Source organism: Leucoraja erinacea, chromosome 5, assembly GCF_028641065.1.
Source record: "Leucoraja erinacea ecotype New England chromosome 5, Leri_hhj_1, whole genome shotgun sequence".
Taxonomy (NCBI): domain Eukaryota; kingdom Metazoa; phylum Chordata; class Chondrichthyes; order Rajiformes; family Rajidae; genus Leucoraja; species Leucoraja erinaceus.
In genome coordinates this window covers 30508891-30653069 of record NC_073381.1, presented here as the reverse complement: position 1 = coordinate 30653069, position 144179 = coordinate 30508891, and the positions used below count along the sequence as shown (strand labels likewise).

At 42.6% G+C, this 144179-nt stretch overlaps 1 protein-coding gene across 5 annotated transcripts; it reads right to left on the bottom strand.

The window, feature by feature from the left end:
- Positions 1–49082: 49082 nt before the first annotated feature.
- On the bottom strand, positions 49083–143703 carry lpin1a (lipin 1a). 5 transcript variants are annotated; one of them, XM_055635322.1, is made up of 20 exons: positions 143326–143703; positions 138471–138671; positions 137750–137845; positions 112326–112660; positions 103727–103837; positions 98096–98219; positions 97446–97761; positions 94017–94110; positions 93707–93894; positions 88677–88770; positions 85558–85627; positions 82804–82896; positions 77759–77826; positions 73222–73363; positions 72257–72405; positions 72081–72167; positions 67946–68098; positions 64902–65016; positions 60344–60447; positions 49083–52118 (listed from the first exon to the last, which is right to left on the bottom strand). In XM_055635322.1, exons 1-20 carry the CDS (start codon positions 143452–143454, stop codon positions 51953–51955), a joined length of 2835 nt encoding a protein of 944 aa, XP_055491297.1. In that variant the 5' UTR covers positions 143455–143703; the 3' UTR covers positions 49083–51952. The 5 variants fall into 5 exon arrangements, 4 of the variants coding, with proteins under 4 accessions (XP_055491297.1, XP_055491301.1, XP_055491298.1 ...); XM_055635326.1 differs by having other exon boundaries at positions 143309–143450; XM_055635323.1 differs by lacking the exon at positions 143326–143703 and adding an exon at positions 142707–142856.
- Between the last annotated feature and the right edge of the window lie 476 nt (positions 143704–144179).

Below are 144179 nucleotides of genomic sequence, written 5' to 3'. Positions count from 1 at the left end.
TGGCATTAGACAGTCTGGAAAAAAATGCATCACATGTTTGTGTTTGACCTTAATTCCAACCAATTAGACTGTTCTGATGAAGCTGCCATTTCAGACAGTGAGCTGATGGCTTAGCTCCAGCTGCCATTAACAGCAATATTCAATTTAACAGAAACTTGCTGCTTGCATTAGGATTTTCATAACTAGCAGTTAGGGAAAACCCCTGTTTGAGGCATCTGCTCAGACATAAATCAGCCAGTGAACCAGGTTAATATTGACTTGGGTTGTAATATTGACTTTGCGAGATAATCCCCATTGGATGAAAACAAGTCAGCTGTTTGTTCTACATCTCTTCCAGTTTAGTTTAGTTTACAGATACTGCATGGAAACAGGCCCTTCGGCCCACCGGGTCCGCACACCAACACGATCCTACACACACTATGGACAATTTACAATTATACCAAGCCAATTAACCTACAAACCTGTACGTCGCTGGAGTATGGGAGAAAACGGAAGATCTCGGAGAAAACCCACTCAATCACAGGGAGGCCATACTAACTCCATAGAGGCAGCACCCATAGTCAGGATTGAACCTGGGTCTCTAGTGCTGTAAGGCAGCAACTCTACTGCTGCGCCTTTGTGCTGGCCCTTGCTCCAGTTTTTAATTTCCATTCATTGTTGGAGGAGTGAAGAACGGGTTGACATTTCACTCCCGAGTACTGGTTGACAACTCAGTGTCAATATATAAACTATATTCTTGAAATCAGTCTTCATCACTTAGTGAGGTGAAATTGTCTCACAGGGGAATTGTCCCGACGTCTCCACTCGAGCAAGGTATTGCATGGTCACTCTATGCAACAAGTGGTGTATTACCTGCCCCAGGGGCCCGTGCTAGTTTAAAGCAGGCACACATTTTTTTACAGCAGGCAATGATCATTGTACTATATAACCAATGTATCTTCAACTAATCGTTCAAGCCACCATGGCCTCGGTTTTTAAAATGAAGGCCAGGTGAGCCGGAAAGGGGTGTCATCTTTTGAATAGATGTCTGAAGGAGGCTTGTACTCGCTAGAATTTAGAAGATTTAGGGGTGATCTTATAGAAACTTACAAGATTCTTAAGGGGTTGGACAGGCTAGATGCAGGAAGATTATTCCCGATGTTGGGGAAGTCCAGAACAAGGGGTCACAGTTTAAGGATAAGAGGGAAATCTTTTAGGACCGAGATGAGAAAATCATTTTTTACACAGAGAGTGGTGAATCTGTGGAATTCCCTGCCACAGAAGGTAGTTGAGGCCAGTTCATTGGCTATATTTAAGAGGGAGTTAGATGTGGTCCTTGTGGCTAAAGGGATCAGGGGGTATGGAGAGAAGGCAGGTACGGGATACTGAGTTGGATGATCAGCCATGATCATATCGAATGGCGGTGCAGGCTCGAAGGGCCGAATGGCCTACTCCTGCACATATTTTCTATGTTTCTATGAGACTCGGATTGCACACGAGTATTGATAAATACACATATGTGTTTGTCGGCACTGGGCCTATACTCGCTGGAGTTGAGAACAATGAGGGGGGACCTCATTGTAACGTACAGATTAGTGAAAGGCTTGGATAGAGTGGATGTGGAGAGGATGATTCCACCAGTGGGAGAGTCTAGGACTAGAGGCCATATCCTCAGAATTAAGGGACAATCAAGTTGTCCACCGTGCACAGATAAAGGGCACAACTTACAGTGCAAGATGTAACATTGACGTCTGACTAAAGATTGGTCAAAGCTTTCCAATGAGGTAGATGGAAGGTCAGAACCGCACTCTAGCAGATGAGAGGGCCATTCGGTTGCCCAATAACAGCTGGGAAGAATCTGTTCCAGAATATGAAGGTGTGCGTACTGATGGGAGAGGGGAGAAGAGCGAGAAAAAGTTAAATGAATCAGTTAAAATCTGTTTGTTTCATGTACAACGTGCAGAGGTTTAAACACTGTAGCCAATATATCTTCTCTTATGATATTAGAACATTACCATTAATGGTGGGATTTACCACTACTGATTGACTTTCAGAAAATGTAGCCCCAGAGCTGTGGACTGTGGGCTTTAGATTTTAGTAATGATTCCATTTACAGGTTTTCATAACTGAAGCTTTCATAACTGTTTACATAACTGATGTTAAATGTAACATCTCAAAGTTTGCGGATAACACAAAGCTGGGTGGGAGTGTGAGCTGCGAGGAGGATGCTATGAGGCTGCAGGGTGACCTGGATAGGTTGGGTGAGTGGGCAGATGCATGGCAGATGTAGTATAATGTGGATAAATGTGAGGTTATCCACTTTGGTGGCAAGAACAAGAAGGCAGATTAGGAAAAGGGGAGGCGCGACGAGACCTGGGCATCATTTTACATCATTCACTGAAAGTAAGCATGCAAGTACAGCAAGCAGTGAAGAAAGTAAATGACATGTTGGCCTTCATAGCGAGAGGATTTGAGTATAGGAGCAAGGAGGTTCTACTGCAGTTGTACAGGGCCCTGGTGGGACCACACCTGGAGTTTTGTGTGCAGTTTTGGTCTCCTAATTTTAGGAAGGATATTTTTGCTATTGAGGAAGCACAACGTAGGTTCACCAGATTAATTCCCGGGATGACGGGACTGACATATGATGAAAGAATGGTTCAACTGGGCTATATTCACTGGTATTTAGAAGGATGAGAGGGTATCACATAGAAACATATAAAATTATTTGATTGGACAGGCTTGGTGCAGGAAAAATGTTCCTCATGGTGGAGGAGACCAGAACCAGGGATCACAATTTAAGAATAAGAATAGGGGGTAGGCCATCTGTGGGACTGAGGATGAGGAAAAATATAGCTCATGCAGAGAGGAACGGGGGGTACTGGTTTAGGATGATCAGCTGGCTCTAAGGGCCGAATGGCCAGCTCCTGCACCTATTTTCTATGTTTCTGAGCACCATGAAGTTGAAATTTATAAATCCGTTATCTGCTTTCCATTAGTAATCTGTCATGTCAGTAATGAGAGAGCAATCTGGTTAACATTTTTAAGTAACTCCCCCCAATGAGTAAGTGGGAAATTACATCACCCTGAGTACAAGCAAAAGCATACTATACGAGTGATAGCCATTGCAGCTTAAAATCACAAGCCTGCAATCTGGTAGCTGATTTCAGTGATCTCAAGTCACTGAAATAAAAGAATGCCTGTGGTCAGGAGATAAAGACACAAAATTTGGGAGGGATTATTCATTGACTCTTCCTTTTGTTGGTCTAGAAATTGTAATGGGCTGTTATTGGCATGCAATGTGTGACGCACCATTGAATGTTTCAGCGATGGGTCTGATGCTGCTGAACCAACATAACAGTCTCTAAAGACTGCAAGCAGAACTGCACCCATTTACATTATTCCCTTTATCATGCATCTGAACACTGTGGATGGCTCGGGATCTGGCACCATCAGAGAGTTGGAAGATCAGACGGTTGAGTAATCGGGATAACCAGCAAGGATTTGAAGATCCGCTGCACATCAGATAATTAATGGTTGTGATGGAACTCAGAATATAATGTCTGTTTCGGGAGTCTGGGGTTGGGCATGTGAAAGACATGATCTGCCAATGAGAGCCATCTGAGTGTGGTTGGGCAATCACTGCTGGCGATGTTGGCCTGGCAGATGATCCTGATGTTCTGATTCTATTCTCTGCTAGTGGGTTCGGACGCGTTTGTCATTGGTAGCATCTCTCCTGTGTTTTCATAAGTTCATAGGTTCATAAGTTACAGGAACAAAATTAGGCCACTCGGCCCATCAAGTCTACTCTGCAATTCAATCATGGCTGATCTATCTTTCCCCCTCAACTCCATTCTTCTGCCTTTGCCCCATAACCTCTCACACCCCGACTAATCAAGAATCTATCAATCTCTGCCTTAAAATATCCATTGGCCTTCACAGCCTTCTGTAGCAATTAATTCCACAGATTCACCACCTTCTGACTGAAGAAATTCCTCCTCATCTCCTTTCTAAAGGAATATTCTTTTATTCCGAGGCTATGGCCTCCGCTCATAGACTCATCCATTAGTGGAAGCATCCCCTCCACATCAACGTTTTGAGGTGCATACTTTAGATTGTTCATGTATCAGAACCATATGGAAAGGCTGGGATAACTTGGGAGATCATGAGCCTTGTGCCGTATCTGATTGTGGTCTGGATTTTCAAACACTTCTTTGTCTGTCAGCTTTCTACTGGATTTTAACGTCCATGTTTCCCTTTACAGAGAGATATCTGCCAAAATATGCAAAGCAGTCCACAGTTTTCAAAGTCTAGGTGCGTTTTTAATGCCAAGGGCAGTGTAGTAGAGTAAAGTATATCAGTAGAGTACCTTTGGTTTGCGAATTTTAGGCACAGAGGCACATGAATGGCCGGCTTGGCAGATTTGCCGCCTTACAGTGCTTGCAGATTCGATCCCGACTACGGGTGCTGTCTTTTCCCCATCACCGTGTGGGTTTTCTCCAAGATCTTCGGTTTCCTTCCACACTGCAAAGACGTACAGGTTTGTAGGTTAATTGGCTTGGTATAAGTGTAAAATTGTCCCTAGAGTGTGGAGGATGGTGTTCTTCATCTTCTTCTTCTTCTTCTTCTTCTTGCGTATGACGTGCACAGCCTAAAGTTGTAGGACAACAACGTTCTATTTGATCTTATTTGATTGTGCACGCCGGGTTGATTGCATTCGTCGAAACAGGGTGGACCACGTGAAGGTTGCAATCTTCCACCACAAGGATGGTGTTAATGTGTGGGGATCGCTAGTTGGCGTGGACTCGGTGGGCCGAAGGGCCTGTTTCCACACTGTATCTCTAAACTAAACTAAACAATGATGAGGAGCTCAATCTATATTCTTTATCAGCAAATTCCCTTGTAATTGCACAACATATCAGCAAATTCCCTTGTAATTGCACAACAATACAAGAGATGGAAGGAGAACTAAGCCATTTGGCTCTTCGCACCTGATCCACTATTGAGTGAGATCATGATTGCTCTTTTACCACCAGTTTTGCACACCTTTGTCCATTCTCATATCTGACAATATATTAATATCTGCATTGAATACACTCAATCACTGAATCTTCACAGGCTTATTGGGTGGTCAGTTTCAAAAATTCCCTATTCTCTGTGCAGAAAGTTATTTTCATCTTTATAGGCTGTGGGCCGAGCATCAAAAATGTGTCTAGAAATCTGTTTTCGTGACCCATTCACAGAACTAAATGAAATTTTCCACAGATTTAGATGAAATATAATTGAGAAGGATGTCGTAACTCGTCAGTGGAAAAAGTTGCACATTAATTAATTAAACTAATTAGAAAATGAGATCGGGAAAGTAAGCGCCATCTAGTGGCCAATGCCCACATTACACCATGGGCAGCCTATTTCCGTGTTGCAGTCCATTTAAACTATATATTATTATACCTATATATATATATATATATATATGACTTGTAAATATGACTGTAATCATATATAATTAAGTATAATTATATTATATAAAAATAATATGATGAATATAATTGTGAGTGTGTTTTTTGAATGACACTGTTGCAGACATCCTGCTCCTGAACCAGCCTAATTAATGGGTGAGGGCAGTTCTTGTGGGTTCCTCCCTTTACTGAACCCCACTGACTGCCAGTGTGCAGAGTGGGGGTCACAGCCATAGTGGGATTGGGACAGTTCCAGGCTGGGGGACAGTCCTGCAAGGCATCTTCCAGTCGCTTTAGTAGGAAATGTAATGAGACTGCAGCAGAGGTCCCAGGTTTTAAGGGCTCATGAGCCTGCTTAATTAAAGGGTCAGGGTTCCCCCTTTTACTGAACCCCAGTGACTGCCATAGTGGGTAGAGTGGGGGTAATGGCCATAGTGGGACTGGGGCAGTGCCAGGCTGGGTGGCAGACCTGTAAGAGACCTGTCTTATTTCTGATGTAAATGTCACATCCTGACCAAGAATCGAATGCTCTGATGTTTACTCGATGAGTATTCATTTTAAGCTACAATGAGCCTATATATATGTTAGAAACCCCCCGATGGTGCCTTTGCAAATGAGGGCTATTACCTTTAACCTAAAATAACCCTAAAGGTGTCGCATTGTTTGAGTATCTGTAGTTTGTGTGTGTGGCTGTGTATACCTGTCAAACGTGTATCTGTGGATGTGTGGATGTAAGTGTGGATATGTATGTGTGGATGTATGTGTGTGGATGTATGTGTGTGGATGTGTGCATGTGTACATGTATGTCTGCATGCGGATGGATGTGTGTGTGTGTGCGGATGTATGTGTGCATTCTTAAGGGTATGTGATTGTGTGGGGGAAGTGCATGCAGCTTAAGGAAGTGTGCTTTACGAGATGAGGAGAACTTTTTTCACACAGAGAGTGTGAATCTCTGGAACTCTCTGGTGTTGAGGCCAGTTCATTGCTATTTAAGAGGGTATGTATGTGTGTGGCCAAGGGGATGCACCAGCACAGCCCATATTATCGTAAGGCTCGAAGGGCCGAATCACTCCTGCACCAAATTTCTTGTTTCTATGTTTTAAATGTATGTAATTTGACCCACGCCAATAAAACATTCACTCATTGAAACGATCTACACTAAAATAAAACTTTATATAATCATTCATTTCCCCAATTTATTTGTTTACATTACATCTGATCTTCATCTGCATATTCTTCATCAGATTCTAAATCTTTTGATAAGTCCATTGATAAGTCCATTGATAAGTTAGTTCACGTTCAGGTGGAGGGTCAGGCAGAGGCTACAAAAAAAACATCTCATAGTCATTAAGTCTGCATGGACTTCAATTCATAAAATTTCAACTTCTTAATGTTAATGAGAATAACACTGTTACTACCATAGATAAATTAGTTCAAGTTCACATACACCAATTCATTTCTACATAAACATCAGCCATTTCTGACCATTTCTCACTCCAATGGCAGCCTATAAAATGCAATTAATATTCGTCTGGTTTTTCTCCCATGGTCGGGGCCTGGAAGCAGCTGCCAAACACGGCACTATGTACAGCCTTCCCCCGTGGAGATGATCCAAACACACTCCGCGGCTCCGCGTTCGCGAATCGGCCGCTTCTTAATTGAGACCGCGGCTTCACTATGTTAAGTACATAGGCCCCGCGATCGGAGCACTTGTACTCAGTAAGTGATCGCAGGCAGCTCCGAGATTGGATGTTAAAGACTTATTAGACTTCAACAAGCTGGAATTAGTGAAAATGTTTAATTTACCTTGTGTTATGGATACCATTTATCCATGTGTTATGGATACACATAGTTTAGGCCCTCAACTTCATGGATGAATGAGTGAATGAGTAAATGAAGGAGTGGTGAATGAGTGAGTGGATGAGTGAATAAATGAGTGAATGGATGCATGAATGAATGAATGAATGATGAATGAATGAATGAATGAGTGAATGTACAGCCTCCAAATCTAATTATTTCACATTATAAAGGGTTCAATTAAATTAATTAAAGTCCATACAGATTAATTTTCATTAATTCAGACTTTAGATCTTGCCTTTCAGTTCGTTGATTCACAAAGTTTGACTGGTTTCACAACTTTGTGTTGCAGCACCTCAGCAGCGAATTTGCTTTCAAGACTCTCTTCCACTTCTATCCACTTAGCTGCACATTCTTCAGACTTCTTAATGCTTTTCTCACTAAATTCAATTACCCTGCTGCAAGTTTCCACGACATGTATTCCGCAGAACTCGAAAGAACCTTCATCGGAATCTCCAGTAAAACAGGCATCAGTAGAAGCACTCTCAGCCATGCTGTGTGGTCCCTGCCTAATTAGCCTGAAATAAAGCACGTGACTGGCACAAAACTCAATGTTAAACATGCTTTGATTGGATTAAAAATACCCGAAGATTTTCCGTTTTTTCTCTAATTTAATAAAAATGTGCAAGTTTTGTTCTTGACGAGTTTCAGGGGTGATTTATATAATATTTTTACACAATATGTGAAAATTTCATGTAGTTCTGTGAGTTGGGTCACGAAACAGTAGAATAAAGCTCCTCGGCCCACAGCCTAATATTCTGAATACCCAAGTCTTTATTTTGAGACTGTGACCACTGCTTCAAGAAACATCAAACTTGTTTAGCCCCTCTAATTTTCTTCCCAAAGTTTGAATGGGATCATCCCTCATTCTTCCAATTTCGTAGGCCCAGTCTGCTTAATCTCTGGTTGCTGAGGCATCGTCTCAGGAGCTGGGCAAAGGGTGAAGAATCAGATAACCTTATCAAATGTGAAACCGCCCCATGCTAAGGTTGCCAACATCAAATTCCAACAATGAGGGTCAAGTTTTGGGCAGGGAATAATATGGGTGGAGCCCGTGGAGAAGGATGAGGTAGTGACCTCTACTGAACAGGTCTGATACTGGGTGGGCCCTGGGACTGGGCCCCACAACACGGGAAGTTGAGTTCTCGCCTTGGATCTTTATCCACAGTATGGATCCATGATGCCTCAATAAACCATTTCAAATCGGGCTTCTGCATTGATAGGAATCTGCATAAGTACATCACTACATCACCGGGTGCTTCTCTGCCATATTGGGGCTGGGGATTCCCAGACACATCCCCGCCGCCTCTGTTGGCTGACCCGTACGATTGTCATCCTGTGTGGAAGTCATACTGAACAGTCAATGTTCAATCTATCCCTCCCTCAATCCCCCTAGAGTCAATATGAAGAAGGGCCCCAACCTGAAAAGTCACCTATCCATTTTGTCCAGAGATGCTGCTTGACCTGCCGAAGTGCTCCAGCACTTGTGTTTGATGCAAAATCCAGCATCTGCAGTTTCTTTAGTCTACTGTAGTTGATTTTGCCTTACAGATACAAGCCCTGTGTCCAGCAGGGCAGCTGTTACCCTAGACAATAAAGCCAACTACTCTCCCTCCAAGAATTTTAAGTTAGTGTTAAAGCTCTTCTCTTTATCTCTCTCCAAATATTTACATTAACAGGAAAAGTCAATTTTATTTTCATTAGGTTTAGGTCAAAGAGATTAGACTTCTAACATGATAGGCGTTATGGCCACGTGGACACTACAGTTAAAATATTTATGTAAAGCAATTGCTTTAGGACCGAGGGGAAGTCCGGGTTTGGAGACTCATGATTTTGACTTAAACCAAAATAGATGTATTGAGAATTCAGGTTCCTTATGGGTTTATTTAGAGAATGTGGGCCTTTTGTTTGGATAGACATGTTTAAAGTGCTCACAAATGTGATGAATTAGCAATGTTCACTAACTGATTAATTGATGCCCCTGGTTTTAAAATGTATTAATATTTTAGATTTCAACGTTGAATTCATGTTTAAATACCATTTATTATGAATTCAGCACTATATTGATGGACATGATCTTTATCTGAATAAATAAATGTTGACGGCATTAACGATGTCGGGCAGTAATTGAAGAGGGAGAAATTAGTTAAGGTTTCAAGCTGATTTTCAGCTGAATTAAAAGTTAGATGTGTATATGGTTTCCACAACCTCCAATGAGGTTTGTCAGAGTGTATAGACTAATGCATGTGAGACAACAGTGTGTGCATTTTACTCTGCAAAGACTGCCATTGAACCTTTCCATATACAGTACAAGGTTACAGCCCAGAGAGCTGTTAGCCTCCTGTTATGACCTTTGAAGGAGGACAGGCTTGAAGTGATAATTATCATGCAGAGCCAATATTATGCATACTCCACACCATCTTAAACAGGTTCACAGGTGGGAGAGGAGGAAAGAAGTTAAGTAGAGGTCATTGACAGGTTGCAATGTAGGAGAGATTAAAAGACAAAAAGGCAATTTACTTGCTTGCTGATTGAGGGCTTGCTTCTTTTACGTAGCACATCAGCCATTCTTTACCAAGAAGGATGCATCGGTTTGTTTGATTTTCTAGGTTAAAAATAATGCTAATGGATCACACAGCAGTCCTGAAAGTTTTCAAAACATCCTGAGATCCTAACCAAACAAAAGGATACTGTGGACTTCAGAGAAATTGAGCAGCTCTTCTGGGAAACGTAGCTGAACAACCTCCAGCATCCTTGGGGCAGCCAGGCCTGATGATGATCCTCACATGGCATTCAGAAGGGTCAAAGCCCTGCCACAATGGGGGAGGGCTCAGCGATCATGGATTTGTATAAACAAAGCCAAGAGGCTGCCGAGTGATGCAATACATGGTGGAAGGAAAAAATTGCTTCTATATAGAACCATGCAACATTTATCATGACCTTCCTGGAATGTGCTGACAGACACAAAGAGCTTTGCATGACATTCTCCTCGTGTGCCAGGACTATTTTTTTCCACTTGACCGTCACCCATCAAAATAGCTCAACCTGCAGCATTTCAAATTAAATGCAAAGAAGTTACTTGCTGAGAATAGATTGCTGTTGAATTTAATTTGAATCCAATGGAGTTGAATCATTATAAAAGTCAGGCCATTGTTGTAATCTTTTAGTAAGTACCAAAAGACGATCATAACTTAACAACTGTGGAAAGCTAAAAGTAAGTGTGGATAGAAAATAGTGTAATTATGTATTTTCAATCTCACTGGGAGGAAATGGCTTGCTAATTACATTGTCAATGATTAGATTACCAGCTTTAAAGCATTATGGGCCTGTCCCACTTAAGCGAGTTTTTCGGCAACTGCTAGCGCCCATCATAGGTCGTTGCAGGTCGACAAAAATTTTCAACATGTTGAAAATCCAGTGGTGACCAGAATAAGATATGACTCTTTGGGCGACTACTCACGACCATACAGGCTTCACCCAAAGAGTCATAGCATCTTTCTGATCGTCGCTGGATTTTCAACATGTTGAAAATTTTCTGCGACCTGCGACGACCTATTACAGCCTTTAAAGCAGCAGTGTTCCCAAATTTCTAAATTGTGTCATCTAATCTCACAGTGATTGCATTCGGATCCCGTTGTGAAATAAATGTTTGATTATATTGAGGATATTTTTATTTTGGTTCACTGCACTAAATTACAGATGTATTATATTTTAAGAATAAATCTTCAACATTCAATGTCGATATGTTTTGAAGATGCAAGCATGCCATTTCCCACTTGCAAAATTATTCACTGAAGATCAATTCATTTAACACAGAACAGTACGACACAGGAACAAGGCCTTCGGCCCACACAAACACAGATGAACATAATGCCTGGTTATTCTGATCTCCACCGTTGGCACGTGATCCATATCGTTCCATTCCTTGCCCATCTAAATGCCTCTATCGGGTCTGCCTCTATCACCACCACTTGGCAGCATGTTCCAGGCTGCTACCACTCTGCCCCCGCGTATCATTTAAGCTTTGCCTCTCTCAACAGAGCTATACCCTCTTATTTTTGACATTTCCACTCTGGGAAGATCTATTGATGGCTTGGTTACTTTTTCTTGTGCACAAATGGCAATTTAGTACAAATTGGCTTTAAAATTGCACTAGCTTGAAAAATGGTGCAAGGGGGAGGGATTCAAATTTTTAGGGCATTGGAACCAGTTCTGGGGGAGGTGGGACCAGTACAAACAGGACGGTCTGCACCTGGGCTGGAATGGAACCAATGTCCTTGGGGGAGTGTTTGCTAGTGCGATCGGGGAGGATTTAAACTAATGTGGCAGGGGGATGGGTACAAGAGCAGAGAGGCAGGGAGGTGTAAAATGAGGGTAGAAGCAATAGGTAGCAAGGTGAAAAGTAAAAATGGCAGGTAGACAAAACCAGGGCAAAAATCAAAAAGGGCCACTTTTCAACATAATTGTATAAGGGGTAAGAGCGTTGTAAAAACAAGCCTGAAGGCTTTGTGTCTCAATGCAAGGAGTATTTGTAACAAGGTGGATGAGTTGAACATGCAGATAGCCATTAATGATTATGATATAGTTGGGATCACGGAGACATGGCTCCAGGGTGACCAAGGCTGGGAGCTGAACATCCAGGGATATTCAATATTCAGGAGGGATAGAGAGAAAGGAAAAGGAGGTGGGGTAGCGTTGCTGGTTAGAGAGGAGATTAACGCAATGGAAAGGAAGGACATTAGTTTGGAGGATGTGGAATCGGTATGGGTAGAGCTGCGAAACACTAAGGGGCAGAAAACGCTGGTGGGTGTTGTGTACAGGCCACCTAACAGTAGTAGTGAAGTTGGAGATGGTATCAAACAGGAAATTAGAAATGCGTGCGACAAAGGCAAAACAGTTATAATGGGTGACTTCAATCTACATATAGATTGGGTGAATCAAATTGGCAGGGGTGCTGAGGAAGAGGATTTCTTGGAATGTATGCGGGATAGTTATCTAAATCAACATGTAGAGGAACCAACGAGAGAGCAGGCTATTTTAGACTGGGTATTGAGTAATGAGGAAGGGTTAGTTAGCAGTCTTGTTGTACTTGCCCCCTTGGACAAGAGTGACCATAATATGGTTGAGTTCTTTATTAGGATGGAGAGTGACATTGTTAATTCAGAAACAAAGGTAACTTTGAGGGTATGAGACGTGAATTGGCCAAGATTGACTGGCAATTAATTCTAAAAGGGTTGACGGTGGATATGCAATGGAAGACAATTAAAGACGGCATGGATGAACTACAAAAATTGTTCATCTCAGTTTGGGAAAAGAATAAATCAGGGAAGGTAGTGCATCCGTGGATAACAAGGGAAATCAGGGATAGTATCAAAGCGAAGGATGATGCGTACAAATTAGGCAGAAAAAGCAGCATACCGGAGGACTGGGAGAAATTCAGAGACCAGCAGAGGAGAACAAAGGGCTTAATTAGGAAAGGAAAAATAGATTATGAAAGAAAACTGGCAGGGAACATAAAAACTGACTGCAAACGTTTTTATAGATATGTGAAAAGAAAGAGATTAGTTAAAACAAATGTAGGTCCCTTGCAGTCAGAAACAGGTGAGTTGATCATGGGGAACAAGGATATGGCGGACCAAATGAATAACTACTTTGGTTCCGTCTTCACTAAGGAAGACATAAATAATCTGCCGGAAATAGCAGGGGACCGCGGGTCAAAGGAGTTGGAGGAATTGAGTGAAATCCAGGTTAGTCGGGAAGTGGTGTTGGGTAAATTGAATGGATTAAAGGCCGATAAATCCCCAGGGCCAGATAGGCTGCATCCCAGAGTACTTAAGGAAATAGCTCCAGAAATAGTGGATGCATTAGTAATAATCTTTCAAAACTCTTTAGATTCTGGAGTAGTTCCTGAGGATTGGCAGGTAGCAACCCCACTTTTCAAGAAGGGAGGGTGAGAGAAAACGGGGAATTACAGACCAGTTAGTCTAACATCGGTAGTGGGGAAACTGCTAGAGTCAGTTATTAAAGATGGGATAGCAGCACATTTGGAAAGTGGTGAAATCATTGGACAAAGTCAGCATAGATTTACAAAAGGTAAATCATGTCTGACGAATCTTATAGAATTTTTCGAGGATGTAACTAGTAGCGTGGATAGGGGAGAACCAGTGGATGTTGTGTATCTGGACTTCCAGAAGGCTTTTGACAAGGTCCCACATAAGAGATTAGTATACAAACTTAAAGCACACGGCATTGAGGGTTCAGTATTGATGTGGATAGAGAACTGGCTGGCAAACAAGAAGCAAAGAGTAGGAGTAAACGGGTCCTTTTCACAATGGCGGGCAGTGACTAGTGGGGTACCGCAAAGTTCAGTGCTGGGACCCCAGCTATTTACAATATATATTAATGATCTGGATGAGGGAATTGGAGGCAATATCTCCAAGTTTGCGGATGACACTAAGCTGGGGGGCAGTGTTAGCTGTAAGGAGGATGCTAGGAGACTGCAAGGTGACTTGGATAGGCTGGGTGAGTGGGCAAATGTTTGGCAGATGCAGTATAATGTGGATAAATGTGAGGTTATCCATTTTGGTGACAAAAACAGGAAAGCAGACTATTATCTAAATGGTGGCCGATTAGGAAAAGGGGAGATGCAGCGAGACCTGGGTGCCATGGTACACCAGTCATTGAAAGTAGGCATGCAGGTGCAGCAGGCAGTGAAGAAAGCAAATGGTATGTTAGCTTTCATAGCAAAAGGATTTGAGTATAGGAGCAGGGAGGTTCTACTGCAGTTATACAGGGTCTTGGTGAGACCACACCTGGAGTATTGCATACAGTTTTGGTCTCCAAATCTGAGGAAGGACATTATTGCCATAGAGGGAGTGCAGAGAAGGTTCACCAGACTGATTCCTGGGATGTCAGGACTGTCTTATGAAGAAAGACTGGATAGACTTGGTTTACACTCTCTAGAATTTAGGAGATTGAGAGGGGATCTTATAGAAACTTACAAAATTCTATAGGGGTTGGACAGGCTAGATGCAGGAAGATTGTTCCCGATGTTGGGGAAGTCCAGGACAAGGGGTCACAGCTTAAGGATAAGGGGGAAATCCTTTAAAACCGAGATGAGAAAAACTTTTTTCACACAGAGAGTGGTGAATCTCTGGAACTCTCTGCCACAGAGGGTAGTTGAGGCCAGTTCATTGGCTATATTTAAGAGGGAGTTAGATGTGGCCCTTATGGCTAAGGGGATCAGAGGGTATGGAGAGAAGGTACGGGATACTGAGTTGGATGATCAGCCATGATCATATTGAATGGCGGTGCAGGCTCGAAGGGCCGAATGGCCTACTCCTGCACCTAATTTCTATGTTTCTATGTTTCTAGCTGAAGATCTTTACTTCCCCCACCCCTGGAATATCCCATTAGAAAGTTCATACCGTTTAAAATGTCTTTCCAACTTTTGTACTCAAAGCCCCATCAATAAAGTCAAGAATGCCATATGCCTTCTTTGCCAATCTATGTACTGTCATTTTCAGGGAACTTTGGACCAGGGAACATGATGCTTAAAATCCAGTACTTTGTGGTGTTCTTATTTTCATAAATTTGTTATATCAATTAATCGTGCTACAGCTTGACCGACATTTGAGTGAGGTGGAATAATCCACCTCAACAAGGAAGTCTCTCACTGCCCATTCACACAGATATTTTATGCTTTTATATTTATTGTTCATCCTGCAATCTTGCAATTGATGTAAAATCCAAATGACTTCAGGTCAACGGCAATTTGCACTACGGAAAACGGAGTTTAGTCAAAGATTTGTTTTCGTGAAACCACTCTAAATTAATTAAAAAAATTAAAGTGCAAATTTATTTCAGCACAGTGAGTTTCCGTGATCTTTTGCGTTATTTTTTAAATGTTGCAATCGGAGCTAAACCTGCCAACAAATCTAGCCACAACCTCAGACAATCACCACCGGGGCTTTCTGTCATTTAGAGCAGCTGTGCAACTTCAGAGAGGCTCTAAAAATAAATCTGGTTTCTTTGAAAAAGACAATTGATAGGTTTTAAAAGATTTGGAATAACAATTATTTTAATTTCAATTAGTTATACGGATTTTGAAAATCACATTCACTTATGGGCGGCACAGTGGCACAGTGGCACAGTGGCACAGTGGCACAGCAGTAGAGTTGCTGCCTGACAGCATCAGAGACCCGTGTTCGATCCTGACTATGGGTCTTGCCTGTGCAGAATTTGTACATTTTCCCTGTGACCGCGTGGGTTTCCGAGATCTTTGGTTTCCTCCCACACTCCAAGGACGTACAGGGTTGTAAGTTAATTGGCTTGGTATAAATGTAAATTGTCCCTAGTGTGTGTAGGATAGTTTTAGTGTGCAGGGAATCGGACTCGGAAGGCTGAAGGGCCTGTTTCTACGTTGTACGTTAATTCTGACATGACTTCAGAATTAAGGGACAGAAGTTTAGGGGTAATATGAGGGGGAACTTCTTTACTCAGAGAGTGGTAGCGGTGTGGAATGAGCTTCCAGTGGAAGTGGTGGAGGCAGGTTCATTGGTATCATTTAAAAATAAATTGGATAGGCATATGGATGAGAAGGGAATGGAGGGTTATGTATGAATGCAGGCAGGTGGGACTAAGGGGGAAAAATATTTGTTCGGCACGGACTTGTAGGGCCGAGATGGCCTGTTTCCGTGCTGTAATTGTTATATGGTTATATGGTTGTATTTCATAAACTAAACTAAACTATTTAAAATAAGGTTACACATCAAGTGGTGTTCTTGTGCCGTGATGCCATGCTTATGTTCTCACCTTATGTGATTTTCAGCACAATGAATCAATTGACACCAAGTTACCACTCTTGAATACGTCAGCTAAAATATTAAAAAAGTAAAACAGTTGTTTTCCGTAGTACATTCTGAAGCAGTGTTGAGTTTCCCTAATTCCCATTGTTGGTATTACAATGAAATTGATCAGATTTGTTTCTCGTCATGTACAGAAGGGTGGAATGAAATTATTTTGTTCCTTCTGCATGAAGCTCGTCGAGTAAATGATACACACACAGTAATGATTAATACAAGAATAAATACAATGATGAGTGAAAAACAGCAGAATAGTGATCCAGCAGGCCCTAGAGGACCGGGTTGGAGTTACCTAAAATTGGAGAATTCAATGTTCACACCGTTGTGTTGTAAACTACACAAGCGGAATACGAGGTGCTCAAATTTAAGTTTGCGTGTGTCCTCACTATGAAAATGGAGGTCCAGGACAGAATGGTGAGTATGGGAATGGGAAAGGGAGTGGGAGAATGGGAATGGTTAGCAACCGGGAGATCCAGTTGACCTTGGCGGACCGAGTGCAAGTGTTCCACGAAATGGTCGCCAAATCTACACTTGATCTTGTCGATGTTCAGGAGGCCACATTGGGAATTCCACATCCAATAGGTGAGGTTAGAGGAGCTACACATGAACCGACTGTGATGGTTAATGTGATGTTGTATCATGATAATTGTAACAATCTTTACAGCTTGCCTGTTGATGAGAATGGGGAGTCAGGGCCCTTCTTCAGATTCATTATAGTGGGGCGGAATAAAAACCTGAAAGAGCTGAGGGGCAGGACAAGGCCTGGCAGGTCAGCATTCCAGTTACTCCAGCACTTTGTGAGGCATTTTGTAAAACGGCATCTGCAGTTCCTTGTATCCACATGAAACGACAGAAGGTGTGAGGCAAAAGGATTGAAGAGTTGTGAACTGTGTAACTAATGGAAAGAATGTAGGTGGAAGAGGAGTGAGAGGGGAGAAATAGGTGCGAGTTCAGATAGAGTACAAAAGAGAAGGAAACGGCTGTGGGGTAAGAAGTGGTGGGAGGCTCAAATGACCTAAAATCAGTGAATTCAATGTTCATACCATTGGGGTGTAAGCTCCCAAGCGGAATATGAGATGTTGTTTCTCTGTTTTACATGTGGCCCCACTCTGGCAATGGAAGAGGCCCAGGACAGAAAGGTCAGTGGGGGAATGGGAGAAGGAGTTTGTCAAAAGGAATGCTTTTGTGGTGCACCCTCCGGCTTTTCAACTCCAGCCTTTGTCCAACCAGCTGCCTATCAAACAAAACTCTCACCTGTATCGATCCATAACTACCAGGCGTTGTCATGCCCTCCTCTCTCCCAGCACTCCACCCCCACCACACCCCTTACAATCAGTCTGAAGAAGGGTCCCATCTACCTTTTCACCTATTCATATTCTCCAGAGGTGCTGCCTGGGGCACTAAGTTACTCCAGCACATTGTCTCTTTTTTTTTTGTTACTCTGAAAGTCAGTTACTCATTGTTTACCTTCAACACATACAGGAGTCTACCATTGATCAGGAATTCATTCGAAAAAATTAAATAAATAATATTTTTAATGGAAATTTTGATATAGTTGTTAAGAAAATCGCTACAGTTGATGCTAAGTTTTTTAAGCTGTAACCGTGGATATTGAGTCTGAAAAAGATTCTCAACCCGAAACTTCACCTATTCCTTTTCTCCAGAGATGCTACCTAACCCGCTGAGTTACTCCCGCTTTTTGTGTCTACCCTGGATATTGAGTTTGATATCTTTGCCCCTGCAGATTCCAGTATTTTCCCATTAGCTGACATTGACAACTGTGATTTGCTTAAATCATTAATTATTTTGTGTTATAAACCAGTCTTTCACTCGATGCAGTAATGGTGGGTGGGTTTAGGTTACTCTAGTAATAATGCAGAGGCCTGGGATAACAACCCCAGAGACCTGAATTCAAGTCCCACTTGACCAGCTGCAGAGTTTAAATTCAGTTAATAATCTTGAAATGAAAAATAAAAGTAACTACAAAGCTACCCGAATGCTATAAAAGCTGTTTAAGAAGGAACTGCAGATGCTGGAAAATCGAAGGTACACAAAAATGCCGGAGAAACTCAGCGGGTGCAGCAGCATCTATGGAGCCTATTCAGTCTGGGACTATGGGACTATTCAGTCTGAAGAAGGGTTTCGGCCGAAACGTTGCCTATTTCTTTCGCTCCATAGATGCTGCTGCACCCGCTGAGTTTCTCCAGCATTTTTGTGTACCTGCTATATAAGCTGAACTGTTTGACTAGAGACCTCAGAAAAGAAATATACCATCTTAACCAAGTTTGCCCAACATGTGCCTGCAGAATCATCAATGTGGTTGACTCTCCACTATCTTTTGACATGGGAATGCAAGCCATTTGGTTTGAGGGAGATTAGGAATGAACAATAAAGGCTGGCATTGTCACTGAAGCCCAGATCCTGAAGCGTGAGTCTAAAAAAAGATAAACAAGAAGCAAACACCATCTCTCTTCCATTGCGTTAAGCTCTGGATCAGCCGGACAATAAGAACACCACTCATGTCAGGAAGCCTTTGATTGACTACAGCTCCGCCTTCACCACCCTGGCAGCAAATATTCTTATCCCTAAACCTCTTGGTCTTGATCTTGGCGTTTCCATCTGCAACTGCCGTTTGGTCTTCTTGACCAGCAGACCTCAGTTGGATGGAATTGAATGAAAAATGTCCTCCACCCTGACCATCAGGAATCTGTGCTCTATCCCTTGTTCTACAGCCACAACTGTGCAGCTAAATGCAATGCCATCTTGGTCTTTGTCTTCGCCAATGGATCTGCAACAATGATGAGATGAAGTTCGAGAAAGAGATTATGAACGTGGTGCTATTGGTGTCAGGAGAATAACCTAGTCCTTAACATCAACAAGGCAAAAGATTAGTTATTGAGGAAACCTGACCTGGTTCTTTCACAGCTGATCAAGAAAGCACATCATTGTATTCACTTTCCAGGTGTCTAGGAAGATTCATCAAGTTTATGAGGATTTCCTCAAACATCTACAGCTGCGTTATAGAAAGTATTCTGATGGGTGCAGCTCAGCCTGGTCTAGCAACTGCTCTGCTCCAGACTGCTTGACCCTGCAGAGAGTGAACATAGCCCAGTCCATCACTCCCTTCCATCCAGCTCATCTTCATGGCACATTGCATCAGGAAGGATCTACCACCCTGACCATTCCCCTTTTATTTCTCTCTCCCACTCTCTTTTTCCTCAAGGACTTTATTCAGTAAAATGCATAATACAGCACATCAAACGTACACAAGCAGCCAGCGAGCCCGTGAATCGACTCAAACGTTCATTACACGCCACTGCTCTGTGCAGCACTCTCCACCCCAGGTCCCCAATGTAAAGGGGGATGTCTCCCTTGTAGAGAAACCTCCACTGGGGTCTCTGCCTTCAGGTGGTAACACAGACCGCCAAGGCGTGTCTGGACAGAAGGCGAAGGCAAGGAGGTGCAGAATGTGCAAGAGCATTCTGTACAGTATGCGTCTCTTCACATCACGAAACAGCACGCTGGGCATCTCGGAAAGGCGACTCAAGTCTCTACCTCTCCTTCTCCCCCTCCCTCTCCCTCTCCATCTCTCTCCCACTCCCCCTATCCCTCCCTCTCCCTATCCCTCTCTCTCCCTATCCCTCTCTCTCCCCCCCTCCCTCCCCCCTCCCTCTCTCTCTCTCCATCCATCTCTCTCCATATCCCTCTATGCCCCCCTCTCTCTCTCTCTCCATCCATCTCTATCCCTCTCTCTCTATCCCTCTACCCCTCTCTCTCGATCCATCTCAATCCCCCTCTCTCTCTATCCCTCTCTCTCTCTCTATCTCCCTCTCTCTCTCTCCCTCTGTTCCTTTCTTGAATTTTGACCGATTGGATCCTTGCACAGTTCTGCTGTTTTGCCCTGTTCATGGTATTTATTGTATTTATCATTACTGTATGTGCTGTTTACACGTGGGCTTTGTGAACAAGGATTTTCATTGCACCGTGGTATATATGGCAAAGTTTCTAAACATTTCTAATCACTCACTTGCAATTCTTTGAGATCACTAATCTCTTCTAACTCGACTGCCCCCTGAATTTCTTTTTACATTTGTTAGCAGTTATGAGAGAGAACCAGACGGTATTTACTCGTCAGAGGTATTGCTGAATAATTAAACAATAATGACTGCAATGTAATCACCATTAGGAAAATAGCACATTGTAGGAAAGTTTCCAAAGTTTAATTTGATGTTTAAGTAAGGCTGGGTTGCTAATTTTCTGGCAACACGGGAGAAAGCTAGAATGACACAAAGCTGTGCTGATATTCAGCTGCAGGAAACAAAAGGAAGCATTGTGGGCCCCAAATGAGGCTGTGGAATGGGAAAACCAGGAATGGGAAGAAGAACATTCTCCTTACAATGCGCGCAGGGGAAAGGAAGCTGATGTGGTTTGGTAACATCTGTAGAAGGCTGAACAAATGAAAGCTCAATCAATTGTTGGTATGAATTCCAGATGGCAAGGAGGAAAGGGGCAAAGTTAAATTCTATTGGCAACAGGCTGCAAGGAAATTAAATTGTCCCAAAGGAGGAAAAAGGAAGTGCTGAGGACAAGACACAAATAAAAAAAGCATCTTTGTACTTAACCGCCGAAAATTGGAATCAACAGCAGATGAAAAAAAGATGAACAAATCTGTCTTTTGGTTTAAGTGAAACAGGTTTGTAATAGACACACCAAGATACTGAATTGCAAAAAGTCATTGTCCAGTAGCTAAGTAGATATTCGAATGGTGAAATGCCATATGTCAATGAAGTTGCCTGCCAGTTAATTTCACATGTTCCAGCCAATTTTTTTGGTTGAGCTGATTTGGCAGTATGATCATTAATGTTGCGATTACTATATGACATCCTGTGGTGTTGTGCACAGAACAAATTCAATAATCTTTCTCCTAACAACTATTTCAATTCAACCGAAAGTACAATTCATTTGTGTTAACTTATCAGTGGATTAAAGAAAATAGACCGGAATGCAGTTGACTATTCGATATCCTATCCAGTTTCCTCAATTCAAGTCAAGTTTATTGCCATATGCATTAGTACATTGAGATACAAGTACAAGCACAAAATCTTGCAATGGCATCACAGACACATGAGCTCAGACAAACACACAAAAAAAAATAGACTAAACATTACCGCAAAATTCAGCAGGAAAGTAAAAAGAATAAAATAAGACATGGGTGCAAAACGTAATTCAAATAAAGAGCAAGTAAATAAGCTTGTTCGTATTCAATAGGCAAAATCTGTTTTGCAGCCTACCCTCTCTCCAGAATGCAGAATCAGCCTTGACATTGTCTCCTGGATTTTGAACAATACATTTGCTACTCTGCAATTATGTTTTCTATTATTTTGCCATTTATCTACCCCAAGGTACACCAGGCAGTGAAGAAAGCTAATGGCATGTTGACCTTCATAACGAAAGGAGTTGAGTATAGGAGCAAAGATGTACTTCTGTAGATGTACAGGGCTCTGGGTGAGACCCCACCTGGAGTAATGTGTGCAGTTTTGGTCTCCTTATTTTGAGGAAGGACATTCTTACTAATGAGGGAGTGCAGCGTAGGTTCATGAGGTTAATTCCCAGGATGGCGGGACTGTCAGACGATGAAAGAATGGAGCGACTGAGCTTGTATTCACTGGAAATTAGAAGGATGAGAGGATATTTTATAGAAACATATTAAATTATTAAGGGATTGGATACGCTAGATGCTGGAAACATGTTCCCGGTGTTGAGGCGTTCAGAACCAGGGACCACAGTTTAAGAATAAGGGGTAGGCCATTTAGAACTGAGATGAGGAAAACCTTTTTCACCCAGAAAGTTGTGAATTTATGGAATTCTCTGCCTCAGAAGGCAGTGGAGGCCGATTAACTGGATGCATTCAAAAGAGAGTTAGATAGAGCTCTTAGGGCAAGGGATATGCTGAGAAGGCAGGAACGGAGTACTGATTGTGGATGATTAGTCATGATCACATTGAATGTGGGTGCTGGCTCGAAGGGCTGAATGGCCTACTCCTGCACCTATTATCTATGTTTCCTTCACTATTCTACAGTTGGCCCCTGAGCCTGTTCTTATTCATTGATTTTTCTGACTTTCTATCTTCGCTGTTCTGTTTTCAAATCTTTGACCAATAATTATTTTTTCTCCTTCTCCCTGTAAACCTTTTTGTATATCTCTCATCCCTTCTACCTCTACAATGCATTCAGAAAGTATTCAGACCCTTCACTTTTTTCACATTTTGTTACGTTACTGCCTAATTTTAAAATTGATTAAATCCATTTTATTTTTACATCAATCTACACACAGTACCCCATAATAAAAAAGAGAAAACAGGTGTTTAGAAATTTTTGCAAAGTAATTAAAAATAAATAACTGAAATATAACATTTACATAAGTATTCAGACCCTTTGCTATGACACTCAAAATTGAGGTTAGGCTCATCCTGTTTCCATTGATTAACCTTGATGTTTCTACAACTCGATTGGAGTCCACCAGTGGTAAATTAAATTGTTTGGACATGATTTGGACCTGTCTATATAAGGTCCCTCAGTTGGCAGTGCAAAAGCCAAGCCATAAAGATGAAGGAATTTGTCCGTAGACCTCCAAGACAGGATTGTGTAGAGACACAGATCTGGGGAAAGGTATAAAACAATTTATACAGCATTGCAGGTCCCAAAGAGCACAGTGGCCTCCGTCATTCTTAAATGGAAGCACCAGGACTCTTCATAGAGCTGGCCGCCCGGCCAAACTGAGTAATCGGGGGAGAAGGACCTTGGTCAGGGAGGTGACTAAGAACCCGATGGTCACTCTGACAGAGTTCCAGAGTTCCTCTGTGGCAATGGGAGAACCTTCCAGAAGGACAACTATATCTGCAGCACTCCACCAATCAGGCCTTTATGGTAGAGTGGCCAGACGGAAGCCACTCCTTAGCAAATGGCACAAGACAGCCCGCTTGGAGTTTGCCAAAAGGCATGGGAAACAAGATTCTCTGGTCTGATGAAACCAAGATTGAACTCTTTGGTCTGAATACCAAGCGTCACGTCTGGAGGAAACCAGGCACCGCTCATCACCTGGCCAATACCATACCTACGGTGAAGCATGGTGGTAGCAGCATCATGCTGTGGGGATGTTTTTCAGCGGCAGGAACTGGGAGACTAATCAGGATCGAGGGAAAGATGAATGAAGAAGTACAGAGAGATCCTTGATGAAACCCTGTTCCAGAGCGGTTAGACCTGCATCTCTCAGCAGGTCCCCTAATTGACCTTGAACACGTGCGTCAAAACAAGGAAATGGAGATGTTAGTTTACCAAGGAAAAACACAAAATGCTGGAGTAACTCAGCAGGTCAGGCAGCATCTTTGGAGAACATGGATAGATGATGTCTTGGGTCAGGACCCTTCTACAGACTCATCAGGCTTTGTCTGAAGAAGGGTTCCAAATCGTACATGAAGATTTGTCTTGCCAACACCCGTCCCTTTTCCTCTATCAAGGTGACATGAGGGTGCTGGAACTTGGAGGATTAACCATTCAATAACTGGCAGTCTGGTATAATATGAACTGATTGTGAGTGGAAAGGTCGACTGCTTTGTCCAGAAACAATCCTGTTTTTCTGGCTCTTCCTCCAGAAAGGCCCCTGTTTCCTTTTTGGGCGATAATCAACAGTTTTCTCATTGCATGCACCAATTTCATACACAGAGTTACACATTCTAAACTTGATTTAATGCTCTTGTGGATACATTATAGCATTCTCAGACTGCTGCTGATTAGTAGACAGTTGGAAAATAAGCCCTTGTCAACTTGAATATATCAGCAAGGGTGAAAACCATCTTTTAAACATCGGAGTCAGCCAAATGAATAATATAATTGAATCATTGTATTAAACATAACAACGTGATCTAAGACAAACAAGCTAATTTGAAATATCCATTGGAATGAAAATAGAATTTGAAACAACAGGGTGCAATGTGTCCAAGATGCATCAACAAACACACACAGGAGTATATTTAACTATGGCAGTTTAAAATCAGTAGTGTCAACCCCTCCCACAAAAGAAATGGCACATGGACACGGATTACATTACTCACAGCACACCTACTTTGAATTGTTAGACATTACACCAGGAGTCTAAATTACATACAGCTATTATTGATGTTGGTTTATTAGACATAGAAAATAGGTGCAGGAGAGAGCTCTATCTAACTCTCTCTTAAATCCATCCAGTGACATGGCCTCCACTGCCCTCTGTGGCAGGGAATTCCACAAATTCACAACTCTCTGGGTGAAAAAGTTTTTTCTCACCTTAGTCTTAAATGGCCTCCCCCTTATTATAAGACTGTGGCCCCTGGTTCTGGACTCGCCCAACATTGGGAACATTTTTCCTGCATCTAGCTTGTCCATTCCTTTTATAATTTTATATGTTTCTATAAGATTCCCTCTCATCCTTCTAAACTCCAGTGAATACAAGCCTAGTCTTTTCAATCTTTCCTCATATGACAGTCCCGCCATCCCAGGGATCAATCTCGTGAACCTACGCTGCACTGCCTCAATCACAAGGAGGTCCTTCCGCAAATTAGGAGACCAAAACTGTACACAATACTCCAGATGTGGTCTTACCAGAGCCCTATACAACTGCAGAAGAACCTCTTTACTCCTATACTGAAATCCTCTTGTTATGAAGGCCAACATTCCATTAGCTTTCTTCGCTGCCTGCTGTACTTGCACACCAACTTTCAGTGACTGGTGTACAAGGACACCCAGGTCTCTCTGTACCTCCCCCTTACCTAACCTAACCCCATTGAGATAATAATCTGCCCCCTTATTTTTGCCGCCAGAGGATAACCTCACATTTATCTATATTATACTGCATCTGCCACGCACCTGCCCAAGTCATGTATTGCCGTGTATATGGAGATACGGTGAGAAACTTGTTTTTGCGTGCTATGCAGTCAAATCCTACACATGTGAGGACAAGTAGAACAGGTTGTGCAAAGAGAAATTGACCAGCAAACGGAATATGGTGTTATAGCTACAGAGATATAAATAAAAGTGCAAGGTTCACAATGGGTAGTTTGGGAGTTCAGAACCACAACCTCTAGCTTGTGACAGTTCCATTCAATCGTCTGATAACAGCAGGGAAGAAGCTGTTCCTAATCTGGTGAAATGTGATTTCAACCTTTTATATCTTATGCCTGATGGGAGAGGGGAAAGGAGAGAAAGACTGGGGTGTAATTGATGGATGAAATGTAGATGGAGTGGATTGGGGTTGGAGGGATGGCGGGAGGGATGAAGTTTGCGTGATGCATCCACAACCCTCTGCCGTTTCTCGAGGTCACTGCAGAGCAGTTGCCAATGCAAACCGTGTACACCACCCTGTTTTGTTGCCATTGTGATGCCACGTTAAACTGGATGCCGTTAAACTGATCTCATCTGCCTGTACATGACCCATATCCCTCTATTCCATGCACGTTCATATGCCTGTTTAAAAGCCGCTTAAACATCACTATATCGTGGACGTGGCAGTATTGTCTCATAAGTAGATCTAGCCTGGCAGCAGTAAGGAATGGAGCAACATGGGAAACAAAGAATACAACACCTCCTGCAGTCTTGCTAAGTGAAATGCAGAGGACAGGAGATTTTCTCTATCCATTGGGAGCCAAAGGATCTTCTGGTGTTGGGACCAGGGAACTTTGGAGGCTCAAATCAGGCTTCAAGGTTCTAGAAGCAGCCTCACAGGAAGGTCAAACCCTGCAAATGAATGGCTAAACTTGGTGAACAACCCTTCAAAATATTATTCCATCAAACCCAGTTATAAGCCTAAGAACATACTCAACATATATTACTCTCCTCCCCACTATTCTGTCACTCTCTCTCACTCCCCACCCTCGCTTCCTCCCATGACCCCTTCCTGCTGCATCCCTCTCTCTGGCTTTACATTTCAATCCTCTTCTCTCCTTATCTGTCATCCTTGTATCTCCATTTTATCTCTAACCTTTGTCCATCAACCTGCAAATCAAAAGCCTCTCGTCTATATCCACCTATCACTTTGCAGGCTTTGTCCTGCCGCCATCTCTTTTCAAGCTTTGCCCCACCCCCCCTTCCCACTAAAATCAGTCTGAAGAAATATCATGTATCTGTATACTGTGACTGGCTCGATTGTAATCATGTATTACTTTCCTAATTTGGAGTGCTATTCTTCCATTTGAAACCTTTTCAGCCCCACCCTTTATTCTCACCCTCTGTTTCTTATCACTTATCTTTTATTATGTAAAAGAATATGTGTGTTATGATTGTGTTTATAATTTGTTTGGTTGTTTTGTTGTTTGTCTTTTGCTCAAAAGTCCGCGAGCATTGCCACTTTCATTTCACTGCACATCTCGTATGTGTATGTGACAAATAAACTTGACTTGACTTGACTTGACTTGACTTGACTTGACTCACTCACAGCTAATTTGAATTTGAATTTGAATTTGAATTTGATTCCTTTATTGTCATTCAGACCTTTCGGTCTGAACGAAATTTTGGTGCCTGCAGTCATACACAGTAACAATAAATAACAAAACATACAATAAACACAAATTAACATCCACCACAGTGAGTTCACCAAGCACCTCCTCACTGTGATGGAAGCAAAAGTCTTAGTCTCTGTCTCTTCCCTCCTTGTTCTCCCTCTGCGCTGAGACGATCGATCCAGGCCGAAGATGCTGCTCTCCAGTCCAGCGGACCTCCGTGGTGATGTCGCCACTGCCAAAAGCTGGAACGCCCTCTCCGCTCCGAGTCCCACCAAACCATATAATTTGGCCCGTTTTATATAACTTGGAACAATTTTCGACAACTCGGGAATTACATTTAACATTGAGGTTGTCAGTTCCTATAGTGGCTTATTGGCATAAGTAAGTTGTATCCAGGCTAATGTGACCAGAATCATTCAGCTGGAAACAGGACATTAACTGGACCTCTTGTGAATTTGTGGTGTGGATGTGTGAGTTTCAAAACTGGCTCTGAGGCCCGAGTAAAGAGAAGGATATGATAATGGGATGAAATATGTTCGCCCACGGTCATTAGTATTCACAGCTTGATTCTTGTGAATGTTCTTTTTATGATTTTTGGAAAGCTGGGTTTGAAAGGATGCTCTGCAAGATTCAAGAGACAAGTTCAAATCGAAACAATAAAGTCATGGAGTCATGAAGACACAATAGACAATAGACAATAGGTGCAGAACTAGGCCATTTGGCCCTTCGAGCCAGCATCGCCATTCACTGTGATCATGGCTGATCTTCCACAATCAGTACCCCGTTCCTGCCTTCTCCCCATATCCCTTGACTCCGTTATCTTTAAGAGCCCTATCTAACTCTCTCCTGAAAGCATCCAGAGAATTGGCCTCCACTGCCTTCTGAGGCAGAAAATTCCACAGATTCACAACTCTCTGGCTGAAAAAGTTTTTCCTCATCTCCATTCTAAATACCCCTTATTCTTAAACCATTGACCCTGGTTCTGGACTCCCCCAACATCTGGAACATGTTTCCTGCATCTAGCGTGTCCAATCACTTAATAATCTTATATGTTTCATCCCTCTTATCCTAAACTCCAGAGTATACAACCCAGTCGCACCATTCTTTCAACATGTGACAGTCCCGCCATCCCGGAAATTAACATTGTGAACTTACGCTGCACTCCCTCAATTGCAAGAATGTCCTTCCTCAAATTTGGAGACCAAAACTGCACACAATACTCCAGGTGTGGCCTCACTAAGGTGCTGTATAACTGTAGATGGACCTCTTTGCTCCTCTTGTTATGAAAGGCAACATGCTTTCTTCACTGCTTGCTGTACCTGCATGGTTACTTTCAGTGACTGATGAACAAGGACACCCAGATCGCGTTGTACTTCCCCTTTTCCTAACATGACACCATTCAGATAATAATCTGCCTTCCAGTTCTTGCCACCAAAGTGGATAACCTCACATTTATCTGCATTAAACTGCATCTGCCATGCATCTGCCCACTCACCCAACCTGTCCACCCTCATAACATCCTTCACACAGTTCACACCTCCATCCAGCTTTGTGTCATCTGCAAATTTGCTAATGTTACTCTTAATCCCTTCATCTAAATCATTAATGCATATTGTAAATAGCTGCACTTCCAGCACCGAGCCTTGCGGTATCCCACTAGTCATGGCTTGCCATTCTGAAAGGGACGCGTTAATACCTATTCTTTATTTCCTGTCTGCCAACTAATATTCTATCCATGTCAGTACCTTACCCCCAATACCAGGTGCTCTAATTTTGCCCATTAATCTCCTATGTAGGACCCTATCAAAGGATTTCTGAAAGTCCAGGTACATCCACTGGCCCTTCCTTGTCCATTTTCCTAGTTACATCCTCAAAAATTTCCAGCAGATTAGTCAAGCATGATTTCCCCTTCGTAAATCCATGCTGGCTCGGACCGATCCTGTTACTGCTATCCAAATGTGCCGGTATTTCATCTTTTTTAATTGACTCCAGCATCTTCCCCATTACCGATGTGAGGCTAACTGGTCTATAATTCCCTGTTTTCTCTCTCCCTCCTTTCTTAAAAAGTGGGATAATGTTACCTACCCTCCAATCCACAGGAACTGATCCTGAATCTATAGAACATTGGAAAATGATCACCAATGTGTCCACGATTTCTATAGACACTTCCTTAAGTACCCTGGGATGCAGATCATCAGGCCCAGGGGATTTATGAGCCTTCAGTTACATCAGTCTACCCAACACCATTTCCTGCCTCATGTGAATTTCCTTCACTTCCTACATCACCTGAGGTCTTCTGGCCACTTGTACATCTGGGCAGGGGCGGAAAACGCAGGGGGGGCCAGAGGGGACACGCCCCCCCATGTTTTGAGAGGTGGGGGACATTCCCCCCAAGTTTTTGTGATCCCGATTTTAAAATCGCCATTTTTAGCGCTGGATTGAGCCTCCGAAGCCTCGCGCGTGTGTGTGAGTGTGCGCATGCGCACGTGGCCGCCAAACAATTGTGTCCCCCGTCCCCTCCATGTTTTGATAGTGAGTTCCGATCTTGCATCTGGGAGATTGTTTGTGTCTTCCTTAGTGAAGACAGATCCAAAGTACCTGTTCAACCCTGCCATTTCCTTGTTCCCCATAATAAATGTACCTATTTCTGCCTTCAAGGGACCCACATTTATCTTAACTATTTTTTTCCTCTTCACATACCTACAGAAGATTTTACTGTCCTCCTTTATATTCTTGGCTAGATTACCTTTGTACCTCATATTTTCTCCCCGTGTTGCCTTTTTAGTTATCCTCTGTTGCTCTTTAAAAGTTTCCCAATCCTCTGGCTTCCCACTCATCTTTGCAATGTTATACTTATTCTCTTTTATCTTTATACTGTCCTTGATTTCCCTTGTCAGCCACGGTCGCCTCTTTTCCAGCTTTCTATCCCCTACTCCAGACTGAAGAAAGCTCTTAGAATCTATCTTCCTCTTTGGAATGAACTGATTCTGCACCTTCTATATTATTCCCATAAATACCCACCATTGTTGTTCCACTGTCATCCCTGCTGGAGTCTCTTTCCAGTCAACTTTGGCCAGCTCCTCCCTCAAAATGCAGAAATGAGCCCTTCAGCCCATCGAGTCTGAACTGACTATCAACTACCCTTGTTGCAGTAATCCAACATTTCTCTCCGTATTCTCTTCAATTCCCCTGAGACTTTTCCCCTTGGCTGCAATACAAGGGGCAATTTATCACAACCAATTACTATACCTATTGCTGGAGGAGCTCAACGGGTCAGGCAGCATCGTTGGAAGGAATGGACAGACAACATTTTGGGTCGGGACCTTTCTTCAGGCTGGAGTAGGGGGATAGAAAGCTGGAAAAGAGAAATGGGTGTGGGACAAAGCCTTGCAAGTGATAAGTGGATATGGATTGGGGGGGAGGGTGATGTTGATGGGCAGTTTGTTCCTTGAATATCACATGTAAATATAGTACATAGGACAGTACATCACAGGAACAGGCTCTTTGGCCCACAATGTCTGTGCCAAGCATGATGACAAGACTAACCCTTATCTGCTTGTACATAATCCATATCCCTCCATTGGGGGAGGCAGGGAAAAGATTGGGGGTATATTACTTAAAATTGGAGAATTCAATATTCATATTGTGGGGGTCATAAGCTACATTATGGCGCACTTTTTGGCGCACTTTTCTTCCAGTTTGTGTGTGGCCTCACACTGCCAATGGAGGAGGTCCAGGTCAACAAAGGTCCGCTCCAACTTCACCGCATTCCAGCTTGACCTGGCTTCCATTTCATCTTTTAGTCATACAGCACAGAAACAGACCCTTTAGCCCAATTGTAAAAAAACTGCAAAAAAAAAAGTATTTTATTGTACCTAGTACACGTGACAATAAAGAAACCATTGAACTCGTCCATGCTGGCCAAGATGTCCCATCTAAACTAGTCCTATTTGTCTGTGTTTGACCCATATTCCTCTAAATCATTCCTATCTAAACTTTTCCTACCCATCTTCCTGCCATGATATCTCTATCCAAGGATTTCCTTACCCCTGGCGACTCTTACCTACTTTCCTTCAGGTAGCAACAGCATAGCTCTTTTACTCTGTTGTCTTATTCTGTTATATTCTGGAATTAATCTTGCTCTAACATTGATGAAGCCTTGATAAATGGACCATGAACATGACCCAAGCAAGGTCCTTTTCCAGTTTCAAGCAGCCTGTGAATGTAATGAGTTTCACTTTAAGCTGCATTTGAAATGATGTCCTCAGCATGCTTGCCGCAGAATAGCAGCTTGATGTAAGGAGAGGCTCTATGATGAAACACTGGGCACCAAATTACCCAAGATTTAAGCATGTTAAATTGCCATGTGTACGGGCAAAGGAATAATTAAATTCTTACCCTGCAGCTTCACAACCCCATCGGTGCAATGACACACAAAATACATGCATAAATCAATAATACTATATATTAATCATCAGTAATACATAGCAACCAGACCTTAATAGTGCAAAGCTGAAGTATGTAGTGCAACCAAAAGAAAGTCCATAGTAGGTCATTGTTGCTCAGCCAGGGTTGTGGTTGATGTTGTGCAATGTTTAAGAGCCTGATTGCTGCTGGGAAGAAGCTGTTTTTGACCATAGAGGTCATGGTGTTCAGGCTCCCGTACTTATTTTTTGACAGTAGTAGCGATGCAACAGCATGGCCAGGGTGCTGTGTTCTTTGATGATATTAGCTGCCTTTTTAAGGCAGCACCCCTTATATATCTGGCTGACTCTTTTGATTATTGCTGGCAAGGTAAATAAAGTTAATTGGGTCTTTTATGAGCATGTGGGTGCCGATTCCTGGTACAGACCTATGCCCCTGTCCCACTTAGGAAACCTGAACGGAAACCTCTCACCCCACCCAAGGTTTCCGTAAGGTTCCCAGAGGTTGCAGGTGGTTGCCGGAGGTTGCAGGTAGTGGAAGCAGGTATGAAGACTGACAAAAACCTCCGGGAACCTCCGGTAACTGCACGGAAACCTTGGGTGGGGCACAAAGTACCAGAGGTTTCCGTTCAGGTTTCCTAAGTGGGACAGGGGCATTAGATCCCTTTTCCAAGGTGGGGTCTTCCAATTAAAAAGGTAAAAATGTCCTTCACTGTTTTCACTGTGATTAAGGATAAGGGGGAAATCCTTTAAAACCAAGATGAGAAGAACTTTTTTCACACAGTGGTGAATCTCTGGAACTCTCTGCCACAGAGGGTAGTTGAGGCCAGTTCATTGGCTATATTTAAGAGGGAGTTAGATGTGGCCCTTGTGGCTAAAGGGGATCAGGGGGTATGGAGAGAAGGCAGGTACGGGATACTGAGTTGGATGATCAGCCATGATCATATTGAATGGCGGTGCAGGCTCGAAGGGCCGAATGGCCTACTCCTGCACCTAATTTCTATGTTTCTATGTTTCTATGATTACTGGGAGATCTCCAGCTCTTGAATACACTGCTGAAAATTGTTCCCATGAGATCTAAACCCAGAAGAGCAAGTTTTAATAATTAATTTATTGCCATAAATGCAAACAATTAATTTCAGAGCTGGAAGGAAAGAGGAAATTGGAAGGGTTGCAAGAAAACCAGAAGAGAACCAACCAGTAAAGAAAATAATTTTAGAATGTCTGTACTTAAAAATGAAATAGTGCCAGCTAAATTGTATTCTGCTTGTATCAGAATTGGACCGATACTGCACTGTAACTTCAGGCTTGATGAGATAGATAGGGATTTGCATAGTAATGCTCATTGGTGTTAAATAAATGTTGCCACTAATTAAAACATTAGGCTGCCTTGCCTGCTCTCCAAACCTCGAGGGATATTAGCAGATGCTTATGTTGATGAGTTAGTGGTGAGAAAGAAGACACATTAGGTAAGATGAGACCGAGCTCATTGCAGTCAGCACTCAACACATATTCCATTGCTGCGGCTTCCAGTTAGAAGATGTCATCTCAGGACTGTAGCCAAGAACTAACTCAGGAGCTCCTACTCTCTTTCCTCTCTCACTGCCACTGGTGATGAAGGGCATCACATTTTGCATTGTTGCTGTTTGTCCAGTTTCATGGAGATCTTGAGACGTAACCAACACATGAAGCAGTGTGAAAGTGTTCAAAAAAGGAGTGAAAGTCCAGGGCGAAAGCTTAGACATTTGTGCGAATAGAATACCAAGCCCGTACACCAGGCTGTCTGTTAATGGACAATTAGGGAGATAATTGAGGGTAAACTATAGTGGGGGGTGGGATTACGGGGTGCGGCAGCTGAATATGGCTTCAGCTTTGTCAAATGGATGCTTGCCAAGGGCAGGTGGTGAGGCAGGCAGCTGTCCACTGTCACAGTGTTTCCAGAGCCACACAGGCAGCAGTGGGCAGGTGCAGCTGGAAGCTTGCAAGCAATGACATTAAGGAACAACTTCTAAAATATAATTAGAAGTTGAAGTGTGGAGACACACTGCAAATGGTGGCTCAGGCACAGGAAGAGGACATCCTTTCAACCAGAATCAAATTATTTATGTAATTTGCCTTTGTGACAAAGATGTTTGGTTTAGTGACTCCCTGTGGTGAGTGCGAATAAGGGTTTTGCTCAAATATGTGAGGCAAGGCACACAGATCCACTTAGCCTTGAGGTGTCCTCATCTAGCATTTGGTATTTAACAATAAATATATGGCTGACTAGACAGTGTCACTGTACCCTCAGGCCTGCATGGAAACAATGATAATTTGTTTTAACATTTTACTACATCTAGTCGATGTACATTCTGTCTACTTAATGCTTCATTGACAGATTAACAATAGCACACGAAGCACATAAGAGCCTAGCTTTTCTATTTATTTCAAATATATTTAACTTTCATTTTATTTTAAAAGTGTACCGTATTACAATAAGTGTACCTTATTACAATGGAATATATATATGGCAGGGGGTTGGAAAAGGATAGAATTTTGTCCGTGAATATTTTAGCATTAGATTTTTTTTGATTCGGACATAGCTGATAAACTAGGGATACAACCTAATGACCTTACTGATAATGTGCCAGAGCCCTGTAGTCCAATAAATCTGAGGAATCAGATGCAGTCTGGCAGCGTTTATAAAATATTCCATGACAGGTTTGGAATGGGAAATGAACAATCCAGCAGTAAAATTGATTGCGCTTCACTGGAATTATGGAGCAGAGCAGAGGAAAGCAATTACTTGCACAAGGCTGTCTCTGGCTTTCGGGCAAACCAAGTCAAGCAACTCATTTGGAAATAAATACTGGTACGTGTGGTGGGTTTTCTTTAGTGCCTTCATTACATTCAGAATTATGGATACCCAGAAAACAATTACAAGGCATTTGAATGACCTCAGAAACCACGGATTGGCAATGTGCTTGACTGACATCTGAGCCACAAATCAAGACTACAGTCTTGAAATCCCTCCAGGTTTTCTGTGTTGTTAAAGTCCTGGTATTACTCATAGGTTCACACGAGAGGTTCTGAAGGCTGAAATAAATCAAATGCAATCAAATGGCAACTGATTGATTGAAAGGTACAGCATGGAAACAAGCCCTTCGACCCACTGAGTCCATGCTGACCTTAGAACAGCCATTCACACCAGTTGTATGTTCCCCTGCTTTAGCATCCACTCCTTACACACTCGGTGCAATTTATGGAGGCCAATAAAGCTACATGTGGAAGGAAATCAGAGCAACGGATGGAAACCTACAGGGTCACAGGGAGAACCTGCAAACTCCACACCTGCAGCACCCAAGGTTAGGATTGAATCCGGATTTCTATGAGGCAGCCGCTCTACCAGCTGTGCCACTGTGCCGTTTCTTAGTTTTTGAACAACAACAATATGTTTACCTGTTGGCAGATGATAGTGGTATCATAGGCAGACATTAGAACTGTGACATTTCTTTAAAGTTTTACCCAGCTGATTATTAAAGTAGAATATATTCAGGATTAAACTAAACAAATGCATTTTTAAAAGCACAAGAGTTTGGCACCAGATTAGTATGATACGGACTTGCAATCTGCAATAGACTCCTTTCATTAAGTTTTAATTTTGTGGGTCTGGGTACCACTACCAGCAGTGTCTACTCACTTTCTATTTAGTTTAAGTTAGTTTAGAGATACAGCGCAGAAACAGGCCCTTCGGCCCACCAGGTCCACGCTGACCAGCGATCCCCGCACATTAACACTATCCTACACACTCAAAGGACAATTTTTACATTTACCAAGCAAACCTGTATGTCTTTGGAGTGTGGGAGGAAACTAAAGATCTCTGAGAAAACCCACGAAGGTCACGGGGAGAATGTACAAACTCCGTACAGGCAGCACCCATAGTCGGGATCAAACCCGGGTCTCCAGCGCTGCAAGAGCTGTAAGGCAGCAACTCTACCGCTGCGCCACCATACTGTCCTATTGCCCTCGAGAAGATGGTGGTGAGCCACCTTCTTGAATGGTTACAGTTTTTCTGAGTGTATTTCTGCAGTGCTGTTGTGTGGCAGGGAGGTGCGGTCTGGAGGAGTGGGATTCTAGGACATAGACCCAAAGGCAATAAAGGACCATTGGTACAATCATAAGCAAGGATGATGTATGACTTGGAGAGAACCCTCCAGTATTCCTGTGGTTTTATTGTCTTTGTACACAGTGATAGAAGAAACAGGTCTGGGAGATGCTGTGGGAGTGATCAGGTGAGGAACTGTGATGCATTTTGCAGGTGGTACCCACTGCAGCCACTGGATGATGGTGATGGAGGAAATGGTGGATGTGGCACTATTGAAACAGGTAGTTCTGTCCTGAAGGGTGTTGAGCTGCGAGAGTTGATTAAATTATTATTCAGTAAATATTTTTAATGCCGTTGCTTATCATTGAGGATAACCAATATTTTCCAGTTTGATGTACATTTGGATTTTCAAAAGAAGCCTAAAAAGATGCTGTGAATATGCATATTAACAAAAACCTTTACAATTCTGCCAATATATTTAAAGTAAATTTGGCTCAGTGAAAGGACATTCATCCTTAGGCGTGCAAGTGAAAGTTTCACACATTACTTCTGCTGGGTGCTCGCCAGATTTCTGTTTAATTGCAACAAGACTTCCTTCCTCTCACACTGATTTTCCCTTGTTCGACATCAATATTTAATTTCCCTTCATAATTGTTTATTGTCCTTATATATGTACTGCCCATTTTATTATGTACCCAAACCCTTTGAAGACTAATGTTTAATATTTTCTCACTATTTTAAAAACCTCTTTTTTGTTTTTCTTATTTTTCCCACCAGTGAATAACCTTGCATTTCATCACATTTTACTCCATTGATCACCCACTTCTCCATATCTCTCTATCAGGTCCTTTGTTTTGTTTTTTTTGCAGCCCCTTTTGCCATGTAGCTTTTCATCATCAGAAAGCTGGGATAGATTACACTGTGCCCTTTCATCTATCACACCATTATAGCTTTTGAAAGCCAAGACCCCGGCATCCACCTTTGCTGCAGCCTATTATCTGTACTCTGTCAACTTGCAAACATCCCATTTATTCTTATGATCTTCTTTTCTTTAAGCACAATTTTAACTATGTCAATTCATTAGTCATTCCTTATTTTGACTATGTTGACTGCCTTTTGAAAATCAAAATTACTTCATACATTGGCTTCCCTTTTATTCGTAGTTCACTGGTTTTATCTTCCACGAATACGAATGTTAGTTGTGTCAAATCAGATTTCCTTTCATGAAACCATATTGATTTGCTTTACTAATTTCCTGTTCCCAAATCCTTAATAATGGAGTTGGTCATGTTCCCAACGACTTCTCTCGGGAGCATTAGCGACAGTTCCCTATTTTCTCCCTCCGTTTCTAGAAATGTTTGCTATCTTCCAATCTCTGGGGTCTTTCCAGGATCGAGAGAGTTTAAGACGATCGCATTATCTTGAAGTAGTCAAATACCCCAAGGGACTTTACAACTATGCTATCATGCAAAGTAAGCCAAAGAAGCAGCTATTAGGACAGCTGAGCAAAGGTTTTGACAAATGAGTAAGGAGGGAACGCCAAAACGTAGGGTCGAGGAGAGGTCAGCCACCAATACTGGGAGTGATTAAAGTCAGGGATGCACAAGAACCCAGAACTCGAAGAACGCAGAGTGTTCAAGGGGAAAACAGAGGCCTGAGGCATTGGATTAGATGGAAGATAGACACAAAATGCTGAAGTAATTTCTTCAGACTGAAGGGTCTCGACATGAAACATTACCTATTCCTTCTCTCATGAGATGCTGCATGTCCCACTGAGTTACTCCAGCATTTTGTGTCTATCTTCGATTTAAACCAGCATCTGCAGTTCTTTCCTACACGGGATTAGACGGAAGGCAGGACTGACCCATGGCAGTGATGTCAGCTGGTCCAAGTGACAATGCAGACTTTGTGATTCATTAGTTGGCATTATTTCATACTATCTTTCTTGAGGTAGCTGCAGGGATTGAAGTCACTATTTAAAATCAGTGAGCAACAACACCAATCACTTAAAAGCACTTATTTAAATCAATTTTACCAGAATGATGCCTGGATTGGGGGGTATTGATGACAGGGAGAGGTTGGACAGACTTGGATTATTTTCTCTAGAATGCTGGAGGTTGTAGGGAGATCTGAATTACATTATGAAATGCATAAACAGAGTAAAGCATAATATTTTTTCCAAGATGGAAAAATTAAATACTAGAGGGCATAGATTTAAGGTGTGAGGGGTAAAGTTTAAAGGAGCAAGTTTATTATGCAGAGGATGGTAAGTGTCCAAGGTTGGTGGTTGAGACAGATACAATTGTGGCATTTAAGGATTTTTTGGATAGGCATGTGAATGGAGGGAGATACAAGATGGTCTTGGCATTATGATTGGCACAGATATTGCAGACCAAAGGGCCTGTTCTTGTGCTGTACTGTTCTATGTTCTAAATCCTGCCTGGTTAAAATTAAGTGTTTGAAACGGTGAGAATGTTCTTGTCCATTCTCTGCAGAAATGCATTTATATACATTTGGCCAAGATGTTCTCATGTGTCAGGAATTAACATTAACTCCAAGACACGCAAAAAGAGCACATTTCTGACCAAGGTGGACAATATGGGTACTCATTTGAGGGTCAGAACTGACAATGTAAATGCAGTATTAGGCTTAGCGAGGGTACACACTGAAGTCTTTATCCTGTAACATTTGCTGCAGTTTAAACTTCCCCCAGGAACAAATGTGGTGACAATGCAGGTGCGTTTTGGATTAAACGCTGCCAGAAGCTGATCAGCTTGAAAAATCCTGGCAAAAACATAAAACTCCTTTAGAGAAGGCAACTGTACAGTTTTCAATGGAAGGGGAGGCTAGTATTGTTGTATGCTTCAGTTGATATCCAGGCTATAAAATAACCTCAAGCAGCTCCTCCCTATCATTTGGTCATTTGGCAAATTAGCACATTCTTACCCTTTATCCATTTAATCTCATAGCAATTCCAGAAAGGTTCTCCCTAATTTCCAAATGTTATCAGCCAAAGATCAATTCTCCTTCTCTATTTAGTTCTGACTTGCTTCTCTCAAAGGGCATTTCTACCTGTTCTGGGAAAGGGCAGTCATTAAGTCCCGTGCATTGTTAGATCTTCTGAGTTTTATATTTATCGCTTTAACCTCTTCTCGTCTCCATTCATCGTCCTGTCAAATACTTTAGAAGGTGTTCAACTGCTTTAATGTAATGTCATTTTGTTAATTTGGAAGTCTTGCCCTCTATGTCCTTTACAACAAAATGAATGTGCACAACCTGTGTCCAGGCCTGCCCCAGGCACAGGAAGTGCGCAAGGAAAGATTTCTTGTGAGCTTTGATGCAGAAAGTGAGAACAAAAAGACACATACCACGATCTATTAAAGGGAATTTATGAAGTACTATTAATTGGGATGCCTGAAAATGTTATTTCTTTCCATAAGAAAAAAAAAATCAGTACTGATTGCATTAACAATGCATTTAAAAAATCAACGGTTGCCAAAATTATCCCACAAAGATGTCCTTATTAATCATCCTCCCATTAAATGATGTCAGCTATAATTGTAATTAATTTTGCTTTTTCTGCTGCATCTTAAAATAAGTAGCAAAGCCTGAGCAACTACATTAAAAAAAAAAATAAAAGATCTTATTTTCAAAGATGTCAGTACGTTTGCGAACAGAGCAGTTAGATTTAAATATAAAACAAAACCACAGTCTCCGGTCTGGGAAACACAGGATGAGTCACAGGAAGAGGCCATACAGTTGCCGAACTCATTAAAAGTAATGTTAGACAAAATGGATTTCCTGTATCAAAAAATAGATTGCTGTCATTGAAGAGGTCAACTGATACCAGCTTTGGGATTCACTGCAAAATGAATAAAGACTGAGATACTGATGGAAAGTAAAATGTTGCTGCACTGCCTGCAAGCGGGGCATGTAACTTTAATGTGTGATAGAAAAAGCACCAACAAGTTCAACTAATGATTTGCTGCTAGGCCTGAACAATCAGAATATGCATTTTATTATTTGTATCAAATCAAAGACAAAATATGGCTTCACCATTAGAATTGTCTCCACAGTGCAGTTGCTGAGAGCACATTCCAGGATTTACTGTGAAAATCATTAACTATTAACGATATTTTTGATAGAAGTTGCAATTTTAGTTCAGTAAAATAATGTCCATTAAGGGGAATTGAAGCTAGCAGCAAAATCATTGCTTTTCTTTTATCTCATCTCACTCACATAGAAAATAGGTGCAGGAGTAGTCCATTCGGCCCTTCGAGTCATTCAATATGATCATGGCTGATCACCTCATAGAAATGAGAATCTTTGTGTTGTGCTGATGGAAATCCTACTTCTAACTTAATTACTGCAAAACGGAACTATCTACAGCTAGGCTGTTCCGTCTGTTATGCACAAAAGACTGAAGTATCAATTAAAGCAATTATCAGGGATGGATCCCACTAGAGGAAGCCCAATTGTAAGGCTTTTTTTTTGTAAGTGTTTGCATTATTGTGAAATACAGTATAAATAGGGGGTCCTGAGGGAAAATACTGCTTATACTGAAATAAAAAATTGTTAGAAATACTCAGCAGGTCAGGTGGCTTCTACATAGGTAGACCATTGGAGATGCTGACCTGCAGAGAAATTCTAGTGTTTTCAGCTTTAATTTGAAATGTGTGAATGGCTTCTCATACTCGTACATCCCAAGAAGCTGTCAGTGGCTTAGATAAGGCGTGTCCAGGATTGTATTCGTATTTGTGCTAAAAAAAATATGAATTTAAAACCTGAAATGCTGTTTGACTATTTCTCTTTCCACGGCTCCTCCTGACTTGCTCAAAGTTTCAGGTCCGTGACCTTTCATTGGGAAGAGAAACAAAACTTTAGTTTTCAGCAGCAGAGGCGAAGGTGGTGACTGGGAGAGAACAAAGGGAATAGTGAGTGAGATAAAAGCTGCGAGTGAGATTAAAAAGTAGTTGTAGGACTAGTGTTGAGGATCAGAATGTGGCCCTTTGTCGGTGTAGCATGCTGCTAACAGCAAAGCTGTGAGATGTGCACTACTTTCTGAAATATGTAGTTTTTTCTCTTTCAAAAATATGAATATGCTTTTTGTTCAGTGACGATAATTTGATTTGCAAGATGTAGGTATAAACCCCCATGGAATTGGGTATTCCTGCTCTCAGTGAATAGTAGCTATCAATCTCCTGCAAGAGCAGGATGTGGAGGACAGGAGCCCGACTGAGGAAGAGGGGAGTGAACTGAGGGGTGGAATTAATGTTTAGTGAGGTGGACTATTCAAGGGTTTTTTTAAATCCTGGATGGTGTAACGCTTGTTGAGATTTACTGTAGGTGTACTTATCCAGACACATGGAGCATATCCCACGTGCCTTGCAGGTGATGTAATTAAAGAGGTGAGTCTGTCACTAACTGCACAAATAGACAGGCAAGTTAACCCAGGGCTTAAGAAAAGTTTATTGAAAATTGGAAGGAAATGACAGTTCACAGGAAATGCAGAGGGAATAGCGACTACCTTTGTGAACTAGAGGAAAGGAAAAGGAGAGGAGTAACACTCTTCAGAGCTCAGATGGAGCAGTAGCTACAAAAATTGAGTTTGGATAAAAAGTGAAAAAAAACCCCAAAGGGAGATGGTTCTAGCTGTTGGAGGTGAATTATCTCAACCCCAGGATGACATTAGCAGGAGTTTATTGGGGTAGTGTCTTATCATCAGTTGCTTAATCAATGAGCTTCCTTCCACCATCATGCCAGAAGTTGTGAATTTTACCAATTAGTTGCACCTAGTTAAGTTTTATTCTCAATACCACGGTAAAAAACAAAGTAGAGACAGAGTCTGTAGAAGGTCCCGACCTGAAACCTCATCAATCCATGTTCTCCAGGGATGCTGCCTGAACTGCTAAGTTACTCCAGCATCTCGGTAAACCAGCATATGCAGTTCCTTGCTTCTACAAAAAACATAGTAGTCCACATATGCATGCGGTAAGGCTTGCACAATGTTCAGGCATGAGCTGAAAAGTGGCAATTAATATTCACTCCCACAAAAGTGTCAGGCAATAATCACTTCCAAAAAGAGGAAATTAATTACTTACCCTTAATATTTTGTGGTTATGGGAGCATGTCAGAGGCTGTGTGTCCTGTGGTGAGTGATACACGTCCTTACTTACTTCATCTGCAAGGCGCGTGGAATATTCTCCACATGCTTGAATAAGTGCAGCTCAGTAACTCTCAGCAAGCTTGACACCATCAGAGAAAAAAACCCTGCTTGACTGGTCCATTACCCTAAACATTCCTTCCTTTACCACTGGGACACACAGGCTCCAGTGTGTACCATTTACAAAATCCATTGCAGTTACTTGTCTCAGCTATTCCAGCAAGGCGTCACAAACCTGCAAATCCTAGCACCAAGGTGGACAAAGACCTTGCAGAGATATACCATGACCTCCAGGTTCCCCTTCTGGCTCCCTCACATTCACGAGTTCTATATCCTCGAATGCCTTGCCTAACCATATTGTGAGAGTACCTTCACCAGAAGAACGACAGCGTTTCCAGATATTTCAGTTGCTGTAAATCTTAAACAAAGTCGTTAAGGAAAAATTCAGCAGGCTAAATAATGTGTAACGGAAAGAAACAAAAGTTACCTTTTAGGTATCTTTTCCCTCATAATTTGATATTTTCTAATTACCTTCTTGGAGATAATCTGGCCCAGCAAATCCATGCCAGGTCTCAAAGCATTCACATCAATCCCTTTTCCCTCACAACTGACGCACCCACCATTCCACCCGCTCTTTCCTGCCACCCACCTACACTAGTAGCAGATTACTGCCGCTAGTTAAACAACATCACATTCATGTTGTGTGGGAGGAAACTAGAGGAAAGACCCAGAGGAAAAATAGGCCTTTTTGTTCACTGAGCACATGCTGATCATTAAACTCCCATTTACACTAATCCTACCTAACCCACTTTATTCTATTCACACACCCCGCTGATTCTACCACCCATCTACACACCAGGGACAATTTACAATGGCCAATTAATCGATCATACCACACATTTTTGTTATGTGGGGGAACACCAGAGCATCCAGAGGAAACCCAAGTTGATCACGGGGAGTCCATGTAAATTGCACATAGACATTGCCAGAGTTCGGGATTGAACCCAGGTCACTGGACTTGTGAGGCAGCAGCTCTACCAGCTGCAGCACCCTTCCGCCCTGAACATTGTTCTCAACTTTTCAAAACCTTGCTTTCTGAACATGTATCTGAATAAGATTTTTTAAAAGCATACCTCTCTGATTTCATTAGATTTTAGAAAAATAGCACCGAAAAATGATAACCATTCACAAGTTTAACTCAATATATTGGTAAAGCTTGGGTTTACTGTTTTAGAAACATAAAAAATAGGTGCAGCAGTAGGCCATTCAGTCCTTCGAGCCAGCACCGCCGTTCAATATGATCATGGCTGATCATCCAAAATCAGTAACCCATTCCTGCTTTCTCCCCATATCCCTTGATTCCATTAGCCCCCAAGAGCTGTATCTAACTCTCTCTTGAAAACATCCAGTGCCTTCTGTGGCAGTGAATTCCAGAGATTCACAACGCTCTGGGTGAAACGATTTTTCCTCATCTCAGTACTAAATGGCCTACCCCTTATTCTTAAACTGTGACCGCTGGTTCTGGACTTCCCCAATATCAGGAACATTTTTCCTGCATCTAGCCTGTCCAATCCCTTAAGAATTGTATATGTTTCTGTAAGATCCCCTCTCATCTTTCTAAATTCCAGTGAATATAAGCCCTGTCCATCCATTCTTTCATCATATATCGGTCCTGCCATCCCAGGAATTAACCTGGTGAATCTATGCTGCACTCCCACAATAGCAAGAATGTCCTTCCTCAAATTAGATGATGAAAACTGCACTTAATACTCCAGATGTGGCCTCACCAGGGCCCTGTACAGCTGCAGTGGGACCTCCTTGCTCCTACACTCAAATCCTCTTGCAATGAAGGCCAACATGCCATTTGCTTTCTTCACTGCCTGCTGTACCTGCATGCTTACTTTCAGTGACTGATGTACAAGGACACCCAGGTCTCATTGCATCTCCCATTTTCCTAATCGGACACCATTCAGATAATAATCTGCCTTCTTGTTCTTGCCACCAAAGTGGATAACGTCACATTTATCCACATTATACTGCATCTGCCATGCATCTGCCCACTCACCTAGCCTATCGAAGTCAACTTGCAGCCTCATAGCAGCATCCTCCCAGCTCAAGTCAAGTCAAGTCAACTTTATTTGTCACATATGTGCAGTGAAATGAAAGTGGCAATGCCTGCGGATTGTGCAACAAAAACAGAACACAATAGAACGGAACCAGTATTTACATTTTAGAAAAAATAAATAAAAAGACACAACACAACAGTAAATTTACAGTCCTAATGGCCTGCAGGAAGAAACTCCGTCAAATCCTCTCTGTTTTCGCAGCATGACAATGGAGGTGCAGTTCGTTGCTGGGGTGGTAGGGGTCCTTCATTATGTTGCTGGCTCTGAATCTGCACCTCCTGGTGTATAGGTCCTGTGGGTGGGTGGGTGGCTGTAGTTCCCATAGTGCGTTCGGCCGAATGCACTACTCTCTGCAGAGCCTTCCTGTCCTGGGCAGAGCTGTTCCCAAACCAGATTGAGATGTTACCGGACAAGATGTTTTCTACAGCCCCAGAGTAGAAACACTGAAGGATCCTCAGAGAGACTCTGAATTTCCTCAGCTGCCTGAGGTGGTAAAGGCGCTGCCTTGCATTAATCACCAGTGCGGCAGTGTGTGTTGTCCATGTCTGATCCTCTGTGATGTGGACTCCCAGGTATTTAAAGCTGCTCACCCTATCCACTGTAGTCCCATTTATCTCTAGTGGCGTGTACATCCTCGGATGTCGAGCCCTTCTAAAGTCCACATTCAGCGACATTCAAGAGGAGGCTGTTGTCCTGACACCAGAGTGCCAGATCAACCACCTCCTCCCGGTAGGCCTTATAGGCTTTATTGGAGATAAGGCCCATCACCACAGTGTCGCCGCATCAGCACACACACACACAATGGCACACACAAGGTTTAAAGGTATATGGGCCAAATGCGGATAAATGGGACTAGTTTAGATGGGGCATCTTGATCTGCATGAACAAGTTGGGATAAAGGGCCTGTTTTCATGCAGTAAGAATATGACTCATTGTAGAAAGTGTGCAATTGCTCTGGAGAAGATACAGGGACGATTTATGAAGATATTGGCAGGGCTGGAATTTTGAAATGTGAGGGCAATTGATGAGAATGTGGGATTAATGTAGGATTAGTGTAAATGGGTGGTTGACAGTTGTTGCAAACCTGGTGGTCTGTTTTCATGTTGTATCTCTGACATTAATAGCACCAAAAAACAAAACAATTTAAAAAATCTATTTTCAAGATGCTGCATATCCTGTTGAAGTGCCTGCGTAGCATTTTATCTTCCAGCTTAAACTTTCACTCCCACAAAGTTAGATGACTGTGGCTGCATCATATGCATCTGCAAAATGCACCACAATTATTTGCATGGCCACTCTAAACACGCATCCTAAAACCATAACTTGCACCACTTTGAAGAGCAAGACCTGCAGGCACAAGAAAGCACTTACAGCTGCAGGTTCCTCTCATGGTACATGCCATGGTGACTTTGAAGTGTGTGTCCCTGCCCAACAGCACTGTCGTAAATAACTTTGCCATTAGCAGTTCATGAAGGTGACTCAGTGCCACCCTCTTGGGAGCAGTTTAGGATGGGGACTAATTCTTAGTTTTTCCTGGGATGTACACATCCTAAACAGGACACTTTATTTTACAAATTCATAAAAGTCTACATAATTAAGCCTGGTGGCATATTTTATGAATCAGAAAAGAGGTCGAAATGAAACTGACAATAGTCATTTTGTTCTAATTTATTACAGAACAAATGCCCTGAATTTAATGTAAATGCAAATAACGTAAGTGGTCAAAGCTGAAAGAATGCAGTTTATTTTTCTGACCCATCGCTCAGTTTGCGGCATTGTTCAAAGAAGCTGAAAATCCTTGGCTTTGCACTTTTATTTGGCACTAGCTAGTCAGAAGGTGCTTGCCAGAATTACACCGCTGAAAACATGGCATCTAGATCATATCAGCAGTTAAATGAAAAATGACTGTGACCCAAAAGAGGTAACACATGTGTCACTAAATAAAATCCAACAGGATTTCTGAGTCCAGTTTAAAAAAAATCTGTGATGTAATCCATTGATATTAATTATTATAATCTACTGATTTACAACATAATCCTAAATGCTAAATGTCAGTGGCTGCTGTCTCCCAGTTCTTCATCATTGTTTTAGGGCTGGCTATAAGAAGACTGGACATTAAGATTTTGCTTGTCTCTTTTTCAACTTAAACATATTTATTGGAATAGCTGGAGTTTCCATCTGACTTCACAATAACATTGTGTACATATGTCAACACTGGAGTATCTTTTAGACAGTACTCAGGGTCCATTTGCATAAACCTCGGACCAATAGACCTCAACGAGGACCAATAAAGACGTTTTGATGTACAATCACAAAACTTTAATCCTTGCCTTTGAATGACTGCATTTTCCCTGCAACATTTTATCAGCTTCCATTAAAATATTCCAAAACATTAGTTGCCTTTCAATAGTATATAAAGCTACTTAAGGAAATAAAGTGGACAGGGAGGCAGAAAGAAATATCACTAGTGGACATGATTAAGGAAAATGCCAAAACACAAGTATGTTTAGGGCACCAGGGTAGCCTCATTAGGGAACAAGATGCAATCTATGCATGGATGTAGATGAGGTCTTAAATGCTTCTCATCTATATCCACAGTAAACAGTGACATTATAGTTGGAGAATTCAGTAAGTTTGCAGATGACACAAAAGTTGGTGACTAAATCAATGGTAGGGCCCGAGGAGTACTAAGCAAGAGAGTCCCCAGTTGACCTGACCAGATTCAAATTTGTCTTTCAATTATATAGTTATGATCTCCCGGCCACCCTCATTGCAGACCTTGTACTTCTTTTAATTTGCACTCTTCATCTGTAAAGCTTTCACATTGTAACATTATATTCTTACTCTTTTTTTCTCTTTGCACTACCTGCTGTACTTGTACATGGCATGATTATACTCTTGGTATAATTAGGCTGAAAGCGAGCAAACTAAGATTTCACTGTATCACGGTACACGTGACAAAATAAACCAATGCCAATACGAGATATTAGCTCAGTCCACTGGACGGAAGCTGATTAATGTGACTATTCTGCCATCACAACGTAGACACACTACAATATCATTCCAGCTTTCCTGCATATCGTTTTTTTTAAAGAGCATACCCTGTGTTAATTGTTTTTAAATATAGGACATTGATACATGCTTAAAGGGGGCTATATGAAAAATGTTTGGCCTCCATCTGGCTATATGCAAATGTTAAACATTTGGTAATTCAACCTTCATGGAGAGTAATATTAGGCAGGTATAAAATAGACCCATGCCCTTTACCAATAGGTTCTGCTGAGCAAGTTAAATTAAATCCTATTAACTAGAATTTTGTTTCAAAATGTTACGGCAGTCAAAGACCCTCAAGGTGAAAGTGTAAAAGTAATACTGAGTTTATTAATACTTTACAACCTAACGGTATGAATGTTAAATTCACCAACTTAAGGCAATTAACCTACTAACCCCGCCCCCTTGCTCCATGTGCTCCACCAGGCTTGGATAGAGTGGATGTGGGGAGGATGTTTCCACTTGTGGGAGAGTCCAGAACTAGTGGTCATAGCCTCAGAATTAAAGGACGTTCCTTTAGGAAGAAGATGAGGAGAAATCTCTTCAGACGGTGGTGAACCTGTGGAATTCTTTGCCACAGAAGGCTCTGGAGCCCAATGGATATTTTTAAGGCAGAGATAGATACATTCTTGATTAGTACGGGTGTCAGGGGTTATGGGGAGAAGGCAGGATAATGAGGTTAGGAGGGAGAGATAGATCAACCATGATTACATGGTGGAGTAGACTTGATGGGCTGAATGGCCTAATTCTGCTCCTATCACATGACCTTATGATTTCTCCCCTTTTCCGTTTCTCCTCTATCCCTATTATCTCCTCTACTGGCTTCACAATTCGCACCGCTTCTATCCTTAATGTCGCACTATTTGGTTTTTGCATATCAAAAAAAAACCCTCACCTGCAGCCACCTATCACTCCTCTCTTCCTCCTCCCCCCAATCACAATCAGTCTGAATAAGAGTCCCAACCCAAAACATCACCTGTCCATGTTTTCCAGAGATGTTGCCCAGCCCAGAGTTACTCCAGCACTTTGTGTATTTTTTGTAAACCAGCATTTGCAGTTCCCAGTTTCTCCTTCTTTATTAATGGTTGTGTTGTTTGAGTCAGCAGTGGTGACTCGCTGACGTGATGAATTATGACGTGTTTGTTTTGTACTACTACACAATATTGATTATGCAGAGCCCATTTGTAATAATTCAAAATTCAAGATGGTTTATTGTCATTACACAGTACACATTGCAATGAAATAGCGTTTCCCTAGAACCTCAGTGCTACATAGAACACAAGGACTCGCTGTCACTGAAGTGGCCGTGGATTTTCCGGGCATGTGCTCGCTTTGCTTCCCTGATGGCCTGGGACAGTTTGACCCTCGCTGTTCTCAGGGCCTTCTTATCGCCTGCTCTGAAGGCCGTGTCTCGGGCTCTCAGCAGCGCACGTACCTCTGCAGCCATCCATGGCTTACGGTTGGGGCGTGTGGTGATGAGCTTGGTGTCAGTAATGTCATCAATGCACTTACTAATGTAACCAGTCACTGATGCCGTGTCAGTGGTGCTGCCGGTGGTTGCTGCCTCCTTAAACATGTGCCAGTCAGTGCACTCAAAACAGTCCTGGAGAGCAGAGATGGCTCCTGCTGGCCAGGTCTTCACCTGTTTCTTAGCTGGTCTAGAGTGTCTGACAAGCGGTCTGTATGCTGGAATCAGCATGACAGAGATGTGGTCTGAGTATCCGATGTGGGGGCGGGTCTCCGCCCTGTATGCGCCGGGCATATTGGTGTAAACAAGATCTAGCACGTTGCACATGCTGGTAAAATTTAGGAAGCAGTTTTGAGATTTGCATGGTTGAAATCTCTTGCAACGATAAACAGTCCTTCTGGGTGTGTGTTTTGTAGATTGCATATTGCACCATACAGTACAGCTAGCGCTTCCTTAGCATTAGCACTGGGGGGGGGGGGGGAAATGTGGAGACAGCTACAATGAGCACGGTGGTAAACTCCCGTGGCAAATAAAATGGTCTACATCTCATAATCGCATACTCCATCAGAAATGAACAGAACTTGGAGACTAAGACAGAGTTGTTGCACCAGTCAGTGTTGATGTAAACACACAGGCCACTGTCTCGAGTCTTACCGCAGTGATGGGTCTGTCAGCTCAGTGCGAGGCTACCCCAGATAGATGAATGACCACGGCCGGGACTCGATCGTTGAGCCATGTCTCTGTAAAAACACAGACACGGCAGTCCCTAGTCTCTCGCTGAGTAGTCCCCTGTAGTTGGATGTAGTCCAATTTGTTTTCTAGGGAGCGGACTTTGGAGAGGATAGACAGGAGAGCCGGCCGGCCGGCTAGCATTAGCTCTCAGCCTTGCACGGACACCCACTCTCTTGCCCCGTTTCTGCCTCCTCTCACACCGCTTTCGGTGCCTCCTCCCCCGGCCTTTGTCAGTAGGCGGGCTCGGGGGTTTTCGTAACAAGCCGAGGGCCTGTAGTTCGGTTAATAATCTCTCCTGTAGTGTCGCTGCCGGGCTGTGTTTAAGTTCCAGGAGTGAATTTCGGTGGTATACTTGTACTCCGACAGTTCCCAGGTCAGTGTGATGCAGGTTGGTGACTTCTTGAACACGGTTATCATCACGAATAAGACACAAATTAGCACCGTTTTGATCTAGAGGGGCGCAGCAACCTGTCGTGCCACCACCATCTTTAATTGTTCTGTATATGCTTATTGATTTGCAGCTAGTCTAATTACACCCTCAAATCTTCCTCAAAAGATTAATATCTGGATAAGACAGGTTTGGAGGGGTATAGATCAAACGTGGGCTGGTAGGGCTACTGTACCTGGGGCATGTTGGCCGGTATGGGCAAGTTGAGCCGAAGGGCCTGTTTCCACACTGTATCACTCTTTGACTCTATCTGAAAATTACATTGGAATCTCTTTCAGATTCAAAGTTCCAACAACAGTAGAATAACTTATGCCCAAAATAGATCTCACAGAACATTACCATGAATAACAGTGGTGGATAAAAAGTGTTCTTTCATGATCTTAATCTTTAATTATCTATCGCTGAGCCATGAATAATTTAGATTCATTGTAGTATGTAGCTATTCAATGAAGTAGGAATATTTGATTTCTCTTGTGCCTCTCTCAGTTCCTTTGCCTATCAATTGAACCCTTTAAATCCTGTCTACTGCCTCACTAATCTTCCTTAAAGGTACTCATTTCATAATTGCTTTTACGAAAAAGTAAAACTGCATTCATGAATGCCATGCAGCAATCTCAATAAATTGGCAGAACCGACAATTTAGTTTGTGACTCCAGCCCACAAAAGATCCCTTTCCCTCCATTTACCCAAACCTCTTTGCCTCATCATCTCCTCATTGGGCATATTAAAAACTCATCTCATTTTACCGTGACCTTGTACAAGGTCTTTTAATTAAGAATTCCCCAAACAGATCCTAAATATAGGTAAGCTATAGGTAAAAACTAGTAACATACGCAGTTTAATAGTATAATGTATTTATTGAAATTTTTATTTATCTCCAGCAACACTGCAATTCAGTACACAGGAGTTGTGATAGTTTTCGTAAATGTAGCAGAACAATAGATTTGAAAACAAAGCTTCAATTATTTATCTTTCATAGAAAGAAAATACCCTCTGCATTAAGCTCGGGGCCCAACTTTTCCCATGTTAGTCACAGTTATAAAGCCCACGGTCATAACCTTGCATGCATCACAAGAACGGCGATTTCCAAATTGTGACAATATCAGCATATATGAAAGAGCATAGGAAATATTCTGATTTTTAATATTATTCTAGAGCCAAGCCAAATGTCATTTGTGGATTCATTTTATCCCCCTTACAAATGATTAGGTAGTTCCATATTGGAGTTCAAAGAGTTCTTAAAATAATCACTGTGAAAAGAGAATCAGTCAAATTATGTAGCAAGCTCACTGAAAGATTATCCTTTCCAATTTAAATTTTCTCTCTTTAGACAGCCAAATTCATTTACAGACCTTTAAAATGTACACACTACTACTTGGGTCTGTTGCTTATTTACTAAACAAGACGGTTGAGTGAATTACATCAACTCCTCCAACCACGTTCCACAGTGCAGTCCTTGGACAGGCCTAGGAACAAGACCCTTGATTGTATTCTTCCAAGATATCCTGAATTACAGGCTGCAATAAGGACAACAATCCCAAAACACTATCATAAACTGAATCTATAGCCATCCAGGAAAGATATGCTTAAAGACACTCAAATGCAGGAAGTGATCAGCAAATTAGATCACATCAGTGAAGAGAGAAATGGTGGACATTTCATGACATTGATCTTCATTGGGTATCTGACGGTCATCATTTTGAAATGTTTACTGTTTCTCAGATGCCATGGATGTTGCCTGATCTGCTGAGTTTCCATCATTTTTATTTTTATTTCAGATTTCCAGCATCTATATACTCTGCTTTTAGAAAATATAGATCTGTATTACAACTATTTTGCCATAATTACAAAAATATTTGCAAGATATGTATCTGTATTGCATTTAAGAACATATGAGAAGCATCGCCTATTCATTATATTTTCTGCAGAAAGTTAAATCCTATGCATTAGTGTATGCAAAAACTACTTATAAATTAAAATGCAAAAATCATTTATCCTCATTTTAATCAAGTAACTATCTACCAACAAAATTCACCGGTTTCAATGGGCATCCTATGCTGAAGCAGGCTAAAGCTGACTTCAGCTGCTCCTGCACTTGCTTGTGAAATATTATTCCTGACAAAGTGAATGTACGTGGAGTGGTGGATGAGAAAATTGGTGCAGTAAACCACAGCTTCCAGCTGCAGAACTATAGGCCAGCTGGAGTCACTGCCCTCAGGAGAGGAAAAGAGGTAGATGTGTGTGGGGGTGGTGGGTGAAAAACATCTGGTGAAGGCAAATGATTAAGCTAGTTCAGTCTTTGAAACAATGTTTACTGAAGCATCTTGTGAGCCGGATCAAAAGTAAGTGTCTCAAACTAATTATTAAAAATGCATTCTATAAATAATCATGGTTCTGTTTGTTGAGAAAAATAAATAGTAAATTTGAGTGCAACACTGTTATTTCCACAATGATAAATGATTAAATGAGGAGAATGATCTTAAAGTAACTGTGATAGCAATAGACCAGATGGTACAAAAATGTCAATAACATAAACAACTTATTTTACAAAATAAAAACTGGTGCTTAAGATGCAACTCATATCCAAATGACTTCACTCTGCAAGATTCTTAACAACAAATAGAGTAAAATGCTCAGTGACAGCATAGGAACTCCCCTGCTTCCATAAAGCCAGGGGAAGAGGAAATGACAGCGTAAAACAGTGAGAACGTTGCCTATCTGTCTGCCTGCCTTCCTTTAAGCTACAAAAACCAATTCATGATGCTTTCATGTTAAACTCGGGGAAGCTTGAAGGTCCCGGTTTTCCACAGCAGGTAGCTGCTCTCTCCAGTATGTGAATTGGCTGTAGATGTCCGAACAAGGAAAGTCAGAGGATTGTTCTCGCTTCAGTAGAGGGAACACGTGGTCAACTATTTCACTCAGCCTTACGTAACTGGAAAACACACAGTTCTGCATGAGAAATTGAATACATTACTGCACTACATATATTTACAAGCAGGAGAATTATTGACGTATTCTCAAACAATTTCTTAATATGCAACGTTATATCCCAATTGATGTGTCCCATTTGCTCAGTAAAACACAACAGGAAGATATATCCACAATTGCTTATCTAACAGCAATTTAGTGTTGTACTTTACTTCTGAAGTTTCACCCCTTAATACAATGAAATTGAAGAACCACATCTGCCACAATATTGTACAGAGTTATTAATCAAGGACAAATTTCCACATAGATGTCTTCATTCGTGCTGGCTGTATCTGTTATAGGATTTGTTGTCAGTTAACTAGTACTGGAAGTATGAAACTCCAAAATGACATTAAGTCAAAGTTTGCATTGTGTTCTGAGAACAGAGGGCAGCATAGGTAGCATAAGACGAAATGGGCAGCGTGGGGCCTAAAGACAGCAAAGGGATAACGCAGTTTTGTGGTACAGCGAGATATAAATTTGTAGGTGTATAAATTGTCTTACTAGCGAAGGGATGGTACTGGATCAAATCACAGGGAATGTACCCAGATAAGTCCTTGACGTGTCAGTGGGAGAGGTTATAGTTAAGAGAGGTAGTGGCCAAAACCCAAAGTTTCAAAGTAAATATGGAAAGAGATATGGATGTTTGGAAATTAAGGTCATTATTTGGGGGAAGGAAAATTTCAATGCCATACAGCATGAACTGGTAAAGGTAGACTGGGAGTTATTTAAAAGTGAAAGAGATCAAATTCAAGGCCAATGCATTCCATGAGGGTGAAAGGTAGGGACAGCAATGCCAAGGAATCCTGAATATCAAGGATAAAGAGGAAGCAAATCACAAGCATAGAGAACCGAAAATAGGTAAGACACAACAGGAAGACAGAAAGTATAAATAAATTGGAAGGCAAAGATGGACTATGAAAAATAACTAAAAGTACATGGTTAAGAAAAATCCCAAAGCATTTTATATATATTAAACGAGGGGAGCAAAAGGATCAATCTGAAAGAAGCTAGGGCATGCTCGGAAGACCTGGGATAAATGGTTGCCGTCTGTATTCAGTTAGGAGGAGGATATTTAATTTTGAGAATTCAGGGAGGGGAACAGTGAAGTTCCACAACTATTCTCATTAAAAAGAAAAGAGATTACAGATTTACTTTTGCTTATTGCTGAACAAATCTCAGGGCCTGATGAGATGTCTCGGGCTGCTAAGAGAAATAAAGGGGAAGGCTGAGCCCCTTAAATCTTCACTGTCCAAGAAGAGGTGCCAGATGACTGTATGACAACAACTGTGATACTTTTATTCAAAAGCAGGTGGTATAAATCAGATGAATACAGGCTTGCAACTCTTTGTGGTAGGGAAATTATTGGAAAAGGTGAGGGATAGGATTAATTTACAAGGATAAATCAGATAGCATAGCTTTACATGGGAAAGATCATATCTAACCAATTTGATTGAATTTTTTCGAAGAGGTGGTGAAGATGAAAGTAATGCAGTGTTTTGTAATACATATAAATTCAGCAAGGCTTTGACAGGATCCCACTTGGGAGACTGGACCAAGTGATTGAGCCCATAAGATTCAATGCAAGTTAACATTGTATCCAAAATCACCCTGTAATCAAAGACAGGTGATAGTGGTAGGCTATTTTTGTGATTAGAAGCCTGGGTCTCTTGATCTAATGCAGGAGGGTCAATGCCAGCACCCTTCCTATTTGTGATATATAGGAGGTATGATCACAGGTGGGAGATGCAGAAGGATAGGGTTATTGTAATTGGGAATTTCAAGCTCACTTGTATTAATTGGTTTGCCTTAACACTAATGGCACAGAATTTTTGACATGCACCCTGGGGAGTTTTTTGATGCAGTATGTAGATAGACCAATGATCAAAGGAACATTGCTGGACCTTGTCTTGGAGAATGTAACTGGTCAAGTGGAGGGAGGGACAGTGCAGGAACATTTAGGAGATAGTGAGCCTAACTTTGAATATTTTAACGTGCTTATGGAAAAGGATGAGGATGGACTACAAATAAAGGTCTTAATTGGGGGAAGGCCAATTTCATTAACATAAGGGAGGACATGGCAAAAGTAGATTGGAAGCACCTGCTTGCAGGTAAATTCACTACTGTAAGGTGGAAAGCATTCAAAGGAGAAATAACAAGATTTCAAGGTCAGTATGTTCTTGTAAAGATAAAAGCCAAGGGTGATGAAAATAGGGAACTGTAGATCGTGATATTGAGAGTTAGACAAAGAAGCAAAATAAAGCATAAGATAGGTAGAAGGAACCAATGACAGGAGAGGGGCTTATAAAGGAAATTAGGAAGGCAAAGAGGAGTCACGAGTAATCACTGATAGACTGGATTATTAAGGCAAATCTGAAGGTTTTCCTTAAGTATATTGAGAACCAAGGAGGAACCAGACAAAACTTAGCCATGAGGGACAATCTGTGCTTGGAGCCAATAGATATAGATGAGGTCCTAAGTTAATACTTTTCACAGGAATGCGTAAAGGATATAGACTTCGTAGTTGGTGAAATCTGTGTAGTATGCGAAGTTCCAGTGCCGGTCTGCATAAATAAACCAGTGGGTATATTTTTTGCCAGGTTGCTTAGGAGGCAAGGAAATAAATTGTGGGGTTCTGGCTGAGATTTAACAAATCTTCCTTGGTACCAGATGAGGGAATCAGTAAACATGATCCTCATTTTTAAGGATGGCAGCAGGAAAAAGCCTGGTAGCTTCTGAGCCGAATATCAGTGGTGGGGAAGATATTGGAAACAAATTCAGAGAATTAACGATCTGAGAATTTATTGATAAAGCAAGATACTAATTAGGGGCAGTCAACTTGGCTTAGTCAAGGGCAGATTTTATCTGGCCAATTTGACTGAGTCTCTAAACTACAACTAAACTGAAGAGGTAACAAAGTATATTGACGAGGTCAGAGCAATAGATGGGACTTAGATGGATTTTATCTGGCCAATTTGACTGAGTCTCTAAACTACAACTAAACTGAAGAGGTAACAAAGTATATTGACGAGGTCAGAGCAATAGATGGGACTTAGATGGATTTTAATAATGCCTTGGAACGCTTTTATGTGGGAGACGGGTTCAAAAGGACCGATGGGATTTAGAGCAAGTTTGCAAACTCAAAACAAAACTGGCTTGGCAGTAGGAGACGAAGGGTAATGGTAGAAGCTTGTTTTGTGATTGGATGCCTGTGACCAGTGGTGTTTCACAAGAATTAGTTAAATTTTGGGACCTTTGGTATGTGTAATACCTGAATGACTTGCATGTGGATAGGAGAGGCAAGATCAGTACATTTGCAAATGACACAAAGATTGGCAGAGTTGTTGATAGTGAAAAGTAGTCTGTGGTTGCAGAGTGATATGGATGTGTTGGTGAAATGGTCTGAAAAAATGGTAGATAAGAGTTTAATCCAGACAAACGTAAGGTACTGCATGTTAGGAGAACCAATGTGACCAGTACATACACCAAGAATGGTAATGTTTTAGAGAGTATTAAGGAACGGAGGGACTTTGGAGTACGGGTCCATAGATCCTTGAAGGTGGCAAAATAGGGAGAGAGTGCTCAGAAAGACATCTGGGACACAACTTCTATATTCAATGCCCATATATTAGTCGGGGCAATGAATACAGTAGGGAGATTTTATTTGAGCTTCATAAAACCTTGGTCAGATCTCAGCTGTATATATTTCTGGTCACTACGGTATATGATGAATGAGAAAGTGTTAGAAGCTGGACTAAAGATTCACCAGTATGTTGCCTGGGGTAGAACAGTTCAGTTGTGGGAGAGATTGTGGAGAGGTTCCCCTGGAATAGCAATGGTTAAAAGGCTCTGCAAGAGGACCATAGCTGGGAAATGAATATTCAAGGGTATACGTTCTATCGAAAAGACAGACAGATGGGCAGAGGGGGTGGGTAGCACTGTTGGTGAGGAATGAAATTTAGTCCCTTGCAACAGGTGACAGAGAATCAGGAGATGTAGAGTCAGTATGGATAGAACTGAGGAATTGTATGGGTAAAAATACCCTAACGGAAGTTATCTGCAGGCCCCCAAACAGTGGCCTGGATATAGGGTGCAAGTTGAATCAAGAGTTAAAATTGGCATGTTGTAAAGGTAATGCTACGGTTGTTATGGGAGATTTCAACATGCAGGTAGACTGAGAAAATCAGGTTGGTACTGGACCCCAAGAAAGGGAATTTGCGGAGTGCCTCAGAGATGGATTCTTAGAACAGCTTGTACTGAAGCCTACCAGGGAGAAGGTAATTCTGGATTTAGTGTTGTGTAATAAACTGGATTTGATAAGGGGACTCGAGGTAAAGGAGCCATTAGAAGGCAGTGACCATAATATGATGTTTTAATCTACAATTTGAGAGGGAGGAGGGAAAATCGGAAGTGTCAGTATTACAGCTGAACAAAGGGGACTGTGGAGCCATGAGGGATGTGCTGGGCAAAGTTGACTGGAAAGATACCCTAGCAGGGATGACAGTGGAACAACAATGACAGGTATTTCTGGGAATAATACAGAAGGTGCAGGATCAGTTCATGCCAAAGAGGAAGCAAGATTCTAAGGGGAGTAAGGGATGACCGTGGCTGACGAGTGAAGTCAAGGACACTATAAAAATAAAAGAGAAGTATAACATAGCAAAGATGAGCGGGAAGCCAGAGGATTGGGGAACTTTTGAATAGCAACAGAAGATAACTAAAAGGAAGACACAAACAATCTCCCAGATGTATTAGTGGCCAGAGGACCTAGGGTGACAGAGGAACTAAAATAAATTCACATTCAACAGGAAATGGTGTTGGGTAGACTGATGGGACTGAAGGCTGATAAATCCCCTGGGCACTGATGGTCTGCATCCCAGGGTACTTAAGGAAGTGGCTCTAGATATTGTGGACGCATTGGTGATCATTTTCCAATGTTCTATAGATTCAGGATCAGTTCCTGTGGATTGGAGGGTAGCTAATGTTAACCCACATTTTAAGAAAGACGGGAGAGAGATGGGAAAGATGTAGAAGAGAAATGGAGGACATTTAAAGGGAAAATTTTAAGAGTACAGAATCTTTATGTTCCTGTTCGGTTGAAAGGAAACAGTAAAAATTGGAAAGAGCCCTGGTTTTCAAGGGAAATTGGACATCTTGTTCGGAAAAAGAGGAAGTCAGCATGGATTTACGAAGGGGAAATCATGCTTGACTATGTAATCTTCTGGAATTTTTTGAGGAGGTAACTAGGAAAATTAACAAGGGAGAGCTAGTGGGTGTGGTGTACCTGGACTTTCAGAAAGCCTTTGATATGGTCCCACATAGGAGATTAGTGGGTAAAATTAGAGCACATGGTATTGGGGGTAGGGTACTGACATGGATGGAAAATTGGTTGGCAGACAGGAAACAAAGCAGGGATTTACGGGTCCCTTTCCGAATGGCAGGCAGTGACTAGTGGGGTACTGCAAGGCTCGATGCTGGGACCGCAGCTATTTAGAATATTCATTAATGATTTAGATGAAGGGATTAAAAGTAACATTAGCAAATTTGCAGATGACACAAGGCTGGGTGGCAGTGTGAACTGTAAGGAGGATGCAGGTATACAGGGTGACTTGGAGAGGTTGGGTGAGTGAGTGAGCAGATACAGTTTAATGTGGATAAATGTGAGGTTTCAAAAACAGGAAGGCAGATTATTATCTGAATGGTATCAAGTTGGGAAAAGGGGAAGTACAATGAGATCTCGGGGTCCTTGTTTTGTCAGTCAGTGAAAGTAAGCATGCAGGTACAGCATGCAGTGAAAAAAAACATGTTGGCCTTCATAACAAGAGTTGAGTATAGGAGCAATGAGGTCCTTCTGCAGTTGTACAGGGCCCTACCTGGATTATTGTGTGCAGTTTTGGTCTCCAAATTTGGGGAAGGATATTCTTGTTGTTGAGCTGCACAGATTGCAGTGCAGGTTCACGAGGTTAATTCCCGGGAATTGCGGGACTGTCATATGTTGATAGGGGTAAGCCATTTAGAACGGAGATGAGGAAACACTTTTTCACAGAGTTGTGAGTTTGTGGAATTCTCTGCCTCAGAAGGCAGTGGAGGCCTGTTCTCCGGATACTTTCAAGAGAGAGCTAGATAGGGCTCTTAAAGATAGCGCAGTCAGGGGATATGGGGAGAAGGCAGGAACAGGGTACTGATTGTGGATGATCAGCCATGATCACCCATGATCATATTGAATGGTGGTGCTGGCTCGAAGAGCCAAATGGCCTCCTCCTATACCTATTGTCTATGTTTCTAAAACAGTAAAACCCAAGCTTTACCAATATATCGCATTAAACTTGTAAATGGTTATCATTGTCTATTATTGATAGAATGGAGCGACTGGGCTTGTATGCACTGGAATTTAGAAGGATGAGAGGGAATCTTATTGAAAACATATAAGATTATTAAGGGTTTGGAGATGCTAGAGGCAGGAAACATGTTCCCGATGTTGGGGGTCCAGAACCAGGGGCTACAGTTTAAGAATTAGGGGTAGGCCATTTAGAATGCAGATGAGGAAAAATAATTTCACCCAGAGTTGTGAATCTGTGGAACTCTCTGCTTCAGAAAGCAGTGGAGGCCAATTCTCTGGATGCTTTCAAGAGAATTAGATAGCGGAAAGACAGGGACATGAGGTGAAGGACGGAACGGGATACTGATTGTGGATGATCAGCCATGATCACAGTGAATGGCAATGCTGGCTCAAAGGGCCGAATGGCTCTCTCCTGTACCTATTGTCTATTAATTAAGCTATGCAAAATTATGACAGATATATAGATAGGATAGATTACAAGAAACTTTTCCTTTGGAGATAGAAAAAAAACTAGAGGACATAATTTAGGGTAAGGGATGATAAGGGGGGGGGGGGGGGATCTTATTCACACAGTGAGTGGTAGGAATCTGGTGAACATTGCTTGAAAGGCTGATGGAAGCTAGGTCACTGACAACATTTAAGTGTCTAGATGAGTACTTGAATCCCTTCCTCATTGTATGATTAAATGTCATGGAAATTGGTGGTTTGTGATTGTGGGGTGAGTAGGCTTAGACTAAAGGACAATAATTGGTTAGTTGGAAAGATGGGCAGAGCAATGGCAGAGGAGTTTAATCCTGGTAAGTGTAAAATGACATGTTTTGGGATGGGCGGAAAACCCGGGGGTGCCAGAGGGGACATGTCCCCCCCCATGTTTTGAGAGGTGGAGGACATCCCCGCCAGGTTAACCTGCCTGGGCTTGCGGGAAATATCGCGGAGAAGCAGCGCTGGTATCCCGTCAGTCCAGACAGGGCTGTAGTTAACCCGGTGAGACAGGCACAGTTGAGCTGCATTTAGCGCTGGATTGAGCCTCCGAAGCCTTGCGTGCGTGTGCGTGTCCCCTCCATGTTTTGATAGTGAGTTCCGCTCTTGTTTTGGGAGGACTAACAAAGAGGTATTGAGGCAGTATTGAGGATCAGAATGACTCTGGTATAGAGGCCCAAAGATTCCTGAAGGTGGCAGCACAGTTAGCAAACAGGATACTTGCCTTTGTTAACTGGGCCAAGAATACAAGTGCAACTTTATAAATTGTTGTTTAGACTACAGCTAGAATATTGTGTGCAATTCTGATCCCCGCAGTATAGGGAGGGTGTGATTAAACTGGAGAGAATGCAGAGATTCACAAGGATGTGCTTGGGATGGTACATTTCAGTTAAGAAGAGAGGCTGGGCACAGAGAGGTCTGGGAGGGAAGCTGATGAGAGGATTATGAATAACATTTCCACATAACCAAGCTGTTTAAAACAAGAGCAGATTATTTGGGAGACATTTTTTTCCCCACTCAGGGTTAATTTGTACTGGAACCCACTGCCTGAGGTTGAGGCAGAGAAATCTCCATTATTTAAGTATCTAGACGAGCATTTGAATTGCCAAGACAAAACAGGCTACGAACCAAGTGCAGGTAAATTGGATTTGTATGGATGGCTGGTGGATAAACAGCAGGGATGTATTGGCCCAAAGGGGGCAATTCAGTGTTGTTCAACTATAAAAACAAAACCTAAGGAAGGAGATAATACTTCCAAGCATCAAGAAATGCATTAAATGCACCAAATTCCATGCCAAGCATTGTATTTAAGTAAATTCTGAGAAAACAAGATATGCCTCTAATAATTTAGGAAATGAAGGTGTACTTACGATGAAACATTGGTTTTTGCATGTTCCTGTATTAGTTCACCTTTAGGATTGACTGTAAAAATTCTGTTTATTGGGACACCAACTTGTTTATAAGAGTAAACATCCTGTAAGAAGGGGAAAAAAAAACAATGTTTACAGTGTCAGCTCATATATAATGTAATCCACTATACATCTGAAACTCAATTCAGAGATCGATAATGTTTCTGGTATTTTTTATTACCCGCGGGAATTTATTAATTCACAAGTCTGTGGGTTGGGGTCGGGTAAGAAATGATTTTACAAATAGGTGCGATAAGTAATAGACTTAAAACAAAATCTGAAGCATTTAACCACTAATAAGGCATGAAGGCTTGACCAATATCCAAACAATTTTTTTTGTTTTTTATGGTTCTCCCTCATGATACTGAGGGGATGTTCCCAGACTAAATTAGTTGCAGAGAGCATCTCGCTACCACCGTAAACAATTGGGAGCAATTGCTTAAGGTGGTAGCTAGATGCTCTCACTTCCACTGGAGTCATGTTCCTTCCTTGGCACCTGTCCTTGGAGACGAAAGCAAGTCTGATAGTGATGGGTTGATTCAGAACAGGCAAAGCACACTGCACAAATGCTACAGCATGCAGCCAAGCACCTGGTACACACAATTAAAAACTGTGTGAACAACACCTCAGTAAGGAATCTCACCCATCATTCTCACCGCTTAAATAAGTAGCTACGGCATATTTTTAGATGCTGGGAATCCCTAAAGATTTGTGTGTTTTTTAAAAATTGAGATTGCTAATTTTATTACATTAGATTATCTGTTATAAATTTGCAAAGGAATTTATAGAAAAGCTGCTGACTGATGATTTGCCACACAAGAATTGTTATGAATACAGCAGACAAAGAAAACATTATGATGAAAATTAAAAAGTCTATTTTAAGGTATTAAAAAAAATATGGCAAACGATTAGGTCTTAAATACTCTACCAAGGCAGCATTCTATAAATGTTCTCTGGAACCTCACATCTTCAATTCAAATACTTGCTGATATTAAAATAGCCAATTCTATGATGAATCTACACTCATATATGTTAATCAAAATAGAAAGATACATTTCTCAATTGAGCCATTTGACCAAATTATTCCAACTGTGGCTGGGGCAGTCAGCCATTCAAAGTGAAATCAGTCTAGGATTTGTGTACGAGCTGTAAGTCTGGGACTTGCTACCAAATTTGATGATCCAAATGCGTCACTGCTGTTCGCTGCTGAAACCCAGAGTCCAACAGAAGGGAAGTCTAGTTGGGATTTTAGAGCACCACCTGGTAAAAACAGCTGCCCAGACACCTGGCACAGGTAAACCCAACGTAGGGTCTGAGACACAACTGGTCACCAAAGTTGTTCAAGCACTGCAGATCTGGAGACAGAGGCAGGCATCTTAAAAAAAAATCAGTACACAAAACTCTTTAATTATTTAACGTCCCAAAGTCAGAGACAGTTAAAATCAGTGACAATTTGGCAGAAGGTGGCTGGGGCTGCCTCTGCACTATACCACCCAAGGCCCAGTTGCTGAAACACAATTGACCTTTACCATTTATTTAGATGAAGGAATCAAATCCAAGTTTATTTATGATATAGTTAAATAGGAAAATAAACAACAAGGAAAATGAAAGGAGTCTACAAAAACATGGAGGCAGTTTAAAGCAGTAGGCAAAGATTTAAAGTATAGAACGAAAAAGTGTGATACACACTTTGGTATGAAAATTAAATTGGTAAACAAAAACAGTGCCCGTTTCACTGTCCCCTTGCAAAAACGTTAGTGACATGGCAGCACTAATTTAAGCTCTTGTCAAGCAAGCCTGACTCAGTGTCCAACATATTTATCCGTCTTTCTTGCAATGTTGCACTTAGAGTCAAGTCATGCAGCACGAAAACAGGCTCTTCACCCCAACTCCTTCATGCTAAGCTAGATACTCATATACACTGGCCCCAGTTTCCCACGTTTGTCTCATATCCCTCTAAACCTTTCCTATGTTCCTATCCAAATCCTTTTTAAGTGTTATTGTACCTGCCTTAACTACTTTGTCTGGCATTTCGTTCCATATAAGTATCCTGTTCTTTATGGAAAAACTGCCCTTCAAGTTCCAACTAGATCTTTCCCCTCTCACCTTAAACCGATGCCCTCTATTCCCCAATCCTGGGATAAAGGCTGTGTGCATTGGCCTGTCTGTTCCCCCTCATGATATTACGTCACCTATGACAAGGTTTTTGCTGGTGTGGAGTTAATGTGCATGACTAAAGGAAAATAACAGAAGGAAGCTGAGGAAATTAAATGTAACCCAATTAATATGGAAAAGGGTGGAGGACACTTACCCAATTAAAAAAAATAGATATTAAATAATTACAGATAATCTTTTTTGACTCCATCAACAGGATCTGTGACGAATCCTTCTCAAATTTGGTCGCCCAAAGCTTCCTTAAGAAAGTGTGACCTTCTCACTGACTGGCTGAAATCCCTGACCCATGACCATTCCACAAGGAGCAGCCACATCCGAGATGGTACCGAGAATCTTGGGCCCCTTTGATGGAAGCCCAGCGAGAAACAGATGGAGTACAAGACCTGAATACGTCCCAACCATGCACCTGCTCACATTGTCAAGTACCTCATACCCACACCCTCACTGCCCACCCCTACCCTCCATCCCATAGCAGAATCTGCAGGTTCCCTCTTGGCCTCATCGGCCATCTCTGAATCCACAGTTCTGGATTGGAATCAAGTCATCCTTAACCCTGATGTACTGCCTAGGAAAATAAAAAGGCAGAAAGCCTTGCCACATCTTAAAGAAATATGGATAAGCACCAACTTAAGGTAATGGACCAAAAGCTAGAAAGTGGGATCAGTGCAGTTGCACTTTTTTAGGCAGGTGATGGACTGAATGGCCTCCCACTGTGCTGTCAACTTACAAAATTAAGGAAGAGTAAATTGGTTTTGCTGCTCTTTTCACTTTCTGCCTTGAAACATGGTTAAAGACACTGTGTAGGATCAAAGTACTATCCTTGGCACTTAAACGGAGATCATGCTGCCAAACCCTTCTAGTTTATGCTGCAGTTTCATGTCACCGGTGATTTATCAGTATGACCCACGTACACTACATCCCACATCAGCACTAAAAGGAGATGGCAATGATGAGGGTCCTACCAACAGCCACTTAACTTTATTGGCCTCAACAGAAGCAGGCCTATAAAAAGCAGCCTAACCTTTTATATGACTGACTAGGATATTCTAGCAATGCCAGATCTAGATCCTAGACTCACTTTTGTGCTGAACTTTGATTTCTGATGGAGTCAATGATGAACATCTGTTGAAACAGCTGCACAAATTCTGCCTCAAATGTCAAGCATCACTTGGGTAAGCAGAATGTTTGCTCTGTTAAATACATACAGAGTACGGATAATAAATTGCCATTCAGCCCATCAAGAATTCTGCTTTCATCGTATTACCGACCAACAGCAAAACTATTAATTCATTTTAACTGTCAAGTAAAATTACACATAAAATAAATTTGGGGAATTTCTTCTTAAGCAGCCTAGATAATACCCCCAGTAAATGAAGATGCAGTTGAAGAAAATATGTTGGGCAGACAGAGAAAGATGATGATAAAATAAATATATCCCATATGATATCTGTTCATCATGATTTCATCAGGAACAGGGATGGACTCCTAGAATTACTGCAGGCCATATTTTCTCAACTGCCTTTCCTTGCAATTTGTCAATTTTTCCAAATCACCCTCAGCCTTTCCTGTGCTACTAATTAATTCACACTTGAGCTGGAGATTTTTGTTTCTATACTTGTCTCAGTATACAGTGCCTGCTTTGCGTCATCACCGATAATCACTTCAACACACCTGCCCTCGAACCCGCATCAAAACTCTTCCTGTCCCTTCCTCTCTCCCATCACAACCCACATTTGCTTTAAAGTACTTTCCAGTTCTGACAAAAGGGCAATGACCAGAGAGATCAATGGCTTCCCTCTCTGCAGCTGTCAGCCAACCCTCTGAGTGTTCCCTTCATTTTTTACTTACTTTTCTGTGTTTCCTATCTGTTCAATTTATCATCTTTGACTCCCTCCCCTTCAATCTCTGGAGAGGGCTAGTTATTATGAATGGGATATTGAGATAATTCTAAAGCCTTACCAAATTTTGAAAAATATAATTGCTGAAATGAAATGGATTGAAATGAAAAAATTACAAAAGTTCACTCATTAATTAAATTCCAACCTGTATCAAAAGATTTTGTTTTACACATTTGCACTGCTTTAAGAATCTTAGCAACTAAAAAATCATTCCTCTGGCGTAAAAGATCGAAGAGCAGCAATGAAGGTGCAATAGCTGGTAAATTCAATGAAGGAGTGCTTGAAGTTGCAGAAATAGGATTCCAAGTAACATTTTCACTAAAATATATAATTTTGCTTTTAAAGGACAGCATCTCTAATGTGCGTGAGAGCACTGAATTATTACAATTCAACATTCTGGCACGCTTCATGTGGTCATGGTCCTCACAGGGTAGGGTTTGACTTACATTCGATCGGTTTCCAAAGGCAGCATAGAAGGGCTCTTTATTTGGATAAAAGAGGTTCCTGATGTCTGTTAGGCATTGAATCTTGAACTTTTCAGGCTTCTTTTCGATTACTTCTCTAAAATTAAAAACAAATACATATGTTATTAACTTGGCATGACAGATCAAGGCTGGCCTTTCATAAAAAGATACTGATATCTTTATCAAGAAACCACATATGTTTTAATATTTGGATTCTATAAACGGTATCATTTTGGGGGCTTAATGCATATATTTTCAGTTTATTCATGTAATTCTGTTCAGCAGGATTCAGATTTCTAGTACGGTTTAAAGAAATCTTAAGATGTTAACTATAAGCAAGATAGTAGTAATACAGGTCCACCATCAATTTTCCGGCAGCCTTGGTTCCAGAGCCTTTCTGGATTGTCTATTTTGACGGATCAATAGAGGTGACAGGTAGACAAAAGTGCTGGAGAAACTCAGCGGGTGCAGTAGCATCTATGAAGTGAAGGAAATAGGCAACGTTTCGGCCCGAAACGTTGCCTATTTCCTTCGCTCCATAGATGCTGCTGCACCCACTGAGTTTCTCCAGCACTTTTGTCTACCTTCGATTTTCCAGCATCTGCAGTTCCTTCTTAAACAGAGGTCACAGCCTCTGAGAGGAGTCCAACGGTACCAGAACAGTCTGCCTCGGCGCCGAGATATCAGAAGTTAGCTATGAGAACGGATCTGCCAGTTGTGGCCGGGCCAGAGTTCCAGAGCCTCGGCCACAAGAAGCAAGTTCGACCCACAGGTCAGGCGTGGAAGTCTGCTGTGGGAACAGGTCTGCCGGCTCTGGCCGCAGGGGGCAGATTCAGCAAGCAAATCGGTGCTGAAGTCCCGTTCAGGTCAAAATTGGCTGCTTCAGCCGGCTTAGGCGCCACATTTTAGAAACATAGAAACATAGAAAATAGGTGCAGGAGTAGGCCATTCGGCCCTTCGAGCCTGCACCGCCATTCAATATGATCATGGCTGATCATCCAACTCAGTATCCTGTACCTGCCTTCTCTCCATACCCCCTGATTCTTTTAGCCACAAGGGCCACATCTAACTCCCTCTTAAATATAGCCAATGAACTGGCCTCAACTACCTTCTGTGGCAGAGAATTCCAGAGACTCACCACTCTCTGTGTGAAAAATGTTTTTCTCATCTTGGTCCTAAAGGATTTCCCCTTTATCCTTAAACTGTGACCCCTTGTCCTGGACTTCCCTAACATCGGGAACAATCTTCCTGCATCTAGCCTGTCCAACCCCTTAAGAATTTTGTAAGTTTCTATAAGATCCCCTCTCAATCTTCTAAATTCTAGAGAGTATAAACCAAGTCTATCCAGTCTTTCTTCATAAGACAGTCCTGACATCCCAGGGATCAGTCTGGTGAACCTTCTCTGTACTCCCTCTATGGCAAGAATGTCTTTCCTCAGATTTGGAGACCAAAACTGTACACAATACTCCAGGTGTGGTCTCACCAAGACCCTGTATAACTGTAGTAGAACCTCCCTGCTCCTATACTCAAATCCTTTTCCTATGAATGCTAACAAACCATTCGCTTTCTTCACTGCCTGCTGCACCTGCATGCCTACTTTCAATGACTGGTGTACCATGACACCCAGGTCCCGTTGCATCTCGCCTTTTCCTAATCGGCCACCATTTAAATAATAGTCTACTTTCCTGTTTTTGCCACCAAAGTGGATAACCTCACATTTATCCACATTATACTGCATCTACCATGCATTTGCCCACTCACCCAGCCTATCCAAGTCACCTTGCAGCCTCCTAGCATCCTCCTCACAGCTAACACTGCCCCCCCCAGCTTTGTGTCATCCACAAACTTGGAGATGTTGCATTCAATTCCCTCGTCCAAATCATTAATATATATTGCAAATAGCTGGGGTCCCAGCACTGAGCTTTGCGGTACCCCACTAGTCACTGCCTGCCATTGTGAAAAGGACCCATTTACTCCTACTCTTTGCTTCCTGTTTGCCAGCCAGTTTTCTATCCACATCAATACTGAACCCCCAATACCGTGTGCTTTAAGTTTGTATACTAATCTCTTATGTGGGACCTTGTCGAAAGCCTTCTGAAAGTCCAGATATAACACATCCACTGGTTCTCCCTTATCCACTCTACTAGTTACATCCTCGAAAAATTCTATAAGATTCGTCAGACATGATTTACCTTTCGTAAATGATTTCACCACTTTCCAAATGTGCTGCTATCCCATATTTAATAAATGACTCTAGCAGTTTCCCCACTACCGATGTTAGACTAACTGGTCTGTAATTCCCCGTTTTCTCTCTCCCTCCCTTTTTAAAAAGTGGGGTTACATTAGCTACCCTCCAATCCTCAGGAACTACTCCAGAATCTAAAGAGATTTGGAAAATGATCACCAATGCATCCACTATTTCTGGGGCTACTTCCTTAAGTACTCTGGGATGCAGCCTATCCGGCCCTGGGGATTTATCGGCCTTTAATCCATTCAATTTACCTAACACCGCTTCCCGGCTAACCTGGATTTCACTCAGTTCCTCCATCTCATTTGACCCGCGGTCCCCTGCTATTTCCGGCAGATTATTTATGTCTTCCTTAGTGAAGACGGAACCAAAGTAGTTATTCAATTGGTCTGCCTTGTCCTTGCTCCCCATGATCAATTCACCTGTTTCTGACTGCAAGGGACCTACATTTGTTTTAACTAATCTCTTCCTCTTCACATATCTATATAAACGTTTGCACTCAGGTTTTATGTTCCCTGCCAGTTTTATTTCAAGGAGACTTCTTGGGGGGGGGGGGGGGGGGGGGGATTTTAAGTGCGCTTTCGTAATTATTGTCCACCAGTTTCCAGAAAATCATTAACAATTAATGGCTATCTTTGGAGCACAATGGAGAAATAAATTCTACATTATCTTTACATAGGGGCTTGATTTTACATGATCATAGATAATGCCAAAAATATCTATTTTCATTATGAATTAAATTGAAAAACAAAACTAAAAGCAATAAATGTTATGTCACCTGTGCAATGCTGAGAATACACTACTGGGACACAGCAATAGAGGGCCTTTTGGCAAGACTGTTCCCTTTTCATTAACCCAGTGCAAATATCCACGAGTCATATCAGCCATCCCAATGGCTCGTGCTGAGCAATACAGGAACTTGTATCCATTTCTGCAGAAAAATTAAAACAATATGTTCAGCCACTTGTATTATTTTCTTTTTCCAGGCTTTGAATATCCTGCAACTGAATAAAAATAATGGGTTTATGCTAAATACAAATAAATCATTCCAAAAGACATTTCATCTAAAATATATTAATATGCTCATTTATCCATTACATTAATATTGCCCCATTTTGCATAAGAAAATGATTTTATTATGAGTTATAGTGCATATCAAGAAGCAGTCTCCTATAGTTTTGTGGCCAACACAATCTCAAGGAAACTGAGAACAGATGTTTATTGCAAAATATTTCAGCTATGGTCAACATAAAAGATGCTAGAGGAACTCAGATGGTCAGGCAGCATCTGGGGAAGGAATGGACAAGCCTCGTTTCGGGTTGGTGCCCTTCTTCAGGCTGATTGTACAGGGGAAGAAAGCTGGAAAAGAGTTCCTGACAAAGCCAAAGACAAAGCCTGGCAGGTGATAGGTGGATTCAGATGGGATGGAAGGGGATGTTGATTGGCAGATGGGTGGAGTAAGTGGCAAAGGCTTGAAGTGAAAAGGAGACAAAAATGTGTCAGATAAGGAGAGATGAGAAGTGAATTTTAAAGCCAGTGGAAGAAATGTGGGTAGTAGGGGACGAGAGAGGAAAAAAGGTGGGAATCAAAGGGAAATTAGAAACTCAGGAATGCGAAATGAGTGCACGAAGGAGTGGAAGGCAGAAAGGTGACTGAAGATGTGGGAGATAGCAGGGGAAATAGGAGTCCATTGCCTCTGGACCAGGGGGCCTGGGGATGTGGGCAGGAAATAACCATGCAATAGCTTGGGCGGGCAAAATCCATCTGTTTCTCTGTGCCCGCTATTGTAAATTTATTAATTTCACAGAGGTAGGCTCTCATGTTACACTGTCCAGGAAAAGTGCATTAACATTTTCCTAATGCCCTCGTGCATTATTTTAACTAAACCTCTGCTGCCATAATTCCTCTTCTGCGGAAGACTATGACAGGGAAAGTTTGATTTATCTACTTGCTGTTCATGTAATTTACAACGCAGATATAGGATGACATTTGAAGCCTAAGGTCACCACAAACAGAATTAAATAATCCTCTTTATTCATGATTTCAAAATATTGCTTCAACTAAGACTCTCACAGAACATTCTAATTTCCTGTTCTGATGTTTTGACTGGAGAATGCTTACCTTGAGAGAACTTAATCGTATTTTGTCCTTTGTGGACAAATGTTTTATTTCCCACAACTGCCCTATTTCACCACGAGGAATTCAACACAGAAACGTTATTGTTTCAACAGGAAACGTGATTAAGTTACTTTGAGGACATTTACTACTTTGTGCTTTAAATCTGCAATATTAAAGAATTTATCTTTTCCTCCACATTCATCTCAAGGTACAGCGCCAGACATCAGATATTGTGAATCTCTCTCTAATTTCCTATCTTCAGAAAGAGCCCTGCAAATTTGACATAGCAAGTTGGAGAGAGCTGCTTAACAAAATTATCCAACTGTGCATGGTATTACATCTACTTCTTAACCAGTTCACTGGAGATCAAGAGCAACTGGCTTCTACTCTGTTTCAATGGGCTCTGATGAAACCATGAGGTGCCCAATGAAGTGGATAGCTTGACGTGGTGCAGTCCTCACACAGCTTACACATAATTTGTTTGTTTACCAAATGTATGGACGCAAGGATCTCAATATTATCTGACATCCTTCTCCATCACTGATCATATAGATAGATAGATAGATAGATAGATAGCCTTTATTGTCATTCAGACCGAAGTCTGAACGAAATTGCAGCAGTCATACATATAATACAATAAAAACAACAATAAACACATATTAACATCCACCACAGTGAGTCCACCCAGCATCTCCTCACTGTGATGGAGGCAAAAGTCTTAGGTCAAATAAAGTCAAATGAAGTCTATAGGCTTCAAATTCCCAAACGTCAGTGGGCATGCTACATCTATTAACATGTAAACATTTTTTCTCCAACCAACCAGGCAACTCATCGTATGAGAGGATTTTAGAAGGTGCTGTTTCAGTAGTCTAGTGTTGGCCACGGGAACATCTGGAAGCCTCTACATGGGTGGAGTCTCCCTACCCAAGGAGAAAAATTCAACCCATTGATTCCTGGTATAATAGGTTTATCAAACGAGGACAGATTACCAGTACTGTCTGAAATTGAGAAGTTGTTTCATTTAAACATACAAATTCTTAATGTGCCTGACAGGATACATGCAGTGCTGACATTTGCCCTGCTGTGATGTCCAGAATCAGAGGCCTCCTTCTCAAACTAAGACATTAACCATTCAGGACAAATTGAAATGTAATTTCCTCACCCAGAGCCCAGTAAATGTTTGCAATTTTTAGTAAGCCTGCAGAGGCTCCATATCTGTGTATATTCAAATCCAAAATCAATGGATTTTTTAGATACCAAGGAAACAAAGGGACATGGAGTTAGTACAACCAAGTGGTTCTCAGGTATGATGAGCCACGATTTTAGTGGAGCAATCATGAGGAGCTGAACAACCTACTCCTGGTTCTATGTTATGTTTTAGACAGTATTATGTTCCTGATCTCAGTGAGCAGGAATATCAAAGAACTGGCATGAACATATGTGCAGACATATAATTTTGATGCAAAATATGATCAGAGCATTTTTTTCTCCTGAGAAATTGCATTAGATTTTTCACTTTCAGAATACAGCATGGCCCAGACAATGGTGATCAATTGTCTCCGTCAACTACAGGGGTTGACTACAGAACCAGCAAAGCAGATCCTCGGTAGTCATTGGGGCCAAATGTGAATTTTACATCAACCTTCTAAATTTGTTAGGAGACTCAATCTTCCAGTGGATAAACTAACAAACTAATGGTAATAAATCTCTCTCTAAATTAATTCACTTCTTTCGCAAATTAATAACTGAACTGAAGAAAAATACTCCGGCAGTGATTGCACTCGCACAAGTTAGGGTGATATTAGTTGTTGTGGATATTAGTTCCACTCCATGTACACATAGCACCAGAAACAGACCGATTTCCATGTTCAATCACAGGTGAAACATCCCATGGTCCTTATAGAATAACATAGCAAGGGAGATTTAATAATGCTATGATTAACAATTGCATCTCAACAAATCACACAACAATGTACCTTATCTGCTCTTTGGTTGCTTCATTTGCCTTGATATCAGTGAATGCACATTAAAACACTTAATTGTCTTGCTTGGTAGGACACCCAGTAAATGTGAAGGGAACTACCAGCACGCAGGTATTCTTCTTTTAAATGGTAAGCATTGTTAAGAAAAAAGAATTGTCCTATTTATTTAAGTTCTGATGAAAGTTTAGCGAATTTTACTCCCACTTTACATTGGCTGCCCGACACTATGCCTCCAGATATTCTGTCTTTATTACTACAGGCGCCACTGTTTCACAAACACCCAGCGTTTGGAGATACCTTACATGCCAACGGGTGGAATGGATGGGGAAGGATTTTCCAGTTGCAGACATTTCCTGCATGATGGAAAAGGGTAATCTGTGCGCCTTCTACTCAAGGACCCCCCCCTCACACGTGCCAAAACAATCAGGGGGTGGGTCCAGTCAAGCCAAGCTGGCAGCGCAAGGCAGACTCCTTCACTCACTGAGAGGGTGAGGTCAGCTAGCAGCCATTCTTCTCGATCCTGCTTGCTCTGTCACAGCTGTTTGAGATCCTGTCACAAACAGTATTTTGGTTCTTTTCAAACTTATGAAAGGTTCAGTTATGAACAGCTCTCAGGAACAGAACCCTGTTGTCACCTGAGGATTGCTTGTATTTTTATTCTGATTTATTTGTGTAGAATTCAGTTGCTTTCAACTTTAAGAACTTTTCATGCTGTTGCTGGTAGACTTCCAAACAGACATGAATTTGATCAGAATATATGTTAAAATAGAACAAAATGCTGTACACATTTGTAAACGCTGCAGTAAAACTTACTGGCTCACTTTATGGTAAAGCTTTGCTATGCCTTGATGCGTCCAATCCTTACCAAGTGTTGGTAAGATATGCCCCAAAGCATCAGATCTGTAAAGATATAAAATACTTGTTCACTATTTCACATGTGACATAACTTCAAACATGAATATATGAAGGCATGTCTGAGTAAAATGCACCTTGTAATTGTTCCATCAATATCAGAAATAACAATTTTGTCATTCCAGTTCCAGAGGTAGATAGTTCCTTCACACCGACATGTGCCCTGATATTGTGTGGTGACACTGAACACGACATCATTTGAGCCTTCCCTTAGTTGGAGTCTTTTCTGTAATTCAAATAAAACATGTCCACTAATATGATTTGTGTCAAATGGTTATATCAGTTTTTCTACACTGTAGATTCAACTTTTTAATGCACAAAACATATTGAGTGTGCTAATTGTAATTATAATGTTCAGTTTGAATCCATTAGGCCATAGGTGCACTGTCTTGTCGAAATTAGAAACTCATTCTTGGAAGAACCAAAAATAACCTGAAATGCTAGCGGACACTGGCTTTTATATCTGAAGAATGAGAGCACTTGGGGTCAAAAGTTATGCTACAATTATACGGACCACACTGAAGTACTACTGAGAGCAGTTCCAGACACCATTCTTTGGAAAGGTCATCCTGGCCTTGAATGGAGTGCAGAGTACTTTTCTTAGATTGATATATGGATTCAAAGATTAAATTTGCACATATTATGGTGGCTTTCCTGGAATTCGGAAAAAAAATGCAACTTGACATAAATTTATAGATATTAAGGGTGTTGCTGGGAAGTAATTCTGAGCTGGCGGGGGTGTACTGATCTAGATATTACTGAACAAGCATATGATGTACGACGCTTAGGACAATTAGCAGATATCAATTAAATCTAACATGATTTTTATACAGACTTCTGGAAGTTCTTTCCCAATATCATAAGACAATAAGGCATAGGAGCAAAATTAGGCAATTCAGTCCATCGAGTCTACTCTGTCATTCAATCATGGCTGATCTATTTTTCCCTCTCCATCCTTCTGCCTTCTCCCTGTAACCTTTGATGCCCGATCAAAACTGATCAATCTGCACCTTCATCATCTAATCTCGAATTTTGTACTTACGAGCTGGTCAGAGACAAGGCGAAGGGACTTCACATATGAAACGCAGGACGAAGATGACAGATCGTGATCTTGCTGGCCCACACTACTAATATGATTGATCATTCTGACATCTTCATCACTTGATGATGATTCATCTTCTAACCTAGCAAAAAATTCAAGTGCAGAACTTGACTGACTAGCTACACCAATTCAATTAACAAAAGAATAAAAAACCATATAACCATTCTAATTAAACAAAGGTGGTGTGCCCCCCTGCGCCCCTGCCCCCCCCCCCCCCCCCCCCCCCCCCTTTCCAACATCTATCTAATAATGAAACATTACTGATTGCTATGTTTGAAACATGCTTTTTCATATAAATTTGCAGGGTTCGAAATGTCACAAAGATAGCACTGTTACATTAGAAAGTGGAATTTCCCTGCTTTAAAAAAAATATCCATTGGACAAACACTTAGTGTTAACAAATTATAATTCTGCCCTGGAACATTCCAATGAAGCATACATACTCATTTTTGTATAAATAGTCTTAGTTGTGTATTAAATGTGTGTCAAAACTGATTTCATATTTGTAAGTTCTGGATGCAGCTCAGTGGTGCAACACATACACTATGTTTTGGATGGAAGGACAGGAATTTAAGCCTGCCATTTCCCGTGTGGAAACTTCTAATCTCATCCATGACACAGAAGTGATGAACAAGGCAAAGGCCAGATGTTTCCTCACAGTAGAGGAAGGGTGATGGAGGGGAATGAGAAGGCAGTGAATATAGACTGTTATCTCACAGCTTCTGGTGGGCATTACTGAGAACAGCAGAGGATTGCATCTCCTCTTTTTTCTCTACATCCAATGTTAGTATTTGGCACAGGAGGTCAGGAAACAGGGAGGTGCGACCTGTACAAAAAGGATGGGTTGCACTTGAACCCGAGGGGGATCAATAGCCTGGCGGGGAGATTTGCAAAGGCTACTGCGGAGACTTCAAACTTGAACGGTTGGAGGGAGGGACTCAAATAGAGAAAACTAGTAGACAGTGTGTGAGACAGGAGGCAGAGAAGGGAAGCACTCAGACCCAACATGTAGGGGGGAAAGAAGAAAACAATAATAAACAGAGAATAAGAGGTGGCGGGGTTCTTGAATGTGTGAGCAGAGAGACAGAAGGGTGTAAAATGGGGGTAAAAGCAGTAGGTAGCAAGGTGAAAAGTAAAAGTGGCAGGCAGACAAATCCAGGGCAAAAATCAAAAAGGGCCACGTTTCAACATAATTGTATAAGGGGTAAGAGCGTTATTAAAAACAAGCCTGAAGGCTTTGTGTCTCAATGCAAGGAGCATTCGTAATAAGGTGGATGAGTTGAATGTGCAGATAGCTATTAATGATTATGATATAGTTGGGATCACGGAGACATGGCTCCAGGGTGACCAAGGCTGGGAGCTGAACATCCAGGGATATTCAATATTCAGGAGGGATAGACAGAAATGAAAAGGTGGAGGAGTAGCGTTGCTGGTTAGAGAGGAGATTAACACAATGGAATGGAAGGACATTAGCTTTAAGGATATGGAATCGATATGGGTAGAGCTGCGAAACACTAAGGGGCAGAAAACGCTAGTGGGTGTTGTGTACAGGCCACCTAACAGTAGTAGTGAAGTTGGGGATGGCATCAAACAGGAAATTAGAAATGCGTGCAACAAAGGTAAAACAGTTATAATGGGTGACTTCAATCTACATATAGATTGGGTGAATCAAATTGGCAGGGGTGCTGAGGAAGAGGATTTCTTGGAATGTATGCGGGATAGTTTTCTAAACCAACATGTAGAGGAACCAATTAGAGAGCAGGCTATTCTAGACTGGGTATTGAGTAATGAGGAAGGGTTAGTTAGCAGTCTTGTTGTGCGGGGGCCTTGGGCAAGAGTGACCATAATATGGTTGAGTTCTTGATTAGGATGGAGAGTGACATTGTTAATTCAGAAACAATGGTTCTGAACTTAAAGAAAGGTAACTTTGAGGGTATGAGACGTGAATTGGCCAAGATTGACTGGTGATTAATTCTTAAAGGGTTGACGGTGGATATGCAATGGAAGGCATTTCAAGACTGCATGGATGAACTACAACAATTGTTCATCCCAGTTTGGCAAAAGAATAAATCAGGGAAGGTAGTGCATCCGTGGATAACAAGGGAAATCAGGGATAGAATCAAAGCAAAAGATGAAGCGTACAAATTAGCCAGAAAAAGCAGCCTACCAGAGGACTGGGAGAAATTCAGAAACCAGCAAAGGAGGACAAAGGGCTTAATTAGGAAAGGAAAAATAGATTATGAAAGAAAACTGGCAGGGAACATTGAAACTGATTGCAATAGTTTTTATAGATATGTGAACAGAAAGAGATTAGTTAAAACAAATGTAGGTCCCTTGCAGTCAGAAACAGGTGAACTGATCATGGGGAACAAGGACATGGCGGACCAATTGAATACCTACTTTGGTTCCGTCTTCACTAAGGAAGACATAAATAATCTGCTAAAAATAGCAGGGGACCGCGGGTCAAAGGAGATGGAGGAACTGAGTGAAATCCAGGTTAGCCGGGAAGTGGTTAGGTAAATTGAATGGATTAAAGGCCGATAAATCCCCAGGTCCAGATAGGCTGCATCCCAGAATACTTAAGGAAGTAGCTCCAGAATTAGTGGATGCATTAGTGATCATTTTTCAAAACTCTTTAGATTCTGGAGTAGTTCCTGAGGATTGGAGGGTAGCTAATGTAACCCCACTTTTTAAAAAGGGAGGGAGAGAGAAAATGGGGAATTACAGACCAGTTAGTCTAACATCGGTAGTGGGGAAACTTCTAGAGTCAGTTATTAAAGATGGGATAGCAGCATATTTGGAAAGTGGTGAAATCATTGAACAAAGTCAGCATTGATTTACGATAGGAAATCATGTCTGACAAATCTTATAGAATTTTTCGAGGATGTAACTAGTAGAGTGGATAGGGGAGAACCAGAAGATGTGTTATATCTGGACTTTCAGAAGGCTTTCGACAAGGTCCCACATAAGAGATTAGTATACAAACCTAAAGCACACGGTATTGGGGGTTCAGTATTGATGTGGATGGAGAACTGACTGGCAAACAGGAAGGAAAGAGTAGGAGTAAACGTGTCCTTTTCAGAATGGCAGGCAATAACTAGTGGGGTACCGCAAGGCTCAGTGCTGGGACCCCAGCTATTTACAATATATATTAATGATCCAGATGAGGGAATTGAAGGCAATATCTCCAAGTTTGCGGATGACACTAAGCTGGGGGGCAGTGTTAGCTGTAAGGAGGATGCTAGGAGACAGCAAGGTGACTTGGATAGGCTGGGTGAGTGGGAAAATGTATGGCAGATGCAGTATAATGTGGATAAATGTGAGGTTATCCACTTTGGTGGCAAAAACAGGAAAACAGACTATTATCTAAATGGTGGCCGATTAGGAAAAAGGGAGATGCAACGAGACCTGGGGGTCATGGTACACCAGTCATTGAAAGTAGGCATGCAGGTGCAGCAGGCAGTGAAAAAAGCGACTGGTATGTTAACATTCATAGCAAAAGGATTTGAGTATAGGAACAGGGAGGTTCTACTACAGTTGTACAGGGTCTTGGTGAGACCACACCTGGGGTATTGCGTACAGTTTTGGTCTCCAAATCTGGGAAAGGACATTATTGCCATAGAGGGAGTGCAGAGAAGGTTCACCAGACTGATTTCTGGGATGTCAGGACTTTCATATGAAGAAAGACTGGATGGACTCGGCTTGTACTCGCTAGAATTTAGGAGATTGAGGGGGGATCTTATAGAAACTTACACAATTCTTAAGGGGTTGGACAGGCTAGATGCAGCAAGATTGTTCCCGATGTTGGGGAAGTCCAGGACAAGGGGGTCACAGCTTAAGGATAGAGGGGAAATCCTTTAGGACCGAGATGAGAAAAGCTTTTTTCACACAGAGAGTGGTGAATCTCTGGAACTCTGCCACAGAAGGTAGTTGAGGCCAGTTCATTGGCTATATTTAAGAGGGAGTTAGATGTGGAACTTGTGGCTAAAGGGATCAGGGGGTATGGAGAGAAGGCAGGTACTGGATACTGAGTTGGATGATCAGCCTTGATCATATTGAATGGCGGTGCAGGCTCGAAGGGCCGACTCCTGCACCTCTTTTCTAATATGGAACGACACATCTGCTATGCCAGAGCTTCATATTTCCTACTTCAAACAATTATGACAATTTAATCTTCAATTTGCTGAGTTTTATAAATTGGCATATTTGAATGTTTAATAGATTTCCACCACAGCATTTTAAAATATTCACAGAAGTAATTTACATACAATCAAGTCCTTCAGGTATTACATTATTAGTAGTATTTGGATAATTTGTAAGCTGGAAAGAACAGTTAGCCCCAGAGGTTTCAATAAAACGTTGATATGTCTGTTCATGTCCCCTTAAAGCTAACATTGATAGTCCTTCAACGATGACAAAAGGACACAATTAAAGAATGTTGTCAAAAGCAGGAGTCAGATTTGTAGCAGCTACATACCTGCTTCCAGGGAGTGTAGATTGCTGTCTTGCATCCTGCCTACTTTGGATCTGTTCAATTTCTGGTTCCTGTAACAGACAACCTAGACATATGCTTCCCCATTCAAAAATTATATGCAAAGTTTACATCTCCAGCATAAAATTGAGCAAGATTGCATACCTACCACAAAGTTCAGTGAAAGTATTGCACTACTGTATTATTGAAAGTTTCCAATATGCCACTTGATATCAAAAAATGCAAGATATTCTAATGAAAAACAGTCAAACAGAGCTTCAGGTAATGAAAACTATTTTAATAACTATTACAGGTGCACAATCTTTTATCCGAAAGCCTTGGGACCAGACACTTGTCGGATTTCGGACATTTTCGGATTTCAGAATGGAAGATTTTTAGCGTAGATTAGGTAGGTAGCGCGGGCGGCTTGAAAAGTCTGGAGCAGCTGCCTCCTCCCCGGAGACCGGGAGAATCATTGCATAAATGTTAGTCAGTTAGTTTGGAGGGATTTTATGTGGTGGTGGTGGAGTAGGGGTGAAGGGGGAAACTTTAATTCTTAGTCCCCTACCTGGTCGGCGACTCCCAACCTCGCGGAGCTGGGGGCTTCGTCCGGCCGCGGGCGGTGCCGGTTGGAGCTCCGACCCCGGCAACTCTACCCCTGGCTGCGCGGCTCCAAATCCAGCGACGCTCCGCGAACGTTGGGTCGGCGGCCATAGCGCTCCGGAGCTTGCCGCACGGTGATCCGGTAAGGCATTGCCTGCTCCCCGCTGGTATCCCAGCGCTGCGACGCCGCCGACTCCTGACATTCGCGGAGCTGGGGCGTCCGGCCGCGGGCCGCGCTGGATTTTGAGCGTCTCGCAGCCAGGGGTAGAGTTGCCGGGGTCGGAGCTACAACCGGCGCCGCCCGCTGCCCCACCGGCCACAGCGCTGCCGAGCTTACTGCACGGCGACCCGGTAAGGCATTGACCGCTCCCCGCCTCTCCGACCAGGTAGGGGACTAAGAATTAAAGTTTACCCCTTCACCCCCCCCTTCACATAAAAGCCCTCCAAACTAACTGACTAACATTTAAGCAATGATTTACAGATGTTTAAGTGTCTCCCGGTCTCCGGGGAGGAGGCAGCCGCTACAGTAGTACAGACCTGGGTTGACCGTGGGTCGTTTCGGGTCAAGTTTGGCGCCAAACGCGAGCTTTGGTGCGCAGACGACATCTGGAAAAAATGGCCGGTTTTCGGAGTTTTTCGGTTTCCGGAACACCGGATTAAAGGTTGTGCACCTGTAACAGGTTTCCCCATCTTATAGTTTGTCCTATTCGTGCCATTTGTACATTGTAGTGAAAATAAATATCCACATTTATCACTAAGGTATGCACGGAATCACGACCAATGCTGCATTCAAGCTGCTGATATTCATAGCTGGCACAATTAGAATTGGGCGCAATTGAAAACCGGGAATACTTAGCTGAAATCTATAAATATTAAGATGGATCTTATAGGTTTGTGCTAAATACAAATAAATAATTTCAAAAGGCATTAGAAAGAAATTCCATACAAAATGTACTAATATGCTCACTTATCCATTACACTCTAATATCGACCTGTTTTGCATATGCTGAGAGCCAGAAAATAAAGAAAATGATTTTATTATGAGTTATAGTGCAGATCAAGAAGCAGTCCCCTGTAGTTTTATGGCCACTACAATCTCACAGGAGCTTATAACAGATGTTTATTGCTAAATGTTGCAGCTGTGTGCTTAATGTCACAAAGGCTGTAAACTTATGCAAATTATAGTCATGTAATGCTTTTGTTTATGCCTACTGTACATTAAATCATTTTGCTAGAAAATACCCAGCTTCCAGCAACATCTGTCATTTGCTCATGGCACTATTTTGTAAACCTATTTCAATGTGTTCGAGGAGAGGATTCCAAAATAACCTGCAATTCAACCTTCCTCATCCTAAACTACTGAAGCTTCTTTCTTATGGATCAGTAATATTTATACTGACATGTAAGTTTAATTTTTGCAACATTTGGGAGGAAATGTAACAAGCAAGTGCTTTTCATTTGTTTGATTATCAGCTTGGTGTTTATGAAATCACCAATTTATCAGTTTTTCTATGATCACAATACAAATGAAACATTTAGAGAAAGAATCTCCATTTTATTTCATTAGTGTCACATTGTTTTATCTGAAATGTTACTCTGAAGGAACATCAGTGACTACACTTTGAAAAGTATTTCTTGGTTTTAATGTGCTTTGCAGCATCCTGGGGTCAAAAAAGGTGCTCCATAAATACAAGCCTTTTTCTATAGAAACTCTTTAAACAGTTAATTTAGTTAAAAGCAGTTCTCTTACGCCATCTGGTGTTCATGAACACACTTATTTTATTTTACTAATACTATGCTGAATATCATCTTTTTTTTAAATTTCAACATATTTTAATTAAAACCTCAGGTAGACAAAAGTGCTGGAGAAACTCAGCGGGTGCAGCAGAAGGAAATAGGCAACGTTTCGGGCCAAAACCCTTCTTCAGACTGATGTGGGGTGGGGAGAAGAAAGGAGAAAGGAAGAGGAGGAGCCCGAGGGCTGAGGGAGAGCTGAGAAGGGGAGGAGGCAGCAAGGGCTACCGGAAATTGGAGGTCAATGTTTATGCCGCTAGGGTGCGAACTGCCCAAGCGGAATATGAGGTGCTGCTCTTCCAATTTCCGGTGGTGCTCATTCTGGCCATGGAGGAGGCCCAGGACAGAAAGGTCGGATTTGGAATGGGAGGAGAAGTGCTGAGCCACAGGGAGATCAGGTTTGTTTATGCGGATCGAGGGTGGTCGGTGAAACGATCGCAAGCCTACGCTTGGTCTCACCGATGTAGATCAGCTGACATCTAGAGCAGCGGATGCAATAGATGAGGTTGGACGAGATGCAGGTGAACCTCTGTCGCACCTGGAACGACTGCTTGGGTCCTAGAATGGAGTCAAGGGGGGAGGTAAAGCGACAAGTGTAGCATCTCTTGCGGTTACAACGGAAAGTGCCCGGGGAGGGGTTGGTTCGGGTGGAAAGGGAAGAATTGACCAGGGAGTTACGAAGGGAGCGGTCTTTGTGGAAAGCAGACGGGGGGGAGATGGCAAGATGTGGCGAGTGGTGGGGTCACGTTGCTGTTGGCGAAAATGACGGAGGACTATTTGTTGTATGTGACAGCGAGAGGGGTGAAAGGTGAGGACTAGGGGACTCTGCCCTAGTTACGAGTGGGGGGGGGGGGGGGGGGGGGGGATGGGGAGAGAGAGCAGTGTTACGGGGTATTGAAGAGACCCTGGTGAGAGCCTCATCTATAGTAGGGGAGGGGAACCCCCGTTCTCTGAAGAATGAGGACATTTCCGAAGCCCTGGTGTGGAACACCTCATCCTGGGAGCAGATGCGGCGTAGATGGAGGAATTGGGAGTAGAGGATGGGGGCCTAGAGAATGGAATGCCCGGAGACGACGGAGAGTGTCTGAGGGGTCTTGAACATAGGGAGGGAGGGATTTAACCAGGGGAGGATAGGATGTAATAATAATAATAATAATAATAATAATACATTTTATTTGTATGGCGTTTTTTTCAAGGGCAAAGTCGCTTTACATGGTGAGTCAAGAACAAAACAAAATAGGGCCCTGGAGAAGGCTATATCTCCAAAAGTGCAGAGGTTGGATTTCAGAATGGAGAGAAGACCGGCTGAAATGGATCTGAGGGACCGTGAGGGTTGGTAGGGGGAGAGGAGGTCAGTGAGGTAAGGGGGGGCAAGTGGTTGAGGGCTTTGTAAGTGAGGACCAGGATTTTGTAGATGATCCGGTGGGAAATGGGAAGCCAGTGAAGTTCTTTGAGGACTGGGGTGATGTGGTGCCAGGATTTGGTGTGGGTAATGAGTCGGGCGGCTGCATTCTGGACCAGTTGGAGTCGGTTGATGTTGCTGGAATTAATGTCAAAGAGAATGCCAATGTAGTCAAGGTATGTGGAAATAAGCTCGGTAGGGCACGAATAGGCAGAGACAATGGGTCTACCAGGATAGTCAGGTTTGTGGATTTTGGGGAGATGGTAAAATCGGGCCGTGCGGGGCTGGGGAACGATGAGGTTGGAGGCTTGTGAGGGGGGCATGAAGACTGTAGTGGGGGTGGGGAAGAGCTGGGGTCACATGGTTCGAGGGGGATGGGGAAGACCCAGTGGAACAGCCACTGAGGTTACCAGGGTTAGGGGGACTGGCACTAAGGACCCAGCGCAATCAAACCCGGGGTAGTGAGAATCTGCAACATGGAAGCTTCAGGCCCGGTGCTGATCCCAGGCTGCAGAACCTCGTGCAATTCATGTGCATAACGTCACCCCAATTAAAGCCCCAAATTTGCATGTGCTTTTCATTAATTAAAATTATATATTCCTATTATTAATTTCCCTATATAAATGCCTTTGTAAATGCACTATTGGAATATGTTGCTGGAATCCAGCAGATTGCACAAGGAACTGAACATACATGGGTAACTTGAGCATTCTACAAGGAATCATCTGAAGAGAGATCCTATGAGAATCCTTGACTTGGCTTCCAACAGCCACACTCTCCTGTTTGGACTACTACAATATGTTACTGGGCTATTAGCCCAATATATTTAGTATAGTCGAATAGTTCAACACTTCATGAATTCCAGCAATTGCAAGAAAAGATTTAACAGCGGAAGTGAGTTGTGCCGAGGACTGTTGATTTCGCTACCACTCAGAACTATAGGACCCAGATATTGTCATCAAAATTCAACCCCATCTAATGCAACATAAGACTTGAAGTTTGAATAGGACAAACCTAATACATATCCATTACTGCTCACTATAATGCAGAGTACCTATTCAATTTATTCTGCCTCCTGGTGTATGTGTGCATGCGTGTGTGTATGTGTATGTGTTCTTAGTTACTGCACTGACACTCTTCATGATAAAATACATATTTAGCAGGCTGTTATTTGCTCGTCAGGTAACATTACTTAAACTATTATGTTATTGTTACTGAAAACTAAGATTGGGAGTAGCACGGAACAACGTACCACTTTTATACTGGGTTTTTTTCCACGCCATGAAAACCACCATCTGCCTCCTTTCTTGGGCATCTTTTCTTTAATTAGTTTTTCCATTGTTGCCTGTTTTAAAATGCACAAAGGTAACTAAAGGAATAAAAAGGTTAACATAAATGCCATACAAAATAACATAAAATGCTACTCTCCCAAGTGAATGAAATAATAAACATACTGTGGCCACACAACTAATCTCTGCAACACAAAATACTGCAAACTTGAGCAATGAATAAAGGTAACTGAGGCACGAGTGCTTAAATGATTTAAAAAAATCAAAAGTCATGGCCAAAGAAAAAAAAGAGGGAAAAAAAGGAAAGGTTAGTTTTGAAGGGTACAAACATAGCAGCATGAAGAATAAAATGTGGCATCGAATCAGAAGTTAAAGTTTTAGTTTACACATATGAAGATATTTAAAATTATTACTTTGACTGCAGAATGCAAGATAATATTTTGAGAATAAATTCTCCTTAAGTACAAACTCAACAAAACCCAAAGTGGAGAGGAATTCACGGTTCATGAATAAACCAATATATTTCTCACTGTGATGTAGGCACATGTTGAATTAGGCTGCTTATAATTTCACTGTTACATTTCTTGTATATATATACATTTATACATTATACATTTATGCTGTTCTAGATATACGTAATAGGTTGATGACCTTATATAAATTATTGCATTGGAACTGGTGGGAAACAGCTACTATCATGGACAAGTGCAGAAGCAGCTGTATTGCATTTTGGACAAGCTAGTAACAGGACAAGTTTGGAGGGATATGAACCAAATGCTGGTAGGTGGGACTAGTGTAGCTGGTACATGTTGGCAGGTGTGGGAAAGTTGGGCCGAAGGGCCTGTCTCCACACTATATCACTCTATGACTCTAACGCAGCAGGTCAGGCAACATCTCTGGAGAAAATTAATAGGTAATATTTTAGGACGTGACCCAGAGCTCTGCTTGGCTTGCATATTAAACCTATCACATCCCAATTAAAATAAATAGGACCTGAAAGTCTTATCTCAAAAGTGAACAACATTACACAGCTTTCTGGCTGCAGCAGAGTTCCAAAGTATCCACTGGTGTTGCATGTCCAATGACAAATGCAAGGGCCTTGGAAATTTAGATATCAAATTCCTTATCCAACAAAATGTCAAAAGAAAACAGGTGAACATTTAATCCATGTTTAATTTTACCCCCAGTTAAATTTATGTCTGATAGACTAAAATTATTATCTCTTAAAGCTGACAAGGCAAGCATTAAAAGTTATTTTAAATAAAGTTACCAAATCAATCATTTGGATTCAAGAAGCAATGGCACAGAACACATAGTTTGCCTGCAACATGCAATCATCTTCCCAAGAATAAAATGGGGAATATTGTCTATTGACCACATAGACGAGTTATGCACTGCATTTCTAAAAGTTCAGAGGCTGGCAAAGAAAGAAAATGAATGTCACACTATTCGTACTAAACTAAGTGTGCAGAAAATGAGTGCAGGCAGGTGCACTCTATGAGTGCACTCTATGAGTGCAGGCAGGTGGGACTAAGGGGAAAAAAATTTGTTCGGCATGGACTTGTAGGGCCGAGATGGCCTGTTTCCGTGCTGTAATTGTTATATGGTTATATGGTTAAAAGACGACTAAATTAAGCCAATAAATCAACATGCAATACATCCATGCCAATAGTTGAGGAATTAAATGCCTAGTAATTTTGTGCTATTACAAATGATAACTGAATTAATTTCCTTTCTTTGCTTTCTGCAGAGACCGTTCCCTCCGCAAGTCCCTGGTCAACTCATCCCTACCCACCCAAACCATCCCCTCCCTAGGTACTTTCCCCTACAACCGCAGGAGATGCAACACCTGTCCCTTTACCTCCCCCCTCGATTCCCAGCACCCCAACAATCACTTGCACCTCCTCCAACCTCATCTACTGTATCCGCTGTTCCAGGTGTCAACTTCTGTACATCGGCGAGACCAAGCGCAGGCTCAGCGATCGTTTTGCTAAACACCTCCGCTCAGTCTGCCTTAACCTACCTGATCTCCTGGTTGCTCGGCACTTTAACTCCCCCTCCCATTCCAAATCTGACCTTTCTGTCCTGGGCCGCCGCCATTGTCAGAATGAGGTCCTGCGCAAATTGGAGGAACAGCACCTCATATTTCGCTTGGGTATCTTACACCTCAGCAGGATGAACATTAACTTTTCTAACTTCAAATAACCCTTGCTTTTCCTCTCTCTCCATCCCCTACCCTTCCCAATTCTCCTATCAGTCTTACTGTCATTGGCTACATTCTATCTCTATCCCGCCCACTCCCCTGACATCAGTCTGAAGAAGGGTCTCGACCCAAAACGTCACACATTCTTTCTCTCCAGAGATGCCGCCTGTCCCGCTGAGTTACTCCAGCATTTTGTGTCCAGCCAGCTACAAAGTACCATCAACACAGAAGGGGGAAAATGGGAGTAGAACAATAATTTGCACAGACCCACAGCGTTCAGTTAAAATACACAATAATCAAGTTTGAAAATGCCCAATTCCTTAGAGAATTCATCAAAACAATACATAAAATTAGTACCATTCTGTGTTGATGAAATTAGGACATAATGTACAGTACATAATCACATCATACCTTCAACATAACCAGCCCTAAAATAGAAGTTAATACATCATTAACTCCTCCAGTTATTGACTTCTGGATCTCATTTGCAAAGTTACCATTAAAGTGTTCTCACCTTTGGCAATGGTTTCTGGAATGCCTGAACAGCAAGAAGCACAGGAGCAGCTGTTGACCAATTATAATACCTAGTTTTTGTCAACAAATAAAGAACATTAATATCACTCAAAGTATAGATCTTTTATCATTTTAAATGTGACATACGAGGTTAATTTTACTGCAATGTAGGCACTATACAACAGATTAGCATTTTATAAATGAAAGATATTATAAAAATGAACATTATTGTGGCTTATCTTTATAATTCTACTTGTTTTATATGTAGCAGTGGTAAATTAGTGAGATGCAATGATATAAATTAACTCGCCTTGCTTCCCACCAGCAATTTCAAATATTCTACAAACTACAAGACCATAGTTAAACTATCTATTGCTCAAAAACATACCAATTGATGATGTTTTTGAGCAATAGACAGTTTAAGTGTATCCCATTTCCTCCAAATCCAAGGCGTTGCTATTGGCACACGCATGGGTCCCAGCTATCCCTGCCTCTTTGTAGGGTACGTCGAACAATCCATGTTCGAGGCGTACCGTTGACCTATCCCCGAAATCTACCTCCGCTACATTGACGACTGCATTGGTGCTACCTCCTGCACCCAGGCAGAACTCACTGACTTCATCAATCTCACCACTAACTTCCATCCGGCACTCAAATTCACCTGGACCATTTCCGACATCTCCCTACTGTTTCTAGACCTCACTATCTCCATCGCAGGTAACAGACTACTGACCGACATCTACTACAAACCCACCGACTCCCATGGCTATCTGGACTACACTTCTTCAGGGCTCGAAATTAGCGGATGCCCGGGTGCCACTGACCACCCAAAGTGCCGCCGGGTAACCTAAACGGCAAGTCATTTTGCCCGGCTTGGCAACTTGGTTTATACCGAAGATAGACACAAAAAACTGGAGTAACTCCGCAGGTCAGGCAGCATCTCTGGAGAAAAGGAACGCGACGTTTCGTGTCGGCAATGGCTGTTGTGCGGGGCAAAGATACCAGGTGCGGGGTGACAAAGGGTCGGAGCGAATGACAGGCTCCGAACAGCGGTAGCAGCGGCCGCGACAATGGATTCCCCGCCTCCTCCACTCGCACCCCGCCCGCCCTGATAAGGGCCGCTGCTTGCAAATCCGCTAACAGCGCTTTCTAAACAAACCCTCCCGCACGCCAAGACCGGGAGGAGGAGGCCTCGGGGTGCGGGAGGGTTTGTTTTGGAAGAGCCATTAACGGATTTGCAAGCAGCGGCCGTTATCAAGGAGGAGGAGGAGATGGAGCCGCTGTCGCTGTGCGGAGCCCGTCATTCGCTCCGACCCTTCTGAAGCAGCTGCACCAAAAATCCTATAGCTATAGGATCTTTGAGCTGCACCGCTCGGCCCCGCACCTTGCTGTTGGCTGGCGGAGGAGGGAGGCGGAGGCGAGGAAATCCCAACGGCCAAGGCAGCGGGGCGATGTCGTCCGAGGAGCGCTGACCTTCCTTCCTTCTTCCCCCACCTCCCCCCCCCCCCCCTCTCTCTTGTACGCCCCATCACCCTGGGACCCCTCCTCTCCATCCCATATTAATCCCCATTCTATTCAGTCCTCACTGACATCCCGTGCTCCCCTCCCCATCTACCCCCCCCATCTATTCATCCTGCGCTGATCACCCTATCCACCTCGCATTGATTCTCCTGCCACCCCCCCCCCCATCCATCCTACTGTTCCCCCAATTCATCCTGTACTTACCTCCCTTCCCATCTATCCTGCACTTCTCCTCCATCCATCCTGTACTAATCCACGCATTCATCCCGTACTGACCCACCCTCCATTTACCCTGCACCTCCCCCCCCCCATCCTGTACTGATCCTCCTATTCAAGAAGAATGGGGGGGGAACAGTCTGAAGAAGGGTCTCGACCCGTAATGTTGCCTATTTCCTTCGCTCCATAGATGCTGCCTCACCCGCTGAGTTTCTCCAGCACTTTTGTCTACCCGCATCCATCCCATACTGAACCCCCCCATTCAACACCACTGACATCCCCTGTGCTCTCCCCTCACAATTTTACCTACTCCAACCACCACGTACTAATTCACCTGCCTCAATCCATCCATTCTGCACCGACTGCCTTCTAACCCCCCCACCGCCGCCATCTATCCACCCCGCACTGATTCACACACACCCCCCTCACTGACCCTATTGTGCTGGAAATGTCTTCAGAGCGAACATTGACTATGTTTGATAACGGAATGCAATCAAATGTGTTTTAATTCCCAATGTTATTATTTGTTTTAGTCCATAAAGATGGATTAATTATATTGTGAACACGTGAAACATTAAAACGACAGTGTTCGATTGTCACTGCTGCCGTTGACACGTTATTACAGAATTCATTTTAACGGCAAATCAGTGCTCTTAATATGGAGTATTAGTACTGTAGTTATTTAATGAGCAACATTCACAACTATACGTTGGATTTATCCAGGTTTTACTACAACAGTCGATCATATACAGCACAAATTTGGTCAGGAGATATTTCAGTTGAAATTTTAACGTTAATTCTGAAGTGGGAATAATGAAAACAGCGTTTATCAATAATTTTTTTTAATCTGGTGCTTACAAACTGGGTATCTTCATTTCTGTTCACAACACGTACATCTAATCTGAATGTCTGGTAATGTGGCGTCTTGACACCCTTAAATATATTACCAAAAGAACATTTACTGCAGTTATGTCCTTTGGCCTTCTCTTGTCACCCTGCTTCCTGTAAGGAGCTTACTGTCTCCACCTCTTCCTTTCCTTCCCACTCCCCCACCACCCATCGACATCAGTCTAAAGAAGGGTCTCGACCCGAAACGTCGCCTATTCCTTCTCTCCATAGATGCTGCCTCATCCGCTGAGTTTCTCCAGCATTTTTGTCTACCTTCGATTTTTCCAGCATCTGCAGTTCTTTCTTAAACAATTAATTTACTCAGGCGAAACATTTGAGCAATAGAGGGTGAAAGCAAATGCTAATCATGGAACGTTGGTTCTAATTCATAATGGATCTCGAAGCTACGATAGAATCTACTTTCAAATTATAATGCATGATGAGCAATCAGTTGGTGAGAATTTTTTACTTTCTTATTCTGTATGTTCTACTTACTTGCTTCCAATCTTTACCACCAGATTGGGATCATCAATGATTCCTGGATTCACTGCAAACTCTTGATATGATATAGAACGCCTCATAAATTGTTCTGCAAGAATATAAACATTAGTATATTAAGCTTTTTAACACAATGGTGAAATCGCAATACATTAAGGTAATTTACTATCTTTATTCATCCATCCAAAAAAAATTCAAGGTTCTTGTTATTAAATTGTTTCTTAAAACATCCAAAGGTTCTATATCCAAGTTATTCTATTCCACATTGTGTGAACAGCTTTCTGATATCAGTGCTTTTCAATATTTTTTACCATTTATACTCAATTTTAGGCAGAGCGACATTGTGGAGTTAAGCTCCTTCAGAAACTGGGTTGAGCATGCCAAACTCCTTAAAATAAAATTCTGCTTTCTCATCAGCCTCAGTCTCAACAAAATGAGAAAATATCATTTGAATTACTGCATACATTTTTACTGCAAACCCAATATAATCTGTCATATACTGTGCCCGTTGGGTTTAATTTCTTGAGGGACTTGAATAATGGCAGGAAAAACCTACAAAATAAATCTCTGAAATTTCCTCCTTATCCCCCATAGTAATTAATGAAAACCTCAATCCAACAGCACAAACTACCCTTCAAGCCGGAACAGCTGCACTCCACAGATGTTTCTGTAATCTCAGCATCAGAGGATCTACATTGCATTATTAATATCTGTGCATATTCCTATAATCTTAAGTATGTTCTTAACCATATATTCTGAAGAAGGGTCTCGACCCAAAACGTCACCCATTCCTTCTCTCCAGAGATGCTGCCTGTCCCGCTGAGTTACTCCAGCATTTTGTGTCTACCTTCGATTTAAACCAGCATCTGCAGTTCTTTCCTACACCTAACTATATATCCTTCTGGCCTTTCAATGTCAGTTAACCAGTTTGACGCGGGCCTCTTCCACACATATCATGTGAAGTGATCCTCTAATTAAGGAGAATTATGCAGTAGATAACCCATTTAGAACAAAAACATCTATGGAAAGTATACAAATTAATTTTTTTAAAAGCCAGACAAATGTAGGGGGTTGCAACTTGAAATATAACCAAAATAAAACAACTTGGGGGCTTGTCACTTGAAATATTTCCAAGCGGAAATAATCTGCATCTGATTCCTTAAATGCTGTTATTCAAGTCATCAACCAGGCCATGTAGCTCAATGGTTGTTACTAAACTGGACTTGATCAAAGGCACAAATTCAAAGCACATCTAACAGTTGGGCATTTAAATAAGCGAGTTCGGTATTCTGAAAAATGCAAGGAATCATGGGATTTTTCCAAAGGTCATTCGAGAATTTAAAAAAGTGCCTGGTAGCAGGGAGAGCAGGGTGTAACAGCGAGAGAGGGGGCAGATGCGAGTGGGATACGGGGGGAGAGAGTGGACCGGCGGAGAGATGGTGAGAGGTGGGGGAGAGAGAAGAGAGGGGTGAAAGACGTGCGTCGGGAGACAAGAGAGAGAGGTTTCAGTTAGACAGATAACCACTGGTAAAGCCATGATTCGTTGCTTCTAGGAGAGTCGAGAAAATGTCCTCAATCGAGAGAATGCAACTTCAGAACCCCTTTGTCTCGACCGCGCTGGAGATTTCCGCAAGGCGCAAGGAACAAATGACATAAAGTTTGAGTTGAGTGAACAGAAAGCTCTCACCGTCCTCGTCGTACACCAGCGTTTTGTGAGAATGGTTGAACCCCATTTTCAGCTCAGCCAACGTCAGTCACATTATCCGGACAGACGGGGGATCAGGAGCTGATGCGAGGCATCGGCGATCTTCTGGAATCCTATCCGGCCGGCAAGCAGCGGGATCGAGGTCAGCGCCCGACAGGTGTGAGGCCCGCAGTAGCTGGTGCCGCTCCGCACGCCGCTGGAAGAACTGACACCTCTACTCCCCGGGTCGGGCACTGCCTCCTCGACCCCACTGTTCGGCAGCGGCCGACTAGGATTCCAGAGCATCGCCGATGCCTCATCTTAGCTCCTGGACCCCCGCCGCCTGTCCAGATAATGTGGCCGACGTTGGCTGCGCTGAAGCTGAGATCCAACCACTCTCACAAAACGCCGGTCGAGGACGAGGACGGTAAGAACACTCAGTTTAATCAATGCAAACTTTAGGTAATTTGTTCCTTGCAACGGCGCAAAAGGCTAATGTGTAGGAAGTCTGAAGGAGGGTCTTCTATCCAGAGGCCCGCGGACGGAGTGTCGGCCCAGGCCGGTAGCCAGTGCGGAGGGGAGGCGCCGGACCCAGCTCGACTCTTGCCTGTCCCACGGCGGGACGGGCGGGTTGAGCTGGAGTCGGTGCCTCTTTTCCGCGCTGCCTGCGTCACCGCTGCGACGAGCCTGTGCCCCGCCGGGACAGGTAGAGCTGAGCTGGAGCCGGCGCCAACCCTCCCCCCCCCCCCGCCGGAAGGGGCGGCCGGCCCAGGGCCGCTCCGGACGTCGGCCACCCACGGACTGGACACTCGGGAGCGGACGGGGTCGAGGGCGGCCCAGTGACTGCTGGTTAAGGACGAGACGCATGTCTGCACCCACGCAGCGGCACAGCCGTAGAGTGTGTTTATCCTGAGCGACCCATGACCTGTGCATCCGCAGTCAGAATACCAAACTGGCTTATTCAAGGAATTAAATAAACCATGAACACAATGGAAGGACTAGCAAGGATATCAATAAACTGACAGTTTATGCAAAAATCCCATTTTATTTGCTATCGTCTCCTAGAGGGAAAACAATTCTTCTTAACTGCTTTGGCCTGTATGCAACTCCAGGCCTACCAAAGTCATGAACCAGTAAGTAAGTAGAATTAACCTCCACTCCCCGGCCGCTCCACCGGCCAGCCGCCTTGCACATGCACACTGCCATGGCCACTGATCGGCGCCGGTCACTTTCTCCATCCCTTTGCATTGTGGGAGATCTGGACGCCATTGCTGTCCGGTCGCCGCCTCACCGCGACCGCTGAAACCCAACGCAGAATCACTCCCTGGAACTGGAGTAACTCCCTGGAATAACTTGCTTCTTGGTTTCCCGGTTCTCCAAAAATATTCCAAATGGAATTTAAACTGGAGGTGGTGGAGGGTGGACTTAAGCAAAAAAGGGTTCTTGGGGAAAAAAAGAGCTATCTTAAATTTAGTTGCGTCTGGTTGGGTAACTATGGTAGGGTGAAGACTATTCCATGCTTTAATTATGCGGGGGAACTCCATGGAGCAGCCAGCATCTCTGGATAGAAGAAATTGTGTGACGTTTCAGGTAGAGACCCTTCTTTAGACTCCCTCTGGTTTTAGTGTTTTTAGTTTAATTTAAAGATACAGCGCAGAAACAGGCCCTTTGGCCCACCGAGTCCACGCCGACCACCAATCACCCGTACACTAGTCCGAAGATAGACACAAAAAGCTGGAGTAACTCAACAGGTCAGACAGAATCTCTGGACAAAAGGACAATATTACATTTTGGGTTGGGTCTGAAATAGGTTCCTGCACACCTTTGGAATGTGGAAGGAAACAAGAGCACTCGGAGAAAACCCATGCGATCAAAGGGAAAAGGGGCAAACTAGATACAGACAGCACCCTTATTCAGAATCAATTCCGGGTCTCTGGCACTTTTAGGCAGCAACTTTATGGCTAATGTACTGCCCCACAGTCTTGAACTGAATTAAAACATACAGTAGCTGTAATGGGGGACATAGCGTGACTTAGAGATTTAAGACTGAAAATTGATATTTTTTTAGTAATTAAATTTTTATCAACGTATAATTTTTTGTGTGTTGGAAAACAAAATATAGTGGCACAGCTGGTAGACTTGCTGCCTCACACGCCAGAGATCTGTGTTCGATCCTGTCCTCGGGCACTGTCTGTGTTGAATTTGCACATTCTCCCTGCAAGCATGTGGGTTTACTCCCACATCCCAAAGATGCATTGGCTTTGTAGGTTAACTTGTCTCTGTAAAATTGCCCCTAATGTGTAGGGAGTGGGTGAGGAAGGTGGGATAACAGAACTTGTGTGAATGGGTGGTAGACAAAAAAGCTGGAAAAAATCAGCGGGTGAGGCAGCATCTATGGAGCGAAGGAATAGGTGACGTTTCGGGTCGAGACCCTTCTTCAGACTGATGTCGGGGGGGTGTGGGACGAAGAAAGGAAGAGGCGGAGAGAGTAGGCTGTGGGAGAGCTAGGAATGGGAGGGGAAGGAGGGAGAAAGCAAGGACTACCTGAAATTGGAGAAGCCAATGTTCATACTGCTGGGGTGTAAACTACCCAAGTGAAATATGAGGTGCTGTTCCTCCAATTTGTGGTGGACCTCACTCTGGCCATGGAGGAGGCATAGGACAGAACGGTCGGATTCGTAATCGGAGGGGGAGTTGAAGTGCTGAACCACCGGGAGATCAGGTTGGTTATTGCGAACTGAGTGGAGGTGTTGTGCGAAGTGATCGCCAAGCCTGCGCTTGGTCTCACCGAGGTTGATCATACGCTGAATGATCCAACCACATTTTTGTTTGGAAGTAGAAAGAAATAATAGAAATTGCATTCATTGCAACGTGTAAAAAGAGTTGAGATACTGTATTGTAATTTTGCTATATTGTGGTATATATCACGTCTTGATTGGTGAATATGTTTAGTTTGTGACTTTATTTGAAGCAGAAATAATATGCGAATGCTTCATTGAGCATAATTCAGACTGGTAACAACGCACTTCGTCCGAGCACATTATCGTAAGCATCAGCAAACCGTTTTAAATTACCACCTAAACTGTCATTTGGCAACTTAAAATGTTGCCTCGGTTGCCCGGCTAGCAACAGTGAAAAAAAGTTAAGTGAGAGCCCTGCACATGCACAAAAGTCAACAATTCACAGGCTCCGACACAAACTTACTTCTGTAAAATCAAGTTACAACTAGTGGCAGTTGGCACCCCACATTGGTTCATCTAACAATTCTGCAATTACACATTTAACAGAACTGGCCTGACAATATTTCAGTGGCAAACAAAGGAATAGACCTTAAAAGTATTACCATTTGTTATTTCTTTGTAGTCATTTAGCCCACCACAGAGTGAAATAGCAATAGTTGGCAAGTCCCCAAGAGTGTCATAGAAGCTGTCAACACCACTATCCACTCCAGAGCTTCCTACTGACTGTGGTGACAGACTTTCCGAATGTACTTCATGTTCTGACCAGTTTCGACCAGCTGCATTGTTTTCACTGCAGAATAAATAATTACAGTATTTATAGTATAATAGTATATCAGAACTATTATAGTATTTCAGAACATTTACACTATGATTGAGCGAACAAAAGAATATTTATGCATTCATTTCAGTTACCATTTTGGAAAATAAAGCGCTGCAACTTTAGGGTTCATCTCCGTGATATCATCCAGGTAGACACCATCAGCACCCAGGTGGCAACTTCGTTTATCTTGGAACGAGCAAAGAAACAAAGAACAATTACGGGCTTAAGTTTCACCACAACTAAACCAGCGCTCATCATCAATTGGAAGTTGCGCACAAATTTAAAATTTTAACTACCAAAATACCAGTCCTTTTAAATAAACAGACTATTTTCCCCAACTTCAATATTATATCAGCTTCTATGAAACATATCTTGGCAGACTAGTGCAGATGTAAGCTCACTTCATTAAGTGGTCTCAGCCCTCAGACACCCAACTAACTGAACATAATAATTAAACATTCTAATTATCTGCACTTTCCCCAGCACCAACCCACTATGTTTAGCCAAACAGATAGGTTTGCAGAAGAACAACATATTTTGTAAATATACTTATTGAGCAGTGGAAAAAGAGAAAGGAGATTATAGAGATCTTTTGATCAGGAAATAAAGATCTAAAATTGTACTCTGATGTGGGAGCTGCACAACGTAAAACATTGCAACACTGTCCAAAGATAATTAACAGGGCCTAGAGCTGGCTGCAAAATGCCTTTGTGATTAAACACCAACACGTCACCGAAGAACATTATTCACATTTCAACGGTATCACCAGATTATGTGGCATTTCACCTGCTCTACTGAAACAGTGCCCTCCATAATGTCTGGGACAAAGACCCATCATTTATCTATTTACCTCTGTATTCCACAATTTGAGATTTGTAATAGAAAAAAAATCACATGTGGTTAAAGTGCACGTTGTCAGATTTCATTAAAGGCCATTTTTATACATTTTAGTTTCACCATGTAGAAATTACAGCTGTGTTTATACATAGTCCCTGCAATTTCAGGGCACTATGTTTGGGACACAGCAATGTCATGTAAATGAAAGTAGACTAGTATTTTGTTGCATATCCTTTGCATGCAATGACTGCTTGAAGTCTACGATTCATGGACATCACGAGTTGCTGTGTGTCGTCTCTGGTGATGATCTGCCAGGCCTGTATTGCAGCCATCTTTAGCTTATGCTTGTTTTGGGGGCTAGTCCCCTTCAGTTTTCTCTTCAGCAAATAAAAGGCATGCTCAATTGGGTTCAGATTGGGTGATTGACTTGGTCACTCAAGAATTGACCATTTTTTAGCTTTGAAAAACTCTGTAGTTTTAGCAGTATGTTTGGGTTCATTGTCTTGCTGTAGAACAAGAGTTCCCAACCTGGGGTAAATTTTCCCCCAGAAGTTAAATTTCACCTACCCAGGGGGTAAATTTGTTGTTTCTGGATCTGTGCATATTTTTTCCCCACTGACTGACTGTTTGGTTCTGGTATACCAGTATCTGTTCATCATTAGTTGTTCATAAATAAGTGAAATAACATTTTTATGTGCCATTAAAGTTGCCTGGGGTAAACGGGACGTAAAAGGTTTGGAACCCTGCAGTAGAATGAACCGTCAGCCAATGAGCTTTGGCATTTGTTTGAACTTGAGCAGATAGGATGTGTCTATGCACTTCATTATGCTATTACCATCAGCAGTTGTATCATCAATGACGATATGTGAGCCTGTACCATCAGCAGCCATACATGCCCAGGCCATAATACCCCACCATCGTGTTTCCCGACGGTTCGCGCGGTCAGAAGGCTTCCCAACGGCAGCGGCTATGGACTGGGAACGCAGCCGGAAGCCTTTATCGAGGCGCTGCAGTCTCGTTGCCTCCAGGATCTCCGTGTAGAAGCCCTGGTCGGAGCCCGCCGGGGCCTCATGGGTAGAAGCCTAGGTCGGGTGAAGCGGCCGACGGACCCCGCGCCTGGAGTCCAGGTCGGCACCATGGAGGCGTGAAATGGAGCAGTGAAGCCTCTCGTCAATGGCGCCTCGGCCCGCGGTCGATGAGAGCGTGGAGAACCACTGTGAGGGGGGAGGGGAAGAACAATGGAGGACCCGGCATGGGGGGGGGACAGCCGTGAGGGGAGAGGGGAAGAATGGACAATGGACAATAGGGGGGGGGGACAAAGGACAATGGGGACCCGGCGTGGGGGAACTGCTGGGGGGGAGGGGGGACAAAAAGGGGGAGCCAGTGTGCTTTGTAACTTTGTTAGCGCTGTAGGTGGCTGCTATTTGTATACATTGTGTATGCAAGCAAAGAATCTCACTGTGCTTAGTCACATGTGACAATAAAGTATTCATATTCCTATGCTTTGGATCTTGGGCAGTTCCTTCTCTCCTCCATACTTTGCTCTTACCATCACTCTGATATAAATTAATCTTCGTATCATCGGTCCACAAGAACTTTTTCAAGAACTGTGGTTGCTCTTTTAACTACTTCTTGGCAAACTGTAACCTGGCCATCCTATATTTGCGGCTAACCAGTTGGTTGCATCTTTCAGTGTAGCCTCTGTATTTCTGTTCATGAAGTCTTCTGCAGACAGTGGTCATTGCCAAATCCACACCTGACTCCTGAAGGGTGTTTCTGATCTGTCGCACAGGTATTTGGGGATTTTTCTTCATTATAGAGAGAATTTTTCAGTCATCAGCTATAGAGGTCTTCCTTGGCCTGCCAGTCCCTTTGTGATTAGTAAGCTCACCAGTGCTCTTTTTCCTCTTAATGATGTTCCAAACAGTTGATTTTGGTAAGCCTAAGGTTTGGCTGATGTCTCCAACAGTTTTATTCTTGTTTCTCAGTCTCATAATGACTTCTCTGACTTTCATTGGCACAACTTTGGTCCTCATGTTGATAATCAGCAATAAAAGTTTCCAAAGGTGATGGAAAGACTGGAGGGAAGACTAGGTGCTGAGAGCTCTCTTATACCTGCATTAAGGAGGCAATTAAGCACACCTGAGCAATTACAAACACCTGTGATGCCATGTTTCGCAAGCATTATGGCGTCCTGAAATGGGGGAAATATGTAATTTCTACATGGTGAAACCAAAATGGATAAAAATACCCTTTTAATAAAATCTGACAATGTGCACTTTAACCACATGTGATTTTTTTCTATTACAAATCTCAAATTGTGGAGTACAGAGGCAAATATATAAATGATGGGTCTTTGTCCCAAACATTATGGAGGGCACTGTTGCATTAATCCATTTCTAGATTCTCAACTGCCAAGATAAAGTTTTTTCAAATGGAGCAGTTTGCACATTTAGGATTAAATAAGACAGGATTACTATAATTTGATGCAAAGGATTCAGACCTTCAATCATCCCAAATATTCCCAGTGTTATAGTACCAGGATTAGAACTCTAAAACTCATTTCCAGTGAAAGTTAACACCCAAGTATTTAACAATAAAAATAGGTCTATTATTAGGCAGCCCCGTTCTACAAAAAATGCCAATGGGTCAGCTAGTCCACAATGCTTCCACATAAATCTTACCTTTCTTCTTGGATGGGGAATCAGTTTTATCGACTGGCTTGATCGGATTCCCAGTATCGTTCGACTCCTCATTTTCTTGAACCAATGGAGCAATTGCTATGGGAGGTTCAATGTGTTCTGAACTACATGTGAAATTGTCCATAGACTGCGACATAACTTCTCCCACTGTTAAAGGCTCAGGTTTCACTAATGGCGGGGGAGTCGAATTGTCGTGAGAATTTACAAATGGGTCACTGTCAATTGTCCTGAAGTGAGTGTTTCCTGACAGCGTAATGTTTACCCTGTTAAGTTCTTCTGCCTTCTGATGAGTAATGAGCTGAAAAAGTATAAATATTTGTTACATTTATCTGTCCACAAAAAAGTTACCAAATATTGTCTAATAATCTGCAGATGAGGTTTTACTAAGAGCATGTCCACCATTCGTAGCTATAGGCACTATGTATGACTGCATTAAAAAACCAAGTTATATGGGTGAGAAGGGGTCGGACCAATTTCCTAATCAGTGGAGATTCATCAACTATTTGATGAATAACAGGTAAAAATCAAATGGCATTTTCTCACTCTATACTTAAAAAGATGTTGTATTATTACAAAGCAGCATTATGATCATACTTTCATAATTATATAACCTTGAAATCCTTTCCTGATACCTTGGCAGTGTGAGGTAGTTCTCCCCAAGCCCAGTGCATTTCCGTATTACGTATCCCTCTTTCCGATGACTTGTTGACCAATTCGGAATCACTATTTGGCGTAGGAGAGCAAAATCTTGAATGACTGTAAGATAATTGAGCAAATCTTCAATGGTAAATTTTCTTAAAAGGAAAATAAACAGCTATCAGTACCACAATGCAGACCAATGGCACAATACCAGTTTATACTTATTTTAGTATGGATAGATGGAAGATTGAGCTCACAACTTTTGAAAATGTATCTTTTCTGCTTTTTAATGAGCTCAACTTTCCTCCATAGAATACAATTGGAAACGTCCGCTACTCTATATTGGGAATTTGACAGGTTTTAAATGACCATTCTAACATTTTCAATGGGATGTGAGGAGCTGATTTTCCACATCTTCGTATTTCTACTGGAAAATTTTGCAGTCCTTTCATGGCTTCTTTAAAAAGACAATAGACTGCAGATAGAAATATTAAATACACTCATTATCTATTAAACATGATGTATTAGTAGTTAGTTATTAGTGCTCAGATGAAATTGCACCATGGCTGATAAGAGACTCATTAACCTGCTCTTTAAATATGTGAATTTTTTTTAACATGGATTAAAAGCTCTATTGACTTTTGAGGATTCCTCTCAGCAAACATTTCACTGGCAATAATTGTTTGGAAGAAAGGATGTGAAAACTGGGCCAGGAAATGTTGACAGATTGAACTACAATGAAATACTATCCCAGGAAGCAAAAACATATGTACATAGTATGCTTTTCCAGCTGACCTTATAAACTATTCATGTAATAAACATTTACTGTTTCCCCATACTTGCTGGCTTAAGATTCAATGAGCTTAACTTGAATTAGAAATTATATTGATGGGACCAACAGAAGTAATTTTCCCAGAGAGGATTATTCCTTTTCTTAAATATATATATATCTATATCTATATCTATATATATATATATATATCTATATCTATATCTATATCTATATCTATATATATGTGTGTGTGTGTGTGTGTGTGTGTGCTGTTGGGTCAGTGATCATAATCATGCTTTATTAGCCAAGTATGTTTTGCATCGTACGAGGAATTTGATTTGTCATGAATCCACATTAAACAAATTTGCCATCTATTAAAGATGATAAAAAAGGGTCAATGTTTATCAACAGCAACCACAGCTGTTTATGATTATACGATGTAAATATGTCCTATGTACATTTTGAAGATGGTGCCTCCTGGGAATAAAAAATGTAAAATAATTGAATTTCTGTCTTCAGTTTCAATCCAAACTGCTCCAGTGCTGCAAGGCAGATTTGACATTGTCTTATCAATTAAAAGACTTAAGGAGCATATTGGCATCCCTCTTGCTTCATTGTGACCCATGTCTCGTATTTCTGCTGAAACCATAGACAACATTTGGCACATTGAGCCTCTGCCAGATCTCAGGTTAATCCCATCGATCCCTATTTATTTCCCTAAAACCTATTCTTTCTCACATGCTCATCAACTCCAGCCTGATTCTTCCATTGCCCCCGTCCACACGGCATGATTTAGTGGCCAATTAACCTACCAACCAACAGGACTTTGCAATGTGGGAGGAAACTCAGGGAAAACCCATGAGGTCAAAGGGAGAACATGCAAACTCCACGCGGATAGCACTGGAGATCAGGGCTGAGCCAGAATGCAGGAACTATGTGGCAACAGCTATACCTTCTATGCCAGTGCCTCCCTTTTAAAAGCCTCTTCACTTTAGTTGTAATCTTGCTCAATTTTTAACTCCCAATTCCCTTCAATATCAGACTAACCATACTCGAAATCCATAGACCTGCTCTATTACATAGTTTGAATCTTTTATCTCCCAACTGGTTAATTCAGAATACTGTCGAGCATTAAGATACACACATCACCCCGTGCATCATCTTGGTCATTTCCAACTACTGAAGCAAAATTTTATCTTGCTTCACAGGTTTGTTGTATGGTTCATTAATTGGTTCATTCTCAAAGCAAAAAAAGTTATTCATATGAAAGTTCCTGAAAAGCATCACTGTAACAGATGGTCCAAAGGAGTTTCATTTTAGAGGAACATCCATAAAGCCAACAAAACAACATTGTGCTGCATTTTACTGGTTAAATGTGTGTTCAGTCCTCAGATGAAAAACAGCTCATGGGCAAATATTCCACATAAATATCACCAGGTCCCACAATGCATACACCAGAAGGGGTTATATATGCATTGTATGTTTTCAAACTGAAATTTAACATACTTCCAAAAAATGTGAAACATTTTAGAAGGAACACTTAAAACGTCAACATGCTCAAACACCATCATTGCAGCTAATGAATGCATTAGTAGCATCACAATACATGCCTGTTGGGATGTGGAAAAGCACTCTTATACCTGAGCAATGATGGATAAAGTGGCTCTGGTTGTGGACAAGAGCTAGACAAGCCTCCAGTAACGGTAACCGAAACACGTGACGTCAATTGCTTGCTTTCTACAGGCAGACTGGAGTTTTGCAGTGCAGCATAAAAAGCAGAATTATTTATGTTGCTTGGTTCTTGCCGAAATATCTGAATACAGAGTGTATAAATGACAAGGACAACAATGCAACCAGCTGAGACATCACCCCTGCATTACACTTGCTGTACCAACAATTAACATCATGTGAACTGAAGTCTTCTGAGCTGGGCAAGCACAGCACAGTTTTCCTCTGAGATTGCAAAGCACTTTAAAAAAGAGGCTCAGCTTAGCAGAATGCAACAAAAAAAAACAGTGCAGAGCAACAAATGGTGGTTTCATCTCATTCACAGAAAAATATTAACATTTGAATAATTAAAATTAATTCCTGTTTGCTCCAGTAACTATAATAAGACTAATGATTTCTCAGGTAGTCAATTTTTTTTTCCTAAAAAGGGAACATTATTGTTAAATTAATATGAATTAATATTTGTATGATGTACAAACATGATCTTTCAAATACTGACTGTACATCTTTTATGCCATCAAATCCTGTGTTTTTAATACAATTTAAATTAAAGTAATTGTTGAAAAATAAGCACTGATTTTATTGCTGAAATCAGAATAGAAATTAATAATTAAATCTGCAAAGCCTAAATTTAACTGACCTAAATATATAAAATGGATAAAGCTGGAGATTTCAATGGAGCAGTACAGGATATCCAAACTTGATCGATTACCATACAACTGTTGGGGGTGGAAATGGGTGGAAATAAATGTGTTGGGTGGAAATAAAAAGCCCTACACATTTCGTTTTTGATACTAACTCACCTATATACCATAAATTGTTTTGAGAAATTATTCTGCCATTTGAGTAGAAACATCTATACATAACTAAAGCTCTGAGCTTGTTATCTTCCGGTTGCGCGGTCATTCTATTTGCGCAAAAACGTTACGTGATAGCACCAAGTTTCGTTCTGATCGGTGGTCTAATGTAAATGTTAGTGAGGTTTAAAAATCTTGAAAACCGCGCGTGTGCAGATCGATCTCCTCTCCTGCCATTCAGCGGCGCATGGATTGGTCTTTTCTCCTGTCACTCCGGGGGACAGTCCGCCCCTTCCTGCGCCATTGCGTCTTTACTGGAGCTGAGGGTGGCCGGCGGAGATTTCCAACCGGACACAATCGGAGGGACTGGAAATGGCCCGGCCCGGGAAATGTCGCCAAACGGAAAGCCGAGAATCTGATCCCGGCGAAGGAGAATGACGAGCTTTCAAGCGGTCCAGCGGACCAGCAGTCCAGTGACCGCTGTGAGCGTGCTCCAGCCCCGTCCCCTCTGGTCTCCCTCACTGCCTCCTGCCCCCCTCCCCCGTGATACCTCCCACAACCCTCCCAGCCCATACCCCCCTCCCACACCCACCTCCCCCACACACCCTCCTCCCCCCGACCACATCCCCGTCCCCCCACAAACCCCCCGCCCACACATCCTCCTCCCTCAGCCCACACCCCCCCTCTCCCCAACCACACACACCCTCCTCCCCTCCCCACACACCCCTCCCCACCATAACCCCCCCGCCCCCACCCACTCAGCCCCCCGTCCCCACACCCCCCCTCCAGCTCCTCAAAGCGCATTGCCCCCTCCTCCCTTCCCCCCACACACACCCCCCCTCCCCCCACGCACAAGCCCCCTCCCCCACACCCTCCCGCCCACACGTCTCCCGCCCCCACACCACTCCCCTCGCACCCCACACACACCCTCGCACCCCACACACCTCCTACCCTCCCCTCCCCCACACCTCCTACCCCTCCACCCCCCTCCTCGCCACACAGCCACCCTGCCACACAAGCGGTAGGCCACGGCAGCGCTCTCACCCACCCCCCACCAGCCCCCCCGAACCCCAAGCCATCCCCAGCTGCAGGATGCTCCCCACCGGTCACACGGCAGCAGGGAGGCAGCGGTAGGCCATGGCAGCGTTCCCCCCCCCGCCTCACCCCCACCGGCGCCCCCCGACAGCCCGCGCCTGAAGCCATCCTGTTCCCGTGGCTGCAGAACGCAACAAGAGAAGCAACGAGAAAGAATGGACTGGATACATCTCATCTTTAACGTTTAAATTGGTGTTTTAAGTTAAGATTTATTCACATTTTAAGCTTTAATAAATCTCTTTTCCACTTGCTGTGCCCGTCAGCTGTGCCTGCGCAGTAATACCTGCGTGTTCTACGTCACAATGAGAACCCAATGGGCGGGAATGGCTGCGCCACCAAAGCCGCTAAGAGTGGATGGGGGGGGGGGGGGGGGGGGGGAGGGGGGAGGGGTTGAGGGGGGATGGAGTGAGTGTGCGGGGAGGGGGAAGGGCAAGAGGCAAAGTGGGGGAGGTGAGGGATTCAGGGGCGTCACAACGGGAACCCGTTAGCCACGCCTGCACAGTTAGGGGCTATGGGTGAGTGGTGGAATATTGCATTGGGGGAACAGGTTGTGTTGGGAGAATGGGTGAGTGCTGGAATATTGCTTTGGGGAATGTGTTGTGTTGGGGGACCAGGCCTCCAGTGTGACTGGGACCCAACGGGTCCCACTTAATCTAGTCCAATCTAGAGTGTTTTGGTGCTTCTGTTCAATGATATAGTCATAGAGTGATACAACGTGAAAACAGGCCGTTCAGCCCAACTTGCCCACACCGGCCAAAATGTCGGAGCTACACTTGTCCCTCCTGCCTGCATTTGATTCATATCCCTCCAAACCTGTCCTATTCATGTACCTGCCTAACTGTTTCTTAAACGTAGGGATAGCTCCCTGCCTCAACTACCACCTCTGGCAGCTCGTTCTGTACACCCACCACCATCTGTTTGAAAAAGTTACCCTTCAGATTCCTAATGAATCTTTTCCCCTTCACCTTAAACCTATGTCCTCTGACATCACTTTAATTGTGCAGGTGAATAACAGCATTAAGATGTTGCAGTGGAAGGAATTAACTTTCCTAAATAGAGGCTAAAAAGAATTCATCACCATCTTTGTAACCTCATCTCTCACATGTTGACACATTTTTAAAATTGTTTTCCATCATAAATACATAAATTCTGCAGAAAAGTAGGTACGAGAGCAAAAACCATTAGTGCAGGAATGAGTCAGAGGTTTTGGAAAACTCGATAGAGATCAATACCTGCGCCTGGATGAACATTCACTGTCTGAATGGGGATGCAGTGAAGACTGAGTTATATTAACCAAGCCTCTAGCCTGCACTTGTTGGTCACTGTGCATATGTGTTGAGTTCCTTGAAAAGGAAAAAGAAGGCAATAATTAGTTGGAAGCATTCAAAGACAATTTATCATTCATTCAAGAAACATTGTTTAAAGGAATGGAATTCCACCTAGAGCAAAAGACAAATGCATGAATGCCATGTCAGTCTTTTCATCATTATTTTCCTGTTGGAATACAATTACCAATCAGATGAAGTGGAAACTATTTACAAAAATACTAGATTTCAACATCTGCTTTTAGATCTCCAAATCAAATATTTACATCAATGATATAGCATTGATGCAGAAATGAAAACGAACTGAAATTGTGTACAGCCTTGCCAATATTGCCCCTGGGATATTGAGCATAGCTTGTGTGTCCGTATCCAGTAAATATTTGTTACAGGGAAAGTTCAGCAAAGATTCACTGGACTAGTTCCAAGGAGGGAGGGTTGCCATGAGGAGAGATCCAGTAATTGAGACCTGTGGCCTCTACAACTTGAGAATGAGATGAGATCCCGATCAAAAATAAAACTCTTAAAGAAAATGATTGGTTAGATGCAGGAAACACTCAGCAACTAGGGTAGCATTTGCAGGATGTGTTTTTTTCAGGTCAACCAGAAACCTTAACTGTGTTTCTCTTCCCACAAATGCTGTTGGACCTCTACATGTTTTTATCAATTTATTTCAGATTTCAAGCATCTGTACTGAATATATTTCCTGTGGCTGAGAAGTCCAGGATTTGGGGCACAGTTCAGGATATGGGGATCACTATTTAGGATGGAGGTGAGCAGATATATATTCACGCTCGAATGTAGAGAACCTTTGGAATTTTCTGCTCAAAGAGTTAAACAGCATGGAAGCATGTCCTCAGGCCCAAATCGTCAAGATCGACCAAGGTGCCCCATCTTAGCTAGTCCAATCATCTGTCTATCAAAACCCTCTCACCCATTCCATCTATTATTTGCCAGGAAATAGACTCAAAAAGCTCAACGGTTCAGGCAGTATCTCTGGAGAAAAGAAACAGGTGATGTTTTGGGTCAAGACACTTCTTCAGACTGAGTGTCAGGGGAGAGGGAAACGAATTGCCACAGAGGGTAGTTGAGGCCAGTTCATTGGTTATATTTAAGAGGGAGTTAGATGTGGCCCTTGTGGCTAAGGGGATCAGGGGGTATGGAGAGAAGGCAGGTACAGGATACTGAGTTGGATGATCAGCCATGATCATATTGAATGGCGGTGCAGGCTCAAAGGGCGGAATGGCCTACTCCTGCACCTAATTTCTATGTTTCTATGTTTCTATGAAAGATATGAAAAGGTACAAAGAACAAATGAGTGAAAGGTATGCAAAAATACAAAAGACAAAAAGCAACGATGATCAAGGAAAGGTGGAGCCCACAATGGTCCATTGTCCTTGTGTTGAAGCAAAGCAAGAATTTCATTGTTCCTATCTGGGACACATGATAATAAACTCTCCTGAATCTTGATTAGATTAGATTAGATTATTACTTTATTAATCCCCTTATTCAGGGGAAATTCAGATGTCCTTGCAGCACACTAATAAAAATACAACATAGCATACAAGAAGTTTAGCATTAAAACATAAAACATCCCCCCACAGAGGTTCCCACTGTGGGGGAAGGCACAAAGTCCAGTCCCCATCCTCTTGTCCACCCAGAGTCAGGCCTATTGAGGCCTCCACAGTCGCCGTTATGGGGCCCGATGTTCCCGGCCGTTCTCGCCAGGTGATTGTACTCCGGCGTCGGTAGAACCCTAAGCAGCTTGGGGTGCCAGGAACGGCCGCCTTCTTACCGGAGACCGCGGCCTCCAGACCGCGCTGAACGAAGCTTCACTCACTGGCGATCTCGGCGAAAGATCCCAGGCTCCGAGATGTAAAGTTCAGCGCCGCAGCTGACCGCTCCACGGAACCACGGCTCCACGATGTTTTTATCGGCGTTCCCCGCATACTGGAGTACCAGCGCGGCGACCCAGGCAAGGCATCGCCCGCTCCTCCCGCTCCGCGACAGCGCTGCGCCGCCGCCAAAGCCGAGGTTCTGGCCAGGTCCCCTCAGAAAACGTCGGTCCAGGACCCACTGGTAGGCCGCGAGGACAGGTCGAAGGTGCTGCTCGGAGGAAGGCAGCCTCTCCGACCAGGTAGGGACTTGAAAAGCAGTTTCCCCCTTCCCCCCCCACCACCCCCCACACATAAAAAGATTAGTTGTGGAGAAGGTGAGAATGAGCGGTACAAACAGAGAAACTAAGCAGGACGACAATGGAACTTGTGCAATGACTCGGGTGAGGGAGGGCTGGAAAGTGGATGCAAGGGTTACTTGAAGTTAGAGAAATCAATATTCATAACATTGGGATATAAGCTATCTTTAGTGTAAACAAGCATCTGCAGCTCCTTCCTACACATTTTATCATTTGCCAGGTTTTGTTCTTCCCCTCCTCTCTTTGAGCCTTCTTCATTCCTCCACCCCCACAATCTGTCTGAAGAAGGGACCTGACTCCAAACGTCACCTATCCATGTTCTCCAGAGATGCTGCCTGACCTGCTGAGTTATTCTCGCACTTTGTGGGGTTTTTTGTAAACTAGCAACTGCAGTTCCTTGTTTCCATAAAAGTACCATGATTGGTTTGAGTGGTTCATACTACAGTAAAGGCCACTCCAGCTGCCCGATCAGTATCCAATCATTAGACCACACAATGTCCACAGTAGGCATAGATAGTCATACAGTGTGGAAACCGGCCCTTTGGCCCAACTCGCCTACACCGCCAACAATGTCCTGCTACACTTGCCTGCGCTTGATCCATATCTCTTCAAACCTGTCCTATCCATGTACCTGTCTAACTGTTTCTTAAATGATGGGATAGTCGCAGCCTCAACAACCTCCTCTGGCAGCTTGTTCTATACACTCATCACCATTTGTGTGGAAAAATTTACCCCTCGGATTCCTATTAAATCTTTTCCCCTTCACCTTGAGCCTATGTCCTCTGGTTCTCGATTCCCCTACTCTGGGCAAAAGACTCTGTACATCTACCCGATCTATTCCTCTCATGATTTTGTACACCGCTAGAAGATCTCCCCTCATCCTCCTGCGTTCCATGGCATAGAGACCCAGCCTACGCAACCTCTCCCTATAGCTCACACCCTCTAGTCCTGGCAACATCCGTGTAAATCTTTTCTGAACCCTTTCAAGCTTGACAATATCTTTCCTATAACAGGGTGCCCAGAACTGAACAGATTATTCTAAATGCAGTCTCACCAACGTCTTATACAACTGCAACATGACCTCCCAAGTCTATACTCAATACTCTGACTGATTAAGGCCAAAGTGCCAAAAGCCTTTTTCACCGCCGTATCCACCTGCGACTAGACCTTCAAGGAACCATGCACCTACACTCCTAAATCCCTCTGCTTTACAAAACTACCCAGAGGCCTATCATTTACTGTGTAGGTCTTGCCCTTGTTCAACATCCCAAAATGCAACACCTCACACTTTTCTGTATTAAATTCCATCAACCATTCCTCCGCCCATCTGGCCAATCGATTCAGATCCTGCTGCAATCTTTCACAACCATCTACACTATCTGCAAAACTACTAACTTTTGTATCATCTCCAAAACCACTAATCTTTGTGTAGCTGCAACAATGTTGATATTCTAAAGGTGTGCTTTCAAATATTTTTCTTGCTGGTCATGGCATATTACAACTCCTCTGGGATTTGTTTGTAGTTTACAGGAATATACCTTATATTTCAGAACACAAAAGACATAATTATGCATCCACAGCTTTGTTTATATTAAACAAAGATAATAAGTTTGAGCTTTGATCTAATGCTGGATTGCACTTGTGACTGGGCAGTGTTAGTATTGTGTGTATATCACATGAAACAGGATAATTGTCCTGTGTGATTGACATTCAGATCATCTAGTGCAATGGTTTTGAGTTCAGCAAGTGGAACCAATTATTTTCTTTGAAGAGTCGTTTGATAGGAAGAATCTTCCACTATAGACCCATCTGTGGCTTCATGAATTCAATAATTCAGCCTGCAGTAAGCTGGGCTTGTCACAAGGCAGCGTTTTAATCAAAAAATGATTTTGTTTAATAAAAAATGTTTGAGATGTGGCTAACACTTGAGCCCAGAAAAGGCAGAGGTGGGACAGAAGACTACTGCACTTCATATGATAATCCTTATAGCAGTTTTTGAGGTAATTTGAGGGCATAGTACAGTCAACCACACAGGCTGGAGAAACAGAATCACAAACAAACCTGAATCCAAGGGTTCAGTGTGAACTATTTGTTTCAGTACAAGGCAGTTAATAAACATTTTTACTGATTACAAATCTTTACTAAAAAATGATCAACTCAAAAAATATCATTCTGAGATTTGATACTGCATTTTTCAGCTTATTAGCCAGGTCTTGTCCATTATTCTAACTAATACACTACAAAGATAGATTGAGACCTCATGCATGGAAAGTGCAATGTTTACGTATTTCATGGAAAATAATAAAGATTGAAACAACAGTACAGAGAATGTCAACCAATCAACAAAATTTATAAATAAATCTTCTGAAAAAGGCTGTTGGAGAAAAGCGGGATCCAATCATCAAATCTCTTAAGACAATTGACCGAATATATATATATATAGTTGTACAAAATAAACACTGAATACAACGGTCCTAAATTTACCTGCATTTCATTATTGCGTGATTAACCTACAAAGTAAATAACTGCCATCGAAATTCTGTAAACTGAAAAAAGAGAAATATTCTCTCTGAAAACTATGAAAAAGGTATTGAAAATGAGCAGGGCACCTTGGACAAACTTGTTTTTAATCCCTATCTGGAGTTAATGTGAAATGCAGATTCAAGTTCATATTTTGATTATTAAGAACCAGCACTGAACAATATTTGCAAATGATTGAATGCATAAATATATACCATCTGTTTTGTTCTCATTCTGAAACAAATACCTATGCACACATTTAAAGTTACCACAGACATGCGACTGTAACTTATTTAGATTTCAGACGTGATTACCAAGGCATATTATATGTATGAAACATAGATCTCCTGGTCTCCAGTCATTTCTGCAGTGAGCTGTACTAGGCACTAAGGGGCATTGTACTCAGGTATTTTCATAAATTCAACTCCTGTAGAAAAAAATAGAAATCTAAAAACTGCAGTTGCTAGAAGTCTGAAATGGAAACAGAAAATACTGGAAATATTCTGACATTCAAGCAGCAGATGTGAAAAGAGAAACAGGTTAATCTGTCATGTCAAAGACCCTTCGTCCAGCATTTAATCCAGCGATACAGCACGGAAACCAGCCCTTTGGTCCTCGCCAGCCATCGATCACCCGTACATCAGTTCTGTGTCCTGCACACTAGGGGCAATTTACAGAAGCCAATTAATCTACAAACCTGCATGTCATTGGAATGTGGGGGGAAAACAGAGCACCCGGTGAAATCCCTTGCAGTCACAGAAGATTTTTTCTTCAAAGAAAATAAAAGAGTAAATTTATTGTTGCCCCAGAATCATCAGCGGTCTCGCTTTATACTCTGCAGTTTACTGCAGGCTGCCTTTAGACAATTTATCCCTGGTAGGATAGATCACAGCACTTTGGTTACCAGCTAGTGCAGTAGAGAGGCCCACAAGCAGCCCACTGCACTCAAAAAGGCTTTGACAGCTGGTGAATCTATCCCTCATGCCTCACGTACTCAACTGGAACCACTGAATATTTCTGAATGTCCTTGACAATCGAACATTTAGTAACAAGTGGGTCATGTTAAAAAACTTTAAAATCACATTTTTTTGTTGCACTAAAAGAAACATTTATATAAGAAAATCAACTTATATTAAATATTGGGAGTGACAAACCATTTCTCCCAGCAGCAGATTCTCCCATTGAACTGGGATCACTGAGACTACGCTGGGTTGAATGGTGCAGGCATCCTAGCCGCATACCTGTAGAAGATCTTGCTGTGCTACAGGACACCGTGCAGAGTCCATCAGTGCAGGGCAGCAGCAGGGCAGAAGGTACTGCTGTTGCAGCTGCAGGCTCAGCCAGTGCTGGGGAAAACTAGATATAAATCCTGGTATGAGCATTAGCAGAGGCGAAAGATTAGCCCCGGTTTTGTATTCAAAAATCATAATTGATGCAAAGTTCTTTTAAAAATGCCCGAGATTATCAACAAGGAAATCTTTGAGGACTGTTGGGGCTTTAAAAATCTATTACGTGACATACAACGTTGAAAAGTGACACCACAAGTGCTGGATGATCCTTGGGACATTCAGTACGTAAGCAATGACCAACAAAACAAATACCAAGTCTAATTTGGATGCAGCTTGCTACTAAACTTAGTCGCTGGCATCCTGAAGAATGAAATGTTCTTACATTCTACACTCACTGTGCATTAATCAGCTGTCGTGGAATCATAGAATCATATAGCAGAGGAGACTACCATGCAACCTACTCTGTTCCAGATATTTTCAAGCAGCTGCTCTAAAGATATAAATGCAAACTAGAATGATGGGAAAAGAGGCTCACACATAGACTGTATTAATCTACAATTCAAAGAAGCAGATTGTACAAAAATATTTAATGAAGGGTCATTGACCCAAAACATTAATTCGGGTCTCTCTCTTTCTCCCTTGCCACAGATGCTGCCTCACGTACACAATTTTCTGCTTCTATAACAAGGCCTCAAGTCTGTTCCAATGTTAATTGACCAAATCATTTATTAACTTTGCATGGACAAATAAAACCAACTGGTCTTAATCATGTTATTGTTAGGTTGTCAATTTGAATAATTGACCCCAGGAAATGTTTTACCCCCCACAGCCTCTTTGTCAAAATGCCTCCAAACCAAGCAAGTCGTCATAGACCGTTGGTGCAGCCAGAGGGTAGTCTTAGCTCCCATCTCCAAACGAGCTGTGACAATAAAGAACATTAAACTGATAACTACTGACCAAGTACTCACAATGCTCCATTAAGCTAAAAAATAATAATTGTACACAATGTTAGCTACAAACATTTCTTCATTGTAGATCTTGTTACTTTTTAAATTGTGTTACATTGTGTTGGTCATCATGTTACAGACACTATAATATAATAATAATAATAATAATCTTTATTGTCATTGTACAAGACAACAAAATTTTGTTGGAGCAGTCCTCCAGCTGCACAGGAATACGAGTATAAAAATACGTTTAAAAAAGAACTATAAAAAAATTAGACTATAAACATATAGGAGTATGGCGGGTGAGTGAGAGAGAGGAGGGGGGATCAGTGTGGGAGGGGGGGGGATAGAGTTCAGTAGTGTCACAGCTCTATGGTAGAAGTTGTTTTTTAGTCTTGTCGTGCGGACACTCAGTGTCCTGTATCGTCTTCCTGAGGGCAGGGGGATGAAGAGGCAGTGTCCAGGGTGTGTGCTGTCTCTAATGATGCCCTTGACCCTCCGGATGCAGCGGGTCCGGTAGATGTCCTCCAGTCTGGGGAGCTGGGTGCCAGTTAGTTAGCAGATAGATATGGACAAGAAATTTATACACACTGGGCAGGTTCTACCGGATGAAAAAAAAAAGAAACTGGTGGAGGAACTCAACAGGTTGAACATCATCTGTGGGGGGAAAGGAATTGCTAACATTTCAGGTCAAGACCCTGCAACAGGAGTTCAGAAGGGAGCGTAATGCAGAGGAAGGAGATTTGATTTGATTGAGAAGGACTAACAAGAAGTCAATTTTCAAAAGTTTTTAAATTCTGATGCTCTAATAGGCTCTTGTAGTATGTCCCACTTAACTGGTACTAGACCAAGTAGGAGACTGACTACAACCTCAGTGTGTGTGTGTCAAACTAGAGAGACTTATAGTCACAAAAAAATACACCATCTTCAGTTTATTTATGAAAGCAAAATATAGAACAAAGAATAGTACAGGCGCAGGAACATGTCCATGCTGAAAATAATGCCAAGACCAACCCTTATCCGTCTGCACATAATCAATATCCCTCCATATCCATGCATCTATCCAAAAGTCTCTGAAATGCCACTATAGTATCTGCCTCCATCACCACCCCCCGGCAGCACATTCCAGGAACTCGCCACCCTCTAGGTAAAAATAAAATTTGCCTGCACATCTCCCTTAAACTTTGCCCCTTTCACATTAAAAATATGCCCTGTAGTATATCGACATTTCCATTCTGTGAAATAGGTTCTGACTGTCTACCCTATCCATGTCCTCCATAATTGTATATACTCCTATCAAGTCTCCCGGCAAACTCCAGCATTCCCGAGAAAACAATCCAAGTGCAGGGTGGAACAAAAAAAAAAATTCATATGGCTCCTAACCAAAAATTGTCAAAATGGATCCAAAGACTAAATTCACCATAATTGATCTTTCAAGGGAAGACCATAAACAAGTGGATAAAATGTCTTCACATCCAAAGCTACAGGTTCGTGGAACAGAACTATAAAAACCCTATACATTTTTTATCTGCACTGACGAGAATTGTTTTGTTACATACCTTGTTGAAGTCTCAGTTAATTCCGCCTCTTCTTCAGAGCTGATTTCAATAGGAAACATGTCTTCATTCTCTGACGTATCACCAACAGTATCTCTCCTTATGCTATCAAGCCTTGATTTGCGTCTCTTTTTTCTTCTTTTCTTCGCAGAGCTACTGCTCGATTGGTTTTCTAAAGAAGATGGTGTAATGTGAACAGATGTTGAAGCTTGCAAGGTTCCAGTAGATTCCAGGTTTCTCTGCTTATCAAGAAAGCTTCTACCCATTGTGGCCTCCATCAATGCAGCACCTTCAGAAGTTATTATAGGTGAAGTGGCAAGGTGTGAAGGAACATTTACCTAGAAGACAATAAATTATTATTTCAATTGCAGCTGAATTTTAAGCCCTCTTACCCGTGTGTATCACTGACTATATTCAATATTAAGCTTATTTCCTGCTATAAGTCACATGTACTTTTGTTAAATGACCTAGGGCAAATAAGTGCAAAAAAACAACTGCTGGAGGAACTCGGAGGTTACACAGAAAAGCTGGAGAAACTCAGCGGGTGCAGCAGCATCTATGGAGCGAAGGAAATAGGCAACGTTTCGGGCCGAAACCCTTCTTCAGACGAAGGGTTTCGGCCCGAAACGTTGCCTATTTCCTTCGCTCCATAGATGCTGCTGCACCCGCTGAGTTTCTCCAGCTTTTCTGTGTAACCTTCGATTCTCCAGCATCTGCAGTTCCCTCTTAAATGCTGGAGGAACTCATTGGATCAAGCGGGTCAACATTGTGCTATGCATTTTAGGTACAAGGTAAACAATTTAACTGAACAGCAACTGGTTTATTTCTCAATCTTAATGGGTAAGCAACAATACTTTTGTTCCTGTTGGATTTTAATGGTTAGTGGTATACAACTTCTCGGCCACTTCCAAGGTACAGACTTAAGCCCCTTACGTGTCCTTGGCACGCTAATTATGCAACCTCGTGGTCACGTTGAGGCGCGACAGTCCCGCGAAGTTCGCGCGCGATTTCATGCGCCCGCACAGCCGTCTGGAGCGCGTGACGTAATTTGATGATGGACACAAAATGCAGGAGAAACTCAGCGGGACCGGTAGCATCTCAGGAGAGAAGGAATGGGTGACGTTTCGTGTTGAGACTCTTCTTCAGCCCGAAACGTCACCCATTGCTTCTCACCAGAGATGCTGCCGGTCCCGCTGAGTTCCTCCAGCATTTTGTGTCTATCGTCAATTTTTTTGCCCCGCTCTGGGAATAGAAGTGGGGGCAGATTCGGACCGCAACGGCCGTGAGCCCCAGGCCAAGTTCGGCGATCGTTTGCCTGCTTCTGCTGCTGTTGGAGGTGAGACGTTGCATCACACCAGGATCTTGGGTCTGTCCCACTTTGGCCGTCAGTTACGTGACAGGCCGTTGGCGCGCAAAGTATTCGTTCGCTACAAAATGTTGGAGCCCCGCGCGATGTCGCGCAGAACTACATACCCCTCCTCGCTTCTCAGTGGGACCGGCCCCGCGCGCCCATAGGATGCCCATGCGCCTCAACGCGACAACAAGGTCCTTTACTGTCGGAGTCAAACTGATTTCCTTATGTAGGTATGTTGCAAAACCTACCTTAATCGTCGATGAGAATCTGCCCCAACCCGTGTGCGCAATTTTGGCGCTGTTTAGAGGGGGCGGGTTTAAAACGCGATTTTTACTAGGCTGTTCCAATCGAAGATGTTCAGCCTAGTAAATCATTAACGAAAAATCGCTGAAAGACCCCGTCGCAAAAAGTATTATTAGTTTTATAGGCCTCGAATAATAGTTATAATAGTTTTAAAATCACTCTCTCAACCCGCGACCTCTCGCAGCCCCAGGGTTTTATAAAGCAAACAATTAAAGGTATGTACCTTATTTTTACATTAAAAGGGGCTTCTTAAGACCCCTTTATACAAAGTTTACTATAGCGAGTAGTTCATTTTGGGCCCATTATATCCCGCAGTATTTTTCTGGGCATTTGAGGGCACAAATCCAGCGCAATGTGAACGTTCTAAACCAGCGCGTTCACAGGAACCCACTAGAAAGCTGATTTAAAATGGACTTTAATTTACAGCAATTGAACACTAAATTCCTTCCATTTGGCCTATAAATTGATGTAAATGAGATTTTAAAATCATGTTTTATTGTGAATTATTTGTGAATATTATTTGGACACTTAAGCTATTTAAAAATGTTAATCATTTATTAAGAAATGGATAGATGTTTAGATCTAGTAATTGAAGTTTGAAATTAGCTACAATTGGGTAACTAACTAATTATATGCTTTAATTTCACGTCATCCAAGTAAGATTATTTTATATTTGTTTCAGAATGGTCCAATCTATGATAACTGAAAATTTCATTCAGTTCTCTTAATTTTTAAGAAGGTTATGGGCTTTTGACTGTCCATGATCACAGCTTTTTTTTTTATGTCCATATAAAATCAATAGGGAACAAGATGCTAATTTCCGAGTATGAAAATGGCCATAACTTTTTTATTACTTGAGATATGAAAGTGAATTAGGTGTCAAATTAAACTTATTTTTATGCTTTATCTGATGGGATAAATTGCAGACTTGATTTTTTAAATCTCAAAATGTTGTAACATTGCTACCTTATGCTAGACAAACACGAAGTGCAATACAAGTTTCAGCTGTACTATTGTTTGTCATTCTGCAGTATTTTAAAATAGGTTTTGCAATAATTTCAAAAGACCATCTCACTGCTTCAAATGTTGGATGTCCTCTCCTCCAAACACTACTGGATACCCACTCACGCACCACCTCAACGGCTTACATTAATCTTGAAAGGGGAAAGAGCGAGGGGATGGGAGGGAGAGCAAGGGCACAGCGGTACATCAGGGAATGTGGCTGCCACAGAGATCCAGCCACTCAGGTGACCTCAGCTGCAGGTGAAGTTTGCATGTTTTCCCCATGACCCGAGTGCTCCTATTCCTTTTCATGTGCCAAAAGATATACTACCTTGTTGTGCAGGGGAATCGGGGGGAGTCGATGGACATATATCCTATTCTCTTTTATAGGGAACCAAGTGGGGTAAATTACCTCCTACATCACAAGCGAAACATAAGCAAGGCAAGAATGGAAACATAGGTCCCACATAGGAGATTAGCGGGCAAAATTAGGGCACATGGTATTGGGGGCAGAATGCTGACTTGGATAGAAAATTGGTTGGCAGGCAGGAAACAAAGAGTAGGGATTAACGGGTCGCTTTCAGAATGGCAGGCAGTGACTAGTGGGGTACCGCAAGATTCAGTGCTGGGATTGCAGCTATTTACAATACACATCAATGATTTGGATGAAGGGATTCAAAGTAACATTAGCAAATTTGCAGATGGCACAAGGCTGGGTGGCAGTGTGAACTGTGAGGAGGAGGCTATGAGGATGCAGGGTGACTTGGACAGGTTGGGGGAGTGGGCAGATGCAGGGCAGATGAAGTTTAATGTGGATAAATGTGAGGTTATCCACTTTGGTATCAAAAACAGGAAGGCAGATTACTATCTAAATGGCATCAAGTTGTGAAAAGGGGAAGTACAACGGGATCTGGGGGTCCTTGTTCATCAGTCTATGAAGGTAAGCATGCAGGTACAGCAGGCAGTGAAGAAAGCGAATGACATATTAGCCTTTATAACACGAGGAGTCGAGTATAGGAGCAAAGAGGTCCTTCTGCAGTTGTACAGAGCCCTAGTGAGACCACACCTACAGTATTGTGTGCAGTTTTGGTCCCCTAATACGAGGAAGGATATTCTTGCTATTGAGGGAGTGCAGCGTAGATTTACAAAGTTAATTCCCGGGATTGCGGGACTGTCATATGCTTAGAGAATGGAGCGGCTGGGCTTGTATGGAGTTTAAATGGATGATAGGGAATCTTATTGAAACATACAAGATTGTTAAGGGTTTGGACATGTTAGAGACAGGAAACATGTTCCCGAAGTTGGGGGAGTCCAGAACCAGGGGCTGCAGTTTAAGAATAAGGGGTAAGCCATTTAGAATGGAGACGAGGAAACACTTTTTCTCGCAGAGAGTTGTGAGTCTGTGGAATTCTCTGCCTCAGAGAGAGGTGGAGGCCAGTTCTCTGGATACTTTCAAGAGCGAGCTAGATATGGCTCTTAAAGATGGCAGAGTCAGGGGATATGGGGAGAAGGGGTACTGATTGGGGATGATCAGCCATGATCACGTTGAATGTGGTGCTGGCTCGAAGGGCAAAATGGCCTACTCCTGCATCTATTGTCTATTGTTAAAACTGCTGATTAACAGAATTTAATATTCCAGTCACAATATTATGGTAACATGAAACTGTTAGCTCCAGCTGTTATACTGGCCTTAAGCCAAACAAAACCAATTTTGGAAGAGGTTGCGGGAGATGGCACAGAAGGGGTTTAGAGCAGCATGAATGCTCTAGAAACCAAGACAGCAAGATGCTTTGAATTTGAATTCACTTACAGAAAGAGTGCTGCAAGAAATGTTATTTTCAAAATGGTACTAAATGGTGTCAACTTGAAAAAGATGAATTTGCTGAACCATGGAAGAGGAGACAGGAAATTAGACTAATTGGTACCCCTTCAACAGATCCAATGCACAAAAAGCTGTCATGACTTTTTGCACTCTACAATACATCACATAGCCACCATTGTTGGATGCGCAGCAATGTCCACAGAAATAAATGTATACAAATTAAAACACATATGAAAAGCCTTAAATATAACATTTGTGTCACTTTGGATAGTACAAGCCCTTATGGAAAGAAAACATTGATTGTAAATCAGTCAAAATACAATGTCAAATTCCTATTACAAGAATCTTCCAATTTACTTTCCCAGATCATAACTTCTGGGAAAATGAACTCAGTTATCATCACCCGATTTCTACATATTACAACAGTGGAACTGAAACTATAACCATAACACCAGACACATCTGCGCCTTCCTCCCTCGGAACATGGGCCCGTTGCAGTTTGCATACCGTCCGAACAGATCCACGGACGATGCGGTCTCCCAGGTCTTGCACACCGCTCTCTCCCATCTGGAAAGCCAGAAGGGGGGCTACGTGAGGATGCTGTTCATAGACTACAGTTCAGCCTTCAACACGATAGTCCCCACCAGACTGGCCGGGAAGCTAATGGAATTGGGGTTCAACACCTCCCTGTGTGCCTGGGTCCTGGACTTTCTCACCGCCAGGCCCGAGGTAGTCAAGTTGGGAGGGAATACATCAAAGTCCCTCACCTTGAGCACAGGATCGCCCCAGGGTTGCGTCCTCAGCCCCCTATTGTACTCCCTGTACACACATGACTGTGTGGCTAGGTTCAGTTCCAACTCAATAATTAAGTTTGCTGATGACACTGTGGAGGTGGGCCTGATCTCAGACAACGACGAGAAGGCCTACCGGGAGGAGGTGGCTGATCTAACAGCCTCCTCTTGAACATCAAAAAAACGAAGGAGCTGATCATGGACTTTAGGAGGGCACATCATCCGAGGACGTACACTCCATTGAGGATAAATGGGGATCCTGTGGATAGGGTGAACTGGTTTAAATATCTGGCAGTCCACATCTCCGAGGATATGACATGGGCATCACACGCCTCAGCACTCGTGAGTAAGGCAAGGCAGCGCCTTTACCACCTCAGGCAATTGAGGAAATTCAGAGTGTCTCCGAGGATCCTCCAGTGCTTCTACGCAGCGGCGGTGGAAAGCACCTTGTCCGGGAACATTACCATCTGGTTTGGGAATTGCTCTGCCAAGGTAAGGCTCTGCAGAGAGTAGTGCGTTCAGCCGAACGTACTATGGGAACTTCACTTGCCCCCCTGCAGGAACTATACATCAGGAGGTGCAACTCCAGAGCCAACAATATCATGAGAGACCCCTTCCACCCCTGCAATGGACTGTTCCAGCTGCTACGGTCAGGCAAACGCCTCCGTTGCCATATGGTGAGAACGGAGAGGTTGAGAAGGAGTTTCTTCCCAGAGGCCATTCGGACTGTAAACGCCTATCTCACCAGGGACTAACTCTACTGAACGTTTTTCCTTCCATTATTTATTATGTAAAAGAATATGTGTGTTATGATTGTGTTTATAGTTTGTTTGGTTGTTTGGTTGTTTGTCTTTTGCACAAAAGTCCGCGAGCATTGCCACTTTCATTTCACTGCACATCTCGTATGTGTATGTGACAAATAAACTTGACTTGACTTGACTTAAATTCCATTGCTGTTGCCTCAAACATTGTCAGACAGGACCTACAATTATCATTCTTTAAGTAATTATGGTAATTCCTTATGGATAATAACAAACAACAGCTATTCATAGCTCAGTAACCCAACATTGTACGAATGTCTACATTTTTGCATTGTTCTCATAACCAAGGAAAAATATCACGCAGGAAGAATTAGTTGAAACAACATTCTTGTAAAACAAGGTAGTTCAGCTATCATGCTATATCCTAATTGGTACAACACAATTTTGATCAGGAATTAGAGAATCCCTTGAATGTTACTTTGTAAATTGGCAAGCAGAGAAAAATAAACTTAGGGAAAAAGACATTTCCATGTAGCCCCCAAGTAGTGATCAGAAGTCGTTGTCTCAGGAGGACAAAGCTGCTAAATCTACCATGGATAGCCACTGAAATTGACTAGTGATCGCTTCTGTTGACCCTGGAATATTCTATAAAACAATGTGTCAAACAGCATTTAATAGTTTTAGCCAGGGTAACAAAAATAAACTTGCACAGATAGTTCTGCTATAATGCCAGCTAAGCTTATAAGAAACTTCATGTTTCAAGAGCGTGTTAGAGTTAGATTTAGTTCCTAGGGCTAAAACAATCAAGGGATATGGGAAAAAGCAGGAACGGGGTACTAATTTTTGAATGATCAGCCATGATCATATTGAATGGCGGTGATGGCACGAAGGGTCGAATGGCCGACTCCTGTAACTATTTTTCTATGTTTATAGAAAATAGTGTTAAAAAAACAATTGTGTCAAAGGGAAAAGGGGGTTACGGGCTAGAAAATTTCAGATATGCAATAACAAAATAATTTTTTTCCCTGCAGCATTTTAAAAAGTAAAATTACAAAAATGGTATTTTTGTTACTGCAATCTAAAAATACTAAAAGGGCTATACATTACATTGTTTAATAGAGTATCATTGCACAAATGTCAATGAATGCATCTGCTTGTCAATTTCAATGGCTGTGAAACTGATACTGAGTTCTTAAGAAATATAAAAACATTCTGGACTTTATTTGCAGCTTGTCAATTTCCAAAGTAACTTTTAAGTAGTTCTCTAGTCTAGCTCGTGATCAAAATCGCATTATAAGCAACACAGCCCATGAAATAGTGTTCCCTAATATCACGTTATATTCTATTCAATGAATACAAACATTCAGAAGTACCTGTAGTTATGGAAAAGACCATTAATTTTGAAAATCCTGCATGGAAAGTTTGTTATTGAGAGCCTGGAACTCAATGGCCACCAACTCCCTTTTCCCCATTGACACAATTGATTTAGAACAGTTTTCTATAACACGGGTTTATAAGGGATGTTGGTACCATGCACAAAGGATGATTATGGACTAAAGACATTGTAAAGTGAGTGAGTAGTATGGGGTCAAAGAATGGCTGCCGCTTAGGAAGTAATCACGCTAATAAAATGAAGCAGAAAGTGCCAAGGATGACACTGGATGTTGGTGCCAGTGCTGGAACAGATGCAGGTGCTGCATCCCCTGGTTATGCTCAGCTTCACAGACTTGGTTCCAATTATGCAAATGGGACTGAGTGCATGAAGATGAGTACAGGCAGCAGAGACTATTTAATCTGGTGATTTGTTTCTGTCCGCTTAGTAACTTCCTCTTACACGGGGCTCAGAGTACAGTGCTGTTTCAGACACACAATGTTGCCTACACAATATAGTAATTATGGATAACTATGGCAGGTAGACCCAGACAGGGGCCTGTGTTTGAGCACAAGAAGCTCACTAATGCAAGGTATAAGTATATGTTCGCTTCATCTGTAAAAATGAGCAAGCTATGAGGGCCGATTCCATGGCTAAGTAGCTGCTAAGTAACAATGCTACAGATTTTTGGAAGGAAGGGAGAGCTCTTAGCAGTTGTAAAACATCTCCACCATGTACTGAAGATGGAATCTCCGGAACAGCTGATATCGCGGAGTTATGGCGACAACATTATATCACTTTATTCAACTGTGTCCAAGGTGACTTGTATAGGGTGGAAAATATTTAGAGTAATGACTCGATGGTGATTATGTCTCCTGAAGTGTATCATGCCATGAACAAGCTGTCCAACAACAAAGCAAGTGGCTTGGATCATATCTCTGCTGAACATCTTAAGTATGCGAGTATGAGGATAGCTCCTCTCCTAGCTATTTGTTTTACTGGCTTTATGATTCATGGCTTGTTACCAGACTCAATGTTGTCTGTCCTGTTACTGCCGGTCATTAAGGACAAAGCTGGTAAAGTAGGCAGCCTAAATAATTACAGGCCCATAGCTTTAGCCAGCATATTGTCAAAAGTCTTAGAAAGAGTTCTGCCGGATAGAATAAATGAGTTTGTTAACTCCACAGATAACCAGTTTGGCTTTAAAGCTAAACATGGCACTGACTTAACCATATAACCATATAACAATTACAGCACGGAAACAGGCCATCTCGACCCTTCTAGTCCGTGCCGAACACGTATTCTCCCCTAGTCCCATACACCTGCGCTCAGACCATAACCCTCCATTCCTTTCCCATCCATATAACTATCCAATTTATTTTTAAATGATAAAAACGAACCTGCCTCCACCACCTTCACTGGAAGCTCATTCCATACAGCCACCACTCTCTGAGTAAAGAAGTGCCCCCTCATGTTACCCCTAAACTTCAGTCCCTTAATTCTCAACTCATGTCCCCTTGTTTGAATCTTCCCTACTCTCAGTGGGAAAAGCTTTTCCACGTCAACTCTGTCTATCCCTCTCATCATTTTAAAGACCTCTATCATGTCCCCCCTTAACCTTCTGCGCTCCAAAGAATAAAGCCCTAACTTGTTCAACTTTTCTCTGTAACTTAGTTGCTGAAACCCAGGCAACATTCCAGTAAATCTCCTCTGTACTCTCTCTATTTTCTTTACATCCTTCCTATAATTAGGCGACCTAAATTCTACATCATACTCCAGAATTGGCATCACCAATGCCTTGTAGAATTTTAACATTACATCCCAACTTCTATAATCAATGCTCTGATTTATAAAGCCCAGCACACCAAACGCTGTCTTTACCATCCTATCTACATACGTTTCCACTTTCATGGAACTGTGCACAGTTATTCCCAGATCCCTCTGTTCACCTGCATTCTTCAATTCCCTACCATTTACCGTGTACGTCCTATTTTGATTTGTCCTGCCAAGATGTAGCACCTCACACTTATCAGCATTAAACTCCATCTGCCATCTTACAGCCCACTCTTCCAACTGGCATAAATCTCTCTGTAGACTTTGAAAATCTACTTCATTATCCATAACCCCACCTATCTTAGTATCATCTGCATACTTACTAATCCAATTTACCACACCATCATCCAGATCATTGATGTACATGACAAATAACAGTGGACGCAACACAGATCCCTGTGGCACCCCACTAGTCACTGGCCTCCAACCTGACAAACAACCATCCACCATTACTCTGGCATCTCCCATTCAACCACTGTTGAATCCATCTTGCTACTCCACCATTAATACCCAACCATTGACCCTTCTTAACCAACCTTCCATGAGGAACCTTGTCAAAGGCCTTACTGAAGTCCATATATGCAACATCCACTGCTTTACCCTCATCAATTTCCCGAGTAACCTCTTCAAAAAATTCAAGAAGATTAGTCAAACATGACCTTCCAGGCACAAATCCACGTTGACTGTTCCTACTCAGACCCTGTTTATCCAGATGCTTATATATATTATCTCTAAGTATCCTTTCCATTAATTTGCCCACCACTGACGTCAAACTAACAGGTCTATAATTGCTAGGTTTACTCTTAGGGGTTCCAAGATGGCGCCGGTGTGTGTGGCCTGCCGTCAGTTGCTCCCGGTGTTGTGTGTGCTGTTTGTTATTGTTTCCCTTCTTACCCTGGATGTCGACTCTCTGTTGGTCTATGATCGCCAAACTCTGCTGGATCTTTGTTCAGTGGACTTGGCTGGTGGTGGTCGCGGTACATTACCCCCTCTTCTGGCAAGGGCCCCGACTCGCCTTTGCCTCGTCCTGGCTCCACTTCCTCGGTGTAAGCGTAAACATCGCCGGGGTAAACGCGGCAGCCGGTTGACGAGGCTGAAGGCTTGTCTGGCGTGTTTACCTGCGTCTTCCTGGACTGGGATTGGTCCCGTTCGTACACTTGTTGTTCCTCAACGCTCGTTGGACCCTGATGGCTGCTGCCTGCTGCTGGCCCGGAAGAACTGCTCCTCCCTTGTGGCCCCTCCTCTCCTCGACCCCGCAGGCGTGGTTTAAATCTCCTCAACTTGCGGCCCTTGTGCCGGGCTCCCCTGACATCGGACGCCGTGGACCAGCCTGTTCCTGTCAAGATTGCCCTGGTGAATGCTAGGTCGCTGGTGAACAAGACTTTTATTTTGAAAGATTTCTTTGAGTCCAGAGGGTTAGATCTCCTCTGTGTGACTGAGACATGGCTGGGTGTTGGTGAGTCCAGCGCTTTCGCTGAGATGTTACCCCTTGATTGCTGCTATCTTAACTCCCCGCGGACGTCGGGCAGAGGTGGAGGACTAGCTACTGTCTTTAGGAGTCATTTTAAATGTAAACAGCTGTTGCTTTCATCCTCTTTAGCCAGTTTTGAATTAAGTTTGTTTGTGCTGGTTGGCTCTAACACGGTGTTGTGTGCTCTGGTCTATCGGCCCCCAAAGTACAATAAGGACTTTTTAAATGACTTTTCTGTTTTCCTGGCTGAAATCATGCCTAAATATGACCGTGTACTTGAATTGAATTGAATTGAATTTCCTTTATTGTCATTCAGACCTTACGGTCTGAACGAAATTTCGTGCCTGCAGTCATACATACAATGATACAATAATAACAACAATAAACACAAATTAACTTCCACCACAGTGAGTCCTCCAAACACCTCCTCACTGTGGTGGAGGCAAAAATCTTAGGGTTGCAGTCTCTCCCTCTGCGCTGAGGCGATTCCCCACCGGGCGATGGTACAAACAGTCCCGCAGCTCACCGAACCCCGCGAACGGGCCGGTTCAAACACTGCGGCCCGGGGTGGTCGAAGCCGCCGCACCTCCAGTCCAGCACACGCAGCCGCCGGCCCGCGGCTGAACCCAGGACTCTGGACACCGCCGCCAGAACGTCGTCCCAGCCACCGGAGCACCGTCCCAGCCCCCAGACCGGATCGCCCTCACGTGAGTACCGTTCAAACCTCCGGCTGGGCCACTCCAGCGGGAGTGCCGTTCCTCCTGGGCCACTCCAGCGGGAGTGCCGTTCCTCCCTCGGGCTGGGCCACTCCGACGGGAGTGCCGTTCCTCCCTCGGGCTGGGCCACTCCAGCGGGAGTGCCGTTCCTCCCTCGGGCTGGGCCACTCCAGCGGGAGTGCCGTTCCTCCCTCGGGCTGGGCCACTCCAGCGGGAGTGCCGTTCCTCCCTCGGGCTGGGCCACTCCAGCGGGAGTGCCGTTCCTCCCTCGGGCTGGGCCACTCCAGCGGGAGTGCCGTTCCTCCCTCGGGCTGGGCCACTCCGACGGGAGTGCCGTTCCTCCCTCGGGCTGGGCCACTCCAGCGGGAGTGCCATTCCTCCCTCGGGCGGGGCCACTCCAGCGGGAGTGCCGTTCCTCCCTCGGGCTGGGCCACTCCAGCCCCTCACCATGCTGCTCTCACGGGAGCACCGTTCCATCCTGGGCTGCGCCAGGATGGACGAGTCCTGTCAGCTACCTCCAGAGTCCCGAGGTCGCCGGCTCCGCTAGGCCTCAGTGTAGACGGAGGCAAAGAAGGGGGATACGACAAAAAGGTCGTATTCCCCCGAAGGGAGTGACAGCAGCCCCCGTTTCACCCCCCACCCCCCTCCCCACATAAACACAGCCTAAAAACCAAAAACATAACTAGACAAAAACGAAAAAAAAACAATACAAAAAAGTAAAAACCAACGGACTGCAGGCGAGCCGCTGCTGCCAGGGCAGCGCCGCCACTTCCGGATGAACAAACGGCATCACAAATCACTAGATTATTGTAGGGGATTTTAATGTTCACGTGTGTTGTCCTGAAAAGCCTATGGCAAAGGACTTTTTGAACCTCATTGATTCATTTAGTCTTGTCCAATCTGTGTCCGGACCCACACAAGAGCACGGTCACACACTCGATCTTGTCCTATCATACAGTTTGCCCGTTTCTAATCTAGTGATTTGTGATGCCGTGTTTTCCGACCATATGCCTGTGTTATTTGAGGTTATTATTGCACCTACTGCAGTTCGACCTCGCGCTCCTGCTCGGCACTGTCGTGTTATTAGCCCCTCCACTGCTGTTCAGTTCTCGGCTGCTTTCGCTCTGAACTCCATCGTTCCTGAGTCTGTGTGTGATACGGAGGAGCTTAGCTCGTGGTTTCACTCCACCTGCCAGACTGTTTTGGACACTGTGGCTCCATTGAAGTTCAGGCAGCCTAAAACTAAATTTGAGCCCTGGATGAATGGCACGACTCGTGCTGTCAGGCGCGAGTGTCGTAGAGCTGAGCGGAAGTGGAAGAAAGCCAAACTGCAGGTGTCTTTTCAAATGTTGAGGGAGAGTTGGTGTCACTATCAGAAAGTTGTGAAAGCTGCTAAGAGGGAACATTTCTCAGGTATTATCCTCTCTGACTGCCGCAGCCCTCGTGTTTTGTTTAACACCATTAACACAGTTCTTAATGCCCCGCAGGCTGTCTCTGTGGAGGCGTCCCCTGCTGTATGTGAGCACTTCCTCCGCTTTTTTATTGATAAGGTCACTATGATTAGAGCTCTAATCCCACCATCTGCTTATGACCCCTCGGTATCTGTTCCATGCACGGCTGTATTTGATCAGTTTAATCCTGTGTCTCTTTCCTTTTTGCATGAGATTGTTGGTCGTTCAAAGCCCTCAGGTTCTCCGAATGATGCTGTTCCTCCTCGGCTGTTTAAGGAGGTGTTGCCCACTGTAGGACCATCTGTTATCGCTGTCGTTAATAGCAGTTTGTCCTCGGGTGTTGTTCCTGCGCTTTTTAAACATGCAGTAGTACAACCCCTGATTAAGAAACCTGCTCTTGACCCTGCAGTTCTTGGGAATTTCAGGCCTATCTCCAAACTGCCTTTTCTATCAAAAGTCCTAGAGAGGATCGTGCACAGGCAATTGATGGCCTTTTTGGAGGAACATGACGTTTTGGAAATTTTCCAGTCCGGTTTTAAGTCCCGGCACAGCACAGAATCGGCCCTTTTGAGGGTTTTTAATTATATTTTTTTGGCTACTGATCATGGTGACTGTGTTGTCCTCGTGCTTTTAGATTTGTCAGCTGCCTTTGACACAGTGGATCATGAAATTCTGATCTCCCGTTTGGAGCAGTGGGTGGGTATCAGGGGCATAGCACTGGAGTGGTTCAGGTCGTACCTGGCTGATCGAACTTTTTGTGTCAGCCTTGGGGACTCAGTATCCTCCTCTGCTCCTCTCTCGTGTGGGGTGCCACAGGGCTCAGTTCTTGGCCCTCTCCTCTTTTCACTCTATTTGCTCCCACTCGGTTCCATCCTTAGGAAGCACAGGATATCATTCCACTTTTATGCTGATGACAGTCAGCTTTATGTGCCTCTTGGAAAGGGGGGTGTACACTCTGTCGGGCTCTTGCTTGAGTGTCTTAGTGACATAAAGGCCTGGATGTCACTGAACTTTTTAAAATTTAATGATGACAAGACGGAGGTAATGATCTTTGGTGGCACCTCTGGGCCCCCCCCCCCCCCCGTGTTGATCTAGGCTCTTTGTCTGCATATCTCAAACCTAACATCACGAACCTGGGGATTAAAGTGGACCCTGAGCTTAGATTTGACTGTCAGGTAAGGGCTGTTGTTAAATATGGTTTTTTCCATCTGAGGCAGCTGGCAAAAATAAAGCCGATTTTGGCGAGGCGGCACTTTGAGACGGTAATCCACGCCTTTGTTACCACTCGGCTGGATTACTGCAATGCACTGTATCTGGGGGTTAGTTGGTCCTCCATCGCCCGTCTCCAGATGGTACAGAATGCAGCTGTTCGTCTCTTGACTGGCACACGAAAGCATGATCATGTTTCACACCTTTTGGCCTCTCTCCACTGGCTGCCTGTTCAGTATAGGATTCGTTTTAAAATTATTTTATTTACTTTTAAATCCCTAAGTGGTCTTGCCCCGTCCTACCTATCTGAGCTTCTTCACCCTTATTCGCCCTCCCGCTCTCTCAGGTCAGATGATCAGCTGCTCCTGATTGAGCCAAAGACTAAGCAGAAGCTCAGAGGGGACCGTGCCTTTTCTGTGTCGGCTCCGAGATTGTGGAATGAATTGCCTCTGCACGTTAAACAGGCCCCTTCTCTTGCTGTTTTAAGTCGCTCCTGAAGACATATCTATTCTCCGTGGCCTTTGTAGACCAGTAAGGTGTTGAATTGTTTATTTACTTTATTTGCTTGGTTTTGCTGCGTGGTTCGTACTCGTGTTTTATGTATTTTAATTTATTGTTTGGATTTTCGTATGTAATTTATGCGCCTCGTGTTAGTTGTATGTTCTGTTGTTCAGCCTGTTTTATGATGTCTTGCTTGTTTTCTTTTTTCTGTACAGCACTTTGGTCAGCTTTGGTTGTTTTTTTAAGGTGCTTAACAAATAAAGTTATTATTATTATTATTAGACCCCTTTTTAAACAATGGAACAACATGCGCAGTACGCCAATCCTCCGGCACTATTCCCGTTTCTAATGATATTTGAAATATTTCTGTCATAGCCCCTGCTATTTCTACACTAACTTCCCTCAATGTTCTAGGGAATATCCTGTCCGGACCTGGAGACTTATCCACTTTTATATTTCTCAAAAGTGTCAGTACTTCCTCTTCTTTGAATCTCATAGTTTCCATAGCTACTCTACTTGTTTCCCTTACCTCACATAATTCAATATCCTTCTCCTTGGTGAATACCGAAGAAAATAAATTGTTCAATATCTCACCCATCTCTTTTGTCTCTGCAGATAGCTGTCCACTCTGACTCTCTAATGGACCAATTTTATCCCTCGTTATCCTTTTGCTATTAATATAGCTGTAGAAACCCTTTGGATTTACTTTCACCTTACTTGCCAAAGCAACCTCATATCTTCTTTTAGCTTTTCTAATTTCTTTAAGATTCTTTTTACATTCTTTATACTCCTCAAGTACCTCATTTACTCCATGCTGCCTATAATTATTGTAGATCTCCCTCTTTTTCCGAACCGTGTCCAATTTCCCTTGAAAACCATGGCTCTTTCCAATTTTTACAATTTCCTTTCAACCGAACAGGGACATAAAGATTCCGTACTCTTAAAATTTCACCTTTAAATATACTCCATTTCTCCTCCACATCTTTCCCATAAAACAAACTGTCCCAATTTACTCCTTTTAAATCCTTTCGTATCTCCTCAAAGTTAGCCTTTCTCCAATCAAAAATCTCAACCCTAGGTCCAGTTCTGACCCTCTCCATAATTATATTGAAACTAATGGTATTGTGATCACTGGTCCCGAACTGTTCCCCAACGCATACCTCTGCCACCTGACCCGTCTCATTTCCTAACAGGAGGTCCAGCACCGCCCCTTCACTAGTAGGTACTTCTATGTATTGCTGCAAAAAACTATCCTGCACACATTTTACAAACTTCAACCCATCCAGCCCATTTACAGAATGTGTTTCCCAGTCTATGTGTGGAAAATTGAAATCTCCCACAATCACTACCTTGTGCTTACTACTAATATCTGCAATCTCCTTACATATTTGCTCTTCCAATTCTCGCTCCCCATTTGGCGGTCTATAATACACCCCTATAAGTGTTGCTATCCCTTTCCCATTTCCACCCAAATAGCCTCCCTAGACGAGCCCACTAATCTATCCTGCCAAAGCACTGCCGTAATATCTTCCCCGATAAGCAATGCAACACCTCCACCTCTTGCCCCTCCAATTCTATCACACCTGAAGCAACGAAATCCTGGAATATTTAGTTTCTAATCATAGCCCTCCTGCAACCATGTTTCACTGATCGCCACAACATCATACTTCCAGGTGTCAATCCAGGCTCTAAGTTCATCCACCTTTCTTTTAAGAAACCCACCCTCTCTTATTCTCTGTTTATTGTCTTTTTCTTCTCTCTCCCCTACATTTTGGGTCAGAGTGCTACCATTCTCTGCCTCCTGCCTCACATACTGACATGCATACATGCCCTAAAGGAGATTGTAAACAAATATAGAGGCAAAAACTCTTCAATCCTTATGTGCTTTATTGATGCTTCCAAAGCCTTTGACCGTGTTAATCACAGAAAGCTGTTTGGTAAAATGAGTCAAAGAGGAGTGCCTGAATACGTTGTTAGAATTCTGGCCTACTGGTATGCCCACCAGACTATGCAAATAAAATGGGGCAATAGGGTCTCAGCCCCATTTGGGGTTAGCAATGGTGTTAGACAAGGGGGAATTTTGTCCCCAGTCCTTTTTAATCTATATATTGATGATCTGTCCAAACAATTGAAAGCCTGTAACACTGGGTGCGTGATTGGTAATATTTTAGTGAACCATATTATGTATGCAGATGATCTTGTGGTCTTTAGTCCATCTAGCGCTGGTCTCCAGCAGCTCCTTACTATATTTTCCGTGTATGGTGTGGAACATGACATTAAATATAATGCTAGTAAGAGTGCTGTTATGGTCTGTAGAACCAAAGAGGATAAATGCCTAAAATATCCTGTTTTTAAATTGTCTGACAACAATCTTAGTGTCTGTAATAAGATAAAATATCTAGGGCATATTATTACAGAACAAATGACAGATGATGAGGATATTTATAGGCAACGACGCATGCTGTATGTACAGGCAAATATCCTCTTGCGTAAATTTGGTGCGTGTGCAGATGTGGTGAAGATGTCGCTATTTAGAGCATACTGCACACCCCTGTACACTGCGCACCTGTGGTCGAACTATTTAAAGACAAGTATGCAGAGACTAAAGGTGGCATATCACGATGCCATGAGGACACTGCTAAGGCAACCTAGATGGTGTAGTGCCAGTAATATGTTTGTGGCTGCAGGAGTCAGTACTTTAGAAGCTATCCTAAGACACCACATGTATAAATTCATTTGCAGGATAAATGACTATAAAAATGTGCTTATTGTGGCCTTGACAAACATAAGGGTTAGCACTATACGCTACGAATCCCAGTTGTTGGGACACTGGTATCGCTGTCTTGTTGTAGGCCATTGATCATCTTTTAATCTGGATTTTTAACTTAAGTATTGTGGGTTTTTGTTAAATATAAATTATGATGTTTTTATGTGATATACCATGATTTTATATATATTTATGATATTTGATATGCAATGCATTTTTAATGTAATGTTGCCCCTTGTCTGGACCTTGAGTCCGTAATAAAGTTTATTATTATTATTATAGCCTTAATGTTGACCTGGAAGGCAACAACAATAAAATGGCCTGTACATTGCAATAGTCAGTGGCGAAGCTATCAATGTGTATGAAGGAACTGCAGATGCTGGTTTACACTGATAAGAAAGCAACCACAAGATTTCCGCACATGCATAAAAATTGGAAAGGCAAAGTTGCTGTTCGTGATGTAACCCTCTTCCACAGGTCTGCACTCCATTGTAACCATGGGAATTAATTGAATTGATGAAAATTGTAATTGCATTGTTATCCTTTTATAAAGTTATATTTTAGCTTCTACCCTAACCATGTACATTTGTTTAAATTATTTATCTCTCTCTGAGTTTAAAACATTAATTAAAATGTTCTTCCATCCTTCCTAATTTGTTCATCACATTATCAACTGGTGAACTCCAAGTATCCCTCAAACTAACTCCTGACAGCAGAAAAACTAATTATATGCCTCAATGGCAGCTACATTTTTAAGGGGAGCTTTCTTCAAGGTTCAATCCCAATTGCAAAATCTAGAGCAAGGTAACTCAAACGCAGATCTGGACTGAATCACAGCAATGAAGGAAAACCAATCACTTCAGGTTCAAATGCAGGACATGATGCTGACCCATGATGGTTCAGTCAGTGAAGACATCTGTTTGAATTCCTTTTAAATGATCTTTGTTATCGGCGCATCCTATTTGGTTATCATGGAATTGGAGCACACTATTATGATGCTGTTGCATGGTTGATTAAAGCATCAAATTCAATTATTTTCACCGTTCTGAATATTAAAAAACAATATTTCAAATTGACAAATAGACAGCCCTATATCATCTGATTTCCAACTTTGCTCCACATACATTTTTCATGTACCTATATGTTTAAAGTCGGAACAAAGGAAGAGTTCCACCCATCAGTCCAGATTGGATTAAAATTCAAGCTCCACAGAGTCTTTCAGTCCCTCATCTTGACATTTGTAACCACCTTCAGGAAAGAACCAGTAAAAGCAAATTGCGAAGATAACAGGAAAAGGTATACTGAAAGACTGATCAAACCCCTTACTTCAAGAAATGTTTCTCCAATGTGGTGAATGAGGGCCAATGTGGTGAATGTTGGAGATCACCAAGGTTAAAGTGACTGGGAGGAGTAGGAAAGACAGATGAGTAATAGGAAATATTTAGGCTACACCCAGGTCTCATTACCAAATTTGTGCACACATCAAGCTAAGTAAATCTGCAAAGGTATACAATTCCAAACCTTATACATAGGCTGGATTTTCCCCTGAATAGCAAAACTCCCAATCACATGGAACGAAGACTCCACCTTTATAATTTGCAACTATGATATCAAAGTGATTTACACGTGATACTGAACAGCTGAAACACTGAACCAATTGTTTTTTTGTGATTTTCAGCACTGACAACAATACTTTTTCAAAGCATTATAACTGTAATAAAAAATAACATTGTAACACTACAAACAGATACCAGAGTATTAGGTGATGCTGTGCAGTCAGATTCAATCTAAATTATTCCTTCTTTCTAACCATTGAAGGAATAAGAATCTTATAATATCAAAAATATGATTGCTTCATAATATATACTGAAAACTCTCACTTATCATTGAGAATCTTATTATACCAAATATAAGATCGATTCATAATATATCCTGAAAATAGTTATCGTCTTTATGCCAATTCTGTTTTATCAATGGAATTACTGTGTGCTTCACTTTGAACAAAAGGTTGGTGGAACTATGTCATCCACACTGTCAGTTTTGGGTGCGACTGCACCCACGGTCACAGTCCCAAAGGCCAGATCGGCCTTCTTGAGAGTGAACCCACAGAAAGCAACAGGCCCAGGTGTCTCCAACCACATCTGTAGGACCTTCGCAAGCCAGCTGGCAGAAGTATGCAAGGAAATCTTCAATCACTGCGAGGTCTATTCCGAGATTCCTGTTTTAGAACATCACTATCGGCCTGGTGCCAACGAAAAGCGAGATACCATGCCTTACTGACCACCATCCAATGGCACTACCATCATGAAATGCTTCATGAGATGGTGCACCATAACTCCAGCCTCCCATACATTTTTGATCCACTACAGTTCGCCTACTGTCATAGCAGATCCATGGCAGACACCATCTTCCTGGCCCCATACTCACCTCTGGAAAATCCAGAGTAACAAGACATAGAATGCTATTTATTGACTACAGCTCCACCTTCAACACAATAATCCAAACCAAACTCTCCTGGGATTCAGCAGACCCCTCAGCAAATGGACCCTGAACATCCCGATCCATAGTCTGCATTTAGTGAGGATGAAACAAAACATCCCCCATGATAATACTCAATAACTGGTGCCCTGCAGAGATGTGTGCTTCAGCCCCTTACGATACTCCTTATGCACTCACGACTGCGCGGCCAAATTTTGCCCCAACTCCATTTACAGATTTGCAGACAACAGTCATGAACAGTGAAGAGATGGAGCACAGGATGGAGATCGAGAAACATGGTGTAAAGGCAGCAACCTCGCTCTCAATGTCACTAAGATGAAGGAGCTTGTTATTGACTTCATGAAACAAGGTGGTTTACACACTCCAGAAGGCATGAAAGGTGTCACGGTGAAAATGATTAAGAGCTTCAACTTTATATGCTTAGATATCATCAACAATTTGTCCTGGACCAACCATGTTGCAACAACATATAAAATATTCCAATGTCTACTTCCGTGAAAGACTAAGGTGGTTTGGCACAGTTCCAACCTTTACTAATGCACCATTGAAAGCATCAGGATGCATCACAGCACTGCCCAGCATGGCAACAAATTGTGGAGAACTGTGTACAGTTCATCTCACAATTCAGCCTCCTCCCCCATTGACACCATCCACACTCCATGTTGCCTCAGAAAGCAATCAACATAATTAAGGACCATTTACACCCTGGTCATTCCCTCTCCCCTCCCATCAAGCAGACGATACAAAAGCTTGAAAGCAACTCTACTAGATTTAGGAACAGCTTCTTCTCCATTGTTATCAGACTACTGAATGGTCCGATCATAAGCAAAGTGTGTAGTTCCCATCTCCCAATTTACCTCACAGTGGCTGTTGCACTGTTTTTAAAATCTGCACTTTCATTGCAACTGTAATGCTAGAACAATATTCTGCACTTGATGTTTTTCTCTTTGTATTTGCGTGAAGCTTGATTGTACTCGTATATAGTATGATATCACTGCATAGCCAGGATTTACCATCCAGGAATATTTGGAAGTTACATTATGAGGCAATGGCAATTGCAGGAACAATCCTATAGTTAGATAACATTGGCATCTCAACTTCAAAGCCATATCTTTACAGATATATATGTTGCAGCATCAGCTCCCATCCCAGATGTTATTAAAAGCAAATAAAATCACAAGGAAAATGAGAAGCATTTATATACAAGTCAATTGGCTTTTTTTTTTTAATATAGATGTGACACATTTTATCCATACCCTCATAAGTATACAACCACAATACAGAAACCTCATCTTCTGCCTAACCTCCTCTCTCCCCTCCCTCGTACTCGGACTCCATTCCAAGTTTATTAACTGTAGGAGTTTTTGAAACACACATTCACACAAAAAGACTTATTCAAGTGCATCAGCCCACACGATTCACATAACTTATCAACACTGAATGATTTTGATCACTGCCTCCAATCTGGAATCTCCAGCTGATAAGGAATATGCTTTCAGGACAGTCAATTAGACACAGTTGTTTCTGAGCTTTAAGCATAAATATTGTTTTTGTGTCAGGTTTTGAACTGTTTGCACCCAATTTCCTGTTGATGTTCTTCCCGTCAGGAAAATAATACTGGGCACATCCTGATGCAGATTATATTTCTCATTTTAACTATTTATTAAGAGCAGTAATTATAGTAAAAGGTCTCAACTCGCTTAAATAACTCATAACAAAATGAAATTAACGAGACTCTTCAGGGGTACGAGAAAATGTAACTGATTTATCTAACTATGTGGCCCATTTCGGGTATGATATTCCCCCAGTGAAGGAAAAATTAAAAGAGTTGCTGGTGGCGGTCGAGTTGTCACACAAACACTTCTTCTTCCTGGAACAAAAGACACTGGATATCGCCAGGGAGATCGAAGAGATCAAGTCTCCACGTTGGTGGGACCTGGAGTCCTGGTTCATAGTTCCAGCATGGGTCCGCATCGTGTCCCATGTTCTGATCATCTGCCAGATGATAATTGTGGTGTATTTGCTATGCATTAATTGCAAATTTAAAAGGCGGAGGATGGCCAAATTACAACAGCTGGTAAATCGAGCCGCCCGACGTCGCTGTAACGACACCTCGTCACTGTAAAATGTCTGTACTCTATTGCAATGGTTTTCGTACATATGTTGTGATCCCTGCATTTTCAAGGAATGGTCATGATGGTACTGTATGGTTTGTGGGATTGATTTAAAGTAAAAGGTGTATAGTGTAAGTTAATGTGCTTCGAGGGCCTAGTTTAGCAATTAAGGGGTCTTTCGGGGTACATAATTTCACCATCTCGCCAGGAATGTTTACAGCTCTTGAGGCTGGAGGAGTTGCCCACTAACTTTGTCAATCGATACGGTCCATGCAAGCCTGGACGTATCGTAGGGGCATGTAAGTTATTGGGGCAAATCCTCCAAAATTATGGAAGAACTCGGATAAGGACATGGACATTTTAAAAACAGATTTGCTGGCTGCAACGGAAAAAACCCCAATCCACAAAGGAAGAACCAGTTTCAAACCTGTCTGTGGGCCTGGGCATTACACCACTGTGCGAATGATGTGAGCAGGAAAGGCTGAGACGGAGATAACGAGATTATCTTGGAAACACAAAGGAAGGTACCAAGCCTCAGCAGACGGTGGTAAACAGGCCAGCAGCAAGCACAATCACCTTCGTGGATGACCCATCCATCAGGACAATGGGAGCCCATCTAGGCGATGGGATAACGATCAGGCTGAGGGATCATGACATCAGCAATTGTTCATGCCAGATCGAAACTGGGAATCATCAAAAGACCCTTTTGTCCAGAGGACCACCTGGGGGGTTTCAAGGGAGAAACTCAGGTATAAAAAGCAGGAGTCAAGCCAGAACTCGTTCTCTCTTTCTGCTCTGCTGGACGGCTCGTGACCCTGCATCAATCTAGCTGTAAGTGCCCCAGTGACCTGGTGAAGTTCCCGAAATAGGATAGAGGTTGAGAGAAGAAGGGGATGGGGGGGGTGTACTTGCAAGTAAAATTGTGTAAAGTAAGTTTTACGACGTGCCCGATAATTTTCCTTCCATAGTCTTAGTTTAAAGCATAAGTTTAGCCACGTATTATGTAGTGTTGGTGAGATTCGATTTCTCATTGTTTAATAAAGCCTGTAAATTTTAGACTTGCTTTGAGTCCATCTTGGTTTCTGTTTTCTCTCATCAGCACACTCTGGTCAAGTCAACCTTTTATCATATCCCACCATAAGTCCAAGGTCTAGAACCCAGGGGAATCCCTTTTGTTGTATTCTCTCTCTTGGGACCCGCTCGAGTGGAGTGGTGGCCGTTTGACCCTCCGACAAGGGAGAGAATAACTCGGGCAGTTGGGCCCGAAGTGGAGTAAAGGGAACCGAAACCCCTACACTCCCTTACACATTTTATCTTCTATTATTAGGAGGCAGCAGTGTATCCCGGGATATCATGCCGAGTGCTATCGTCACTTCTGCAACATTACAACAATACATCGAGCTTAAAGCAAGGTCTCGAAGGAAGAAAAGTAATGATAGGTCTAAAACAACATTTCTTAGTATTTATGGTCACGTGATGTTACTTTGAACAATAAAAAGACATATTTGCGGACGTTGATTTATGTTGCTTTTCATTCCTTTTGCCTCCTTTAATTTAGTTCAATCCATAGACGCTGAAAAGCCTAAAGCAGGTGATTCACGAGGCAGTTCCTGATGGTGAAGCAGATGAGCCGGCCCCGACTGCTTCGATCCATGACAAATGATAGTCAACAAACAGCAACTGTCGAGCACCAAATTCCCAGTCCAAAGGGACATGGGTGGAAAATTGTTGGTGGTGAATTGGACATGACTGGGCTGATCTGCCTCCAGCCCCAAGCACATTGCTAGAATTAACATACTGTTCATGCAAGAAAACAAGCTGTGAGAAGTCAAGTACAGGGAAAGGAAGATGCTCATGTCAACAGCATGGTGTGCCTTGTACAGAATTATGGAAGTGTGTTGACTGCAGAAACTCTATTACTACAAAACATTTGGAATCGGACAAAGAATATTCAAATGATTAGATGGAACGGAAAACAAAATATTGGGAAAATAAAAGATTATATAAAGTCTTCTTTTAATGTGGAGTATTTTACTGTTTATTGTGTCGAATTATTAAAAGCAAGAAGGCTCTTAGGGAGCGGCCTTGTGAGAAAAGTGCGAGTCTTAGGCTCGAGAGTCTTCGGCGAGGAGACTGAGGAGAGGAGGCTACTCAAAACGCTGGAGATGGAGAGACGAAAGAAAGGAGATGTCAGGCAAGCTGATTCAATGTGATGCTTGCAGTATGTGGGAGGTCAAGGACACTGCTGGTGCCTCTGGCTGCTACAAATGTGAGAAGTGCATCCAGGTACAGCTCCTGAAGGCTGCGTTGGGGAACTGGAGAAGCAAGTGGATGGCCTCAGGTTCATCCGAGAAACTGAGTCGTTCCTCGACAAGTCCTACAGTAAGATTGTTACACCTAAGGAACTGGAAGAGAGAAGGTGGGTGACGGTGAGAAAGGGAAGGAAACGTGGAATGCAAATGTCCCCGGGTGTTGTACCTCTTGTGAACAGGTTCACCCACTTAGAAGCTGTCGGGACAGAAGACGTTAACACACTGAGTGGCGGACTGGCTTGTGAAGCAAAAAGGGTCGTTGAGCCAAAACCAAAGAGGCCAATTGTCAGGCAACACCATTGTAGTTGGAGACTCCATATGCTTGTTCTCAAAGCTTCCTTACAAGGTGGAACATCTCCACCAGTTCCTTGTAAATTCTCCGGCATGATCAAATAGTGTGAAGAAGGAATATTCAGGATAGCACTCTGAGCAGAGTTTATGTTCCAAGAACCCAATGTAAATGACACATGGAGTGCTCCACATCACAAACAACTTTTCCACCCATTCCACCAAAAATCTCCTCCTTCACACTCATAGGTCCCTAATGAGCTCATCTGTAACACAGAAACTGAAAAGATTCTCTTCAAAGATACAATATATCCAGACTGTACTCCAGGATAACTTCAACGTTGTACTGTACAGCTGCTGCAAGATTTTTGTACTCAATCCATTTGAAAATATTCCATTTGCCTTCCTGAATATGGCAACATTGTGTACCATATACAAGGACACCCTGATCCTCCTCCAGCAGCATTCAAAAGCTCCACTTAAACAAGGTAATGGTGTTCTCTTCTTTCTACCAAAGTGAAATTAGTTCTCATTTTTCCACATGAAACTCCAACTGTAAAATGTTTACTCCTTTATTTTAAATCATCCATTTTCCTCTGCAATTTTTTCAGATCCACCCCATATCTTGTTTTTTTTTCATAGTTATTTATGTGCAATATGCAATGAAGAAAAATAAGTCTCAATGAAGTAGAAAGAAGGGCAAACTGTTGGGCTGTGGGAAAGCAGATGGCCTGAAGAAATATTTTAGGCATTTTTGCCCTGTTGACAACAAACATTTTTTAAATAAAATTTCAGGAGCCTTGCCCCAGTCTTTTTCTGGAAATACATGGAAAGCAGTTCAGAAACAAAACCTGATATTACCTTATTATTTGTTGTCTCTTGAACAAAAAAGGCCTCCCCATTGTCACCAAGCTTCATCTGCAGTTGTACAGGTTCTCCATTGATTTCTATATCCACCTAAAAATGTTAAAAACACATTTGAATGGAAAATTATACATTTTTAAGGAAGATCAGACAAAGAGTAAAAGTGATTACACTTCCAAAAGGTTTAAAAGTTGATTTTGTTATTTGTCCATGTTACATTACACAAATCGTTTCTGTATACAGGCAACTATGAAGATTGAACAGTAGGTTTTACCCTGCATAACACTCCTAATCACATTTACTATTCAGGTTACCTGACTGCCTACGGCATTGGACCAGATTTCGGGTCAAAACCCTCTTTTATACATTAATATAAAATTGGCTTTTTACATTACTAATGAAAATACACTATTTTGCTTGTTTCTCAAAAAATCAACAGCTTTGCCAAATCCATTATGTTTAAGTATTTCTGGACGAGATCATGGCTTCCAGATACTAATTCTATCATTCTTAAAGATTCGATCTACATTAAAGAATTCAATTCTTTAATATTCTGTTGTGGGCAAGCTATCCAACAAAAGGCCCAAGCAGGGCTCATGACATGTTCTTAACATTTAGCATATTCAATTGTTCCAATGTTACACTGTGTCTCTAACTAGTCATTCTTACATGTAAAAGAATATTCCCCCAATAAACTAAAAGGTTGTTGCTGACTTACCACTTTTTCTCTGGATCGAAGCACTCCTAGTTTCCCAAAGCGAACATGGAATGGGGAGCACTGGAGACTGCCATCTGGCTGTTGGACAACGATGATATCGATGCAGCCAGATAAAGTAGCAGGATTTAATCCCTTGTAAAGTTCTTTCACCGTGACAAATACCTGCCCGGCCAATTGTCCAACATAATTCATGGTTTGTGCCTTTGAAACAAAAGTAGTTTTTCTTTACAAAACTGGTTCATTCTTTTTTAATAAAAGTACAAGGCAGGAAATATGTCTTAATAATGTCTAATGGATAGAGATAAGAGATTCTAAAGTTCATTAGAGGGAAGAGTACAGGAAAATGAATTGCAAATCTCAAAACTCTTTTTCGAAATGAAAATTTCAAATAGGCTAGAATAGTGGAGGTATAAACTCCAAAGCTGAAATTTCACCATAGCTAAACTCCAGTTAGGTTTCTTTAAATTTTCAATGTCTGCCCAACTAAAAGTAGTTGTGTTCCTCGGAAAACATTGTATTTTAGAAAATTGTAGCAATAAAAATTGTGTCAATGGGAAAAGGGAGATTAGGGGCTGGAGAGTTTCAGACTCAAAATAACAAAGTTACTTTTTCCCCTCAGGATTTCAAAAATATAGGTCTTTTTAATACCTAAACATTTATTTTTTGGTATTGCAATCCAAAAATATTAAAGCTGATTATCACATTGGTTCATACAATAGCATTACACTTGTGACAACAGATATGATCACTTGTCAATTTCATTGGCCGACCACAATGCAAGGGCAGTTGTGCTTTTTATAAACAATGGTGTCTGATTACAGCATGGAGGATAAATGGAAACAGTTTTTTCCCCCTACTCTGTTTAAATCCAAGACAGATTTTTCTCTGCTTGCCAATTACCAAAGTCAAATTTAAATGGTACACTAGTTCTTTCTCACAAATGAGTTATTACCAATTAAACCCACATTATATTCTCTGATTATATTCAATTAGCATTCTGGAAACATACATCATAACAGCATTACCTGGATTCAAGATATCATTAAAGATTAACGAGCAATTGTGGTGAGCATCAATACAATCAACAGATTTTTCTGAGCAGATGAAAATATGATTATGCATTGAGGATATATACATGAATTGTAAGTTATTCCCAGTTATTTGCTTAACTGGCTTTTATTAGTGGCTTTTATTAATTGTGATATTAAATCTTGACAAGGCGATTTTATTCTCTTTAGTGTTTCAGAAAGAATTGCAGATGCTGGAAAGCTACGTAGCATTAACTCCATAGATGCTGCCTCACCCGCTGAATGGGGTGGAAGATTGCAACCTTCATGTGGTCTGCCCTGTTTCGACGAATGCAATCAACCCGGCGTGCACAATCAAATAAGGTCAAATAGAACAAGTTGGCCTACAACTTTAAGCTGTGCACGCCATACGCACGAAGAAGACGACCCGCTGAGTTTCTCCAGCATTTTTGTCTACCTTACTCTCTTTAGTATTTGTTTTCATTTATGAGCAACCCCAATTTCTACTCAATTTGAGAAACTCAAAATGAATAAAAAATTTAAATGGAAGGCGTTGTTTTGTAGGCAACATTTTTTTTTAGCTTTTACCATTAGGCATTCACCAGGTGGGCTTTTTTTGTTGTTATTTTATATATATTTTTTTTAATTTTTGAGATATCAGATGACAGCCTTGGAGTAGGAACAAGTTGAAGTCAAGGCAGACAAAGTAAAACTACAAATAACAATTATCTACTTAATGATTTAGGATTATTATTGTCACATGTACCGAGGTACATAATTGAAGCAAATTAATGGATTCTCACAAAGTAACAACAAAAAGGATGAAATGATGTGGAAAAAAAAAGCAAAAGAAAGCCACAAATACAACCCTGAAGTCTCCTGCTCCATTTGGAGCATCACCCAAATCAAAGTTTTTATTTTCCTGGACTAAAACGCAGCCTTCATGTGGCCTGCCTTGTTTCGACGAATGCAATCAACCCGGCGTGCACAATCAAATAAGGTCAAATAGAACAAGTTGTCCTATAACTTTAGGCTATGCACGCCATACGCAAGAAGAAGACGACCCGCTGAGTTCAGAGACCCACACGGCCCTCTCATATCATTCCTGCCATCGGGAAGAAGGTATAGGAGCCTGAAAACTGTAATATCCGGGTTTAGGAGCAGCTTCTTAGCTTCACCCCTACAATAAGATATTAAACACTACAACCCCCAAATAATAGTAGACACAAAAAGCTGGAGTAACTCAGCGGGACAGGCAACATCTCTGGAGAGAAGGAATGGGTGACGTTTCAGGACCTGAAACGTCAACCATTCCTTCTCTCCAGAGATGCTGCCTCTCCCGCTGAGTTACTCCAGCATTTTGCGTCTATCTTCGGTTTAAACCAGCATCCGCAGTTCCTTCCTACACAACCTCCAAATGAGCTAGTACTATGTTTACATATCTGTTGCGCTGCTGCAAGTAAGAATGTCATTGTTCCGTTTCAGGACATATGAACACTCTTTTCAGCGTTTCAGGACAATAAAACACTCTTGGCTCGACTCTTTCCTTTTCCTGTTGCATCATCATCTTGTCTTCAATTTTTAGTTCCTCCTCCCAAACTGATTTGCAATTAAATATCTCAAGAATCAAAAAGATATACCCATCTTCATAACTCCAGGCAAAAGAAAATAATTTACAACTAAAGAAACAACATTTCAGTTTTATTTGCTCTCCTGTTGTACATTCCCATTTTATAGCTCAAACTTTGATTTGGACATTAGCACCACCAATATCTCACTTCACTTTAAAATGTTCCCTCCATAAGTAAAAACTTCATCACACTTTGTGTGTTTTACAGTGAATTATTACAGAATGTGAATTGCATTTAATGTGGAGATATTTGGTCCAGTCTCTACATGATAGTCCATCAATCATCTGTATGACAGATTGCAGCTGCCTGAAGGCAAAATAATGCTTTTGAAAACTTATGATAGCTTATGTCAAAAACAAATATGAGTAACAAATCTAAAATCCTATATACATGTAGAAACCTATGTCAGGTCAAGATGTTAGTTTGATGCTTCAACTCATTAGTTCTGTTGATATAATGTTTTTAACACTGCAAGCACAGTACACAGGTAAATGTTGGTATAATTCACAATTATGTTTCATTAACGTTTTTCTTCGTAACCCTTTCTTCCTATACAATTCTGTGCACACCAAAAGTTTCCACTATAATGTCCAACGTTATTGTCAGTAATCAATTACCATTTAATCACGCTCCGCAAGGTCCATATTACATAAAGGCTCCGATCCTCTCCCCCCCACCCCCTTCGCCACAACTGTCATGCTCCCTCCATGTCCTCCCACTCCCATCACTTTCCCATGCCCCCACACTCCACTCACTCTCACCATCATGCCACCGTGTCATCAAGCCCCCATTTCTCTCCTCCCACCCCCGTCAAGTCTCTTTCCCCATCTCCCTCCTATCTCGCTTCCAAACCTCCCAGCCAAACTTCCCGTTTCCTCCTGTCACTCTCTCCCCATCTCCTGTCTCACCCTCCCATTCCCTCATCTCCTGTCACTCACATTACCTCATCTCGTCACTCCCCCAGTCCCACACCTCCTACCCCACTCCCCCTGTCCCTCACCTGTCCCACTGCCCGCCCCTCACCTGTCCCACTCCCCCTGTCCCTCCTACCCCACTCCTCCCCTGTCCCTCACCTGTCCCACTGCCCCTCCCCCTCACCTGTCCCATTCCCCCACCTCCTGCCCCACTCCCCCCCGTCCCCTCACCTACCCCACTGCCCCTGTCCCACTCCCTCACCTGCCCCACTACCCCACTCCCCAGTCCCTCACCTGCCCCACTCCCCCAGTCCCACACCTCCTACCCCACTCCCCCCCCAGTCCCTCACCTGTCCCCCCCACTCCCCCCACCTCCTGCCCCACTCCCCCTGTCCCCTGTCCCACTGCCCCTGTCCCTCACCTACCCCATTACTACTCCACACTACCCCCCCCCCCCCCCCCAGGCCAATGTCCGTGTCACAGGAGCCAGCCCACACCTCTCCCCTCTGCCTGCCCCCCTCCACCACACTACACGTCCCCTCCGCGACCCCCGGCCAGCCCGGACCTGACACATCTCTGCCTTCCCCGACTCCGGGCTCACTCCCACAGCCCGACCTGCCCTGCCCCTGCCCCTTGCCCCATGGACAGCTGCCCCCTCCTCACCCGTGGCCCCAGTAGCAGCGCCCGCGGTGCGGAGGGCGGGAGGTCTGAGCTGAGCTCGAGCTCGAGCGGCGCCGCTGTCCCTCTGTCCGTTGCCCGCACTGGAGTCTCGCGGCGGCGCGTCCCCGCGACTCAGCTCGAGCCGGGGCCGCGCTGACGTCACCGACACCGCTCCCCAAGGGCGGGAGAGGCAAGTGCGGCCTGCGCACGCGCCAAGTTGACCGCCTCTGGGTTGTCACAGAAGTGGTGTTTGCACAACACGTTCAACCTGGCAATGAATCCTCAGACAGAGAGAGAGAGAGAGAGAGAGAGAGGATACCAATATCAAAACTGAGGCACGTGTAGGAAGGAACTGCAGATGCTGGTTTACACCGAAGATAGACGCAAAATCAAATGCTGGAGCAACTCAGCAGGACAGGCGCAGCATCTCTGGAGAGAATGGTTGACGTTTCGGGTCGCGACCCTTCTTCAGACCAATGTTAAAACTGAGGCTTACTGCTAACATAATGCAGAACTTTTTGATCCTGCAGATGTTGGGTTATCGACGTTTCTTGCGCCTTTATAACAATTTCTTTTAGAAAAGACATACTTTATCATTTAAATACCTTGCAAGAAATACAACCTGCTGCCCGATGAAATGCTGGAGTATTTCCTGGTTTAGCTGAGAATTTCCCGTTCGCAATGTCCTGAGCAAAGATCCTATAGGATCTTTGGTCCCGAGTGCAGTCGCCTGTAATATGATGACCAACATGTCAGGCGGTGGGCTCAACCTGAGGCGATCTGCTCGGCCAATCAAGCAAGTCGGCACCTCAATGAAGCACACTTGGATGATTCAATTTGCATGCAATTAACAATGTAGTCATTGCGTGGAAACTTCTATTGGCTTGCGGGCAGGTTATGTTTCAAAACAAGAATCAAAGGAGAAAATTTTAAAACACGCATCCTTCCTTGTCTTGTCTTGTCTTGCCCAATAGTATCAAGGCGAAAGTTCCGAGGAGCTTTGAAATAATTATACATCATATTTTAACTGAATTTATTTCATCTTAATGTTTTTTGATTGTTTCAAAAGTCTATATTCGAAATACTTGAATGATTGGATCAATTCATTGAACTCAGTGTTCGATATATACATCGCTTGGTTTTAGTTTATGTTTGCTTAAACTGAGTGTTCCCATTATAGCAAAAGGAGATCAATCAGCGAGTATGGAGATAGGGGTGATGGAGGACAGGAATTAACTTGCTTTTCTAATGTGGAATTAACACAAGTGAAAGATCGGGCAGCTGTGATTATTTGATGGAACATTACAATTTTGGAAACCTTGAGTGATCAAGGGGGGTGAGATTGAGGGTACTGGATTGGAAACCTATTTGGGAAAATAACAAAAAGCTTATCTTCCAGTGCTACCATAAATGATTTCACGGTCCCATCTTGGACCTTATTTTTCATCCACCTTTTGTCCAACGTATTCTATCTAG

Excerpts from the sequence above, each read along its gene's own strand:
- lpin1a (XM_055635322.1), bottom strand. The coding sequence starts at position 143,454 with ATGTTGGTCATCATATTACAGGCGACTGCACTCGGGACCAAAGATCCT. Across the intron at positions 85,628-88,676 it reads GTGGTAAAGATTGGAAGCAA|GTATTATAATTGGTCAACAG; the intron begins GTAAGTAGAACA and ends GACAAAAACTAG. Across the intron at positions 72,406-73,221 it reads GCCTTGTCTCTGACCAGCTC|AAAAGACTCCAACTAAGGGA; the intron begins GTAAGTACAAAA and ends TTTGAATTACAG.